General features: G+C 40.0%; 2 protein-coding genes across 4 annotated transcripts in view; both read right to left on the reverse strand.

Moving 5' to 3' along the window:
• Positions 1–24,225: 24,225 nt before the first annotated feature.
• On the reverse strand, positions 24,226–99,598 carry SIM1 (SIM bHLH transcription factor 1). The gene is made up of 12 exons (XM_063605418.1): positions 99,265–99,598; positions 97,945–98,586; positions 88,447–88,529; positions 84,953–85,046; positions 84,281–84,385; positions 84,053–84,138; positions 83,169–83,368; positions 82,836–82,942; positions 81,959–82,106; positions 55,461–55,629; positions 28,285–28,687; positions 24,226–25,889 (listed from the first exon to the last, which is right to left on the reverse strand). The coding sequence occupies exons 2-12, from the start codon at positions 98,117–98,119 to the stop codon at positions 25,159–25,161; spliced, it is 2,301 nt and encodes a 766-aa protein (XP_063461488.1). The 5' UTR covers positions 98,120–98,586; positions 99,265–99,598; the 3' UTR covers positions 24,226–25,158.
• A 43,791-nt stretch (positions 99,599–143,389) lies between these two features.
• ASCC3 (activating signal cointegrator 1 complex subunit 3) overlaps positions 143,390–144,179 on the reverse strand; it is a 375,365-nt gene continuing 374,575 nt past the window's right edge. For all 3 annotated transcript variants that reach the window (XM_003824353.6, XM_034962598.3, XM_063605419.1), the window contains one exon: positions 143,390–144,179. This exon is cut by the window's right edge and continues 11 nt beyond it. In XM_003824353.6, coding sequence (XP_003824401.4) covers positions 144,043–144,179 — 137 coding nt within the window. In that variant the 3' untranslated portion in view covers positions 143,390–144,042.

Below are 144,179 nucleotides of genomic sequence, written 5' to 3' on the forward strand. Positions count from 1 at the left end.
TTACCAATCAAGAACATGATCTTCCTCACAATTTCTCTATCTATCCCATAGCTTTCATTTTAAAAGTGATTCTGGGATTCCACATATTTTGCAGAAGATCCTGAGTATCAATTAAATTGAGAGTACTGCTGTAAAGGGTAATAATCTTTATACTAACTCACTACAGGTATTATAAAATGTAGTCCTGTTAGAATAGGAGGAAAATGTAATTACATGATTCAAATCTAGAGGCAACTTGTGTCTGTTAGGTCATGGAAATACGCTGGCAAACAATCTCTTCCATGGTACTATCCTGTAAGAGCTAATTCAGGAATTATGTTTCTTCTATAGAAACTATAGTTATCAATGTGGTGGTCGGGGGGTGGGGTGGTGGTGGAATTACCCTCTAACAAAGAAGAAACAATTGCTTTGTTTAGAAATTTTTACTTTACTTTTGTCTAAGACACTTTGTTTCAATCATTTTTCAGCAAGAAGATCAAGCTACCTTTAGAAGATTGACAAAAATAGAACCACAAAATAAGAACAAATTAAGCTTTCTATACTTTACGGTAAGAAAATATCAGCCAACATATTCTGAGTCCTTGCTATGTGCCAGATGTTGTTCTAGGTCCTTTGAGGCAGGTTCTATTATTGTCCCCATTTTACAGACAGGAAATGGAGACTCGGAGAAGTAACTTGCCTAAGGCCAGGGGCTGATTTGGGGCAACGCTGGAATTTGAATATAGGGAACCTGGCTCCAGGGTCCAAGTTCTTAACCATGACCAGCCCTTAATAACCAGAAGGTGACAAACTACCTGAAACTGATACCCAGTGTAATGCGTTAAATACTTCTCATGCCATTTATGTGTAGAAAAATAACCATTTGTTATTTCAAGCCAATAGCTGGCCCCATGCCTGAGCATAGGAATTCTTCCCAAGCAGAACCTTGGGCTTAGCACACTGATATGGTTAGGCTTTGTGTTCCCACCTGAATCTCATCTTGAATTGTAATTCCCATAATCCCCATGTGTCAAGGGGAAGACCAGGTGGAGGTAATTGAATCATGGGGGTGGTTACCTCCATGCTGTTCTCGTGATAGTGAATGGGTTCTCACGAGATCTGACGGTTTTATAAGGGGCTCTTCCCCACTTTACTGGTCACTTCTCCTTCCTGCCACCTTGTGAAGAAGGTGCCTTGCTTCCCCTTTCACCATGATTGTAACTTTCCTGATGCTTCCCCAGCCATGCTGAACTGTGAGTCAATTAAAGCTGTTTCCTTTATAAATTACCCAGTCTCGGGCAGTTCTTCATAGCCACATGGAAACAACTCATACGCACATACTGCCTAAGGTTCCTAGCTCCTATTAGGTGGCTCAAGACATTGTTACTCAAATATCAGTCAAATGATGTAACAGAAACATAGATGACCTTTACCCCCACAGTCCCCATGCAGTATCTATGAGCTTTGTCTTTCAACAAACCCATGAAAAGATACTAGCAAAGGGTGACTCCAGGAGCCTAAGAGCTTGGCCTCAAAAGCAGACAGGAGGCTTTGAGGCCTAACACTTTCTCTTACCACTTGTGTGACCAGTTACTTTAATATGATAATAAAAGTAATTTTCCTATTAGGTTTTCTTTTTTTTTTTTTTTTTTTTTTGAGACAGAGTCTCACTTTGTCACCCAGGCTGGAGGGTAGTGGCATGGTCTTAGCTCACTGCAAACTCTGCCTCCCAGCTTCAAGCGATTCTCCTGCCTCAGCTCCTGGGTAGCTGGGATTACAGGCTCACACCAACACACCTGTCTAATTTTTGTATTTTTAGTAGAGACAAGGTTTCACTAGGTTGACCAGGCTGGTCTCGAACTACTGACCTCAGGTGATCCACCCACCTCGGCCTCCCAAAGTGTTGGGATTACCGGCGTGAGCCACCGCACCTGGCCCTATTAAGTTTTCTAAGCCAACGACATTTCTCAATCTTTCTGTGTGGAAGTACAGAGGAGACTCAAGGCCTGATTTGGTAGATAACAAAAATAGTACTGTTTTAACGTCCCTATGACACACAGGCAGAATTCTAAAGATGCCCTTCCTAAACCCAAGATTTCTATTCCATGCCCATTCAAGCAAACACTAATCTACATACTGCTGTGAAGGGAATTTGTAGGTGTAATTAAAGTTTCAAGTTAGTTGACCTTAAGGTATGGAGATTTTGATAGGCTTGACACAATCAAGTGAGCCCTTTAAAAGGAGAGAGTTTTCTCTAGCTGGTGGCAGAAGAGGAAGTTAGAGATTCAAAGCATGAATGACATTTTATACGCCACTGCTGGTTTGAAGATGTGCCAAGGAGTGAGGGCAGACTTTAGGGCAGAGAGAGGTCCCTGCTGAAAACTGACACTAAGAAACAGAAACTCAGTCTTACAACCAGAAGGAGCTGAACTGAATTTGACCAATTACCCAAATTAGCTTAGCAGATTTTTCCCTCCAGCCTTCCAGAAAAAAGCCCAGCCTGGCCGATACCTTGATTAGAGTTTTGTGAGGCCTTGAGCAGAGAACCCTGTTGTTCCTGCTGAGATTTCTGAACTACAGACCTGTGAGCTAATAAATGAGTATTTCAGCCAGGCACAGTGGCTACACCTGCAATCCCATCACTTTGGGAAGCTGAGGTGGATGGATCACTTGAGCCCGGGATTTCAAGACTAGCCTGGGCAACATTGCAAAACCTGGTCTCTACAAAAAATACACAAAAATTAGCCAGTTGTGGTGGTGTACCCCTGTAGTCCTACCCACTGGCAGGGCTAAGGTGGGAGGATTGCCTGAGCTCAGGGAGGTTGAGGCTCCAGCTAGCCGTGATCAAGCCACCACACTCCAGCTTGGGCAAGAAAGAACTCGGTAATAACAAAAATAATAAATGAGTACTGCAATAAGCTGTTACATTTATGAAAATGTGTTACACAGCAATAGAAAACTAATACATTCCCCAACCCTTTACTACTACACCCTTCATTAAAACTCTTAATCTCAGCAATTCTTAATTTGTTCACAATTTCACCAACTTCTGAAAAAAATACATTTTTATTTGAGGTTTCCATGCTATTAAAAAGGCTACTATAGACTGAATGTTTGTGTCTCCCCGCCAAAATTCATATGTTTGAAACCTAATCCATCAATGTAAGGGTATTTGGAGATTAGGTCATAAAGGCGGAGCCCTCATGAATGGGACTAGTGCCATTATAAAAGAGGCCCGGAGAGTTCCTTGCCCATTCTGCCATGCTAGGACAGAGGAAGAAGATGGTCTTCTATGAACCAGGAAGAAGTCCCTTACCAGACACCCAATCCCAGCACCTTGATCTTGGACCTTCCAGACTCTGGAACTTTGAGAAATAAATCTCTGTGGTTCATAAGCCACCCAGTCCATGGCAATCTGCTATAGTGGCCCACATGGACTAAGACAGAGGCCTACACTGAGCAACTGTCAGCCCTAGGCAGCCATTTTTTTTTTAATTATTATACTTTAAGTTTTAGGGTACATGTGCACAATGTGCAGGTTAGTTACATATGTATACATGTGCCATGCTGGTGTGCTGCACCCATTAACTCGTCATTTAGCATTAGGTATATCTCCTAATGCTATCCCTCCCCCCTCCCCCTACCCCACAACAGTCCCCAGAGTGTGATGTTCCCCTTCCTGTGTCCATGTGTTCTCATTGTTCAATTCCCATCTATGAGTGAGAACATGTGGTGTTTGTTTTTTTGTCCTTGTGATAGTTTACTGAGAATGATGATTTCCAATTTCATCCATGTCCCTACAAAGGACATGAACTCATCATTTTTTATGGCTGCATAGTATTCCATGGTGTGTATGTGCCACATTTTTTTAATCCAGTCTATCATTGTTGGACATTTGGGTTGGTTCCAAGTCTTTGCTATTGTGAATAGTGCCGCAATAAACATATGTGTGCATGTGTCTTTATAGCAGCATGATTTATAGTCCTTTGGGTATATACCCAGTAATGGGATGGCTGGGTCAAATGGTATTTCTAGTTCTAGATCCCTGAGGAATCGCCACACTGACTTCCACAATGGTTGAACTAGTTTACAGTCCCACCAACAGTGTAAAAGTGTTCCTGTTTCTCCACATCCTCTCCAGCAACTGTTGTTTCCTGACTTTTTTCATGTGTTTTTTGGCTGCATAAATGTCTTCTTTTGAGAAGTGTCTGCTCATGTCTTTGCCCACTTTTTGATGGGGTTGTTTGTTTTTTTCTTGTAAATTTGTTTGAGTTCATTGTAGATTCTGGATATTAGCCCTTTGTCAGATGAGTAGGTAAGAGGTAAGCTAAGTTCGCTGTGCTTCAGCCTGTAGAGAAAAGAAACTTCTCAGAGCACACTACAGATTTGCAGCCTCTGTTGTGTGCCACAGAGTTGTGTGCCAAGTGTCACACATCTCAATCTTTGACCAGAAAAATAAAATCTCTTGCTCTTCACTTATTAATCATATGAGCAGGAACTGGCTTGATTCAGCAGTATCTTCATCCATTCTCCTCTTTTTTCCAGGTTACAGGTTACATATACATTTCACTTTCCCTTCAAAAGAGTTATTTATACCATCAATTGACTGTCATCTAGAGATCCTCTTTATCACAAATGAATATATAAAGAACAGGATACCAAACAGTATATACATACACAGTAGATAGATAGATAGCGATCCAGATAGATAGATAGATCCAGATAGATACATAGATCCATAGATCCAGATGGATGGATAAATAAATAGATATATAGATAGGTAGATAGATAGATCCATAAATTCCAGAAGAAAATATACAAAAATTATAAGAATTGTTATCTCCGGATGATGGGATTGTGAATATTTCATAATTTCCTCTTTATTTCTAAACTTCTACAATGAAAATGCATTTTTAAGTCTGAAAAAAATATTATTATAAAAGAAATAATTTCCTGCTAGTGCATAAGGCAACATTATTCATGCACTTGGAACTTTTTATTGGATCCTAGACAAAGGTTTGAACCAGACTCACTTGCCATGATAAAGTTTATATAGCATTTGCCCTGCACTAGGACATAGATGATCCATTAACTTGAACTAGAAGATCCAAGTTCAAGTCCTAAACTTGCCACATGGGGGCTCTTCAGAAAATCATCTTATTTTTGTCATGTTTTCTTCTTTATAAAATACAGATGGTGACATCTGCTCGGTCTTGAGAGGATCAACAAGATACATATGAAAGGAGCTTGTAAATTTAAAATCATTATGTACATGCTTAGGTGGTATCATTTTTAGTTTAATTAGTGTTAACAATCCTCTTTCCAGAATTTCCTTGTGAATGGTGATTTTCCTCATCCCAGTCATTAATACAATAACATGTTTTTCCATAATTTGAAAACAATACTTTTAAAAAACCACTTGTTTCTTTCCTTTATAGATTGTCCTTATAGAAAAATCTTTGTTTCAAAATATTTACTAAATCAATCAAATCAGTTAGATAAGATTGTGGGCAAGTATTTCTCCATTGTTGCAAAAAAAAAAACCCAAAGACTAACTCGATTCTGTGAAAGAGTCTAATTTCACAGACCCAGACCTTTCTCTTTTTAAAAAATTTGTATAAATTTGTGGGGTACAAGTGTAATTTTGTTACATGGATAGATTTCAAGGAAACACAAGTTTACAGTAAAGCCTGCTCTGGGCAAACTGAGATCTATCTACATGAATATTACCTTTCTGAATATTTTCCCTCACCCATTTTTTCACTTCCTATGTTTCTACTGTATTTGCCATTTGCCTACTTCCATAACGTATAATGTCCAATGAAAAAACCATGAACTAGTTCCCACTAAGGGACAAATAAATAATGAGGCTATGGTTTCCTATTGTAACAGACTGTCAGGAAGAAGTATTAGAGTTTCAGTCTTCACAAACAGGTTGAAAGTCAGAAGACCTGTCCAGACCATTGAAATCTTATTGTGTAGGCCCAATATTTACTTCTTACCTCTACCAACCTACACAGTGTGCTAACACCCTAAAATTATTCCTTATTGCTTTTCTCTTCCATCCCACCAGCCCACATCTTACATCCACACTACACCCGCACACACTGTCAGTGTTGATAATATTAGTTATAAATTTCCAAACAAATTCTAATGTTTGAGTGACTCATATATTAGGCACATTTAAAAAACAGGAACTTTTCAATTCAAATAATTTTTTTCTTTTGTGAAATATATGACTGACATTGTTTGATATCATCAGCAAACTCTCCCAGTTATCCCATACACCAGAAGTGTAAGTGGCAATTTAGTGCAATAATTAGAACGTGAGCTTAGGAGGCTCTGGGCCTTGCTTGGTTTCTATGGTGGTTCAGATCATCAGACCTGGAGTCAGAGCCTGTGTTTAAATCTCAGCCCCAGCACTAACTAGCAGTGAGAACTTAAGCAAATATGTTCCCGTGAATCAAGTACTATTATTATCTACATTGTGCAGACCAAACCCTCAGTTGGCTTGGTCTATACAATTGGATAATAATAGTACTTGATTCACAGGAGCACAGGTAAAGATCTGAGAAGATATTACATATAAAGTCCCCAGCACAGCACAGGGTTCGCCATGTAGTACACAGCTGATATTTGTTAATTATTATTATTATACAAGTAGAGGGTTAGGCTAAAAATCTCCTCCTGCACTAGGATTCTATGATATAATTAGGGTGACATGCCAATGTTATTTCTCCCTAAAAATAGTAATTTATTTCAAACACTTTTTATCCAGAATATGCAATGTGAATTCCTTTCTTCTACTCCCCAGAGGGCCTGAAGTTTCCTTCTGAATGGAGCATAGTTCGCTACGTTTATTGAGGCACTAAGCAAGACAAAAGAACTTGTCCCTGATTCCCTCATATCATGTAAAAGGATGTGTGAGACTAAGGAAACTTTTCACTATTTCTCCTTACCCATCTCCTCATCAAAAACCTCTCCCGCTGAAAGTGACTGCGTGCTCTTAGCACGGGCACTGAAGAGCATAGAAAGCTGGTGAAAGCAAAGAGAAATGAAGAGCCCAGTGGTGTAACCTTTCAAAAGGGGATTGGGCAGGACAGGATGACAGTGTCGCAAGCACTTCAGAAGTTCATGCTCATGTGCATCTTGAAAACAGCATCTCCACTCCTAAACGTCTGGTCCTAATTCCACTTGGAGGCATTGGCTTTGATATGAAGGAGCACAGCCAACAGCCAGGAGCTGGATCCTCATGTCGCCAGCCTCCTGGGGAGGGCTGGAGTCTGCTTCACTGAGGATCCTGTCCCTCCCCCAAAAACCCCAAGTGTAAGCAAAGCTCAAGCTTACAGGAAAGCCACACGGAGGATGGGCTTTTTTGCAATATGGGATAAACGGATAATGGATGGATTGCAAAAGAGGATATTCAAATGTCCTTGGTTCTTTTTACTTTTCTCAGTTGGTGTTTGCCATCCAAAGGGTGAGAAGCTTGTTCTCTTTTTTGTACGCTGAAGGGTATTAACGTTTTACAGAGAGGAGATGGATTGGTCTTTTTGAAGTGCTTGCTTTGCTATTATTGCTCAAAGAAAGAAATCAGTTCCGCATTAAGCTGTGGCTCTCATGGTAGCCTGGGAGGCCAGAGAGACGTTGTTGTGTTTCCACTTTCTGAACTCAACACACACAGCTAAGAGAAAGTCGTGGGATTCCTCAGGTCTGCTTAGAGCCACTTGCAAATTATGTAGCTAAATTGGATCCAAACTACCCAGCTGTTGTTTGTTGCTAAATGGGTGCAGCAAGGAGAAGCCCCTTCTGTCCCCAGTGGGACTATCAGAGAGAAGGGGAAATGCCTCAGCCAGATTGCAGATTAGACAACAGTGAGGCGATCTGCAATCTCTCAGGCTTAGGGAATCTGTATCTTATACTCAAATTTCCCCAATTGTGGTATAATGAGAAAACTTGGAAGCCCACTTCAAAAATGCCCCAACCACTCAGAGTGAAATGAGGAAAGTGTCATCTTCCATTGGTCTTCCTTATCAACACACCTGAAAATTCTCTGGCCATCCATCCTACACCCCCAATGCCAATATCCTCATCATGGCAGTTTGGCAGCTTCCATTTGCTTTTGGGCACACAGCTTCTGTGGCAGTCCAGGTTTTCCCAACACATTTAAGAAGCAGATGCCCACTACCCTGATATATAACCACAGCTTCATTCACCCATAACCAAATTACGATATTTTATCTTTATTATATATGAAAAGTCTGACTTGTGACCTAAGTGACCTAGAGTAAGTCGTTTAAAAATCTCCAAGCCTCAATTTCCTCATCTGTCTAATGAAGATTAAGCATGAAAATGTATGGTAAATTTCCAGGCTTGTTGCAAGCCCTCTTCCCATTGTCTACTGCCATGGTGATTAACTTTATGTTCTGAGCACAATAAAGTTCTTTGTACATGCTGGCAAAGTTATCCAAGAAGAAATCTTTATAGCCATTAAGAATACCCCACTAAACCTCAGATATTTACATAAATTTAAATACTCAATTGTTCAATTACATTCCCTGAAGCTTATGATTTCAGCAAGAGAATAATAAATAACATTAAGGTGGAAAATGGGTTGAAGATATGATTACCCCAAACTTCACCTCCTCTAAAGGATTTTATTCATCGTTACAATCTGGATCAAAGAAGAAAGTGTTTTTTACTAAAGGAGAAGAGGAAGAAATAATAATGTGATCCACAGCCATTTTCCCATTTTTCTTTCAAAATGACTCCCTGTCCATCATTGGTAGGAGGCTACCTCTGGGACCCCAAGCCAAATCATATCAGTAGAGTTAGAAAACAGTAAATTTCTTTTTCCTCTCTGGGCATCAGAACAGCATATTTTATAGTGAGCTACAGATGTTAAATTATTTGAATCCTTGTTCAGATGTTCCTAATTTACATTGTCTGTGGCAAATAAAAAGATAAGTACAATCCATATTGCAAATGCATCATACTATGATAAATTTGTAGCCTTCTTTCTCTGAGTCTTCTTCACCTCGTGGAATTTATATTGCAGTCATAATAATGTCAGACCTACACTATGAATATCTTCCTGCTAATTATGCCAAGTTTTTAAACAGTGCCCATTTATGAAGACAGTATTATGGTATTCTTGATTATACCCTAAATAATTCTGTAAACATAAAACATGCTTAATAGTATTGGAATTCCACTAAAGAACTGCAATAAAAATAAAACTATGACATACATTCCAACGTTTTCTTTTTCCTTTTATAAAGAACGCTTTTGATGAGATGAAATATCCTTTAAAATCTCATGAACTAAAAAATGCCCATATATATTCTGACTTCAGGTTATTCCTAGAAATAGAATTTAGGTCAAAGAACAATGTCAGAATAATAATTATAGTTATGATAGTACTGATCATAATATCTATTGAGTGATGAGCTAATTAAGTCCTGGGTTAAACTAGGCGACCATGCTTTGAAGATATTACTTTAAATCCCCATATCAATCCTTTAAAGTAGAAACTCTTCCCATTTTATGGTTGTGGATACTAAGACTTAGAGTTCAAGGACTTGTCACATTTAGGCTATATGATCTTATAAGTTTTCAGATTCCAAAATATCCAAAAGCAGAAATGGCAGAAAATTTCCAGTTGGACTTCCAGGCTATCCACATCATTTTTGGCAGGCATGTATATAAGCTATAGAGACCTAGTAGGCAAACTTTCATTGGTGGGTCTTGTGGGCAGAATCCTTATAGCTGTAGTAATTTTACGACGTAAATGTTCAAGAATCGGGCTCTAATTCCAGGTCAGATGTGTTGCCACACAGACACAGTGGACAACGTATGAGACCTCTTGCTGATTGCTTTCCTCCCAGTGCTCCTGACCGCCCAGTCCTGCCTTATCTCACACCTATCTCTATGTTCACAGCCTTTCTACCGGAAGAGTTTCTTAGAACAATGGCCGCAACAACAGAGTCTACCCTTTTAAAACATGGTCTTACATGACTAAGGCAGCTGATGGGACAGCTTCACTTTCCAAACTGTTCTTCTGACATTTTAAAACCTTGATTCCATGTCCAAAGTTTCATTCACATGCAATTTGACCAAGTTTAGAGTTCTGAAGAGCATGTCCAAATCTGCAGCATGTGACAGAGTCTGGGTGGCAATGGGGGGATGGGATTGTTACTCCTCTGTCTGCGATGCCATCTGTACTTGTAACATGCACATGAATCTGGGATAGTCCCATGGGTAGTGGGACAGTGGAGACCTGGGTTCAGAGCACTTGGAATAAAAAGAAATTCATTTTCATTCAAATGAACTATCCTAAACATAGAGAACAAAGTTAATAGTCAAGATATACCATACATGCTAAGGATGCTGAAATGTGATTGATTCACTTTCACATACAAAAATAGATAAATCAAATTTTTCTATAATTTAAAATTTACAATCTAGCACTGTAAAAAACTGACAGACTAATAGCTTCATTAAAATCCACATTTCCCCCCACCCAAAAAAATAGTCTCAAATCTTAGTATAATTAAGTGATCTGGCAACTTCTATATAAAGCATCTTGAAATTGCATGAATAGCTTTTGTGTTACCCCACACCCTAGGACATCACCGCAAACAAAATTTCACACTTAACAGAAAGAAAATGACTCCATGTGCCTTGGAGAAAATTGGAAACATTAGCAGGAATCTGTGCAAATGAATTTTTCCTGATCAATTATAATATATTAAATAGGACTTGGTTTGAGAAGAATATTATAAGGTTTGGGTACACTAATTTTTAAAATATTTAAAAGGTTTATATTCTTCACATCTTTCACAGATTTTTTTTTCTCCCAAGGATAAATAAAAAAGAAAATCCAGTTCAATTCATTTCCTTCAATATAGCACACTAGGACTTCCTCATTTAAACCACAGACAACGTCCCCTCTAGTCCCCTCCTCCCCTGAGCCTGAGTCGAGGGAGACTCTCTCAATGTATGCTCAGCCACCAGCTACCACAAGTCACTTAAGTAAACACAGAGGCACTTTGGTGAAAGCAATTGCATGGTCTGAATACCATCAACTGACACTTCTATTCAGTGACCCTCTCAGGTCTCAGAAATAGTCTTTTCAAATTCCGGGTCTTGAGGTATTGATTTCAATCAGCAGCTTTTCCTAAGAGCATCATTTCAAAAATAGCCCTGTCACAATTTCTACTATCTCATCTTAGTTTCATCTGGGCTTTGTATTCCTATTTGAAACCATTCAGCGAGATGACACCAGAGGGTTTTACTGACACATTGATTCAGCTTCATGCATAGGCAATAGAATGTATTCTCCTGTATATGAGAAAACATTAATATTTAAGTTTGGTGAAGAAAGGTTTCAGATTTAAACAATCCAGGTATTATTTTTCTCTTCTTGTAAAAATAAAAAGTCCAAATTAGACCACTCTCATCATAAAATTCTCAAGCTTATTGCTGAACTGGTGACTTAATAAGTCAGTAGCAATCCTAGTCTTTCAGGACATGTAAGAGATAGTCTAAAAGCAAAAGTGAAAACGATGTGTATGTATTTCTGTTCATGTCTGCATACATGTGGTTGAAGTAGGAAATATGAAGTAATGACCTATAATTTCAGTATAAATTTCTTACTAATTGACAGTGATATCTATACTATATTAAGGTTTTCTGAAGCTGTAATTATAATCTGACCAACAAATATTACTCATTGACAGTGATCAAAAGAAGGCTGACATCCATTAGTTCATTTTGCAGTGGGAGAGTGAAGGTTTAGAGTCACTCATAATCTTACCTGCAAAAAAATTCTTGGATTGCCCTGATAATTCTGCCATGACAGGTAAATCCAGGTTATTTTTCTATTTTAAATGGCACATGTATACATATGTAACTAACCTGCACAATGTGCACATGTACCCTAAAACTTAAAGTATAATATTAAAAAAAAAAAAGGAAAAAGAAGGGAGTTAACTTTAATTACCTTCACCACTCTAAACACTGCCATAGGTATTTCAAATATGTTCTTCCATTTAATCTTTACATGGGTCCTTTGGGGAGGTAATATCATATTTTACAAATGGAGAAACAGATACAGTGTCAAGTGACCTGCTCACATTTTTAGGAAGAGTTAGAATTGTGGGTTGAATCTAGGTCTGCAGAGCACAAAGACAAGGCATAGTTTTAGCATCTACTATGTGTACCTAGAGTTACATGTGGTGTGGGGCATTTACAGCTGAATGATGTATGCTTCCTGCCCTCAAAAGGCCCATATTCAAATAGGGACAAAAATAAGAAAATGAATTACAACTGAAAATACAGAAGAAAAGATTTGAAGTTAAACATTAGCACACTGAATACAGAAATATATTAAAAGAATAATTTTACCAAGCAGGTTTTGGCTAGGAATTCAAGAATATGTCAACATTAAGAAAGAATATCTCAAATTAGGAAATTAAGGGAAAAAAAGTACTGTCCTCTTGACTACCAAAAGGCAGTTGATAAAATCAAGCATGATATTGATTTTTTTAAATATAGTAATCTAAAACTCAAAAAAGAAATATTTAAATATTGAAAAATATTGTCTACATAGAAAATCCAGAGAAATAAACTAAAAACTATCAGAAATGATGAAGTCAATAAAAGATTATTTGTATAAGGTAAATATGCAAAAATCAAATGCTTTCCTATACATTATCAATTCCAAATGAGAAAAAAAGTTATAGAAAAAGATCCACTTGTTGATATTAATAGTTCAAAAAATTATTGAATACCCAAGAATCAAGTTAAGAAATACCTAAAACTTATATGAAACAAACTATGAAACTTTATTAAAGGACAAGGGTATGGTCTCATATCCTGTTGAAGGGAGTGTCTACTTTTAGAATGTCTTTGAAGGGCAATTTGATAATACTTATCAAAATTGAAGATACCCTTTGAAGCAGCAATTTTACTTCTAGGAATCCATTTTGCAAAGATGTTTATTGTATATACATGTACATGATGTAAAATAATACACAAAAATTGGAAAGAAGTAGATGTCTGTCAAAAAGACAGATTTCTATAAGTAAACTATAGCAAGTCCATACAATAAAATACTATAAAGATAATTGAGAGCTATATGAACTCATATAGAATGATACCTATGAAATATTATTGAATGAAAAAAAGAAGTTGCAAAATTATATGTATTCTCTTTATTACTGTACACATTTGTGTATTACATCAATTTTTAACTAGTCCTTTATTTTTATAATTTTTTAAATCTTATAACTCTTGTACACTCAATAAATATATAACAGAAATATGAACCATGCACTGTGGGAGCCAAGAAAGGAAGTATAAAACTTTCCCAACGAGAACTAAACATCACGTGAGAACTATGTGCCTTGAAGGGTGAAGAGGAATTTTCCCAATAAATAGTGGTTGTGGAACATTCCAGCCAGAGAACAGTGTGTGCCAAGTCCTGGGATACTGAAAGCCAGGGCATATTGCATGAAGAGTGAAAAACTCAATACAGCAAAAACCTAGGGTATCCAAGGTGACACATGGAGATAAGGCTGAGGAGGTAGTTTAGGGCTCAGTTGCAAAGCACCCAATGTGACAGGCTAAGGGATTTAAATTTCATTCAGCTGCTATAGGGACATAAAAGGGCTTTCTAAGCAGATGAATGACATAAACTATTTGGGAAGAAGACCCTGTCGGCAGTGTGGAAGATGTATAGAACAGAAGAAAGGAAATCTGGGGGGAATTTGAAGGAAGACAGGGAGGAAGTTGAATTTGTGGTGGTATCTCACTCCGTAACGAAGTAAGATTTGGGAAAAGTGTTTTTTAAAATGGATTTGTGTCATGGAATACAATTTAGAAATATGGAATATGCATCACAAATGCAGAAAGAGATTTGGGGGCAAATTAGGGGAAAACGTAGATTTGAGAGGGAAGAAGAGGGGGAACACAATGGTGTTCAGTCACCATAAGCCAGAGACTGTGCCAATGTGTCTCATATATAATCTCCTTTAGAATGCAAGTTGTAAGTAAAAATCATTAACATAGTTGAGACTCGGAATGATTACTGTTCAGGTTTTAAAATCAGAATGTTGAAAACAACTTGCAATCCTCCCTCTGCCCCCACAACAAAAAGAAAGAAAACATGAAGAAGCTGTAATTCTGTTTATACAATCCAGAGATTATTTGGGGTTGCACAAGCCACCGGAGGTTTTGTAATGCTGACTGAAGACCAGATGAAATAATCTGAAATACACGACCATTTGCAAGGCAGCACATAGTCACTCACCCAGCATATTTATCATGTTTCTCTCCTGTGTCAGGTGCTGTTATAGGGGCTAGGGCTGAAGGTAAGAGAAGGCACAGGAAACGGTCCCTGCATTGAAGGCCTTGCTGCTGATGAAAGAGCCCACACAAACATATTAGAGAGCACAAGAAAACAGCTGGCAAGCTGGCCAGGAACATCTGGAGCTCAGAAAAAAAGTGCAACCCGAGGCAGTGCATAGGGGTCAGTCAAGGAGGGGGCCACGACAGGCAGGCTTCACAGGAAGGGCGGCATCTACGCAGGTGGAAAGGACTGAAGGGCATTTGAGATTATCCCTCACCACCTTCCTCAATTGTGAGCCTTGTGTGTCAGGGGCTACACAGATTTTTTTCTGTAGTGGCCTGGGACTAGCCGAATGTCAATCAGTACGTGGAGGCACTTGATAAATGTCAGTTAAGCACTGACCGAATGATGAATGAAGGGGAAGTGCATTCTTGGAGACCCCTAACACTAATAGCTAACATCTGCTGAGCACTTGCTGTATACTGAGGGTGCCACAAGCATTGCTTCCTTGAATGCTCACAAGGGTTTTTTGAGATATGAATCTTCTGCATCCCCATTTTACCAAGGAAAGAACCAAGCCAGAGTGTTCAAAGTTGCATCACTAGTAAGTAGCAGGGCTGAGAGTCAAATCTAGGTTTGATTTAGCATGTAAGCACATGCACACAGGCTACACTGCCAGCCTCTGAGAGACAAATGATGTGATATGGGACAACGAGTACACCTGTGTGTTGGGTGTAGACTAATTATGTACGAGAGTAGTGGAAGATGATGTTGAAAATGGCAGTAGAGCCACGTGCAATGGCTCACACTTGTGATCCTAGCACTTTGGGAGGCCGAGGTGGGCAGATTGCTTGAGCTCAGGAGTTTGAGACCAGCCTGGGCAACATGGCAAAACCCTGTCTCTACAAAAAATAGAAAAATTGGCCATGTGTGGTGGCACAGGCCTTGACCCCAGAAGGTCAAGGCTGCAGTGGGCCATGATCACACCACTGCACTCTAGCCTGGGTGACAGAATGAGACCTTGTCTCAGAAAAAGAAAGAAAGAAAATGGCAGTGGAAACTAGATTGGAGGAAATCTTAAATAGCAAGAAAAGGGGTCAGGATGCTATATGAAAGACAATGAAGAGCTGATGATGACTTGTGCATAAGGGAACCACAAGATAAAAGGGGAAAATTGTACCTTAAAGTTTGGGAGTGTGTGTAAAATAGAAAGTAAGTAGTGTATCATGTCATCTAAATACATAAATAAATAAACTTTTTGTTGGTAATAGGAAGAGAGAGGATAGTATCCAAATGGCTATCCTTATTTTTGTTCTTCTTCTTGCTTTTTTTAAATTGAGAGACTGAAGCATATCTAGCAGAAACAAAGGAGTCAGTAAATAGAGAAAAGAAGGGAACAATTAGCAGTGTCACTAAATCAGTATTACAGGAAAAGGAGTTACTCTTGGAAAGGAAAATCACTTGTTTCATGAGATAAGCAGGCAGAAAAGAAGGGCGAAGATACAGACGCATTTTGAAGTGTTAGGAAGAGATACTGAAACATTTCAGGAAGGCAGGACTATAAAGCACTCCGTCTTCACCCAAGAGTCGGATTTAGGATGCCCTTGGAATGGAAAACAGCTGCTGTGAGGATTGAGCAAGAGTAAGCGAGCAGCTATGAGGCCTGTGGCCTGAAGACTGGGCCCATCTGGGAGTGTGTGCATGTGTGTGTATGCATGTATGTAGTATGCATTAAAAGAACACTGGCGTACCTAAATATCCTGGGAAGAAGCTGAGAGGGGTCAAAAATGAGAGAAGGGGGAGAAGTGTGAATAGACAAAGAGAGCTGTGGAAGCATCAAAGATAGAAAGTCCAAAGGGAGGCATGAGGACCTTGAAACAGAAGGAAACAAATTCATGCCTGATCATAGCCTCCTTTCAAAAAGTGCCACATACTGGATGACAATAAGTTATTGTTAAGTTTGGTAGGTATGAAGTGGCATAATGGTTATATATGCATTTTTAAGTCGTTATCATTTAGAGATGGTCCCTGAAGTAAAATGACATGATGTCTGCAGGGTAAGGGGAGCTTGGGAAAAAAGTAAAAATTTGGAGCAATGAAATATGACATATCTCTAATGAAGGAAACCTGGCCATAAGCCAACTAAAGTGGGCATGGAAGAGTGGCAGAATTGTTAAGCCATTTTATTTCCATTACATGAAGGAACAGCAGTGTCATGAAATAAAAACAAATTTCAAAAACAAGATATTCTGTGTCATTCATTACAAGGCATCTCTTACATATATTTTAATTTTATGTAGGGAAACTAGCAAGGTCAATTAGATAACAGACATGGGTATATTTAAACAAGGAACCTGTGAGCCTGGAAGGCATATTTAAGCAGTGTAAAAGCCAGCCCGATCATCTCTTTTACTCCCCACCCTGAAAAAACTTTTCTTAGCTATCGACAACCCTTAATTATGTAACAGAATTGCAAATGTGAATTAAAAACATGCCTGTGACCTTTTAAATTAAAAAATAGTTTTAGCATGCTACCATGGACAAGCCCTGTCTAGCCTAACTAATGGGGCATGTGACTCACACAAGGGCTGAAATTGGAAATTAGAAATGTAGAAATGCACTGAATAATGAGCCTCAATTATTGCCTGGATGATTTCTTCTTACATTAGAACCCAATTACCCATTTCCAAGTGAACCCTAGAGACTTCATCCACAAAGGGCTCCTCAGGTTCAGGTGTTTTTTGTTTGGTTGGTTTGGGTTTTTGATGTTGATATATATATATAAACAAAGTTCTCAGAAAAGCCTCATCAGAAACTGAGAATTATTTCCTTATGGCTTGGAAGATACTGCCAAGATTCCCTTTAAGATCTAGTTAGACGGCACTCAAGTAAGATTCCCATATGGAATTATTCCCCACACAGGAGCCTGACCTGCAGGAAGCTGAACAAAGCAGAGATTATTTACAAATTCCCAAAGCTGGGGTGTTTTACATTTCTCCCACCCTGGATCTAATTCCACCAGTAAATACAGCACATATTAAGTTATAAAGTATAATTATTAAAAGGCCAAGAAGTATTACAGAGAACTGACCCTCCTGACACTATAAGGCAGAGAGGCCAGTGGCGGTGGATGGCTGGGTGGGCCTGAGAGGCTGCCTCAGTTCCTGATACCCATGGGTTACATAATTACCAACGCAGTCAGAGACAGACTGATTCCAGCAGGTGTGCATCATTGCTTAAAGACATCCTACAGGAATCATCTGCATTTAGAAGGGCAGCCTTCCGGTCAGATAACTTACAACAAGTTCCCCCTCCAATAAGGAAAATACATAATGTGGTAGTTGAAATAGCAAAACCAGGCCTTTAAATAATGCAGTCATTGCTGACACATATTGACTCTTGCTTGAGTGAGTTTTGGTTGGTTTTTATCCAAAGAGGAAGGAAAATTTTCCATGAAACAAAACAAAGCATTTAATGACTGTGATGAAAAAGTAAAACGTTTGTTTTGGCTCATGTCCTGAAAATGTTAGGTAAAACATGTATACAGTTTATAATTACTAGTGAAGCCATTTGTATTTTGTTAATTGAGAAAGCCTCAAAAAAAGTCAAATATTATGGGGAAACTTTTAGGATAACTTTCCTGTGAGCTTATTGTGCCCTAAACTTTTCTTGGTATCATGGTCATATAAAAGAAACATCAGAACCCTCATTCAGCAGGAAAGAAAAATGTATGTAAGGAGACATATCTATATATATGAAAGAAACAGTCTATATAAAGAAAGCAGAATGAAGTTAGGTAAAAGAAAACTATATCTAACTTCATTCTGCTTTCTTTATATACATGCACACACACATATGCATATATACATACATATATGTATGTATGTATGCATATATATGTATGTATGCATATATACATACATGTATGAAACATGTATTTTGTATGTTAGTATATATGTATGTGTATACATATATACATACACATATGTAAATACATATGTGTATATACATACATATATATGTATGTATACATATGTATATATACACATACATATATACATGCATACATACATACATACATATATATATATGAAACATGCATTTTGTTAATTGAGAAAGGATGGCTGGGTGGGCCTGGAAGGCTGCCTCAGTTCCTAATACCCGTGGGTTGCATGATTACCATGGCAACCAGAGACAGACTGATCCCTGCAGGCTGATTTATTATATGAAATATTATATTATATTACATATATAAAGAAAGCAGAATGAAGTTAGGTAAAGTTTTAGAGTAAATCGTCCTGAGTTCAAATTTCATCTCACCACTTACTAGCTTTGTGACTAAGTTACTCAAGTGAGACTTTGAGTCTTAGTTCCCTCATTAATCAAATGGAGCATATTGGTATCTTCCTCTGTGATGGTCTTTATTCAGACTTCTATGATGATCTGAGCTTGATTCAGTGCCTAGCACATGATAGTTCAATAAATGCTTGTTATTTTTATGATTATCTAAAGAATTTACACTTTCAAAGCACATAGAGAAAATCAAAGACCCCTTGTATGTACTTTCTTATTACACCCTGCAATGACAAAGATTCTTGGCGCCTATCCCATTTGGGACACATAATAGGTATTCAATAAAAGTTGTGGATTAAATTGGAAGTGCAGTTATTTTGGAGAATAAAATAGGTGAAAACAATTTTATTTGCAGAAGCAAAAGCCCTAAAACAAGTATTTCAAAGAATCATATTGGAAAATATCTGATAAATGCTGTAATATTAGTAACAATGATATCTTGATATTTTGTTCAGCTTCATAAAAAATGCTTTATAAAATACAAACTATATTTCCATCGAATTAGACAGATATTGTGTAGTTCATTAAATTGGCCAATAGTTGACAATTTCTGAATACTTCAGGGCAAATCAGAAATTCCCAGAGGAGAAAAAGAAAAGCATGTTGGGCATTATGAAAATGCTTAAAAGAGAAAAAAATAGATTGCCAGGTAGAATAGATTGCTACCTGGCAATCTATTTTTGTTTGACCTTAATTCTTCATTCTGAATTTTTAAAATACTTTGGATTCCAAAACAAAAATTATTCAGAGAGTATTTTTAAATGACAACAAGTTAAATAATCTCAATATTATAGGTTTTCTTTTCACTGAGGCATTAAAAATGTAATCTTTACTTTCAAATTTTCTGCTTTATTTAACAAAGAAGTCCTGCGTAAGTTGTCCTAATGAAACATTGAAAAACCATTCTCCAGTGTCTAATAAAAAACAGACCCATTATTTAATAGTTGCTGTACATATGTATATGCTTCCATTCCCAGGTCTCTTACAGTATGTGTGTGTACATATTTGTGTGTGTGTGTGTGTGTGTGTGTTTAGTGCTACCCATTCCAATAGAATCTAGAGCTAAAATGGTTCCTGTTTCTTTATAGTACTCTTTTAGTTGACAGTCTTTTTTGTCCTATAGAGATTTCTCTTTCAATGAATAACCCAGACTCAAAGTGCATATTGGTAACTATATTTTAAACCAAAAAATTCCTCACATAATAAATACATTTTATGCACATTAACTTCGAATTTACTTCAGAAAGCTATTTACAATATAAATAATTATAAATGGGAACACTTTGCAAGATACCATTGACATAGCTAATATTTTCTACTTTACATTCCAAAGTAAAATTTCAAATTACAGCTTTATACTACAATGTCACTAAAAACTATACATTGCAAGACGGTATTTGAAATATTGGCAATCAGTATCTTTTCTCACAAATATAATCCTTTTTATAGCACATTAGTCAAAAAACAAATGTAAAATATTTTATCTTTTTTGAAGTGTCTACTCATAATGTTTCCTTTTTTGAAATATTACCCTTTGGAAAAAAAAGAAAAAAAACTTACAGTACTTCCAAAATGTTTTTCCAGGCCAATTTCATTTCTTTTGAAATGTAAACACATCAGGGTTACCGGGTGTAAGTTTAACAGTGATTACATGTGTCCCAGGTCAGCAAATTAGGGCAAATTAACCCCAACCCCATATAGATTTATGAAAGCAAAGTCCCATGCAGCAAAGTTGCAATAAACAAAACTACAAATGTTTGGTTTAAAATTAGCAATTAGGATTTCTTATGTGAACCATCATTTATTTATTTATGTGTGTGTGTGTGTGTTATAATTGGATATGGCACATTTTCATGAATATGATATAAAAATCATATTTTTCTGTGTGTGTATGTGTGTGTGTATGCTTTCTGCATACAGTCCTAGAGAAGGAACTCTGAGCAAACCCCTATTTGGCAATGACCACACTCTCACTTTTTGAGTTAAGCACTATCCGTACAACCCTTACAAGAAATTAGCACCACACAGAAATTTCCCCCAAGAATATTTTCTATGTCTGATACCTTTTGCATGTGTCCATAACTGTTGTCATTCATTTAAAATTTAGATGATAACGAATGTTTTATCCACAATTAGTTCCACAGTAAGAACTAGTTCAATAGATTTTTCTGTCTTAGACATAAATCCCTATTCACAAAAACTTGACATTTACATAAACGTTGAATCATTTATTTGGAGGACCACAGGATTTACATTCTTTTTAAAATCATTATGAAAACAGGATGTATGTCAACATCTATGATTTGAGTGAACTAGGGAACCAAATCTGGGCATTCAAACATTTTATCAGAAAGACTGCGTTTGGTTGTATTAAAGTGTAAGCTATTCCACTAGGCCAGGTGAGTGACCCCAAAATGGTCAAATGCTCAATTTTCCAAATATCAGCATTCACTCTGTCACTTCTAAATACTACTAGGACTGATAGATTGCACTGAATATCTTAGTAATATCCTACTCTTGAAAGAGAGAGCTATAAAAATCAAATGTGTATTCAGAAGATTTCTTTATCTGTGCTGCCATCCATCAAACTTACTTGGTTTAGATCTTGAGGGCGGAAATCTTGTATTTCATTTTAAAATATCTATGCATATTTTCCAAATGGTCTTGTACTATAATTGATCCTCATCCCCAATAAGAAGGAGAAATAAAAATTGGAGCACACTACCCTTTTCTAGAAGATCCCCTAAAGCTTATTTTAAGTGGGATTCTCTGCCCAGAGGCAGCATGTGACAACACGGTATAGAGTGAATTAAGAATAGTGCCCGATGGAAACACTCTAGCCCTATAAAATATAACCAAGAAAGAGCAAGTGGTTTTTCTGTGTAAATACTGAAGGCAATCATTTATTGCATCCTGTCTCATTTTGAATGTCACCTCAGCACTCTCATATTATCTTTTATCAGGCAATTACAGTTTAGGTAAGCGAGCACAATATGACAAAAGACTTGTGGACCGAAGCACACCTAAATATCTGACCTGTAGTGATTGTGACATTAATATTATGCATCCCAAAATAACACATCAAATCTATATATTCCCAATAACAATTTAAACAGAATTTTCCCAAGAAAGATTGGGGAAACTTCATTCACTTCTTTGGTCATCCAAATTTTTAAAGTAGGTATGGCAGGTGAAATGGGCAATAAAGATACTTATTATCACTAGAAACCAGAATTCTACAAAACCATGAGCTATGTATCATCTAATGAATTGATACATATTATACCAGTAATTGGATAGAGCACATTTTTATGTATCCCCAAGGTGATATGAAAATCATACTTCTGTATCTATTTCAATCAAGTTTCATGTTTCTCAACATTTGGTAAACTTATGGAAATCAAGAATTAAAACTAAAGCCACATTAAGTTTAACTGATTAAATTATCGGGAACGTAGTTATTTTATATACTATTTTTAAAAGACACAGATGACATCTTCATTATGAGGAAATATGTTGCTGCACAGAACAAAATAATGTAGATTATAAACACATTTTAACACATTCACATGTATATTAAGAAAGTACATTGTCATCAAATGTCTTAACTTACCTTGGGTCATTTTGTGATAATCATGCCATATTGCAAAAAATGTAAGCTATACAATACAGTGAGTCAATATGACATTTTATGTAATGTAATAAAACTGCTACTATAAAATTATTGACATTCAGTAAATTTTAAAATGGTTATGTACTTAAAACTGGGTCAATCTACCAAAATTTTGAATCAATATATAATTTAGTTAATTCTGTATTCTCTTAAAAATATTGGTCATGTCATTTTAAAGAGCATTATTCATTCTGATTACTCTCATCTGTGAAATTCATAATTTCTTCCTCTCACCAGTTAACTATCTTCCATTTAAAAATTCCACTGAAATTCCTTTAGTGACAGCCTTTTCTTTAATATCAGTTCATTTTCCCTGGTTCTTAAGTTTCCATTTCTTTTAGCTTCTGTCCCTGGCACATTTGGTAGAATATATAGCCATCAGAAATACCCATCTGTGAAAATTACCTTTCCAAAATACACCATATTCATCAAATATTTTTTCTTCCAAACTTCTATCAATCTACAGAATTCTACAAAACCTTTAGCATTCTTAAGACATTACTTCATGTTGCAAATTGATCAAAACTCCATTTTATGTATTCCAAGATTTCTCATAAATAATTTTCTCAAAATTACTAAATACTCTTGTTTGTATAATTCAAAATTTAGTTTTTATTGTATGGTCCCCCCTTGGTATAAACAGGGAGTTGGTTCCAGGATTACCCCCATATAATCAAATTCTCACATACTCAAGTCCTGCCCGTTGGCCCTGTGGTGCTCACTTATACAAAACATCAGCCCTCTGTATACTCAGGTTTCACATTTCTCCAAATACTGGGTTTTTTATCTGCATTTGATTGGAAAAAAAACCACACATAAGTGAATCTGCACAGTTCAAACCCATGTTATTCAAGGGTCAACTGCACTTTGAATTTTTTGAAAATATATATAACCACTAACTTTCTCACTTACTTGCACTTTTTTGCATTTACAGCACAAATGTTAACATTATTTAATTTTATGTAGCCTCTCCTTTCATATACAAACAACCCAGTACTCATCTTTCATATTATCGTTCAGATTGTCACCTACCTATGGACTGTGAAATAACTGTGTTAAATGATGAAAATATACTACTAATCCCTGAGTATTCAATTTCATGTTCTGTTTCCAAAATTGTAAGTCAAGTTCTGCCAGTACATTCCCTTCCTTAAATATGGCAAGAGTTTTGGGAACGGGACTCCTAGGAAATATTATCTATGAAATCTCTCTAATCACATATCATTTTGCTTTAATTACTAGAGAATAGAGCATTAAATAAATCTTGCTATTTTTCTTCTCTGTCATAAATTTCTACCAACTACATTTTGGCTAAATCTAGAAAGTTAACTGTAACCTGCCTAAAGGAGCCCACACACCTGCTTAAGTCACAAAGCATCTAAACTTCTGTGTACAGAAAAAACAGAATGATCAGTCTTGACAACTCATAGCAGAGAGTTAATTAGGTAATAAGCTCAGTTCTGCTCTATCACAGAACATGAACGCTGGGGCTGCCTTACAAACCAGGAAACTAGAGCCCAGGCACGGTGAATGGTACAACTGTGGTCACAAAATTAAGTTACAGGTAGGGCCAAAATTAGAATCCAGAGATCTAGTCAGCTGGCCTTTCTACTATACCACACAGATGTAAGACCAAGTTTGTTGTTTACAAACAATAAGGAAAATAAACATTTTGCCTATTCCTTCAGAGTACTGCTCTTAGCTCTTAACTACTTGTCTATCAGCCTAAGCTTTTATCTTAGACTCTCTCCTGAGGCTTTCCACATGTTGTCACATTGGCACATATGTGCTTTGAAACATTTTCAAACACTTAACACTGCTGTCATGTGGCACTTCACTGGTTTTCCTTTTATTTTTGCACCTATTGGTCTTTTTTCTGGGTGAATTGGTTTGAATTTTTTATTTAGTTGGTTTTACAAGCAAACCCCAAATATGTTGTTTACTTATGCTGAGCCCTTAAATTGTGTTAAACTTTGAGATATCATTTTATTTCACTCTGCCTCTGGCCTTTCCATATTCATAGAACTACTTCCAATTGAGCACTCCAGGTTTTTGATGTGTGTCCCAATATCTCAGTGTTCTTACTTAGAAAAACCCTCAGCGCCATGTCAGTGCAATCCTGGTCCTTGTCTAACTGAAAAGCAAGGTGAAAAATTACCTCTTCCTGATTGTTTATAATGGATACCAGGTGAAAACTCATTTTTCCACCATATCCAGAACCATTTCTCTAATTTATGCCTGAACCAAATGAGCTGGCTGATTTGAAACCACAAAGAAGTCAGTTTATAAGATGTATCTCTCTCTTTCTCAGTTATTTTGGGAATGGAAATTTCGTTAAGAAGTTTAGTGTGACAGAGTCAAAGAAAATTACCCATTTTTGATGTATTTACATTACATAGCCTATATTTCCATATGTAAAATGTATACCGCAGTTTGTAAGTAATAGTTTGTGTGTATGAGGATCACTGGATAGTCACAATGCAATGTTGTCATTCATCAGTCCTCTCATGTAGTATATATGCACACTTGATCTACATGAATATTTTTCAAGTCAAAATTTACCTATTCTGGTTCCCATATAATTAGAGGGGAAATTTGTGTATTCAATTTAGCTCCCTTTTCTGTGTATAACCCTGAATGCTAGTGCTATGTTTTCTTTGATTTTATAGGAACACATATCAAATACCCAGTAACTTAAGTTATACTCTCTAACAATCTGTGACATAGTAAATGCTGGTAATGGGGTATTAAACTATAAATATGTTTCAGAGATCCTTAAAGAACAAAATATTTCAGCAAAACATCAGCTTCCGTTGGTTATTATAACAGATGTTCCCTTGTGTCCTTGTGCTGGGTCTGGTTGCATCCTCAGATGGGAAGTTACATCAAAGTGTGAGCCATTACAGCCCAAGGAATAGTTTCTAATGGTTTCGCTGTCATATAAGTGCTCCAGGGCATATCCAGTTAATGTGTAAGCATGCTTGTCCAAATACTGCCGGTGAGAGCCAAAGCAGTTTGGAGAGACAGTAGGGTGGTCTCCTGCTGTCTGATGAGAAGATATATCCGAATGCAGATAGTCTTTAGCTAGGATCAAACTGGATTTTGAAATGCGATCCGAATTGGGACTACTTATCCGAGATAGTGTGGTGGGACTGTTGTCATAGTCATTTTCATGGGGGCTCAACATTTTTCCCTCTCTCTGCTGGATATGGTCACATGGTGAAGTGTTGGCAAGAGCAGAGCCATGGCAGATTTCACCTGTTGGTGGGGGCTGTTGGTAGTTTGCAAAACACAGGGAGTGTTTTTTCCCAGCCCCATTAATGGAAGCCAGTTGGTCTGAGGGGGCTTTCCTTAGCTGTAATCTGTTCTCTTCTTCTTTAATCATTTGCTGAGTGGCTCTTATAAGAGTTTCAATTTTGCTGGGTTCATGTGGGCTACTTTGATACTGCTCAGTACGATATCGGTCACCTGATTCACTGGCCGACCCAGGGTCTGGAGAACTGACCACACTATCTTCATCCCAATGACCTCGCCCTAAAAATTAGAAAAAGTCAAAAGTAAGTGATCTCAGAATTCACCCTCAAAATAAGTATATTTCCTTTACCTATTAAAATAAACTTTATATCTTTCATTTTTAATATATGCACCAATATTTGAAACAGGCTCACATGATGTGAGCACATGAGTGACACATGACACTCTATGTGTCAACTCTCTGTACTGGATTCATATAAAATCAGTGAATTTTAAATGCAGACCAAGTTTATAACAAGTTTCTTAGAAGATAAACCTTGTTCATTGTGAATGAAAATTAGCAAAATGGTAAAGTGTGTTTATACTTCTCCATGGATATATGTTATTAGACCTGTCTGACTGGAAATAAGAGAAGAATGCATAGAATTTGGTTTATGTTATTCTGTAGAGCAGTGCCATATTAAATTGATGCTTGAAAAATGTTTTTGATTGGATTTGAGGGAAATAATGATACAGGCTGAACTATTCTCTCACTTCCAAATAAATAACCTAAAATGTTAGTATTGCTAAATATATCTTAAGTAGAGTTAAAATAAAGCTCTAATATATCTTAAGTACGGTTACAATAAAGCTCTAATGTTCATTTTTAGAGTATTTGAAGGTTAAAAATATACATCTATTCACATAGATATATATGTAAGCATAGATGGATATAACTGAAGATTATAGATATAGATACAATCTTGTCCAAATAAAAACATAAATATTATCAAATTTAGGGGTAAACATCTCAGCTTTACAGGTAATCATATAGTAACTCAGTTACCTTAGATTGTTTTTGAAGTAAGGTAAAGAATAAGGCCGGGCATGGTGGCTCACACCTGTAATCCCAGCACTTTGGGAGGCCCAGGTGGATGGATTACCTGAGGTCAGGAGTTCAGTACCAGCCTGGCCAACATTGTGAAACCCCGTCTCTACTAAAAAATACAAAAATTAGCTGGGCGTGGTGGCAGGCACCTATAATCCCAGTTACTTGGGAGGCTGAGACAGGAGAATTGCTTGAACCCGGGAGGCAGAGGTTGCAGTGAGCCGAGATCGCGCCATTGCACTCCAGCCTAGGCGACAAGAGCGAAACTCTGTCTCAAAAAAAATTTTTTTTAGACAATATTTATAATTTTAATAACAACCTGTTTGGAGCCAAGGAAAGAGATAAAATATGGAGGAGTAGTGCATCCAAAGTATATTCCATAAATCAAATTATTCTCAAAACAGTCTGAAGTCAATATAAAAAGAGAGAAGAGAAACAAGTAGGAATATATGAAAGCTGTAAACTGCTTAATGCAGCAGAGAAAGCCTGGATCACACTATTCGTTGCTTTCCTTTTATCTTTTCTTCTTGTTTTATTTCTAATATTTTCTTCCAGATCCTGTAGGTTAAGCCAGGATTTTCACTTAACTCTATTCTTTGGCAAGTAATTGCCCTTTGCTCTGGGTTTCCATTACCAGTCTACCAAACTAGAGATACTCAAAGTAAAATCAGAAAAATAGAAAGCAAGAATAGAAACAGATTAAAATTACTCAGCTTCTGAGTGGTATCTGACAGGAAGGTTTATTAATGGAAACAATATTGTCTAGCACATGTCTCATTCTAAAGACAAGAGTAGTAGTATTGGGGCCTTCTGATCAATCCTAATGTCACTGACTTTTAATGAAATAGGGAGGATTCCAAAGACCGGTCTGGACCCAAGCTTGGGATGGACGGAATGAGCTCTCCTTAACCAGTTTACTTTGAAATGAACAAAGGGAAGCATTAGCAACAATCAAAGCTTTAGCTATGGTGTCCATTTCGACGTGTTTATAAAGCCATGTAATTATCCCAAGGTGAAAATCCCAGTGCATTCTACATATTGCTTCATCCTTCACTCACGGGGTCATCATTGTGGGTTGTCATAATGATGGGGAAAGGGGAAGTTACTGGCATTTAATGCCCAGAAAGGTTAAACATTTGAGATATGTGTGACTGTCCATAAAACAAAGACTGGCCCTCTCCAACATATCAATAGTGCCCTCATTGAGAAACACTGCTATGACCAAATGAGCCTACCGACTATTCAAGTCCACATTTGAAGCACGAAAATACAAAAGAAAATAATGTATGAGGAATGTAAATGCGTACACACTACAAATTCAATAGACATATTCAATAATAAACTATGTAATTTCTATACTTTCTGATGTTTAAAATAGGAATCATTTTTATTCACTTGTCAAAACTAAATGTATTTAGCAAATACAAGCAAAATTAATAACTGAGTGAACTTTTTTTTTAATCCCATTGGTTCTGATTTGTAAATCAAAGAAGATAACTATTTGGTCATTCACTCTAGTGTCACAATGTGATGAACCTGCCCAGGGCCTAATGCTTGGAGTTCGGGAACCCTTTCACCTGCTCTTACCATGGATCCTGTGGACTGAAGCGATGTGAGGCATGCTGTTTTCATAGGCTTCTCTGCTTTCTGGGGAGGCCTTTGTCAGGGGCAAGGCTGCGCGAGAGCCCCACCAGGGCTCCCTCCCGGCCTGCGGCGTTCCCAGGAAGTACCTGCCTGCCTCACACCGGCCTCCTTCACAGGCCTGGGTATGGAAATGCCTCTCTTCCACCAGCCTCGAGTGGTCAAGCGCAAAGCCATAGCAGAGAGAGCTGCGGTCCGAAAACTGTCTGTAGGCGCACGATGCGTCGTGCTGGGAGCCAGGCCTATCGGCGGGGTCCAGAAGCTGCGGAGAGGCCGTGTCCGTCAAGGGACTTCCGCCCCACTGGCTGTCATGATCAGATTCCGATCTTTCTGTGTGAAATCCCGAATACTGAAACCGAGTAGGGGAGAAAAGTCCATTTCAAAAATCAATCGATCAGTAAGAGAAAACAAACAAACAAAAAACAGCCTTTATTTACTCTACAAGCACCCTTAAGGTCTCATTGTCCTGAGGTCGTCAAAATAACCGTTGCTTTGGCATCATGGCTGTGCACACCTAACTTGGAATTACTTAATTCATTATGATGCTTCCAAAGAAAATCCTTTTGGTTGATGAAAGCAGGAGATAAAGATAATAATGGCAACCATCGACTGAAGTACTAGGCACTGAATGAAGTGCCTCATATGAACTATCCACTTAGCTCCTGCAGTAAACCCTTAATGGCGCTATTAGTATCCCCAGTTTATGGATAGAGAAGCTAACGCTCAGAGAGAGAAAGTGATTTGCCCAAAGCCACAGTGTTAGCAGGTGACACAACCAAGATTCAGACCCAGGTTCTTCGTCTACCCTAACAGTATTGCCAAAGAGAGATTCCAAGTAAGTTCCATATTTTATTTCTATTTGCTTTCCATGTATTTTTTGGTTTTGACAGGGTCTGGCCCTGTCCCCCAGGCTGGAGTGCAGTGGTGTGATCATGGCTCACTGCAGCCTCCACCTCCTGGGCTCAAGCAATCCTCCCATCTCAGCCTCCTGAGTAGGTGAGATCACAGGTGTGCAACAATACACAGCTAATTTTTAAATTCTTTGGTAGAGACAGGGTCTTACTTTGTTGTCCAAGCTGGTCTTGAACTCTGGAGTTCAAGCAATTCTCCCGCCTCAGCCTTTTAAAGTGCTGAGATTATGAGGTATGAGCCACAACACCTAGCCTACATTTTTTCTTAATTAAAACAAACAAAAACCTAAGGTTTAAGGCTCCAATCTCCTGAAACTTAATCTTCATTAAGTTAACTCTGTTAACTCTCTGAGGGCCATGCTGGATAGATGGCAGAATAGTTAATAAACGCTTACCTAATTCAATTGCAATGTAACTCTTAAGAAGTCTTATCCTATATAAGAGTTGGGCCTCTTCACTAGGATGTGCCTCTTGTTTAGAAGATAAAACTTGAAATATGCATAGGGTCACCAGAAAATAACAAGCCACAGGCATTGCTGTGCCTTGTTGGAATTAAATGGCTTATCTACTCCCAGACTATTTGGTCAGATTTTGAAAGAGAACATAAAATGCTTGATAGATCTCCCTAGGAAGTGTGCTCAGTTTGAAGGCCCTCACAAGCCACTAAAATCAGTAATATAACAATAATTTTTACCAGTTTTTGGTTGCCTAATGCCAAACAATTCTAGGTATTGTAAAGAGATTACCTACTATGATAATGATGGATGCCATTTATTGAGAGCTTACTATGTGTCTGGCAATATTCCATATACATTCCATATACATTTTGTCATTTAATCATTCCATATACATTTTGTCGTTTAATCCTCACAACCACCAGAACATAATATAGCTCCATTTAATACAGGAAGAAAGGACATTACTACAAGTTTTAATAAGATGACACAGCCACCTCACAGTCTATCTGGTCTCAAAGACTGCACTTGAAACCATGATTTTACATTTCAGATAAAACAGTGCTAACGAAAAAAGGAGAGAAAAAAAGATCCAATATTAGGGAGATTTGCAGTGAAGGGGCAGGAACTGTTTCACAGTCCCAGGAACCAAAATACAAGTCCATTTTAGACTTTTATTTCTTACCCCAGAATAAACAGGGGTGGGCACATGTGGTGTTGTGGAGGGAAGAAGAAAAATTCCTAGGCTCCACTGCTGTTCCCTTGTCGCCCATGATGAGAACTTCACAGGACAAAACAAACTTTCCCCTCACCACTAGGCCCACCCTGTGGGAATAAGAATCCTGGGTCTTCCCATTTCAGTAAAAAGAGGCAACTCAGCTGAGGGCTGTTGGGGACAGAGAGATGAACTACACAGGTTCCTCTGGGGAACCTCCAAAGTATGCCAATATAGCATGCTCAGAACAGAGTCCTGTGCAAATTCCAGGTCAAAATTTTTCCTTTGCCATTTTTAATTATTACTTTAATTATTTTCCACCTACACATACGGACTATCAGCATATTCCATCAAGAAAAAAAATTAGAAAATCCACCTTATCTCCCTGCAGGGTTGTAGAATAGGAGACATCAAGGCATCCTGGGGCTCGGTACCTACATCATGCCTTCCGCATGCCATCATCCTCTTCTTCCAGTGAACCCAGACTCTCTTTTCACAAGATATCACCTTCACTTTCACCAAAGCAGGGCTGGCGCTTCCTCACCTTACTGAGTGGGGATCCAAGTGCTATACATGTGTTCCTTGAGAGTACCATCCATGTGCTTGCCTCAGAGAAACTCAGACCATCAGTGTTATTCCAAGCTAGGAGTTGCCCAGATTCTGCTTGTTTTTATAAAAGTATAAACCAGGTCTATTTCTGAGGTACTCCAGTCAAGACTTTTGAGCCCTGTTAAGAGGGGGAAAAGCTTTCCCTGAGTGTGTATGGGAAAGTGCTATTGGCGCAACAGAGAAGAACATTCTGTCCTTCAATCACAATGAAAATTCAACAAGAGACAACCTGGGCATACAGGAGGTATACATTTCAAGAGCACCCAAAGAAGAATTTGAAGGATAAGCCTCTTGTCAATAGGCAGGAAACTACAAGAATACCAAGCGCATTGCCCTGAGATATTCAAGCAGGCAGAAGTTGGGTGGTTCAGTTAGTCCAAGACCTCACACTGCTTAGGAGATACAGAGGAAAAGTCTCACAGTAAACCTTTGTTTTCAAGACCTATAAATTTGCACCAGTGGGCACCATCAAAACTCTGAGCCACGTTCATCCCTTTAAAATGAACTGCACTTGATGTAAACTCTATTGAGGACACTACAGCCGCATTACTTGATCCAAAATATTTCAGGTATTCATTAAATATTTGAGGAAAGAGAGAAGGCAGAAAGAGAGGAAGGCAGCCAGCCAATATATGTAGTGTGTGCGGTGCAATGAATGAATGCTGCATAAAAATGCAGTAGTGGGTTTGATTAGACTTTATCTAACTTGTCTTTCAGCTCTAATACTCTGTACAATATAATAACTATTTGGTATCCTTTTTAGTTTTGAAATGTTTGATTCCTGTGCCTGTCCCTACATCTCAGTTATTGGAAGAAAATAATTATTGAGAACAATAATCCAAGCCTACAAATTTTTATTGTCATAACTATAAAAAGAAAGTTATTGTGTAAATTATAATTTTACTATAAGGCCAATTTTCCCTCCAAGTATCCCGTTATGACACAATTTCATTAGGAATTACATGCTGCCTTTTGGTCAATGAATTATATTCTAGAGTCTTCTGAGTTTGAAGGATAATGGCAACCACTGTAATCTGGATCTGTCCACATATTCTGCCCTTAAGACCTATAAGGTCATTAAGAAGCACAAATTAAGTCACACATGACCCATACTATCAGCATTACTTGGAGGCAGAAAATGTGACAAACTTCAAATATGCTCAACTGATTTTTGACAATTCAGTGAAGGAAACATAAACTTCTCAACAAATGGCGCTAGAGTAATTGGACACTCATAGGCAAAAATCAAATAAATCTCAACCTGAGTGTCACAGCTTATATAAAAAAAACTCAAAAGGTTCACAGACTTAAATGCAAAACATAAGATTATAAAGCTTTTAGAAAATAACATAAAAGAAAATCCTCAAGATCTAGGACTAGGTAAGGAGTTTTTAGACTTGACAACAAAAACACAATCCATAAAAGAAAAAAAAGATATATTGAACTGGATCAAAATTAAAAACTTTTGCTCCAAAAAAGACCCCGTGAAGAGGATGAAAAGACAAGCTACAGGAAGGGATAAAGCATTTACAAACTACATATCTAACAAAAGACTAGCCTCTAGAATGTATACAGAACTCCCAAAACTCAACAACAAGAACAACAAAAAAGAGTGAAAGATATGAAGTGGCACTTCACTGGGTAGGATATACAGATGGCAAATAATCATATGAAAAGATGTTCAACATCATTAGTGACTAGGAAGATGCAAATTAAAACCACAATGAAATATCACGATACACCTATCAGGCTGGCTAAAATAAAAAATAATGACAACACCAATTGCTGGCAAAGATGTAGGAAAACTGGATCACTCATACAATGCTGATGGGAATATAAAATGGTGTACCTAGTCTAGAAAACAGTTTGGCAGCTTCTTAAAAACTAAATGTGCAATTACTATATGTAATCCTGGAAATTTATCCCAGAGGAATAAAAACTATATTCATATAAAACTTGCACACGAATATTTATAGCAGCTACCTCCCTCCACTTCCAAGTCCTCTTTAATTGTTTCCTTTCTTTTTCAATGTGGAAAAATACAAGTAACATAAAATTTACTATTATCCATTTTTAAGTATACAGTTCAGTGGCATTAAGTACATTCATGGTGCCATGCAACCATCACTACCATTCATTTCCAGAACTCTTCATTTTACAAAACTGAACTCTGTACCCATTAAACAATAACTCCCCATTCCCTCTTCCCTTCAGTTCCTTAACAACCACCATTCTAATTTCTGTCTCTATTACTTTGACTATTTTAGGTACCTCACGTAAGTAAATTCATAGAGTATTTGTCTCTTCGTGACTGGTTTGTTTCACTTAGCATTATGTTCTGAAGGTTCTTCCATGTTTAAACAGATGTCAAAATTTCCATCCTTTTTAAAACTGGAGAGTATTCTATTGTATATACCATGATTTGTTTATCCATTCACTCATTGATGACACTTGGGTTGCTTCTACCTTTTGACTATGAAGCTACAATGAACATGGGTGTACAAATATGTCTTTGAGACTCTGTTTTTAATCCTTTAGGGTATATTACCAGAAATGGGATTGCTGCATCATATGATAATTCTATTTTGAATTCTTTGAGGACCTGCCATGCTGTTTTTCATAGAAGCTGCACCATTTTACATTCCCATTAATAGTACAACGGGTTCAAATGTATCTACATCCTCACCAACACTTGTTATTGTGTGTGTGTGTGTGTGTGTAGTAGTAGTAGTAGCCATCCTAATGGGTGTGAGAGGTGTCTCACTGCAGTTTTGATTTGCATTTCTCTAATGATTAGTGATGTTGAGCATCCTTCTGTAGGCATATTGGTCATTTGTAAATCTTTGGAGAAATGTCTATTCTCAAGTCCTTTTCCCATTTTTGAATTGAGTTGCTTTTGTTGTTATGGAGTTGCTATAGCTTTATTTTTAATAACCAAAAACTGGAAACAACTCAGATTTCCTTCAAAAGATGAATGGTTAAACAAAATATGATATATTCATACCAGGCAATATTACTCAACAATAAAAAAGAATGAACCATTGATGCATGCACCAATGTGGATGAATCTCCAGTGAATTATGCTGAGTGAAAAAAGTCAATCCAAAAGGCTATATGATTCCATTTCTACAACATTCTTGTAATGACAAAATTACAGATATGAAGAACAGATTAGTGCTTGCTAGGGTTAATGACAAAAGCAGGAGTAGGAGAGAAGTAGATGTGGTCATAAAAAGGCAACATAAGAGATCCTTGTGGTAGTGAAATTGTTCTATATGATGATAGTAATAATGCAACATCCTGGTTGTGACATTGTACTACAGCTCTGCAAGATGTTACCACTGGGGAAACCAGATAATGAGTAAATGGGCACTTTCTGTGATACCTACATTTTAACTTAGAAGTACATCAAAATTACAATTTGATTAAAAACAGAAAAATAGACAAATCAAGAAAACACATTAAATATAGCATAATGCATTCAGTAAGTATTAAATAATATGACAGCATTGAGTCAAACATATCAACCCCATCCATAAATGTGAATTGGCTTAAATCACCAATTTCAGAAAAGAATTTTCTGATAATTTATAGAGCAAACCCAATTCTATATTGATCATGTGACATGCCTAAAACACAGTTTCAAAAGGCTAAAAATAAAGGGAAAGGCAAACATAAACAAGGCAAATGTAGACAATAAGAAACCAAGAGTTTGGATTGTAAAACCAAGCAAAGTAGAACTCAGGCTTTAAAAAAAGCATTAAATAAAACAAACAAAACAAAAGACATTTTATGTTGCTAAAAGCCAGAATTCACAAAGAAGATAGAAATGTTATGAATATTTATGCACCAAATAACATTGCAATGCCATCTACATGAAGCAAAAACTATAGGAGATATGAAGGAGATATAGAAACATCCTGACAAATAAAAGACTAACATACCACTCTTAGTAACAGAGTAAAGTAAATTTTAAAATAATAAAGACAACAGAAGACTTAAAAAAAAAGAAAACCAATCAGTTAAATTGTATGGCTACATATCACTTCACATACTGATAATAAAGAAGAAAGCTTCTTGATGTAGATGCCCAATCATCAAAATCAAGCAAATATTAGGTAACAAAGAAAACCTCAGTAAATTTCATGGAGTAGAAATATAAACAACACCCTTTGATCACAATGCATAAAAATGGAAATTAAAAACAAAATTTAAAAAAACGCTTCAACCTGAAAAAAAAACTTCTAAATAATCCTTGGGGAAAATAGGCAAACACAAATTACATAAATTAAATACAGAATTCTGGAGGTAAAAACTGCATATCCAGACCTATGAGATACACAGCTTTGAATAGCTTTACATAGGAATGATAGGGACATGTCAAAACGACACAGGAGCCAGCTTGAAGGAATTGCCTCTGGCCAAATACAGAAAAACTTAAGCAAAAGTAAATGACAGTAATGAATAAATTGTAACCCACTAAATAAATCCATGGGTCCAAACTGGTAAACACAGTAGCTAATAAATGGGGAAACATACAGGAATCTTCCTTACAGTAGAGTGCCAACTGATGAATATGGAGGGAGTAGTTGAGGTAGAAAATATACATTTTGCAATCACCTCAATAAAGATTTATTTGGGCACAGATGATCATGGATGATAAATCTCGGGGAAAAACTGTTGAGAAATAGGCTATTTTTATGGTCTTAAAGGGTTTCCCCACAGATTGCTTTTTAATTAGAAGGGGAAAAAACAGCTATACAGTAAAGAAACCAAATGACACTTTCACCAGGTGATCAAAATTAACATCACCACCCAACTCAGAACAGATGGACATCATGTGCCTCTGGATGTGACAGACACTCCGAAGACACAACCTCACTAATGAAGTATTCCAGTGGATCGTGGATAATGTATAACCAGAATCTAACCATGAAGAATAAGCACACAAACTCAAATTGAAGAACATTCTGTAAAATAACTGGGCTGTGTTCTTCAAAAATGCCAATAATATGAAAGAAAAGGCCAGGCTAAAGAACTATTCAGATTAAAGGAGATGAAAGAGGCATGAAAATTAAATGCAATATAGACTCTTGGACTAAGTCTTGTACTAGAGAGAAAATAACAAATGCTATTAGGGACGTTACTGGAGAAATCTTACATCTTACACCTGTAAGATTAGATAAAAAGCATCTTATGAATGTTAAATATTCTGATATTGATAATTGTGCTGTGGTTATATAAGAGAATATTCTTGTCCTTAGGAAATACACATCGATGTATTAAGGTTTAGGTAGAGGCATGACATATGTAACCTACTCTAAAATGGTTCAAAAAAATAAATAATAATGAGGGCAGAGGGAAGGGAAAGAGAAAAAAATGGTAAAGCAAATGTGGCAAATGCTAAGCACTGGTGAACCTAGTGTACAATTATACTATTCTTGCAACTATTCTTAAAGTATGTAATCATTTTAAAATAAATATTTGAACATCAGAAAAATCCCATATAGTAAACTTATGTCTTATTTTTATAGAATCATTTCAGACAAAGCCCTTTTTTAAACAACATTTTTCTGAAGAAATGGAAACTTGTTTTAATAAAGCTATAATTTAATTGTTTAAATCTTTGTTTTTATTTCTGACTGTTAATATTTTGCATATGAAAATATAAAGTTATCAACTAGCAATTTCAGTACAAACAAATCTTGGATTCAGACATGGGCGTATCCTGATCTACTGCCATTTCATATGACTTGTGCAAAGGATCACGTTTCTTGGTCCTTGGTTTTCCCATTTGTAGAATAGGAACAGACTACCTTATAGGATTGCAGTAAGAATCAAATAAATAATATGTATAACAGCACTAAAAAATACAAATGGTACAGATATGTATGTGTCATGTAAAGGTCCTTGATTAATCACTTTCACTTAGGTAAACAGAAATGGTTACCATCTTGTAAAAATTATTTTCTGCTGTAGACTATATTGTCTAGAAAAACCATGTTTTCAGTACCATCTTATAGGCAGGAAAAGATAAGATATATATGTTAAAGGATTAAAAAAAATCAATATTCCCAACTGCAGAAAGAAATCAGGCCACTAGCCAGTCATCTAAATAGTAGGGCCTTTTCTTCCAAATACTCCAGTTTTCAAAGCTGAAGGTAGTTTGGTACCAACAGTTTTTATCATTTACACTTTGATTAAGAGCCTACAGATGTGTTTTAAGAGTGGCGAGGAGGGAGAATCATGGTCAATTAGGTTTCAGGCAAGCCTGTGGATGGTTCTCCTAGCCTTTCTTGGTATTGACACTATTTTCTTTTCTTTTTTCTTTCTTTTTTTTTTTTTCTTTTTTTTTTTTTTGAGACGGAGTCTCGCCCTGTCGCCCAGGCTGGAGTGCAGTGGCATGATCTCGGCTCACGGCAAGCTCCGCCTCCTGGATTCATGCCATTCTCCTGCCTCAGCCTCCCGAGTAGCTGGGACTACAGGCGCCCGCCACCACGCCCGGCTAATTTTTTGTATTTTTAGTAGAGACGGGGTTTCCCGTGTTAGCCAGGATGGTCTCGATCTCCTGACCTCGTGATCCGCCCGCCTCGGCCTCCCAAAGTGCTGGGATTACAGGCGTGAGCCACCGCGCCCGGCCGGTATTGACTGTTTTCAAGTAAAACAGTCATGCTTTATGAGCTAGAGAGTATTTGCTTTTCTTCCTTTGAAAAGATAACAATGTTTTCTCTTATACTTAAAGCTGAGAAACTGAGTTATTCCTTTATTTTCATTAGATTATATCAATTAAGAAAGTTCAGTAAAAATCTAGCTTTAATTTTCCTGAAACCTCTTTCTTCTTAGAAAATTTTTTGTCATTCTGAATACTGTGCACCTTAATTTACCTCAATTTCATATTTAAGTTTTAATTTTCAAAACAAGCATTCATTTTGCAAATTAAAATATGAGTCAGATGATGGATGCCCTTGTTCTCATGAAACATGCAACCAAATGCCAGCCACCAAAGGTGGGCTGAGGCTGGCAAGCAAAAAGCTCACATGACTGCCAAATCTGGATTTCAGATGACATCCACAGTCCCCCAGCTCTCCTCTGGAATTCAGCTTATAACAGAATCATTCCTTCTAGAACAGACTGATAATTCATCAGGTTAAAGGCCTGAGCCATCCCTTGGGGCTTAATATGCACCCAATGGGATCTATTTACAAAAATTCATTCTAACATTCATTCTAATATTTATTAAGTGCCTGCTTTGCAAGGCGGCATGCCAGGTGATAGGAGAAATACAGCCCCCCCTTCAAGGTGTTCACATTAAGAGGGATATAAATAATGCACAGAATATAACTTTAATACACTTTAGAAAAGGCAAAGACCTGAATAGAGAGAAAAACAAAGTAGGAGTTCAAAGAAGGAAAACATTACTGTTTCCCTTAGTAAATAAGTTATTTAGGAAAAAGGAAAAGAACTGTGATGTATTAAGAAGCAACTTACTATATGATTTGCTTATGCTAACTAATACCCATTACAACAATAGTTACCATTATAAAACACTTGCTATGCATTCGTCACTATGCAGATTCCGTACACATTGTTTCATTAAATGCTAACAACATCTTAAAAGTATTATTAATCCCTTTACAGACATAACAAATAAGGTTCAAAAAATTTTTTTGCCCAAAGTTGCATGATTGTGAAGTTTAAGAGGGGACATGTAATTCCAGAACTCTTACTCTTTTCACTGTCCCATACTTCAATACACTATACTTAGATAAGAAAGACAACAGTGTCCTACCCCCTATGCAGTAATAGATTTCAAGTCCCCAAGAATCTTTTTACAAAGGGGACTTTCTCCAGCCTCTACACCCCGTAAACCACCTCCACACACCCTTAGGTATGTCCTCTAATCACTCAAACAGTCTCATACCACAAGTACACCCACAGATATTCTTCTTTTGATTACGGTCGTTAAGATTCATTCCTGCTTCAACAGCATGTTCCAGACAGGTGCTCTGCATTCATCTGGATGTGGCAGCAACCACCCAGCCCAGGAAAAATGCCAGATGTTCCAACAATAGATGTTACAGTTATCTATTTTTATTCTGGCAGCTCATTGAGGTTTTTATCATTTATAGCTGTAAAATATATAAAGAGACCCTCTTCTGGTAAAGTCCTGTTTTTCATGAAAAACTTTCACTCTATCAGGCATGAGCAGCTTTCCTCTTGATTTGTGTCTGAACCATGAGAAAAGAAAAATCACAGATGCAGACTGCATTGTACTAAGAACATATGCATGCTTTTAAATCACTTTTATCTTTTTTTTTTTTACTAATGTAACCCTGAAACATAAAATATGTTCTTTTTTTTCATTCACTGTTATGGGAAGAACAGATGGTGAAAGGGTTAGATTAAAGTAATACAGCATGTCCATTAAAATAACCCCCACTTCTCGGGATGCTTCCCTCAAACAGGAGTACTGTTTACTATAAAGAATGGCTTTGGCTTACACACATTGGAAGTTGCCAGGAGTTTTCTCAAGGATAAACACAGGAGTAAGAGAAAAACTAATGTCAGAATCAAATGTATTTTTAAATGACAATAATGCAACTTATTTTGCTAATCTGAGAGGCTGATGGAAACCATTTGCCTGTGATAACGTAGCTGAACAGCAGTCAAATAATAAAGTTCATTTCTAACTTGAAAAATTTTAGTACCTAGAAAATACAACTAAATAAAGCTGCAAAGAGAATATCAAGTAGAAATTATTTTCTACATTCCTGCACTCCTACAAATAATAGAAATTTTTGCTGCCATTTCATTTCTAATTTATCTTATTAGTAAACAGCAAAAATAAATCTATATAATATATATTAATAAAAACTAAGTATAATATGATTTCTAGACAAGTCTCACAAATTTTTAGCATTGGAAAAGAACCCTCCTGAGATATGTTTATGAAATTTAATTCAATTACATATAGTTCCTAAAGAATTAAGCTTTAAAAAAAACTTCAGGAAAAGTTGGAGAATATATTCTAAAAGAAAAATTACATCAACCTTGAGTCACATTCCAGAGTTGAGGATAATTTTGCTAGAGGAACTGAGCAGTAAATATACTCATTTATACTATAAATAATTAGATGGTAAATACTGAATCAAAATTCAGTTAATAAAAGTTTTAAATATTTTGTCCATTTCTTCCTTCATTTTAAAGAATAATATGAATTATCAGCTTCCCAAAACCAATTTTAAAGTATTTATTCACAAGATTTCTCCCCATTATTTTATAATTTGATTCATTTATAGTTTAGTCTATTATTTATTGTGATTTTTTTACCTTTTATCCATGTTTTAGTCATATTTAGCTCAAAAACATATTCTGGCAAGAAATCTTTTATACATGTAAATTCTCTGATATATTTCATGAAGTAGAAACATGGGAAGTTTTAAAAATATGCCTCAAATGTGGTTTGAAATGTCATAGGCCTTCTCTTAATCCACCCCACCCCCCAAAAAAAGTTACAAAAATGTTCCTGGGATTTGGTTCACTCATTTTTCTCACAGAAAAGTAACCATAGTCCACATCTCATTAGCTGTCAGGGTGATGTGCAGCTGGAAGGGAATCAGCACGCAGGACCCAGGGCTGAGTTTCCTTCAGTGTAACTCTATAAGGAATCTCCTATAGGATTCCATATGGAGAGAGTTGTTCCCAAACCATGAAATCTACAATCCATCCCTTTTGTAAATCCAAAGGTGATGTCTTAAAGACTTGCAAGCATTTTCATTGCACTGAATATTTTAATCAGGTAACAATAAATTAGAATAAGTATTTAATTAAGTCCTTTATGTCATGGCATCCACGGCTGTAAATGATTAAGTATATCCCAACTTGCATAGATAATGTAGAAATAGTTCTAGCCCACTGGGTAAAATCCTGGATTTCCAGAACCAGTAGCAGTAATTTTAATTTAAAGTAGCCCATCTTTCATGATGGGCTTCAGGCATGTGCCAGAATCACTTTGATCCTTTCACTGATGCTCTGACTCACTCTCTGATTTTTCATATGTAAGTGGCAGATTAAATGGGTTTGAATTAGATGGGTACAGGTGGTGCCACCTGCTCCAACCCCTTGTGGCAGCTTTGTTTGGTCTTCTACTGCTTTATTCTGTGTTTGGACAAAGCATGGACTGCCCAAGCTGTTCTTGGGAGTGTCCTAGAACTAGGCCAGCAGATTGTCAGGCATATTACCAACCTTCTGCAGGCTGAAAGAGGAGGTCTATCAGATTTGTAATTTTGTAAAAAGAAATTGAAGCTTAAAGGCCTTCCACCAAGTTGAGCAACTGTGAATGGAAGGATAAGTCTACCTTTTCTTCTTCTAAGTCAAGTACAGTAAAAATGAGGAAAACTAAAATAATATAAACTATATTAAACAATATATATCAGATGTATATTATATTATATTATATAATAATATAAACTATATTAAACAATATACATCAGAACCTTTGCCTCAAGCTTTACTGCAGTATAATTGACTACTAAATTGTATACATTTATGGTATACAGCACCATAAATTTAATGTATGTATACATTGTGCAATGAATACCACAAACAAGTTTGTTAACACATTCATCACCTCACATCGTTACCTTTTGTGTGCATGTGGTGTGAAAACTTAAGATTATTCTTAGCAACTTTCAAGTGTAAAATACAATATTATTAACTATAGTCACCATGCTCTACATTAGATCCCCAGAACACATCCATCTTATAACTGGAAGTTTGTACCCTTTTGATCAACGTCTCCTCATTTCCCCCACCCCCCAAGCCCTGACAACTATCATTCTCTATGAGTTTGACTTTTTTAGATTCTACATATAAGTGAAATCATGCAGCATTCATCTTTCTTTATGTGGCTTATTTCACTTAGCATGATTATCCATTTTTTTGCAAATGGCAGAATTTCCTTCTTTTGTGGCTGAATAATATTTCATTGTATATATATACTTTTTAATCCATTCATACAGTATTCCATATATAAGTGAAATCATACAGTATTCGTCTTTCTCTATCTGGCTTATTTCACTTAGCAGGTTCGTTTACTTTGTTGCAAATGGCAGAATTTCCTTCTTTTGTGGCTGAATAATATTTCACTGTACATAGATACATTTTTTAATCCACTCATTCATCAGTGAACATTTAGGTTGTTTCCATGTCTTCATTTTGAATAACACTGCAATGAACATGGGAGTGCAGACATCTCAACATACTGATTTTTTTTTCCTTCAGGTATATAAGAAGTGAAGTTGCTGAATCATATCATAGTTCTATTTTTAATTTTTTGAAGAACTTTCCTACCATTTTCCATAATGGCTGTACCAATTTACATTCCACTAACTGCCTGGGTTTCCCTTTTCTGCACATCTTTGTCAACACTTACCTTTTGTCTTTTTAAATAATAGCCATTCTAACAGGTACAAGGTGATATCTCATTGAGGCTTTGATTTGCATTTCTCTGATGATTAGTGATGTTGAGCACATTTTCATGTACATGTTGGCCATTTGTATGCCTTCTTCAGGAAAAGGTCTATTCAGGTCCTTTGCTCATTTTTAATCAAATATTTCCTTCTTCTTTTCTTTCTTTTTTCTGCTTTTCTCTTTTGTTTATTTTGCTATTGAGTTGTACAAGTTCCTTATATGTTTGTGATATTAACTCTTCATCAGATACATGATTTGCAAATATTTTCTCTCACTCCAAAGGCTGCATTTTCATTATATTGTTTCTTTTGCTATGCAGCTTTTTAGTTTGATGTACTCCCACTGATTTATTTTTGCTTTTGTTGTCAGTGCTTTTGGTGTCATGTCTGAAACATCATTATCAAGACCTATGTCAAGGAGCGTTTTCCCTATGTTTTTTTCTAGAAACTTTATAGTTTCAGGCCTTACATTTAGGTTTTTAATCCATTCAAGTTAATTTCATTCTTTGTATGTAGATATCTGGTTTTCCCAGCACAATTTATTGAAAAAACTCTTTTCCCCATTTTGCATTCTTGGCATCTTTGTCAAATAATAGTTGATCATATATTTGTGGGTTTATTTCTGGGGTCTCTATTCTCTTCCACTGGGGTATATGTCTGTTTTAAAGCTGGTACTGTTATTGTATGGATTATTATAGCTCTGTATAATAATATTGTTTGAAGCCTGGAAGTGTGATGCATTCATCTTTGTTCTTCTTTCTCAAGAGGTGCTTTGGATATTCGGGATCTTTTTTGGTCCTATATGAATTTGAGAATTTTTTTTCTATTTCTCTCTTTTCTTATTCCTGGTCTTAGAGGGAAAGTTTTCAGCTTTTCACCATTGAGTATAACGGTAGCCTGCCCTATATTAACTTTATTATGTTGTGTTACATTTATTCTATACTAATTTGTTGAGAGTTTTTATCATGAAAGGATGCTGAATTTTATCAAATGCTTTTTCAGCATGTATTGAGATGATCACATGATTTTTATCCTTCATTCAGTTAATGTGGTATATAACATTTATTGATTTGTGGATGGAACCAACCTTGCATCCCAGGGATAAATCCCACTTGATCATGGTGTATGATCCTTTCAATATGTTGTTCAATTTTGTTTGCTAGTAATTTGTTGAGAATTTGGGTGTCTGTGTTCACCAGGGTTACTGACATGTCATTTTCTTTTCTTGTGGTGTCCTTTTTGGCTTCAGTATCAGGGTAATGTTGGCCTTGTAAAATGAGTTTGGAAATGTTTCTTCTTCAATTTTTTGGAAGAGTTTGAGAAAGATTAGCATTAATTATTTAAGTGTTTGGTAGAATTCACCAGCGAAGTCATCTGATATTAGACTTTGTTTTGTTTGGGAGGGTTTTGATGATTGATTTAATCTCCTTACACATTATTGATGTGTTCAGATTTTCTTTTTTTTTACATACTTTAAGTTTTAGGGAAGTTTTAGGGTACATGTGCACAACGTGCAGGTTAGTTACATATGTATACATGTAGCCATGTTGGTGTGCTGCACCCATTAACTTGTCATTTAACATTAGGTATGATGTGTTCAGATTTTCTGTGCCTTAATGATTCAGTCTTGGTAGGCTGTATGTTCTGGAAATTTATCCAGAAGAGTAAGTTATCCAATTTGTTAGCATATAATTGTTCATAGGGGTCTCTTGTAATCATTGATATTTCTGTAGTATCAGCTATAATATTTCCTCTTCCATTTATAATTTTTTATTTCTGTCCCCTATCATTTTTTTGGTTAGAAAGCTAAAGATTTGTCAATTATGTTGATCTTCTCAAAAAACCAACTCTTACTTCTGTTTATCTTTTCTATTGTTTTCTATTCTCTATTTCATTTACTCCTGCTCCAATCTTTATTAATTCCTTCCTTCTGCTAAACTTCAGTCTAATTTGTTCTTTACCTTATAGTTCCTTTAGGTGTAAAGTTAAGTTATATGAAATCTTTATTTTTTTCTTAATGTGAGTGTTTATACACTTTCCTATTAAAACTGCTTTTGCTGCAACCCAGACATTTTTATATGATGTGTTCCCATTTTCATTCATCTCAAGATATTTTTTATTTCTTTTTTTATTTATTCTCTGATTCATTGGTTGTTCAGGAGTTTGTTAATTTCCATGAAATTGCAAATTTTTCAATTTTCCTCCTGTTATTGTTAGCTTCATAAAACTGTAGTCAGAAAAGATACTTGATATAAGTCCAACCTTCTTGAATTTATTAAGACTTGATTTGTGGACTAACATATGACCTATCTGGAAAATGTTCTGCATGAGCTTGAGAAAAATGTATATTCTGCATCAGAACCTTGACCTTATGGAAAAACAAAGCAATTCCATGCACTATAATACTACAAGAGAGTTTCCTAAAAAATCTGAAAGAAGGAAGAATTAAAGAAATCTATATTTCTCACCTAAAGATATCCAAATTCAACTTCATTAACTCTAGAAGGGTCAAATCCCACCATATACTGCCAAATGAGGCATTGCTCTCTTTAAATTTACTCTTTAGTTTTAATAATATTTTATTCTATAGATTTTGTTAAAATAAATTTCCCTAGATACATTTTGATAGTAGATTCAGCCATTCTCCTCCTCTCTTCTTATAAGCTGGGGAGCGGAATCACAAATTGCAGCATCACTTCCATTAAGCCAGAAGCAGAGGCTTCCCATTTGATTTAGTACAGTTGCTCCACCCGCTGCCTGATTTCTTTTTTGACACTAACTCTTCCCCAGATCCAAACCACACTACACTATGGAATTGTGACATGCTGAACATAAATTATGACATATATCCAGGAATCTGTAAGGATGAGAGACAGAGCTGCAGCTGGGCTTTGATGGGTGGATAGGATTTGAGGAGCAAGTTATCCTCAGGCAGAGTAAACAGACTCTAGCTAAAGTGGAGTGCTGACATGGGGGCAGGGTTGGCAGGTGGACTGGAGTGGGTAGAGTGAGGCAGGCAATGGGCCAGACTGTCAAGATTGGATGTCATACTCTAACCAATGAGGTGGCTCTGTAGGTATTTAAGCAGATAAAGTAAGGCATAATGAATATCATATTTCAGGAATCTTATCCTGGCAGGAATGATCAGAGACCAAAAGAACAATAAAGAGGCAGATGAAGTTCTCTAAATGTGATGTCCTCTTCCAGAGAGCCTGGAACCAGACAAAGACAGTGAGGAGGGAACAAGAGTCAAGAAACATTATGAAGGAACATGACCCTCACAAGGCCTTTTATGTCCAGAATATCAAAAACTGAGCCAAACAAACAGAAAATAGTTTAAGATACTTTCCCTTTATTGTGGAGAAAATCTATCTTTCATAAGCATAACACTATTAAAGATGTAGAACAAAAAATGTATATAAACTATTAGAAGAAGAATAAGAATGTAATCTGGAAAGAGACTAGTTATCATGAGAACTGAGCCCTGGAACTAGGGCTGAGCCCATAAACAAACATGGGTAACTGAGATGGAAGATAGGGTCAAATGGCATTTCCTACACAGCCACTCAACTGCCAATGCAATTATTTTATTATCAAAACACACATACAAAGTAAATAACAGCTGTCACATATTTCCATTTTGTACTGGAGATGACAGTGAGGACATGAAGACTAGAAAGCCCAGCTCAGGACTGGAAACCCTGGAGTATGAGACAGAGAGTGCTCATTCAAAGTTTTACTCTCAAAAGAACCCTTAGATTCTACCACATCTAATTCCTCCTCAGCACTCAGGTGTTTGATTTTTATTACACAATGTGGCATTTGTCAGACCATCCCTAGGTTGTTTTGTCTCTTTACAGACGTTATACATTTCTTAGCAGCAGTATGTTCCCCTCTTCTTGGGGTTTTTATATCTCCACAGACAATTAACAAAGTGTCCACACAATTTTTAAATTTATTTATTTATTCATTCATTCCATTATCATTTAGTGAGTAAATACATGGATGCTGGGGAATGGAGGGGGAGGGAGGTGGATATGAAAAAGACATGTCATTACTTTCAAAGAGATTATAGTCCAAGAGAGGAGATATGACATGTCTAGAAGGCAGATTATTCTAAATAGGGGTCCAAAGGAGAAATATAACTCAGCAATATTTTATGAAAGAGGTGGCACTCAATCTGGACCTTAAGCAGAATTTTGAAAAATAGGGGCAATGCATGCAGAAATAAATGCATAAGCACAATCATGGGGGCAGAAAAAGACAAGGCATTCACCGAAGAGTGAGTAGGCCAGTCTACCTAGATCACAAAGTTCAGGTAGGGGACCAACAAGAGAGAATGCGGGGAAGGTTATTTAGGGCCCAATTATAAATGACCTTGAGGAACAGCTAGGGCAGTGGTGGGTCTCCAAGCACTAACATGATCAGTGGTCTCTGATCATGGTCTGGGAGACATGGCAGACTGGGGAGGAAAATTTTCCAAAATAGGGAGAAAATTAAGATGCTGTTACAATCATCCAGGCTGAGGGACCTCCCAAGACACGGGCAATGGGGGAAAGAAGATCAAATGGGTGAAAGCATAGAAAATCTCATCTTGGGCTGGGCATGGTAGCTTGCGCCTGTTATCCCAGCACTTTGGGAGGCCGAAGCGGGTGGATCACCTGAGGTCATGAGTTCGAGACCAGCCTGGCTAACATGGCGAAACGCCGTCTCTACTAAAAATACAAAAATTAGCCAGCCGTGGTGGTGGGCGCCTGTAATCCCAGATACTAGGGAGACTGAGGCAGGAGAATTGCTTGAACCCGGGAGGCAGAGTTTACAGTGAGCCGAGACAGTGCCACTGTACTCGAGGCTGGGTGACAGAGCAAGACTCTGTCTCAGAAAAAAAGAAAGAAAAAAAGAAAGAAAGAAAGAAAGAAAGAAAGAAAAGAAAAGAAAAGAAAAAGAAAGGGAGAAAGAGAGAGAGAACGAAGGAAGGACGGACGGACGGAAGGAAGGAAAGTCACAGCTGGGTGTTGAGAGTGATCATGAGTCTGGTCCTTGAAGGGGCCCCCAAGCTACACCAGAAGTTTATTAACTGTCATCTTGCAGCCCCTCTGCAAATCTTGTAAACAGGGATAAACCCAATCCTGCTGATAACTCCCCTTAACATGTGAGCTCTCTAAGCCTAGGGGCTATTGGTTCTCTCACTATCTGCTCCCAACTCCTGTCTCCAGATCATTGCTGGAAGGGCAGGTCAACTCCCAACACATACCACCACCACCACAGATACCACACTGACACCACCACGTTCCTTTATCTCATTACATCCTACATGTGTTTTAAAGATGTTTACATTTTAATCTTCCCCATTGAATCCATAAGCTCTCTGGGGTGAGGACGGTATCCTCAGGACTTAACACGTCTCATCACTCTCCTGCTTCTTTCCCCATCTACCCCATCACCTTGGTGGGAATCATCCATCCATTCACTCATGCACTCACTCAATATCTGCTAAGGACCTCTAGGTGGCCAAGGCAATCTGGTTACCACGGGCAACATCTCCTATCCTCATGAATCTTATCTTTACTGCCCCAAAATTTCTTCCTTTTAGCATGTCGTTGTTGCTAGGTCTAATTTCACCTTCCTCATTTATGCCACTTTTTCTCATTTTTTCTTCTTATTGTTCTTTTCTTATTCAATAATTCCTGCTGCCTTACTTAGAAAACTAATGCGACTAAATCTAGCCATCCATTTACTTAATTTTTGTGAGATTTGTCATCTTTAAATTCTCACTATTAGGAATGCATTCTAAATGCCATGTATCAGTGTGTATTATGATGTTATGATAGTAAACATCAATAAAATATTATACCTAAGATACATACCCACTTAAGTAAACAAACAAAAAGGTATACAATCCTATATCTGATTCCATGTACCTACTTTATCTACCATAAATATCTGTTTTATACTGTTGTGCTCCAAAGCAAGGTAAAGGCCAAATAAGTTCTCTATAATGGCTTAGATAAACTGCACTGGAAACAACCACTTTTGCCTATCCCTACTGTTAGTTCCCTTCCACCTCTTTACCCTTCTGCACACTGTCTCCTAAAATGTTCCCTTTCTCTATGCTCCTTTACCATGCATATTCACTCAGCAAGATTGTGTGTCCTTCATAGCAGACTTCACTATAACCTATTTGAAATAAGGCACTCTGGTTCCTCCTGAGACCCAGGATAGAAAAACAGGATAGTGACAAATACATTTGGGGTTATAAGGAAGTTAATTAATGGAGAATAGTATGAACAGAATGTGATTTCATAAAGCAATCATGGAGAAACCCTGTTTGTAAAAAGGGATGGATGGGCAGAAGCCAACAGTCCCTGGACACCACTGTCTGCCCCTTGCCTCAGTCATATGCCAAGAGAATAAAAGGGCAGAAATTGTGGCCTTGAGGCCCTATGACCAACGACATCTTATAATTCCTCTCTAACAGGTTAGCTTTGCCTCCCCAACTAGACCCTAGTCGCTTAAGAATTCACCTATATTACTTTATTGCACATCATAGTATTTAACTAAATGCAAGAGTTAGTAAAAACCAAACTACAGAGGCCTCACCCCACTGAGTAAAATGTTTTCTAAAATAATAATCTGAGATTCATTTATGAAAACCATCTAAAAAGATTATAAAGGTCTACTCTAATAATCTCCTAAAATTTCAGCAGGAGAGGAAGACTAATCTCAAATTTATCCATGGACGGGAAATACAAATAAACCTATCTAATATAAGACTTTCTAGGAAGATAACCTAAATTTTTCTGGCAAAATGCATTAAAAATTTTTGTTGTTAATGGTCAAGGATTACACATTTGGGTGTTACATATAAAACATGAAATGAAGGAATAGCTATACCAATAGAAGTGCTATGTATAAAGGGATAACTATGCTTAAGAAATTATTGACCCTTCTGATATCTGTGACTTAAAAAGTCAGTCTCTCAGCATAGTAGTCACTGGTATATTTTTGAGACCAGAGAAAACCTTTGCAAAGGAAGAGTTTCTACCTTCACCAAAAGGAAGCCAGATTGCTGGCAGTGAAAATTAAGAGGGTTCTGTGGGATTATTTAAGGTAACAGATGTGGAATAAAATCTGCAAGTGTTACAGTGTGTCTGTAGCAAGTGATTAAATACTTTCAGATTTCAGAAGCATACAGTCTTCTGTAGGCACTGTTACTACTGAATTATATAGTGTATTGGTTATTACTGACTAGGGAAAAGGCAAGAGGAGGGCAGGATGACACGATAAAACAGGATGGCACACACTTTCTGTAACAAATGTAACTACAAACATGCCAGTGAGAAGTTTAAAAGGAAACTCTGGAATGAGGAGGCAATTTATTCATGATGGACATGACGAAACCATGGCAAGATAACATCCAACTGGTGTTAATGTAGCTATATCTAGTTTTATTAAAATAGACAGAAAATATTGCAGCAATTTCTAGCAGATAAAGTCTTTGAAATAAATTCTATAAACTCAGTTTTTCTAATTCAGCAGAACTATGAAAAATACATTGCTATTTTCATAAGCATAACAAATGTCATAATAATAAAATACAACTGTCATAATGGTAAGATTGCCACCATACAGCAGCACAGTAGCTATGGGCAGAATCTTTGGAAATTAACTGTAATATTTCTTACAATTTTTCCAAAACCATTCAAAACAATTTTATTTTGACCTCTCCTGTCCCAAGTAATACCTTTGTAACTGAGTCATTCATTAAGTGGCCATAATATAATCAAGTCTAAAATCATTCCTAAGGGTATCTCATACCAGAAAGGGACCTAAAGTTTCATCTATTAATGCAGACAAACTGAGTGGTGGTTGACAGAGCAGGAGCACCATCATCTCGTACAAACACCGCCACTTTAAGTTCCAGCTCCTTTTCTAGCCTTATGCATTTCAAGGAAATCACTTTCCTTCTAACTACAAGCAGCCAGAAAGAGCAGACAGTAAAATACAGATAAGACAGCTTGGGCACAGAAGGAGGTGGTGGGAAAGTCTCTTGGGTAACTGCCAAACTTTACCCTCATACAATGGGCCCCAGTAAAACAGGGGGCCTTAATAAGCACATTCCTTTTCCTTCAGGTTCACTAAGATAGGGAAGCTAAAAGCAGACTCAGGGGGATGCCTGCAGCTGCATGAAGATGTATGGGAACAGACATACAACTCTCCCTCCCAGATAAGCACAACAAAGAGATACAGAAGCAGTCCAATCCCCTAATAAACTCTCTCACCCTGAATCCTTAAAAACTCTTAGTCTGTAAGACAGTGTGGCTCTGACCTAACTCAGCCAGAAGTCCCTCTCAGGTTCATTTTCTAAAATAAACCTGTCCTTGTTGACTGGAGAGCCACCCTTCATGTTTCTCTCCTCTTTCTTTAATTCTTACAGTGGTAGCAAATTACAATTTGTGCATGTCTTGCATATTAGTATAAGGGTGCCTAAATAATTCCAAAAAGCAGTGTTACTGTCAGCCATTTGTTAGGTATCTGTTAGAAATCTAGATATGCCTAATACATATTAGAGCAAAAAGCCTAATGAATAATAGTGATAGAATCATTAAACCACCATTTATGTAAGTAGCTAAAGAGGCACAAGACATTAACCTATGAGTCCAATTTTGCTTTTGCTCTGGAAACTGCCTCTTGAAAATTTTGATGAGAATTTGCATGCCAAAAATATGTAAATATGTAGATAACAAAAAAGACTGTCACCTTATTTTTGAAAAAATGGACAGAAATATTTAAAATTAAGTACAATTAAAAGCTTTATCATTTAGTCACTAAAAAGGAATTTATTTTGCAGCTATTAACACAGAAAGGAAAATCTGATATGTGTGTCAATAACTACTAAAAGTAAGCTTTAAAAGTATAATTTCCAACTAAATCCATAATGATCAGAATATATTTATGACAAGAAAAGATACAAGCAACAAAGGATAAAACATTCTATCCATTCTTCCTCTACAGTCCCTTTTATTTCAGGAGAGAACTTTAGCTTAGATCTTCATAGACTCATGCCAGACTATTAAAATTTGTCCCCTAAATAGTTTTCCTTGCTTCAATCACATTAATCCTCTCATTTCTTGTTCAAAACCTTTACTAGTTCTCAAAAAAAACAAACTCTAAACTCTTTGGCCTAGCATATAGTTGGTATCAATCTATGTTTCCAAACATACCACTTCTTCTTTGCTCTCATTAAAAGACACCAACCCTCCTCCACTCCACCTCCAGACCCAATCACATTAACAATTTATTCCTGCATTTCCTCATAATCTTAGGCTTCCTGAAGTCCCCTCTCCTCTCCCTTATGCCCATATACCTGATTTCTACCCTCGACGCCAGGTCTTTCACAACACTTTCCTCAGCTAGGCCAGAGTCCATATTGCTTACACCACCAGCAATGTCCTTTGTATACACCATCTCCTAGACAATAGTTATTCTAGTATATAATTTATGACTTCATCTGTACTGCAAAACTTAAGGATATTTCTTTTACCACTTCCTTATAGTCTAGCACTTTTTAATCCAACCCCTAACTCCCAACTATTTTGATGGCCAGAGAAGTATCTTTTTAATGCAGGTGTTCAGCTAGCATCTGTTAAGTCAAAAACACATAATAGCAATGATGCGTGAAAATTAGAAGTGAATTATTCCTTAACAATATACAAACAATTTGGACCAGATAAGATTTTTGAGAAGCTAATTTAAAAAAAAATTTGAGAATTTAGAATCCAAGATGGAGGACTTCTAAGTTGCTTCTTCCAACAGAAACGGTGATGAGTTTGCCCTGGACAACATGCTTTTCCAGTGTGCCCCAGAGGAAACTCTCAGCCTATGATAATTCACTGTAAATGCCTGCTCACTTCTCTGTCTATACCACCAAGGATAGCGTGTTCCATTTCTGATCTCTAGGTTATCAACAACCCATGCAGTAGGAACTCACCAATGATTGATTTAGCACCATGATTATCTAAACACAATTAAAGAATAACTTTAACTAGGCACATAAATGTTAAGTAAACTTAATTTACGACTGTGCAATTTCAAACGAGACGTATGGTTGAAATTCTAAGGACTAGTTTATATAAGAATTAACCACAATAACAAATACACAAACTTCAAGATAAATCTTATGTGGACATATGTGTGTGCATGTGCATTTCATAGGACATTTCTAGAAGAAAGAACAATTTTGGAGAGAAAAAATGAAAAATGGGCACTTGGGAGGCTGACGCAGGAGGATGGCTTGAAGCCAGGAGTTCAAGACCAGCCTGGGCAACAAAGTGAGACTCCCATGTCTACAAAAAATAAAAAAAAAAAATTTTAAATTAATGGGGCACATTGTTGTGTGCCTGTAGTACCAGCTACTTAGAAAGCTGATACTACAGGGAAGTATTGCTTGAGCCTAGGAGTTTGAGGCTGCAGTGAGCTAGGATCTTGCCACTGCACTCCAGCCTGGGCAGCAGACTGAGACCCTGTCTCCAAAAATAAATAAATAAATAAATAAAATAAAAAATTAAAAAAGAAAATTTTCTACTTTCTACTCATCTGTGTTCCTTTTCTTTAAATCATAGAATGTGTATAACTTTCCAGTTAACTCCTTTCTGCCCACCCTCACCACATGGAAGGGGTAGTCTAATGGTAGTTATAACATTTAGCATCCTGTTAGAGTGAACTAATAGAAATGTTAGATGTTAAGAGCTGAGTATGAAAGAAAACAAAGACTAGACAGTGAGGATTTGGGGGTCCAATAGGGAGATTTTATTTTTGTGGTTTAATTTCTATATAACAATAGACAAACTCCTACTTAGTACCTCCTAATTTAAATTCTTCTTTCATCTATGTGTCCAACACATCTATATATTAAAGGAGAGAACTACCCAAAGCCATAATCCATCTTTCCAAGCAGTAAAAATAAACCATAAAACTCTCTTGCCAAGGTACAAGATGGCAATAAGAAAAGCTTCTCATTAGATGTTCCATAAAAAGAAGCAGCTCCTGGCCAGGCATGGTGGCTGATGTCTGTAATCCCAGACTTTGGGAGGCTGAGGCGAGCAGATTGCCTAAGGTCGGGAGTTCAAGGCCAGCCTGGCCAGCATGGTGAAACTCCATCTCTACTAAAAATACAAAAATTAGATGGGCGTGGTGGCAGCGCCTGTAATCCCAGCTACTCAGGAAGCTAAGGCAGGAGAATTGTTTGAACCCAGGAGGCAGAGGTTGTGGTGAGCCGAGATTGCACCACTGCACTCCAGCCTGGGCAACAGTGCGAGACTCCATCTCAAAAAAGAAAAAAAAAGAAGAAGAAGAAGAAGCAGCTTCTTCTCTGCAGTGACTTTGACTAAAATATATATTTTATAAGTTAAGTGCTCAGTACTTATAATGGAAGTTGTACACTGAAAAACATCTGGGCATCACACATCTACTCTCCTTTCTTTTGCCAAAGTAAAGAAACCTGATCTTCTGTGGAAGACCATGTGACATAAGTCTCTTAGAGGCAGAGACCATGTTGTGCTCATCTTCATACACCAAGCCACTAAAATAATCTAGCAAATAGTAGCCTCTTAGTGACCACTGGTTCAGTGAACAACATTTTCTCAAATAGCATACACTTACAGATATCAACAGAATAACATAACTCTGACAAATAAGAAAACAATAGTTTCTATACCTACTGGATTGTCATTTTTACTTACAAAATATATTTAAAAATAAATGACAAAGGCCACCTTGATGAATAAGTGACTCAGAAACCAGTTTGTTTTTGTTTTTGTTTTTGTTTTTTTGAGATAGAGTCTCACTGTCGCCCAGCCTGGAGTGCAATGGTGCGATCTTGGCTCACTGCAACCTCTGTCGCCCAGGTTCAAGCCATTCTCCAGTCTCAGCCTCCTGAGTAGCTGGGACTACAGGCACATGCCACCACACCTGGCTAATTTTTGTATTTTTAGCAGAGACAGGGTTTCACCATGTTGGCCAGGCTGGTCTTGAACTCCTGACCTCAAGTGATCCCCCACCTCGACCTCCCAAAGTGCTGGGATTACAGGCACGAGTCACCATGCCCAGCCTCCAGTTTGGTTTTATACTAGCCCAGGAAGCATTTGCTGAGCTACTCTAGTGAACTGCAGGAGGTATGACATGATGCTATTAAAAGAGAAGGTTGGAGGTGAGGTGGCCACAGGATATTGGGAGTGGGTAATTCTCAGTCCTGTCCTACTTCCTTCAGGCCAGGAGAGCTGTGTACACACCTTGACACAGTCTAGTTTATATGTCTGTGACTGAACAGAAAAATAATTTTTTTTTCTTCCAAGAACCAGGAATCCTATTTGTACCTTGCAGTGTTTCTGGAATGCTTCTTGCAGTCTCATCTTCTCTCTACCTGGCAAAGATGAGCAGAATTTGCTTTTCCTACCATTCCTGCCATCTGGAAGACCCTCTTTATTTCATTCCTTCTAGTAAATAGCCAGTCTGTGTTCAAATTGCATGGGAACATGCATCCTTGATCCTTTGCCTCCCCCTCTTAATTTTCTTCTTCTTTAGTTCCTGTCCCAAGATGCATTTTTCTACATCGAGCTCTTGTTTCCTGTATTTTGTTATGCTGGCTACATCATTCTGGTCACTCACTGGGTGGGAGGGAAATTCAGGATCAATCTCCTCAAAATCACAAAGAAGTTATAGTTCTGACAACAACCAGACTCTCATGACCTTTACATTAATGCAGTAAACCACAAAATTATTTCAAATTTTTACTAGCAGTTATTTTAAAAGGAGGCAGATAGTTTAGAGAACCTTCCAGATTTATAGAAGTTTTAGTTATTAAAACTAGATAATTAATTCCAAACAGTTTTAATACTTTCTCAACTTCAAGTTCAAACCATGTCGCCAAAAAAAGAAAGTTGCAAAACAGCAATGCACTTACCTGAGGGTATGGGGAAGTCCTGGATTTTGACTTTGAGCTGGAGAGCCGGGATTTGGCCCCCTTTCTGTTGTCAGTCATGGTGGGGGTGGAGCTGCTGGTATAGGAGAAGGCTGGTTTGGAGGCTGAGATCTGATCCAGGGAGAGCTGCAGCCCTTTGTATTCTGTGTCTCTGCAGGGTGGAAGGACAAAGCCCTTAATCAGCCACCATAGGAAATGGATTCATGCATACTCTTATCAGGAATGATAGTAATCCGAATTTGAAAAGAAGGCAAGCAAAAGTTAGCCCTATAACTAGCTTCCACAAGCACCTGGATTATTCTAGCAAGGCCTAACATTTAACTAGTGTGCTGATAATAATGTATTTTTCATTTTTTTTCGTTAAGTGGAAAATAAACACATAATTCAAATTCTCTGAACTTCTGTGAGCTCTTTGATGAGATATGAATTAAACAACCTACTCTACAGGTTTCTTATGTGGGGTGGTTATCTGATGCTACCAGATTATTGGTAGCATGTCTACCACCAATATAAGGAGAATGTCTACTTTCAGCTGTTCTAGGATCAATCATTCTGGTAAACATTCAAAGCATTTTTAAAGTTAGCTAACTAGTTTAAGCAGGATTATAAATAGTTAAAAATTCCTCTCAACAGGTTAGTTCAGTTACTTTAGGTACATTTTACCACCGTTCTTTCCATTCCTTCCTTTATTCAATAAATATTTATTGAGTTCCTAATATACACCAGACTTTGTGCTACAGGGGGATGTAAGAATAAATAAGATACCTATAAACCCTGCCCTTGTGTGGATTATAATATACGGGGAGAAGAAACAGTAAACAAATAAACATATATAATAACTGCAGACTGTGGTATGAAGCTTATCTTAGGAAGCTCATTGCAAAGGTATACTTGAGATATCTAGAGGCTGAAGATGACAGCCTTGGCCTGCCCATAGATACAACCTCTGCTGGCTTCTAGACAGCAGCGAGTCTCATCGGACTCCTCAGTTTTCATAAGAGGATATTAACCCTTTCCACTGGCAGCCAAAATAAAATGTTTTAGAGTCTTCTTTATGAAGACTCATGGGAGAATTTTCTCTCAGGTACCAGAACTCGCTGGGCTGCCCCTGGGTAATTGATTTATTTTGATCTCTTGAACACTGTGAATCATATAGCTCCTCACGTTTCCCTCTTTGCACTAAAATCAAAAGTCCCCAAGCCCTGAGTCTGATTTATAATCACTTCTAGCAAGTGTACAAAGTCCTCACGGCATGCACTTTGTGCAACAAACTCCACTGGCTTCTTTATTTTTCTTATTTTTCACTTTCTCTGATTCTCTAATGGGTTTGCCTTTTAAAATTTTTTACATGCATTTTTAATAGTCTTTGGATTGAGAAGCATATAAAACCTGATAATTTTTTTTTTAAGAGAAGTGTCTCACTCTGTCACCCAGGCTGGAGTGCAGTGGCATGATCTCAGTTCACTGCAGCCTCCACCTCTTGGGTTCAAGCGATTTTCTTGCCTCAGCCTCCCGAGTAGCTAGGATTACTGGCAGCCACCACAACACCTGGCTAATTTTTGTATTTTTAGTAGAGACAGGGGTTTGCCATGTTGGCCAGGCGGTCTCGAGCTTCTGACCTCAGGTGATCCACCCACCTTGACCTCCCAAAGTGCTGGGATTACAGGTGTAGGCCACTGCACCCGGCCTAAAACCTGATAAATTAATAAAATCATATATGTAAAAGTAACCGGCACATTCCATGGATCAGCAAATATTCATTTATCTTCTTTTCTTTGTCCCTATTGGTTCTTCTATAGCAAGATCAGGCAAAAGCAAAAATATAATTCAGTACTTGAAAATCGCTAATAGAGTAGATTTAAAGTATTTTCACCACACACACACACGCACACGCACACATAATGATGAATATATGAGGTAATGCACATGTTAATTTGATTTAGATTTTCCACAATGTATACATACATTGAAACATCATGTTGTACATCACAGATATTCATTTTTTACTTGTCAATTTAAAATGGACAAAATATAATTCAGACAAGGAGTCTCTTAAGTGAGTAAGAATAGAAACCAGCTAAAACAGCTGCAACAATATCACTGCCACCAAACACAGGGCAGTGATGTATATCAGCAAATTATGATGGCTTACTATCAAATAATCCATCCACTCAATGCAAGCTTTCTTTAAAAAAAATGTTCTTCTACATAAGCAGTAAAAATTTAGAAAGTGAACCTGCAGTTTATCTTTCAGGCTTGGGAAGTCCGATCCCATCACTGGTCTACTTTTTAGCTCTAATCAGCTCCAAGGACCATATAGACTCTGAGCACTCTGTCAGAAATGCAATATCCTCCAAAATGTGGCTCCCACTTATTTTTCTGACAATATTTCAAAATTTCCCTTCATCTACCCCTTGCTTCATCCAAACAGTTGTCCCTGAATTGACTTTAAACTCTCTTGGTTCTTCTTAACCTGTAAAACTCTTCTTAACTCCCACTTGCCTCTATGAAGCCCTTCCTGACTGCTAAAGCTATTTATTCGATACATATTTACTGAGTGTCTCTTCTGTATGGGGCCCTGTTCTGGGGGCAGGGAGACATCAATGAGCACAAGGACTAAGTTCCTACCCCTCATGAAGAAGGTACCAGGGCCAGTTCCTGAGTATTGTGGGGAAGGAACAAGAACTATCCTTTTCCACCTCTAGCCTTACTTTTCAAGTGATTATGTCTTATCTTTCTCAGTGGATTGTAAGTCCCTCGAGGACAAGAGTTAAGAGATATTTTATTATATTCCAATGGCCATTTGCACAGTATTTCACATAGAAGGAAGAGGCAGAAGACAAGGATGAAACTAAGAAAGATTGTTTTCCCCAGTGACCACTAATAACTTGCAACCCAATATCCTTTCTGCATGAGAAAAAACTCAGATGGGCTGTGAGTCCTCTGACCTACCTGCCATTAGACATCAGTGAGCCAAGTTAACTGGACTCTAACAGGAGGTAGAGCCTCCACTCTTGGGCATTTCCTGTGTCAAATGCACTTCCGTTCATTGGACAATAGTCCAGTAGACATTTAGTTCCTGCTTGACAGGATCTAGACAGACAGTAAGAATTGTGCACCCATGAAAGTTTGGCCAAATAACTTGGTAAACCCATTCCTAATGCTGCATCTCAGCCCAGGGATTTTATGGCTATAAGCAGTGAATAAACAAGGATTTATTTTTCTCTTGCACACTTTCAGACCCCACCCCCCTCCCACCCCCCGCCCAGGGTACGCATCTCACTGTTGAAAAAGTCTTACCAAAATTTTTACATGGCTTCTAATAACAGAAATACTTCAAATTAAATAGGTTTAAATAACATTTAAAACCAAGATATGGTTTTAAATTTCACATATTCACATGAAAACTGAAAAATATAAGAAGAGTTATACAAATACTCTTGATAAATTAATACAAATATCAATGCTTTGGTACACATCAAAAATACAAAAATAATCCACCAAAATTTAACGGAAGACCATGATGGCAGGTTGATTGATCAGTGGTTTAAGCTAACCTCTGCTTCTATGTATAGGCCTCAATTTCTTTTTTGTAACTCATATGGATTTGGTGAATTTTTTTATTTTGTTCTGTTGTGTTTTGTTTTGAGACAGGGTCTCACTGTCTCATCCAAGTTGGAGTGCAGTGGTGCAATCTCGGCTCACTGCAGCCTCAACCTCCCCAGCTCAAGTGATCCTCCCACCTCAGCCTCCCAAGTAGCTGGGACTACAGGCATGCACCACCATGCTCAACTGATTTTTTTTTTTTCTTTGGTAGACACGAGATCTCTCTGTGTTGCCCAGGTTGGTCTCATACTCCCAGGCTCAAGCGATCCTCCTGCCTTGACCTCCCAAAGTACTGGGATTACAGGGGTGAGCCACCATGATGAGCCTTGGATTTGGTGAAGTTTAGATGAAATATTCTGCGAAAAACTCAAAGCACAGTGCCTAGAACATAGTAAATGCTCAATAAATGTATCATATCCTACCTTCCAAACTGTGTGACAATTTTTGGCACCTGCTTTCCCCAGAACAATAGTTGCACTTTGGTAGTGATTACAATACATTTCATTATAAAAACCTTTTGCTGTATTTCTTTCCTTTCTATCCCTGATATGGTTTGGCTGTTTCCCCACCCAAATCTCAACTTGAATTGCATATCCCAGAATTCCCACATGTTGCGGGAGGGACCCAGGGGGAGGTAATTGAATCATGGGGGCCAGTCTTTCCCATACTATTCTTGTGATAGTGAATAAGTCTCATGAGATCTGATGGGTTGATCAGGGATTTCTGCTTTTGCTTCTTCCTCATTTTCTCTTGCCACTGCCATGCAAGAAGTTCCTTTTACCTCCCACCATGATTCTGAGGCCTCCCCAGACATGTGGGACTGTAAGTCCAATTAAACCTCTTTTTTTTCCCAGTCTTGGGCATGTCTTTATCAGCAGTGTGAAAACGGACTAATACAAACCTAGACCATTTAAATTTACTCTGTTACTTTTTAGCTTCTAAAATCTATTGCAGTATGGCCAGAATGCTTTTTAAGGTAAATTCTTTATTGCTAAGTTAGCAAATGGGGACCTTATGCTCACAGTCACTCTGAGAGGAATTTGGCCTTCCTGCTTCTCTGTTCAAAACTCCAACAGCTCAAAAGATGTGCTAGGATGGAAAGCGCAATAAAAAATACCCACTTAAAGCCATTTCAAATACGGTTGATGTGCTGCCAAGAGTGAATCTGAATGGCAGATTCACTAAGAACAAAGCATTTGTTTTACTTTTAGAATTCTATTAAATTGAGCGTTTCATTTGTATAGCTTTAAGGGCTAGATGCTGATGGAAATCACATTATGAGCTCCATTTTCTTCCTCCTAACCCAGACACAAATTGTCTGGCCCTACCCTCTTCCTTTCATTTGGTGAGGCACTTTCTGGTATCACATATGTCCTCAAAGTTACATGCATGCTCAGTAGAATCATGTATTTAATGCTTCCTCATGGAGTGGAACAAAATAAAATACTCAGCTGCACAGAACTTAGACTCTTAAATCAGTGTGGTAAAAAATTTGACTTCTCTGATTTTTCTAAATGAAGGACAGCACTGCTCTCCTTCTAAAGTTTTCTTGAAAAGTGCCACACAAACCCTGTTTGGGGCTCTGTAAGGTAACTTTCTCAAGGGCAGTTCATGCTGTTCTCTCAGACATGATTGGCATATGGAAAGGAACTGTGGCACATGCCATTTGACATATCCTTCAAAAGGCTACTGAGGAAAAGTTACATTTTTTTCTCCCTTCAATGATTTGTAGAGAGCTCCACACATCTTCAGGTGCCTCAGCTCTGAAAGCAGTCTGAAATGGGAAATTTGCAATCACTAGGAATTGCAGCTTGTCAATCTCACCCATATTCTCACAGACCAAAGTAATCCTCTTATTCCATTATGGGCAGTCAGAAATCATTCAATTTGCAGAATTAACCATCTGAGTCTACTTTAAACTTTATAATAGTCATGTACATATTTGAAATAACTCAAATTCCAATAGAGAAAATGGGGCCATTTTTGTATCATTGGGCTTCCTCAGCCTTCCCTTAAGCAATGCACTGTGACCACTCATGAGGCAAATGCCAACATGCCGTATGGGAAGCTCAGCGTGACACCCTTGGAAAGCCAATAGAAGGTGTCTTCACCACAAAAAGGCATTGTCAGTTCTAGAGAAATGCATTAACATTATTTCTATCATTTCAACTGGGAGAATGGCCTCCATAATACCAATAGCCAAACTAATTTACAAAGAAATGTGGAACTATTTACAATTTCAAGTGAGTTTGAATGAGTGTACAGAGAAAGCAATCAACAGTATTTTATCAGTTCTTGTTGATTCAAGATTATTTGCAAGAACTTTTCTCTTCCACCCCACCATATTCCACTTTCATTTTAGATTACTTTATTTTTGCTTCTGTCATGTCAATTTGGAGTCTGCTGGCCAATCTGGAGTTCTTTGTTGGCTTTATGTCATGTGGCAATTCTTAAAAGAGGTTGCCAGATTTCCCGATTGAGCTATTTTTTTAAACAGCTGAAGGTGATCAAATTACCAAGGAAACGTGGAAACAAAGATATACAATTGATTTGGCTCCAAAGGCGCTGATTGAAATAAGCAGAGGATTGCATTAAACCGTGATCGGATTAGGTGGGAATGACTGCGCCTTACACTAAACTTTTTAATTGGATTCTAGAGTCACTGTTACACGAAGTGTATGACCTTCTTTATATTCTGGCAGAGTTACCGCCTGGCCACTGGGTAAACCTCCGCAGCAGAGAGACCTACTTTATGTTTCATTTTCAAGTTCCTATGGAGCCCAGCAGAGAGAGCTGACAAGGAGGAATACTGCGAGGGGCTCACAGACTAAGACAATCTGCTGGGAAATTAGGCTAAGGCACCCTTGGAAATGTAATAGTCTCATACTAATAAGTGGATTTATGTTTGCTCCTTGTAGTTTTCTCCATTTGATCTGGTGATTTTAATAGTTTTCCCAAAGTCTTTGGTTTTACATAAACATACATTGCCTCTGCCTAGAAACCATCTTTCTTCTCCACTTTGAAGGTTTCATCCAACATGCTATGGAGTGGATGGCACCATAAGGGTAAGGAATGGTTCAGACACAAAGTTTGCTATCACATTGTAATTTCAAGAAGGAAAGACATGAGTGTAATCAACAGGCAAACAATAACAGCCAAAAAGTAAGGCAAAAAAATTGTGAAATGTTGATAAGATGTGGCAAAGTCAGTCAGCCTCATAACAGAGATTGTGTAATACCTTCACACCAACCCATGAAACAAGTGGAAATATAGCTAAATCCAGACCTGCCATCACACTACATCTAAATTTGTTTCCTCACCCCTCCAGGCCACAGTGATTTCTCCCAGCTCCTTCCTCTGAGTTCCTATACCATTCACTGCCTCAACCACTCATCTAGCATTTCTAATGTTCTGTCTTACAGTGTGGTGGCTTCATATCTTGATAGCCTCTTTCTAAATTCCTTCTCTTATAACAGCCTTTATTTACTGTCTAGACAGTATCTCACATAGAACAGATGCTCACTTGCAAGAGATTAACAAAATAATTATCTTTTAATAAATTTTGCTTATCTCAAATCCAAATGAATAAAAGTTCAAATACTGGTAAATATATTTATATAAATGAGAAAGAGATACCTACTAAGTAAGTGAGTTTATGTGAGAGATTCTTAAATTCTCAGATTATAATTAATAATGCGATCATTCTGAAGTTCTGTGAGGTCTTAAATTTAAAAAAAGCAAATCATGTTTTACTGTTATGCACATTAATAAAAGGTACTTATTTTTATGAATTATAATTCAGGCTCAGCATATGTGATACTTAGCCAAACTGGAATTTTAAATTAATTTCATCCTCAACCATTTATTTGGACTATTACAGTTGTATTGAACGAGTTAGAAAGATAGTGTTTTAGATGCCCAGAGAAATAACTTCTGCAAATCAATAATAAATACAATATATCTACAATAGAAAAATAAGAAAAAGATATGAACAATGCACAAATTGCTGAGAAACATTTTTTAAAGGTTTAACCTCATGAGTAAAATGAATTAAAGCAGCTATATGAATTAAAGCAGCTAACGGGTGCCTTTTTTGCTTTCAAATTAGCAAAAAATTTTAAATGACAACAAATCCAAATGAAGATAAGGTGAAATGAATGGACATTCTTATATACTACTAGTAAGACAGTAAACTGGTAGTGTTTATCAAGAGTTTTAAGAATGTTCATACCTTAAATTCAGCACACTAGTCCCCCCCTTATCCAAGGGAGTACATTCTAAGACCCCTAGTGGGTGCCTGAAATCATGGATAGTGCCAAACCCTATACCTACATTATAGGAAATGCATGTATAGGAAAATACACACACTTTATTATATACCTATAATAAAGTTTAATTTTAAAATAGGGTATTATAAGAGATTAACAATAAAAATTGGTAATAAAATAGAACAATTATAACTACATGCTGTAATTGCATGTGAACATGCTCTTTTTCCCTCTTTCTTAAAATATCTGATTGTATTGCACTCACTTATTGTTGGACTACAGTTGACCTCATATTACTGAAACCACAGAAAGCAAAACTGTGGATAAGGGGGGACTATGGTAATTCCACCTCTGGGAATATATCTTATAAAAATAATTAGAAATAAGTATCAAGGATCTGTATACAGTGCTGGGCACGGTAGCTCACGCCTGTAATCCCAGCACTTTGGGAGGCCAAGGTGGGTGGATCACTTGAGGTCAGGAGTTTGAGACCAATTTGGCCAACATGGTGAAACCCCATCTCTACAAAAAATACAAAAAATTAGCCTGGCGTGGTGGCACATGCCTGTAGTCCCAGCTACTTGAGGGGCTGAGGCAGGAGAATCGCTTGAACCCAGAGGCAGAGATTGCAGTGAGCCAATATTGCACCACTGCACTCCAGCCTGGAGGACAGAGTGAGACTCTGTCTCAAAAAAAAAAAAAAAAAAACACACTATATACAAGGGTGTTTATCACAGCATAATCTCTTCAGTTTAATTATAAATAATCAAATAAGAAGAACCAACAATAATAGAATTACTAAATTATGATATATCCATGTGATAAAATATTATGCAGTTATTATTTTGACCCTAATGACATAAAATATAACACAATAAAGTAAAAAATTATCTCTCTTTGACATGTACTGTATATGCATATTGAGAGATAATAAACTAAAACATTTAGTTAGTATTTGAAAATGCATTAAAGATGTCTTTCATCTTCTCTTTAAACATCTCTGCATTACCTTAATTTTTTCTCTAGTATGTGTGACTTTTATAATCAGCAAAATATTTCTTTTTAAAAAAACACTAATTGAGGGAAATTTCATGTACTTTCATTTCATATTAAAACTTTCTTTACATTTCCAGAATTTCTTCTTTCTGTATATTAAATTACAAAAGAGAAAGCACTAGTAAATTTCTTTTCTCAAGGTTCAGCTCCTCAGGTATACCAGCTGTAATTTTAAAATATCCACATGCTGTCTCAGTGCCTGCATGTTTCACTCACTTTCTGATCTGTTTACCACCCTTCCTACCTTATAGAATGATCTGTCTCTGAAGCCTTTCATGTGAGCTATATGACTTTCTGTTTCCTTCTTAGGAGAATATAATTTAAATTATTACCATAATTGAAAAAAAAAGAAAGTCTTGTCATGTAGTTTCTTAAAACAATTTAGTGTCATGTGGCTTATAAATGGTACATTTGTCATTGTTCAAATGAAGTAAACCCTAATGTGGGGGCCACATTTCTTGTTCTGAGGGACTTTATTATGCTCAGAAATTCATTCCATATTTAGCTACTAAAGTTTAAATATATTTGTGACTCCTTCAGGTTGAAGTTGTACATTCGACAGATCTTATATTCTTTCTGCTTCTTATTTTCTTGGAGGCTGGAGGAGGGTGTTGGTCTTTAATAGTTAGATCTGAATAAACACAAAATATGCCGCCCTTTCAAATGAGGCATATATTTAAAATTGTCAGTCTCTTCTTCCACAATCTAAACCCCTAATTGTAGCCCACTTCTAGAAAAGAATCAAATATAAAGAAAAAGTAATATTAATATCATATTAATATCAATCACATTTATATTAATACTTTTATTTTCAAAAATAGGAAATAAAATACACATATGTTATTCTGGCTGCCTCTTTTCCATTATTTCCCACCTCCCCACCCTCTGTGTCCATCCCTCTCACCAGACCCTTCACTGTCATTTATTAAGCTAATGTTTTTCAAGTGTATGTTCCCTTTAAAAGGCTTCCAATACCTAAGAAAGATAAGTAATGGAGGATCCCATTACTGAACACCTTATATTTGGTTGAGGTTCTGTTATCACAGAAACAGCTTTCCTATCTAGTTCTTAGCAAAACTGATTCCTAAACCCTAAAAGTATCCTCTGGTGGAGGGGTGAAGGGAGCATACCTCCTGTTTTCAGCTCCACACAAACTCCAGGAACAAAAAAAAATACCTGTAATAATAAAATAATTTTCCACAACACTGGGAAATTTAGACCCCATACCCAAGGCCACAGAGTCCCCAAATTCCCCACAGGATCTCACATGGGGAGACCCCATAAGGCCAAACCTCACAGCACAGTTGGAAGCTCTGCCCTTTTCTGTACAACACAAAGACACTGGCATTTCTGTAGATTATAGGAAAATAGAGCCTCAGATTCTGAACTCCCCAGGAAATGACACCGCAAAAAATGATGGCATGATGCAATGTTTTCAAATGCACAAATCTTCATTTGTTTAACTTAAATATTTTAAAATATGTCCTATAACATTTATTCTTGATTAAACCTCTTCTAGATAGTTAATCATTAATGGTTTCTTTACAGTTGCTGTGCAAACAGTTCATTCATACCTATGACATATCAAATCTCATAGACATGTTCTTTAATTGGATTCATTTATTTCTAATCTCCTTAAAGCCCTTACTACTGTAATGCTTGGCTAAATATACATTAAACTCTATTATTTAAATGACTAAAATAAATTTGAGATTTATTTTATGAATAAAAATTCACAATTCAACAAATGTCCTACCATTATTAGTAGTAGTATTCTGTGCTTCAGTATTCAGACATTATTTTAAATTGCCTGGTAGATAAGTTGTGTTTAAACAAAATAAGTTCTGAGTATTTGCTAGAGATTTTGGATTGCCCACTAAAACACCAAAATTTTCATTGTCTCTATCCTTGAAGTCAGAGAACTTGTATAATACTACACAGAATACATAGTAAACAACAGAGCCCATTACCAAACACAGAATAGGCAGCAGCAGCCGGTTTTTATGATTTATAGGGCTTGAGAAAGTTCCCTGGCCATGATGAAGATGTCTCAATAGTGGTCCAATAGCTGATGCTTAAAATTCGTTTATTCATATTTTAATCTATTTGTCTTAAGCCGATGGCCCAGAAAGAGATAATAGTAGGGCTGGATGAGTGATGGCTCATTCATTGGCCAAAGTGGGAGGATTGCTTGAGGCCAGGAGTTCAAGAACAGCCTTGACAACATAGCAAGACCCCATCTCTACAAAAAATAAAAAACAATTAGCCAGATATAGTGGTGCACATCTGTAATCCTAGCTACATGAGAGGCTGAGGCAGGAAGATTGATTGAGCCCAGCATTTTGAGGCTGCAGTGAACTATGATCATGCCATTGCACTCCAGCCTGGGTGACAGAGTAACACACTATCTCTTAAAAAGAGAGAGAGAGATAATAGTGTATGCCTCGTTTGTTATCATTTATTGATTCAGTTTATCAGCTACTTTCCTGAAAGCAGTAGTTCTAAAACTTCAGCACGCCTCGGAAGCACCTGAAGAGTGTTAACACACAGCTTGCTGGGCTGTTTCCCTTAGAGTTTCTCATTTGTAGGTCTGGGGTTCAGCCCAGCGATTTGCATTCTTAACAAGCTACTGGGTGGTGCTGATGCTACAATCAGGGGCCATACTTTGAGAGCTAAACCAGTTGTTATCTGAGTGGTTGTTGTTGTTGTTTGTTGTTGTTGTTGTTGTTGTTGTTTAAATGAAAGGAATCAGATGAAAGGGGACCACAGAGAAGATAAGAAACCACTGAAAAGGGAGGGTTCCAAGGACAAAATTCAAGCTTCACACTTTCCCCAAGGCATACCTCACTGCATATCTTCCACTGAAGTACTCCCACCCCTACTCTCAACTGCTTACTTCCTCCTAACCTCCTTTTGAGTGCCTCTTACTTCTGCAGACCCCAAAACATTGCATAGCTGCAGGGTTTAGTCTTCAGGATGCTTATTTTCTATTAACACATACTCTCTGGGGATCTCATCCACTCTGCTGACTTTAAATTCCATACACTGTTTACCCCCAATATCTAGGCCAGACCTCCCAACTCCACAGCACCCCAGATTCAACTGCTTACATGACATTTCCACTCTGACGAATGACGGGCATCTTGAAGCTAAACATGTTGTCCACACACAACCCTCATTGCCGCCTCTGCCTGCTAAACTGTTCCTTCCCACCATTTACCCAAGTTGCTCAGGCTAAAAAATCTAGGTGTTGTTCTTGACTCCTTTCATCTTCTCACATCCCATATCCAATCTATCTGCAAATCCCATTGGGCCTACCTTCAAAACATATGCCAAATCTGACCCCTCACCACTACCCCATCTTTCAAGTCATCACCTTCCCTCACCGAGGCAATTACAATCATTTCTCAATGGTATTCTCCGTCTCCACCATCCATACTCTCCAAACCAGTCAGAATGATCTTTTCTTATACAATCAGATCATGTCATGCCCGTGTGCAGAATTCTCCAATGGCTTCCCAAAACCTTCAAGATCCAAGGCGATCTGGCCCTGCCTATTCTTCTAGCATCATCTCCTTCCATTCTTCCCCCTCCCTTACTCAGTAGCCACCACAGTGACCTTCTCTGTTCCTCAACATGCCAAGCAGGTTTCCACCTCAGGGCCTTTGCATTCACTTCCCTCCATCGGGAACTCTCCCTGTAGGACTCCACATGGCTGGCTCCCTTCCTTCATTTATGAATCTTTAGAGAAACCTTTCTGACCATCCCTACCTCTTTGTCCTGCTTAATTTTTCTCCTATCACTTTCTGATATTATATGACTTTTTTATTTCTTTATAAGTACTTTATAAGTATATTAAAATTTATACTCAAATTAGCCAGGTGTGGTGGCACATGCATGCCATCCCAGCTACTCCGGAGGCTGAGGCTGTGGGAGGATCTTTTGAGCCTGGGAGGTCAAGGTGCGGTGAACCATGATCTTGCCACTGCACTGCAGCCTGGGCAACAGATTAAGACCCTCCCCCCCCCCCACACACACACATATAATGTATATTTTTATATATATATACATATATATTTAAAAACTTACATTTCATGAGGGTAGGGACTTTGTCTCTTTCAGCCACACTGTAGCCCTACCAGGGCCTGGCACACAGTAGGCACTAGGGGAATATTTGCTGAGTGAATGCATGAACCATCCGCAGCTTGTCATAGAGACGACTACACTCTAAAACATTTCTTACCATTACCTTAATTACAACAACAGAGATTAAGCTGATTCTAATGATAGAAATTTGTTTGTAATGAAGGTCCTATTGAGTCAACCAAAAACAGACACAAATAGAAAAGAGATTATTCTGTAAAGTGCCATGTAACGTCTGTAAATATTTTCTTCCTGGTTTTCAATTAGCCTCCACAATAAAATGCTATCCTGCACATTGCTATTTCTTTAACTGCTCTAATTGGAGGAATGAAATTGACACCCACTCTGCCCTCCCCTTTGTGGGCTTCATTCTTCTAGCATTCCTGAGCTGTAACCCTGCAAGGGTCCATTACCCAAATCCAACACAACAAATACTTCACTATGCCAGGACTGTGGTAAGATTTCAACAGTGAATATAAATGCTGTGCCTTCCAACACTATTAGTCTCTTAACGGCCTATCAAAATTAAAATGAAAAACTCTGTGTTGCATTTGGCTTGATCTGATAACAAGCAGCTCTTTGCCTGTCGCTTGTTTGGACACCAATATCAATTAATGGGAGGTACTGAAACAAGTGAAGCTCCTGGTTCAGTCACAAGAACACGTTATAGTCATTACAAGCACGAGAGTAAAATGAATGGCTGAAGAGCAGCCGCAAACCTGTAAGAATGCTCAGAACCAGGGATTCTACCTTTGTTAATGGTTTTCAGTAGGAAGAGGTGAGAGACAGCACATTCTAAGATTGCATTTTACCAGAGAATGTTGCTATTCTTGGAGAGATGTAAAAAGTGGCAAGGGACTTGGGTTTAAAAGCACAAACACAGAGAGAATCCCACCTTAATGGGTACCATTATGATATCCAGTTCAATATAATGAGGCTATTTCTACAATCTACCCGTCAGCCCATATTAGCACGGCTTTACTGATGCGGATACAACAAATTCTGTTTGAACAAGAAATCCCTGGAGCGGGGGTGGGGGAAGGATCCATTCACAGGCCCTATCCATTTAGCAATCAATCAAAGAAAAAATATTCTTCTAGTAAAGACAGCAGCTCCCATTTGAATCCTCGTAAAATATTAAATGTTCTAAATAAAATAATTTTCTGTGGGTGACACGTTGATTGTTGTTTTGTGAAAACATCATGACTGTTGATGCTAAAATTAGTGAAGAAGAGATGGGCTCAGGATACAGACTGGCAATTGAGCAGGTCCCAAGTATACCCAAACTCTGAAGAAACTGAGTCACTTTTTGGAGACCCCATATTTAAAAAGAGAGTAAACTGTCCATAGACCATGCAAAATATTGGCAAAATGTCATAAATGACTATGTAAGTATTAGGTGGAATCATATGAAATTGCCAATATTGAACTGTTTTAATGTATAGAAGTGACAATTTCATATGGTCCACCCTAAAACAGCATTATCTACTTAAAGAAAGCATGCCAAAGAGGAAAGCAGGTGGATGCTGGAGTCCAGACCCCGGGTTGGTATGCTCGCTGGACCACTCACTAGCTATGTTGTATTGGCTGAGTCACTTAGCTTCTCTGAGCTCTCACACAAAGCAGCCGCCCTTCAGATGTGAGTCTGTCTTACTCCTCAGCCTTCCTAAGCATGCAATGAACAAAACAACGTGCCACGCCTCTTTCAGCTTAGAGCTAACAACCACCTCCCAGTCTCTCCCAGACAGAGGAACAATACCTGAGAATTACCTCTTACAAAAGAAAAAAGAAACAAAAAAAATTATAAACATCCAAAATAATTGACAACATATTTCAAGATGTAATACATCTGCAAAGACTATTTTGAATCTAGAATGATTCTTTAATTTAAAAATTCACTGAGATTCATAATCCTATCAGAACTCAACCCCCAAAATTTTGAAAAATCCCATCTGCAGCAGGACAAAACATCATTCCAACAGGACAAAAATCAACACAACTGCTCCCTCTCCCTGAGGCAATGAGATAAACAGGGCCCACCCTGGGCAACGTCCTTGAGAGAGTTGAAGTTGAACTCCTTAATCTGTAGCCAGTTACCTTGTTGCCAGTCATGAACTCCCTTACCATACACATCACACACACACACACACACACACACACACACACACACACCACTCCCAAGGTGCCCAACTCCTCCCACTGTCTCTCCTCCCCTCCTACTATCTAGACAGAAAGCAGTCTAACCACACCTGTGAGCTCATTTTTCAGGAGTGACCCAAACAGTGCCAAGGTGCTTTAGGCCCTCTTCCTTCTAATTGTGAGTGGACGTACTTTCCTCCATAAAGGCATCTCAGTTACCAGCAAGCCCACAGGGAAATCAGGCTAGGATACAGCTTGGACATATGCTTATTTCTTTTTCCTGCAGACACTGTCTTACTCATTTTGATGTCCTCTGAACTGTGCACAGTGCTTGGCACACAATAGGTGTTCAATAAGCCTTTTATGAATGCTTAAAGGCCACTAGTCCTAACCAATTGAAGGAGGATCTTTCCAGATGCATCAAAATAATTGCTGATTTCTTGTTCTTGGGCCACCATCTGCTTCCTAAGACTCATGCTTTCCCTCCATTGGTCCAAAGACTCACACACATTTATTTTGTGTTCATTGGCAAGACAAAAATTATTTTATTCAATTTCACTAAAATAACAACTGTAATAAATCACATGTACTCAGTGTTACTTTGTGTTGGGCACAGGGCCACCAACCTTACACATGATCTCATTAAATGTTCCAATTGACTCTATGAGGTAGAACCCATTATTACCCGCATCTTACAGGTTTTTGTTGTTGTCGTTGTTTTTTGTATTTTGTTTTTGTTTTTGGTATTTTTTTTTTTTTTTGAGATGGCCTCTTGCTCTGTCACCAGGCTGGAGTGCAGTGGCGTGATCTTGGCTCACTGCAGCCTCTGCCTCCCAGGTTCAAGCAATTCCCTGCCTCAGCATCCCAAGTAGCTAGGACTACAGCCCGCACCACCACACCCGGTTAATTTTTTGTATTTTAGTAACGACGGGGTTTCACCATGTTGGCCAGGATGGTCTCGATCTCCTGACTTCGTGATCCACCTACCTCAGCCTCCCAAAGTGCTGGGATTACAGGCATGAGCCACTACACTCGGCCCATTTTACAGATTTTTTAAAAATAGAGAGATAGTGTAGTTAAGCAATTTGTCCATAGTCACTGGGCTAATGAGTGGCAGTGCTAGGGAACGGACAATAGACTCTACATTCTAGAGCCCAACTTCTTAACTAATATGCCATGTCACAGGATAAAATATTATGATACCTCATTTGATAACATATTTTTCAAATACCTTGTAATGCATTCCTATGTTTTTCAGAGTTTGAAACATCCAACTAAGAAGCCTAAGGTTTAGACTGCATCATATTCTAATAACAACAGGATTATAATATCAAATGAGACTCTCTGACCCTGCAAATCTGGAACCAGCTGTATACGGACTTTGAACCTCCCTTTTCTCCAATCTGCTGGTGTTTGTCATCCTAATATATACCTCATATTTTCTTTCTGAAAATAATTTTTGAAATATACCCATCATACATACGGCAGCACAGTGTATTCATTTCAATAAGATTTACATTCAGAATATTGATATCCAAAAAAAAATTTTTTTAATGGTGTTGTATGTCTAGATGCTAAAAAGAAAAAAAACATATTTATTACTAAAGCTGGGTGAACTTGTTAATTATATATCAGTACCAATTTGGGAAAGGCAAGAGACTGTGCCTCCCTGGCACGAAGAAGGTGCTCCATAAATGCTGACGTTTCTCCCTCTGCATGGAAATCTCTGCTCCCTTTAGAGTATCAATGACAACAGTGAAAAATAGAGTGAGCCTGACCAAACTGCAGAAGTCACCACATACAAAGAGCACAAAGCTTGGAGGTTTGTGTGTTGTGGGACTGGGGAAGGGAGAGAAAATAAACACCTAAACTTGTGGGTTTGAGGATATAGAGAAAATAGTTTCCAGTCCTGATGAAACATGCTCAGTTCTGGATCCCCGTCTCTCACCTTGTACAAAAATCAACTCAAGAAGGATCAAAGACTTAAATCTAAGACATGAAATTATAAATTCTAGAAGATAACATTGGAAAAACTCCTCTGAACATGGATTTAGGCAAAGAATTCATGGCTATGACCCCAAAAGCAAATGCAACAAAAATGAAAATAAATAAATGGGACCTGATTAAAAAAAAGCTTCTGCATTGCAAAAGAAACAATCAGCAGAATAAACACACAACACACAGATTGGAAGAAAATATTTGCAAACTGTGCATCTGACAAAGAATGAGTATTCAAAATCTACAAGGATCTCCAACAAATCAACAAGAAAATACAAATAATACCATCAAAAAGTAGGCAAAGGACATAAATAGACATTTCTCAAAAGAAGATATACAAACAGCCAACAAACATATGAAGAAATGCTCAACATTACTAATCATCAGGGGAATGCAAACTAAAACCCCAGTGAGGTACCACCTTACACCTGCAAGGATGGCCATAATTTAAAAATCAAAAAGCAATAGATATTGGTGTAAATGTGGTAAAAAGGGAACACTTTCACACTACTGATAGAAGTGTAAATTAGTACAATCGCTATAGAAAACAGTATGGGCATTCCTTAAGGAACTAACAGTAGAACTACCATTTGATCCAGCAATCCCACTACTGGGTATCTACCCAAAGGAAAATAAGTCATTATATGAAAAAGACACATGCACACGCATGTTTATAGCAGCCCAATTTGCAATTGCAACGATATGGACCAATCTAATTGCCCATCAACCAATGAGTGGATAAAGAAAATGTGGTGTATATATATACTGTGGAATATCACTCAGTCATAAAGAGGAACAAAATAATGTCTTTTGCAGCAACTTGGTTGGAACTGGAGGCCACTGTTCTAAGTGCAGTAACTCAGGAATGGAAAACTAAATATCATATGTTCTCAGTTATAGATAAGAGCTAAGCTATGAAGACCCAAAGGCATAAGAATGGTATAATGGACTTTGGGGCTTCCAGGGGAAAGGTTGTGTGGGGTGAGGAATAAGACTGCATATTGGCTACAGTGTACCCTGCTTGGGTGATAGGTGCACTAAAATTTCATAAATTACCACTAAGGAATTTATCCATGTAACCAAAAACTGCCTGTACCTCAAAAACTATTGAAATTTAAAAAAAAGAAACATGCTCAGTTTCAACAATGAACTTCAAGGTGAAGAATGTAAAGAAAGAGAGAAAACCTAGCTTAAACAAGAGCAGTGAGACCATCACTGTTTGAACCTAATTTGAAGAGTGATACTAACGGTGTTACAAGGAGTGCTTACTGGGAAAAGAACATGACAAATGTATATAGGTCATTGACCCATCTCAAAACACTCTACTTCTGCTTCCAACCCTTAAAATTCCATCCTTTCCCTGATAGCTCTACTGTCACTTTGAGCTCCTTTGTATTCTGTGTCCTTAGCAAATGGTGCAAGTATACTATAACATTGCAAACTGAGCTAATCTGAACTTCTCAAAGATTTCGATGGAACTCTTCTATTTCACCAACTAAATTGTCAACTGCTTGATAAATGCTAAGATTCCTACTTCATGTAATCATGCAATTAATCATTGCAATCTGCTATACTCTGTGAAACACTGGTATACAGCCACACTCAGTCCATGTAGAACAATGAGGAATATACAAAAGGCTCCACTGAACACCATCAGAAATGTCAGTGTTTGGTGTTTTATGCACATTAAATTATAACTATTGGTAAAGTTGACAAAACACTGATTCCAACTAAATTACCCTAGATATTTGGTTAGTTTCTTATGATCTCTTTTTCCCCAAGAAACGAACCTATGTAAAACACCTTCCACACTCTCTAGCACAAAGAAAGTGCTCAATAAATGCTGTGTTTTCTCCCTCTACATAGAAATCTCTACTCCCCTTAGAGCATCAAGACTACAGTGAAAAACAGAGTGAGCCTAACCAAACTGCAGAAATCACCACACACAAAGAGCAAAAAACTTGGAGGTTTGTGTGTTAAGGGATCGGGGAGGGAAGAGAAAATAAACACCTAAATTTATGGATTTGAGGATACAGAAAGTCAAGTTAAGGAGAAAACAATGAATTCTCTTTCAAAGTATTTTAGTTGACATTACATAATTGGCAAGAGCTAATAAAAACAGCTAAGAAATTCTAGGCACCTGCTTTCTGTCAGATACTGTGCTATATTCTCTCTATATATTATCTCATTTAATCCTCCATAAATCCCCAAAAGGTGGGTACGAATGTCCCCATTTCACATATGGGGCAACAGAGGGTCAAAGGGGTAGAGTGATCTGCTCAAGGCCTCACAGCTATTATGTAGCATAGTCTTCATTCTAACCCAGGCCCATCTGGCACTAAAGCCCATGCCTTTGTTTCACAGATTGCTTGGAAAATGATACTGTGGGTCTTTATAAAAACAAAATCACAATCCTACTGCAATACCACTTTCTGGAGATGGCCCAGGCTCAGCCAGACCCCAAACATTGTCAATGCCCTACAAAGTAACTTCTCCTTTCAGTTCCATGATCACCAAGGAGGAGCCCTCTTCCCTGCCAGCTCCCTGTCCTTGCAATGCCAAGGGGAGGAGAAAGGGAGATGGAGTCGGGGAGTTTACTCCCTCAGGCAAGCCAGAATGCTAAATTCCTCTGTTGACAGGTACTCAGGAATTCCAAATTTCGTCTAAACTCCAACCAATCCTTTTTTGCATGAAGGCTTAATTATAGACACTAGCATTTCAGCTCCAGTGAATTTTCTATGATCACCTGCTCATCTGGAAAGACATCATAAGCCAAGAACAGAGAAGGAAGTATTGGTTAAGGTGAGAGCAGTGGCAGCCTTTTACTAAATTATGAAGATATGTATAATCCATCCCACCCCCCACCACACACACATCTTGTATCAAACATAACAGTGTTTCCCATGTGAGTAGACTAAGTCAGGAGAAAAAAACATGTTTTTCTGGAGTTCAAGTAAAGCCTCCCTTGAATTTCTCCATCCATTCACAATAACATGTATGGGTGCCTGCCTTCATATGAGGCAGTGATCCGTATTTTTCTACAATGTGAGTCAAAGATCAAAAACCTTTTTTCCCAACAGCCAGACTAAGAGAAAGCCAGAGGAAAGTAGACAGGCTGGTCATTCAGTACACACCAAGTGGCCTCTACCCAGGAACTAAAGGGAAACTCCTATGAATCAGTGTCCTTCAGGTCAGAGCAACAACAGAGGAAGGAGTGGAGGCCAGAGAGGCCTGGGGAAGGAGAAGTAGTTGGATAGTGGCAGTGCCAAGGGGCCAGAGGATGGCACAGCAGACCCAAGAATACTAGGAAGTTCTCTATCCCAGGCCTCTGAATAGAACCCCCAGGGGGCCTCCCCTGCTGCCATATATCCCCTCCATTCTCTCTCAAAGGCAGAAAAGGGTCAATTCCTTCCTCTCATCCCATCCCCATGGGGATGTACACACACACACACCACGTAAGAAATACACCCCTGCCACAGCAGGCAATTTGCATCACATCTGACTTGGTTTGCAAATCTACTGACATTTGGGTTAACTCTTTTGTTTAGCAAAAACATAAAATGTTAAATCTGGTTGCAGAAATAGAATAATTAGTAATAGCAATAATGTACTTGTATAATCTAGGACCAAGCAATTCAGTAAACAACTAAAATGTTTGCAGGCTACATTTTCTTCTTACAAAATGAAAATGTCCTTAGTGAAACTTATGGGGAAAAAATGAGACATTCTTAATTGAATGTCATTGAGAAGATAGAAGAGCTAAATTTTAGCTAGGAAAATGTCAATATCTGCGCACCCTTGTGAAGCAACCACAAAGAGGCAGCTTCTTAATCTTCCATCATTAATTCAGATCAAAGCCTATCTTGAAGTTTTGTGGGCTGAACACTACAGGCCTCACTCATTCAAATCCATCCCTGTCTCTCAGACATCTTTCCCACAACCACCTTCCACTTCCACCCCTATACACAGAGAACAGCAGGATGCAGTAGGAGTGACACACCAGCTTTTAATTCTGGCTTCACTACTTACTCAGCATATCTGAGCCTCAGTTTCCACACCTAAAAATACAAAAAAGCAATCTCCGACCCAACCACTGTGCAGAGCCATCAAAGAAGCAAGTCAGGTAACCAATGTGACAGCACTTTGAAACAGATATGAATTCAGCATTTGTTTAAAAAAATACAAAGTCTGTAAGTTCATGAAAGATGAATTCAAAACCAAATACAGATCCTTTTGATAAAATACAATAATAAGGAAAAAGTGTATGAAGAATAAGATTATTTAAGTGAGTATTTAACTGGTATTATGTATTTCAAAAGAGACTAAATCTCCCAGCTCTTCCTTTTAACTAAGTGTTTTGGTAGTTATAAAATTAGTATTAATACAAATATATCTTCAATTTGTTTTTATAATCATTAAGTTACATGAAAGATCATCTGAAAAGAACAACTGTGACTCTGATGTTCAATATTATCTTAGTAAAGATTAAACACAATTAAGGATCAAATCTAATTTACGGGTATACATTAGTGCATGATTATTATTTTGGAAGATCAAAAGATTAAGTCTATACAAATGCTCCAGAGAGTAAATTATCTTATATTTTCTGAAGCTTGCTAAGTGAAAAGGGTTTCATTTTATATTGTTTGTATTTATATTTTTGTAATACAAAAGTGATTTTGCTAACCAGGAAAATAAATTGTACTCCATAACTATATATGTTATTGGTCAAGTTTTTTTAAAGCATTCTCTAAAAACTCCTAGTAATAATAATAATATATCACTGGTCTTTAAATAAGTAATTTTTAAAAATTTGAAAACCCAAATTAACCCAGCACAAATAATGTACCTAAAAGAGGAAAGCAATATGAACATATTTTAATGTTTGCTGCTTTATGGCAAGGATATGTCGGGTTTTATATTGACAGAATATGTTAACATTTAAAATCCTTTTTAATTCTAAGAACTACAGTGGTTCTCATAATGGTAAGTTGTTGTGGTTAACATACCATATGCAAACAACGACAAAAAGTATAGGATCTGCAGTAATTACAATATAGAGCCCCCTTTTTTTTTCATTGACATGAAGGAAGTACTGTATGTCACCTTTGGTATTTGGCCTAACTTTTCTATGAATTCAAAAGGGGTATTTAGTAGACAGCAAATGTTACATACACTACCAATATAAATTGTCTCTATTTGTTCTGCTTTTAGTAACACAGAAATAGAAGTTTTAACACAGAAAACTACTTCCTCATATATGTTCAGTGAATCACTCTAAAATACCATGTGAGATTTTCTAGGAAAGCAATGTTCCATCCTAAACTTAGAAAATAAATAAGCAGAGAAGCTGTCTTTGCTAAGAAAAAGAAGTTCAGGTGTTAAATCTGTCTGATTCCAAAATTTCCAAATTACTCACTAAATCTATTCTCTCTCTTTTACTTTCCAGACATAATATCAGAATTGTATTAGCTTGCAAGTCTTATTAGAAAGCTAGTTTAAAATACAGTATCATTTAGAACTTTCTATCCTACGAAAGTCTCCTCACAAAATATCATCTATCCATCAGCCTAATTGAGATCATACACCAATGAGAACTCGACGAACATTAGTGGCAGATTGTTTTTAACGGCACCAGTAAACTAGCTCTCAACTATATTTTTGCAAGCTCTACACACAATAATTTGTAACATTTTAAATGTGTCATCATAAATGATACGGTGGCTACGCAGGAAAATGCTATTCAAGGATGAAGCACCATGATATCTGTGGCTTACTTTGAAGTGATTTAGCAGGAAAAAAAATACACATTAAAAATAGGCACACATATAGGTAGAGAGAGATATAAAGCAAATATAGGAAAATATTAACAGTTGTTGGATGTAGATCATGTGAATATGGATATTCATTTACTTCTCTTTTAACTTTTATATTTGCAAAGTTTATGTTTTAAAATATTTTTAAATAGGAATTTTATACTCTAGTGGGTTATCTTTAAAAGTGGCAGAATATTTCTTATTTTAAAAATACATGTAGTCTGAAAACATAAATAGAACCAAGACTCTTAATTTTCTTGTAAATTGTTTTTCATAGTTTATTAGGTGTTCTACATTTTCAATTTTCTTTACATTAAAAACTAAAGCTTTCCATCTGAACTGGCTATGAATAATTAATAATACTAATTAAACTCAAGAAAATATGAATTCAAGAAAACTCACGTAGGTCTTTACACAGTATACTCCATATATTCTGGACTTTCCCCAACATCCTTGTTACTAGACACTAGTTCCATTCACCTACCCTCTTGAAAATAACCAGAGAGCAAGGCCTGTCATACTTAACACTTATTTCAAAGCCTGAGGATACTCATAACTTATAAGAAAAATCTTTTTTAAATGTGTAAAGCTAACAGGGTATGTGTGTCTTGCAGAAAATTATGAACTGATCAGTGTTTTGTTTTGTTTTCTTTTGTTTTGGACCAAGGGTTTAATGAAGAGCTATAGAAGCTTCACTGAACCTCGGAGACCCAGAAAAACTAAGGGAATTTTCAGAATTTACTCATAGTATCTTCTCACTCTCCTCTCCAGATTTTCAGAACATATGGTGGGCATACAGAAGTCAGTAAAAAGCATCAAGGCGTATACCACCTGCCTCTAAAATCATCCAGTTTTCCTATATGCCCTGTTGCAACTGCTTATTAAAACAAGGTTGCTAAATAATTCATTGTTGCTTTTGTTAGATAATAATAACTTATTTTCTAGGCATATTTTAACTTCAGCAATAAATCAGGAAATTAGAAAATCAACGAGCTTATGAATGTTGCCTCCACCAAAACATCACAACCTCATTTGACCAAGGCTTATTTTAAAACCTCTACTTTCATGACATGAAAATCCTTTTAAAATGTATGCTATTGAAACGTTTAAATTTGAAAAACATCTGGCATGTCAAACTATTTGGGAGCTTGTGGTTTTAAGTACTTTGTTTGAGGTGGTGTATTTAGAAAGAATTCACTTGTCATTCTCAGGCTTCATAGGGAAGTAGCCCTAAAAAACAAATGTATGTGGTAGTTCACTACAACCATGGAGAATCAATAGCCATCTATTTAATTTGCTAAGACAATGTAAATTAGTAACTTCCAGCCAGATGTGTGATATGCACATCAAACAAACTGCAACCTGTTCATTATGAAAATCCTGTCAACACACACTGAGCCACTTGATGACATTTCGTCTAGAGCAATTTCCACATTTGCAGCTATAAAAATTGTCCTAAGAATTTTTCTACAAGAAATTGAAGCTGAGACTCATAAAAGGGTAATCAATTTCAGCTTTTCATCTTGTGTGCTGTGTCTATATGCTTCTGTGTGTTTATTTCCATTTTCATTCAGAGGTATAAAATGTTTTAACAATGTGCACCATGCTCTTTTTCCTTCTATTAATCATGTATTTATCCTCATTACATCTTTTTAAATTTGATGTAAAGTTGATCATCTAATTATACAGTTCTGAAGGAGTATGTAAAGTCAGGAATGACAGAATCAACAGAAGAAAAAATGTACACTTATCTACTGGAAAACAAAACAGAATATTTCAAAATGACTCCAAACATAAATTAAGTTTACCCATTGGGAGGTCTAACTTGCATTTGGATCATTTATATGGGTCTGTGTGACTATATACCCTGCTGTTTGATAAAAATGATTACTAACCACAGGCACCCACCAGAGAACAGAGTGTATGTGTAATGCTTGTGATGTCTCAGACATACAAAGCACCTTCTTAAAGAATGTCCGTTTCCTTTCCATGGTAAGCAGACATAATTTTTCACCCTTTAATACTACTGTTTCACAGAGGGGCCTATTTTATGTATTATGCTTTGCCATTCTCTCTTGCATTTATTTTAATAATATGAAGAACTGTATTCATGAAATTGATAGTTTTGTTTCATGAAACCCAAAATGTTGGTGAATTTTGTTTTGTATTAAAATACACAGCCTTCTTGATATTACAAGAATTATATAATATTAACACCGTTTACTAAGATAAAAAATTAAAAGATTATTCTTAATTGCCAGCTACTATTCTTGAATGTTGAATCTTCATCTAAGCCAAATTCATTTTCTAAGTCTATTGAATTAAATTTTTTTATTAAACAAGACACAGAATAAATAGTCTTACTGCCAAGCATAATATTTCCAACTACTATATTTTTAATTTGGCAATTTAAAACAACGTGAAACGAATCTAGTCCTTATCACCTATAGTATAGTCTGATTCCAAATAGCACCCCTTCACCAACTTCCTAATGTCTAAATAGCATTCTACTAAGTGCCTGGTGTGTCAACACTTCCAGCTTCCAAAGTAAACAACCCATGAGATCCCCTAAAATCACAAGAATTTCAACCTCTACCAAAAAAAGGGTGGGGAGAGCGCAACAGCACACACAAAAGAGTTCTTCATAAAGGCTTCAACCCTAAGCAATTCAACTTTCACAAACATTGTACAGAACACGCTTTCTTCACCAGCCGCACACCAGGCCACGTGATGAGCCTGCAGGGCCACACTGGCAACCAGAAACGATTATTGTTTCTAGAAAGAATAAGGCTCAAATGCAGGCCTCTGCAGCCTCCCTGTCATTCGCGCCCGCAGGTGGCACCCAGAGCTCCGCTCCTCACTCAGTGAAGCAATTACGCCCCGCGCGGGGCCTGGGCGCCGGCCAAGACTTGCAGCGTTCTCTTGGGTCCCTTAGCTTTCTACGAGTTAAAGTCAGATCCTCCTGGTCACTTAAGCCCCCTTTGTGGTTCAGGGGGGAAGCCACTCTCTCAGAACTCTTAACTTTGATTGGAGACTCTGGTTAAAATTAAGAACTTCAAACCCCAGATTTGAAAAAATGAAACAGATGTCCTGTTTGTTAACCATAAATGCCTCCGTACGTTAGATCCTTTCCTCCCTCTCTCTTTCTGCCGCATTAAGTTTTATTTAATGCAGAGTTCGCTTAAAAGGTTAAGAGAGAAAAAGAAAGAGAAGAAAGCAAATATGGACTGTGATGGAAAAACTCCTAAATCTTTCTCTAGAATATAACGAAGAAAACCTCTTCAAAAAGATGAAAGTGTTCGATCTGCCTCCTCTTGGCGCAGCCAGCACTCGAGGGTCAAAATGGCATTCCCCGTGGCCCGAGCCTTGTCTAACCCGGCCGTGCCGCCACCCGCACTCTCGCAGAGAGCAGGGTCGCCTGGGGTGGGTGAAGGGGTCTCAGTCTTGCACTCACGTGAGGACATAGTTGACGCTGACGATACAGTGTGGCCTGGAGGAGCGACTGTTGTGCACGATGGTCGCGTAGCTCTGCACCCATACCCAGCCGCCGTGTTTCGCCAGGAACCTGTAGTACTTGGTGGTCACCTGTCCCTTCACCAGCACTGACGGAGAGACAGGAGGCAGATGGTGGTGAACCAGCCTGCCCGGGACTGGTCCCAAATGCAATCCCTGGTGGTAAGAATTGAGGGCTCTCTGTGGGCCCTAATAACTGCACCAGGCAGGAGAGAGAGAGACGACAGGCAAATTCCCAAAGGAACTGATTGTCCCGTTGTATTGCATCGAGCCCTCCGGTCACCCTTCTAGGGATGATACAGGGGTGGCCAGATGTCTTCACCATTAGCAAAGGGAGGAACACTTAAGAGTTTGGAGGTTTCCTCCAGATTCGCTTTTCTAACTACGGAAGTAAGGCTCTGGGCAGCTGAGCTCCGGCGCTCACGATCCCTGCCCGGGAGATTACGCTCAAAGCAAAGCTGTATCAAAAGCCAGGCGAGTCAACGCAAGTGAGCGCCAGCCTTGGTTTTTGTTCATCTTTAGTGTGGTTCACAGATGTGAAAAAATACCAATAGGAGAGTAATATACCTTCGCCGGAGGCGGGGGACGTATTTCGCCCAGAAATGCTTCTTCCGCCTATATTAGCGGCCCGCGGATGTTAGAGAATTTAGGTGGGCCCAGTGTCGGAGAAGTCCCTCAGGAGGCCTCACACACCACCACCACCCGGCTCCCTGGGCTCCCACCTGTCCTCTTCCGAGGGATTTAAATCTTGGCTCCCCCACCCCCTAACCAGCGGATGCGCCAAGGTTGCCAGGGTACGGGGCAGGGTGGTGCCTTACGCAAATGGTGCGCGCAGCGCAGGTGGAAGGTGTCGCAGCCGTGCACATGGTGGTACAGAGTCTTCTCAATCAGGTCCTGAGGTTCGTACCCCGTCAGCTCCGCCACCCTGAGGAGAGCAATCCCTGCAGGATGAATGCAGGCGGGGGTGCAGGGATGCCCTCCCCACACACCCTCGACAGCCGTCTGACACCTAGCTGTCCGCCCTCACTTTCCAGGGCCGGTTCAGTCGCCTCATCTGCAAAATGGGCTCATAGGATAGACGGAAAGCTCTCAGTCACTAAGCAGGGCCGCCCTCAGGCTAGGAGAGGCCCTTTCCGGCCCTGCCCACCCACCTGGAGTCCAGAAAGATGAGCTTCATGTCCAGGCTGGCGCGGAACATAAACATATTGCTGTGTAGCTTGATCTCCGTGACGGCGCTGGGAGGCAGCGAGTGGCCCACGGCCACCAGGCCCACGTTTTGGTAGCAGCCGTCGAAGGGGGACATGTCCAGGCTGTACTGGCGGATCTTCAAGTAGCCGCTGCAGTGGATGACCTGAGGCAGAGGGAGAGGGAGGGAGACTCAGCCACAGGTAGGAAGAGCCCCCAAAAGGTGGAGAAGGGGTTGAAACATGTTGAAACTCTGCTTAGCCCCAAAGCTGTGCTGACCACGCCCATGCACTAAGGAATCCAAAGTTACTGGTGCTCTAAGGTGTCTTAAGAAAGTGACTGCACAGCCACACTGAACTCACCTGGGAGCGCGTACAAAATGCAGAGGCCTGGCCCCACCAACCCTAACGCATCGGAATAGCGAAGTAGGTCCCTGAAACCTGCTAATGACGTTCAAGGACATTCAACGTGAGACCCATAGCTTCGAATTAAAGCTCTGGTTTCTAACCTCTTATGTAACGCTATGCATAAACTCTTAGGGATTCACCAAAGTTACTCGCCCATTCAGAGGCCTTACGGACCCTTAAGGTCCATCTCTACGGGTCACAAGTTCATAGCCCCCGCGGCCACCCAGTATTGGGACCCAGTCAGACTTTGTCTTTAAGCATAGTCCCCAGCTGTTCACAAAGTTCCGTGGCCCTCGTGGAGAGTCCTGGCCTGCGGCTCCTCGACGCAAGCTGGGGGTGCCCTTGCGGGTAGTCCCAGAGGTAGGGACATTCCTCCCACGCCGCACGCGCCTTGCTTCCCGCCTCCTCTGACTCCAGCCGGAGCGGATCTTCCAGCTACGCACCTTGTAGCCGCCACAGGTGAGGCCGGCGTTACGCTTGGCCAAGACGCACTTCATCCTCAGGAAGAAGGAGCGCTCGATCTCATACTCTGGGAGAGAGGAACGAAGGGAAGCTCAGGTCGTGTGATACCGGCGGCGTGGGACAGCACGCGTCTCTGCCACGACTAATTGGGGAAAAACCACAAGCGGACTGCGATGGGCCTGAGCGTCGCAGGCATGTGTCTACCTTACCCTGCACGAAGTGAGAGTGGTAGGGTTGATGGGCGGTGAGCACCGCCGTCATCTCGTCGTGGTCTGCCGGGTGAATGTATTCATAAATGCTGTTTCCGGTCAGCTCTACCTGTAAAGAGGAGGATGTCGCCGCCGCCGTGGCGGTGGAATGCCCGGTGAAGGGACTGAAAGATTAGGCCAGGGGATCTGCAGGACCATGAGGACAGCAGCCAGAATTCTGGAATTGGCCCTGAGTTCCAATGCCAGCTCTGCTTCTTGCTACCTATTGCAGCCTATCTAAGATTCCGCTTCCTTGTCTATATAATAATAAAAATAGCAGTAATAATGATGATAATAATAATAGTAGTAATAGTAGTAGTAGCAACAGCAGCAGCAGCTCCCTGGCAAAGTTCTGATAAAGACATCATGAAATAAGTATGTAACGTCCTCTCATGTTGTCTGGCTTGCCGTAGGGACTCAAAAAAGTAGCCATTGTTTGGGCCAAGGGTGGAAGGTAAAGGAGAAGGGAAGTGGAGAAATGGAGAGACCCAGAACTATTTAAGAGTCTTCCTGCTAGCTGTGAGATGTCCAGCTCCAGGTTTAGAGAAGCACACCCAGCCCCCAACCCAGCCCCCTACCCCTGCTTCCAGCTCTGGCTGTAAACACTGCAGGTGGGATATGTGAACCACTCACCTACCTGAGAAAGACCCAAGTGGACTGAGGCTGTCTCTGAGATGTACATGATCTTCCCATCTGGGGCTACCACGAAGATGAAGCCATCCAGGGTCTGGGGAGGCACAAATAGAGAGAATAGAGAGCCCTCTGGGCCATCTGGAGAAATGGGAGCAGGAGGACAGAAGTTAGTGACTTTCAGCCAAAAGTGTAGAGAGATGGAGTGGAGCAGGTTTGGCAGGAAACAGGGCATAGAAAACTAGCCACATGAGCCCTTTTGTTCATTCTAAATTTGTAAACATCTGGGGCATGCAGCCCAATGGGAAAGATCCAGAGTAATTGGTGGACAAGGCTAGTGCCCTGTAAGACTCAGGATCCACTGAAACAAACAAGGAAAATACATCCATAAAACACACACACACTGTCTCTCTCTCTCTCTCTCTCTCTCACACACACACACACACACACACACACACACACAGTTCTAGGGGGAAAAATCACAGCCTATATGTTCTGTAATGGAAGGAGTAATAGCAGGGTTTGGGAATAGCAGTGCAGTAGGCATTGGTCGGTCAATATTGGAAGGGCTGGCAGTCAAAAGTTTGTAGACAGAAGAAAGCTGGCCAGTGACTCTGGAAAGAGTCCAGGACAGGGGGTGTTTAGGAGATGAGAGGCTTTACAAGGAGTAAGTCCATAGAGTATTGCCATAGGGTGTATGTGTGTGTAAGTTTACATTGATACATCAAACTGACAGGCTCTCCATGAAGGAAAGTCTTAAGACTTTCACTGTCTCTATCTCTGTGAATAAGGCCTCAGTCCAGGCAGAGACAAGACGAGTCAGACCCTGCTTTCAAGGAGCAGGAAGTCCAGCAGGAGCAACTGGCCTGAAGACAGATATAGTGACCACATAGCTGAACAGGTAGTGCTGAATAGGCAGGGGGCCCAGAGCCTGAGTGACCGGAGGCCTGGGGGACAATCAGGCCTTAGGGGAGCTGATGTTTGAGCAGAACCTTGAACAGGAAGCTTGGACTGGAGAAGAGAGAAAGAGCATTCTAGGCAGAAGGAATGAAGTGGCCAAGTCTGCTGGGTCTGGGGATAGGACCAATCTAGTGTATTCTGAGGTGATGAATTTGGTGTACCACAGACTGCAGAGGAGCTAAACCTGCAATAGATTTTGGAGCTTGAAATGTCAATTTGAGAAACCTGGAGTTGCTCTGTAAGCACTAGAGTTCTAACAGAGGTTTCTAAGCAGGAGAATAGCATGCTTAGATGTGGCAGTTGTTTAACTTTATTTTGTTTTGCAGAATGCAGACAGTGATCTGAGGAGGAAGGGGAGGGGAAGAGGAGATCAGAGAAGGCAGCTGCAGCAGAGATGGTCAAGCCTGAAATGGGGTAGTCACAAGGGGAATATAGAAAGGGGAGAATCTAATTCAAAGATGGTTCTGGATATGGACTTCATTGGTAGCAGAGAGAGGTTTACTTCAGTGTTTCAGTGAAGGCACTAAGCAGAAGGTGACATCATTAACCAAGATTTAGTGTGATTTTGTATGAGTAGAATTCTGGGGGAGGGAGATAATGCCTCCTTGTTTTGGAGATGCTAAACTTCAAGTGTATGCAGATTTCCATTTAGATGTGTCCAGTTTGCAGTAGGAAACAAAAATCTGGAGCTCAGACGGAGAGTCTAGACTCTCAGAGAAACCAGTTGGTTTCATGTAGAGAAAGGAGTTGAGAGGCTGGTGTTGGGTGAGATTACCTGGGTGGCTTTGAAGCTGTGACAGGAGAAACAGAGCTGAAACCTAGGGGACATTACAGCATTTGCAGGCCAACCAGTGGTGGGGAAATCAAAAGGGAGCAGGCAGAGAGAGAGAAGAATCTGGGAAATAGTGCTATTTTAGAAACTGAGGGAAGGAGAGAATGTTAAATCATCAGTGTCACCTCCTTCAAGTCTTAGTCCAAATGTCACCTTCTCAGTGCGGCCCTCTCCAACCATCTCTTATTTTAAAAGGCACTACTCTTTCTTCCTCTCCTCCTTATTTTTCTCCATGGCACCTATACCACCTGGTAAACTATACACTGTACCAGTGTGGGCTTGTAAAGCTGCTCTCCTTAGAATGCAAACTCCATGAGAGCAGGGCTTTCCATCTGGCATGCAATTGCCCCTCCTAAATTTGCGGAATGAGTGAGCTTCATTAGGATAAGAGATGAGCATCTAATTCTTGCTATCAAAATGTGGTGAAGCCAGTGAAGAGCATGATGGGTGGGAGAGATGCCAGACTGCAGGGATGAGGGAGTAAATGGGGAGAGGGTGGGCCATTGAAATTGGGAATGTAAGTCAGTCCTGCCAGAAATGTGGCGTGAAGAAGAGGAAATAAATTGGCAAGAGCTAGAAAGTGTCAGGGACAGTTTGGATTTTGTTTTCTTGTTTACGTTTCTGAGGAAAATTAGCTGGGAATATGAAAATATTGGGGGAAGGACACAGGGAAATCTGATAGAAGATGTCTTAGAGTTAAGTGCCTTTCTAGATAAATTCAAAGGTGTGAAGGCCAGGTCAGTGAGAGAATGCTTGCCCAACCCCTTCCTTTGTCCCACAAAACTAAAATCTTCTTGGTGTCTTGGAAGGAGAAAGGTATAGGGTAGTGGTAGGAAAAGGAGCTCCTGTCAAGAGATGCCACTCATGCCAGCCCACAGGGAGAACTTGCTTAGATTCCCCAAATGCTGCTTAGGTTCAAGGCTTCCAGGAGAGTAGCTCCCAGTGGGCTTGAATAATAATAATAATGATGATGTTGCAGGGTTGGGACAAGGGCAAAATCTAAAAATGCCACCGGGGTTTTGCAATTTAAAATATTTGTTCTGTGACTTAAGTAGGCAAAGAGCAAGTTAAAACTGTGAGCACTACAAACCACAAGGTAATGGGAGCCTAGCATTGGTTAAACTCATTATCTGGGGGTGTGTATGTGCTTAAGCAAGGTCCTGCACACAGCCTGGGCTGGCTTGCAGTGAAAGGCAATAGGAAGAGAAGAGGGAGCCTGGGCACTACAGGGACACAAAACCAGTTGCAGATGTAGCTGAATTGGAAAGACGTGGGCTTAAAGCACTGACAGGTCTTTTTACCAGATTCCTGTTATTTCCTTTGGAAATCCTTCATTTGGGATGGTTCTGTGGCCTTGCCTGTTCTGCCTGATCTGGGGTGTTCCAGTTCCCTCAGCCCAATGGAGACAAATGGTGCCCCCTCCCTTGGTTAGGGGCCTCATTGGGCTACATTCCAAACCCAACTTCTCACTTGTCACCTTGCCTCCCTCTCAGCCTCTTGAGGCATCATCTGCAAAAGCTAAAATTTTACTTTGCAGCAGCTATTGGGCTCTGAGAGGGCCACGTGCAGTCCGGATCCCTGTTTTTTGGGGGGGGGGTTGTTTGTTTGTTTTTGTTTTTGTTTTCTGAGAAACTAAAAGCTCAACTCAGGGCCAGGCACTCAGACCCTCAAAGCTTATGTGTTGCCGGAAGACCTGCACCTGTACCTGGAGCAGATGGGAGCCCAGTTCTCGGCCAACGTTGTCCAGGGGGCTGGTCCGACTTGAGTGGCCCCACGCCTCGCCGAGCCCTGTGGAGACACAGAAGCATCCTATAGCCACTGAAACTGCCTGACAGGCAGTTTGGGACCAAGTCCCGCGACTGTATTACCCGAGTGCCGGCCCCTTTGACTGGATACCATAGGGGATCCCTCTCAAAGTGGACAGCGGGGAATGGGAGCGTGTACATTTCAGTCCGTCCTGTCAGCTTCTCAGCAGAGGTTAGATTTCCTCTTCTAAACTAAAACTGGTTTCTCAGGCCAAGGGCCCCCTGGTAGGACTCCAAGTGGCCCAGGCTCGGAAAAAGCCTCCAACATTGCACCCCACCGATAACTTTCATGTAGGTTCACCAGTGTGTTTACGGGGCGTAAGGGCACTCTGCTTCTCGCCCAAAGTTTTCATCGTCATCCGTTTCCCGAGGCCGAGCTTGTCCCAACACCCAGCGAAAGCCACTGCCAGCCCGCAGCGACCTGAGACGACCGGCCAGGTCCAACCGGTCCTTGGCGGGCTTTCTGATTGGCTGCGGGGCTTCTAGCCACTCTCCTCCCCTTGGCTTCTGGCTTTAATCGCCTTCGGAAAAATTAGTTCCCTGGCGGATGATTTCCAACCTGACGTTTACCAGCATCCCTGTTCAACCCATCTTCCTATTCCTTTCCCCTCTTAGCCCTCTGCCTTACACACAACTCATGCCCCCTACCCACCCCCCACCACCAAAACCCGCATAGGCTTTTTCTGAAGTCAGTTACTTTGGGTGCTAACAATCTTTTTGTAATATTTTCGTTCTCATCTCTAATTGAGACTCATTCAACTTTTCTACTTTCCAGGTACTGTATTCTATTAACAAAGACCCTCTCTTTCTCTCCTTGGTGTTTCCCCGTTAAGATCTTTGGAGGCTTTGCCGCAAACTTTCTCTGGTGATGCCCAAAAAAATAAAACGCTCAGGACTCTTGTGGCCGAGTTTTAAAAATTTAATATGGAGTCTGCTAGAGTACCCTTTTGCGGAAAGAAAAAACAAAGAAGGCAAAAAAACTTTCGAAGACCTGTATTAAGCTATTTATGAGTATTATCTTTTTAATAGTGCTGCTGCTAAAATTATTTTAACTAGGTAGTTAAATCCTTTTATCCTTACACCATTAAACAAAGTTTAACATGACCTCCCCCACCCCACCCCTCAGAAAGGTGATTTACTGCGTTAAGGAGCAAATCACCAAGAAGTACACAATGATGAACACTCGCCTTGTAATATGAGGTTGGGGGCAGATCTTTCAAAATAAAACATGGAGTTGGATTTTTTAAAAGGCGTTGGCTAGGAGCTGCTTCCTAAGCAAGCAATCAAAGCCTTGGTAAGGAGGAACCGTGAGCGCCCCTTAAGCTCAAATCCGGTCTTTCTGGTTGTTTGCACATCTAAATAAATCTAACGATTTCCCCACCACTCTGCAAACACTGATGCTCCCCGCCCGCACTCGGGACTCCTCTACCTCTCTGGCTCCCGGTCAACTCCTCCCGACTCTTTAGCCCGCCCCAGGTTTCCTCCCCGGAGTGACTCCACCGCCCTGGTCCCTGGGGTCCTCCTGGACCGTTCTGGGAGGGCCCCCACCACAGCCACCTGTACACACCCCTTGGCCTTATCACATTTATCGCTCTTCCCCTTTCAGCCAACCTATTCTCCTTCGTTTCTGTCACGACCTGCTCTTTTCTTTTTAAATCCCGGCTCCGACATACCCACTCAGAAGGAGTGACAGGAAGGATTGGCTGCGGAGGCCACACGGGGGAAAGGAGAAAGGACCCTATTGAGAAAGCCGAGGACGCCGGCGACGCTGGCCCTTGGGCGCTCTGGGGCCTACGGAGGCCTTAAACCCCAAAGATTGGCGGGGACGAAGGGCCGGGGCACTCGAGCGAGCCTGAAGCGGGCAAAGACTGCGTTGCGACTGGGGACAGGTCTCGCGCGGTTCCCGAAGGGTGCGAAGACTGCGCTGAGCATTTTGAAGGCTTCCCAAAGCGGCTGGAAGACACCCCGAAGCGGCCTCCCAACCAGAATGATCTGAAAATCCCCCAGGCTGGGCTCGGGATAAATACTAGTTCTGAACTCCCGGCGCCAGCCTAGGCCGTTTGTTGTTTCGGGTTTCGGCCTCATTAGTATGCGCCTACGAGGGAAAATGAGACTTCCCCACAGGTTAATAAACAACCTGTCCGGCACAGGTTAACAGGAGCCTCCCTCGCCCTCTCCTGCCCCACCCCCGCCACCTTTTAAGGAAGCTTTTGCCTTCCCGGAGGTTTGCCTTCTCTTTCTGTTCCCCGTAGAAATCTTACGATTGTGTCTGGGTTAATGTTTTATAAGGGACTGGCTACTCTCGTCTATCTGCCGGGCTTTCCCGATCTAATATCGAAGGAACCTCCCCAAGTCCTAGTAAGGGGTCCCCCCTCCCTAAAGTCTCGAAGTGGGGTAGAGACCTTCTCCCTGGAGCCCCTCGCCTCCTGCCTTCGGTGACGCGCTCTGGCACACCCAATTTCAGTTGGCGAGGGGGTAAGCTGAGATTTCGTTTCTGCACTTGACCTACCGCAGAAAATTCGCAAATCCTTTGATTGTCTGTTTAAAATGAGGAGGAAACCAGCTCCCTTTGCGGCGGGATTACAGTGGGAACAAGATCTAAAGATTCTCTTGTAATTCGGCGAGGCCGAGGGAACGGGGTTTTGCAAAGGAGAAAAGGAGCTCTGTGAGGGAGGCGATAACTAAATCGGGTTTTAGACAAAAGGATTTTCCTCAGCTAAAGTGGCCGAAGACAAAGGAAAACAGAATCTATTTTGGAAGATTTCCAAGAAATGCCACATTAACCTTAGCTGATAAATTTTGCTTCTCCCAGGCCCCCCTCTTCCCTTAAAGTCTGCTTTATCATATTTACATAAGTAGCATTAGAAGGGATGTATCTATTATGGATCTAAAGGGCTAGCTCACATTTCCTGTGAAACTCAGGCAAGTTTCACTGTGGCTTTACCCTCCGTGCTCGGTTGAGCCATTTCCATTTAAATACCCCCTGACCCAAGGATTACCTCAATGGACTGACTGCACGGGTTTTGTAATTTCCTGAAAATGAGATTTCGATTTATAAAACAAGAAACCAATTAGTAACCAAATGAGGCGAAGTAGATCCACTAAAATTGACCTAATCCCACAGGCACCATTTAGGCCCGTTCTTGGCGAATGAATGATGAGCCCCAGTCTAGTGTGAGCTCAAAGCATCATCCAGCTGTGTTATTGCAGGCAGCAAAAATAAATTGATAGAGCTTTTCCTTCGGAATGAATTTCATACCCTTGACAAAATATAGATTACAGACCCGACATCATCACCGCCCTCACTCTGACAGGAAGAGGAGGAAGATAAGCGTGTGTTCTGTTCTTTTAAAATTTTTCTTTATTTTAATAAATAAACGCTACATCTCAATAGAAATGTATCCTCCTTGCAGTCCTTCCCGGGAACCTTCACCTCCCCAACTAATTGAGGTGCCTTGTAGGCAATGGGGGAGGGTGGCGGAGGCGCTGTTCCATGACCTGACTACGACTTGGTGACTGAGGAGGGGAAAGCCCTCCTAGGCCGAGGCCACTGCGGTTCCTGAACAGCTTGTCTCAACCAACTGTGTATCCCTTGAGAGAGTGTAGGAGAGTCTGGCCCAGGGGGTAATCCTGAAAACCCCAAATCCCATGTATCCTGCCGGGCCTGCACATCCTCGCTAAATGTGTACTGTCCAAGTCTTCCCCGGGCTGAGGCGTCGAGTGGCCTTCGTGTTCAGCCTCCGGGCGCCTCCGCAGCCGAGCTCTTTAGAGAAAAAAAGAGAGGGAAATTGGTGCAACCAGCCCGAATCAAGCTCCTAGAGCAGTCACTGGCAGGAGGTCCCTTCACGCACCAAGGCGCACCCGACCCCACCTCTGGCACTGCTGCCTGCCCTGCCTGCGGCCCTCTCCGGCTAAGGAGCCTGTGTGGTTGACCTGAGGGCATCGGCGAGCGCGCCGGGCCAGGTCTTGTTCCACGCAGCAGCCTGGACCCCACAGTGTGTGCCTGCACTCGGCAGTGCCCTGATCTCTCCTGCCTGCTGATCCCGGGCCAGAGACACCGCGGCCGCACCCAGGGAATCCACTAATGTTACTGTAAATGTGGGGTGGAGGCCGAAGGTCACACCGCTGTCTGTCTGTCTGTCTCTGTCTCTGTCTCTGTCTCTGTCTCTGTCTCTCTCTCTCTCTCTCTGTCTGCCTTCGCGGAGCTCCAGCCCTCGAGTTTGGGCTTCCCGTAGGGATAGAGCCTGCGGGCCAACCTGGCTGCCCGAGTTGGAGCCAGCCGCGAAAAGACGGCAGAAACCCAAGGAGGGCGGGGTTCGGCCAGACTAAAACTAGGGGCGAAATTCATGCAGCGTTCATGAGACAGTCCTGCGTGACGGCCGAAAAACGTCAATCGATGTCGCCCTGGGACTCCGGGTCTTCGAATGCGGCCCAGCTTTGGCTATGCCACCTCCCTAGAGGCCCGCGCTGGCGAGGCCGAGCCCGAACGCGCGGGCGAATCCCACTTAGGTTCTACTTGGCGCAGGGACTCGGACGATGGCACCTAACCCGCCTTCCCGGGAACTGCCCAAACAGACTGGATCTGGACCTAAGGTTTAGACGACTGCTTGCCCTTCAGGGACAGTGGCCGGGAGGGCAGGAGGGGCTGCTGGTACACACCTGCACCTGCGGGACCTCTGATGAGGGCAGGGGGCGGCTCCTGGGCCGGCCTGGGGAGTGAGGAGACTCTGTGCTGAGGCCACGAGCTAGGCCCTTGGCTGGGGCCACCGCGGACAGAGGATGGGACACACCTCGCAGACCTGGCTGACTGCGTGCTTCGGGCGGTGCGGGAGGCGCGACGGGGACCTCGACATGATTGTCCCCTGTCGGCCCTGCGCCGCCGAGGCCGAGTGACAAGGCGCAGGAACGGCCTATTCGGTGGGGCTACCAGCGGAAGGAAGTTTACTCTGCAGTGGACACTGTTTTAGCACTTTCAGAGTAGCAGGACCATTCCTAAATAACTGAGGTTCCCCCTCCTCCACACAAAATTTTAAAATTTCACGGATCAGACACTGGCAATGGGTGGCCCATTAAAATCATTAGGTGTTAGCAAGGTACAAGCCTCATTTTCCTGAGAAATACCTGGTGGGACGGAGAAATGCGGTGAGAATCTATGGGCTCTCATTCTGTGTCCACATTTGGGTCTGTAAAAGCTGGAAGCTCCCAAGATTTCTTAGAACTGGACAACAACTCCCGTAGAAATTAGATTTGTTCTTTAGAAATTCAGCCCCGTTTTATCATTAGACGGGTGATTGCACCCTGCTTGAAAGCATCCCACCATAGCTTATAATACCTGTTTTTGTTGTTGTTTGTTGTTTTTATTAGTGATCCCTCCCATTAAAGAAAAAAGTATTTTTTTTTTATTGATCTGATCTACAATTTCTAGCATATAAATCCGCCTTGCAAATGCTCTGCACGGAGTTTAGTTCTGCACTCCACATTTTAAGTCAACATCAAAACTGGAATTAAACACAGAAAACCAGCATGGAGGGTAAACTGTGCTTAAAGGCCTTTAAATGAGAAAAACTTCTGTAAGAAAATAAACATGGAAACCTAATGCTCAATCATTTCCCCAAGAAGCAAGAAAAACAGCCTTAAATCACCGACCCACGTGGGACATGGGGCCTCTTTTTCTCTTTCAGTTCTCTGCCTCAAAAAAATATAACACCATTAAGAATTTCAATCTTGAGGTGAATATTATAGAAACCATCTGCGGAAGTTTGCTTAATCACCCTTGTAGAGATGATCTTTCCTGAGTAGTTACTAATTTCAACTCTGTGATTATTTTTATTTTTCCAAGACATCTTGTCAATGAAATGGCAATGTGATGTTACCAAGATTCTGAATAGCTATAGATCAGAAAATATATCTGATCCTTTCAAAGTTTATTATGAAAGCCTCCACACCCCCAGCCAAAATTGCTTTAGAGCTGGATAACAAATATGTATGTCTTTCTAGTTGAATTTGTCCTATTTTGCACACAAATAAAGTCATGCTATTTTTTAGATCCTGCCCCTCTGGCTTTGATAATACCAAAGATTTATACATTTCCATGTGCCTCAATTTTTTCTTTGCAAGGCTACTTTGGAATAGAATATGTCACTAATTGGCAGATATGAAGTGTTAGTGATTTCTCAGTTATCTTTCCTAATTTTCTTTTTTCTCTGAAATCTCCAATCTAATGCTTTATTCTTAATTATTCCAGGTACCCATATTCCATTTCTCTGTTCTCCCACTCCCCCATTTTCACCTAAACAGTTTAATTTCATCTAGTCAGGCAAATAAAAGCTGAAACTTGCCCCCAGACAAGGAAGCTACTAGACTTGGGAGAAAAAAAAAAGTGTATTTGGCAAATGAGAAGGGAAGGAAATTGCCTGTATTTAAGGATATTTCTTCTTTCAAATATAATTATGAAATGATTTTGTTTGTTCATTTAACTTATAGCCTTTTGGCATTACAGTGTGTTAGAGATGAAATAGTGTATGAACAAAACTGAAGTTTTACAGCATTTTTATACCTATAGCTATGTCACCAGATTAATAATTATTTAGATTATACACCTTATAAAATCCATATATTACCTGTGATAAGACACTTATACCTATCTTTATTTCATCCTTAAAGCTGTATTGAGGACCTACTATGTACTAGGGTGGCTTCATGATAAATGTAAAGATGAATTTCATCTTCCAACAAATTCCATTTAACGCCACTAGAAAAGATTACATCCATATAAAGTGATCAGTTTCCCCAACCGCCTTGGACCCCAATCTTGTTTGCTCTCTGCCTTCAGTCAACACTGAACTTAAATTTGGCACCCCCTATAGGTTGTGCCTGGTCTTGCGATTGTGACTATTTTATTCCTTTGAAAGCTGTTGTTGTTGTTGTTCTTTAATATTTTAAAGAGCTGTATTTGATTTTGGGTTTTTGAAGCTTGTCCACCGTCAAAAATTAAAAACTCATCCCTAGGAGCCAGCTGTTCTGATGACCCTGTCTAGCTCACTGGGTGGAAGCTGAGGCTGAGTTATGAGCTCAACAGTAGCTAGAGAAACAAATGATGTGCCCAGAGTTCACACATCGTCCATCCCCTCCTCCCCATAAACTCACACTCACCCACAGAAGGGAGAGAAAGGAGGGGTCCGGGGCTCGGGGGAAGGTGAGGGGGCTGCAGAAAGCACAGTCACTGTTAAAGTAGCCAGAGGGGACCGTTCTGGCCACCAAGAGGACTCCAGCGGGAGCCTTCATTGGCGCTCTCTTTAAAAATAACGAGAGGTTGGCTGTAAGAGTTTATTTTGTTCCTATTTATTTATAACGAGACTTATAATGTGTAGAGTTAGCACTTAATTATGCAAAAAGGCTTGCTCTTTTAAAAACGAAAACAAAACAACAGCAGAAAACAGCCCGATTTCCTCCCAGCTGCGCCTGCCCCCGGGTCTACACCAAGCCGACTAGCGTCCCTGGCCGGCCGACTCCCCGGGCTCTCCCGGCCGGCTCGGTGCCCGCCCCAGAACGCCGCCCTGCTATTCTTCTCCTCCCGCGATTACTCGCAGCCCCACAAGCAACACCATATGCTGCTTCTGATCAAACAGCGAGCGACATCGGCACCAATAATTGACGAGACCGGCTGGAAATCACGCAGAAAGGGAGCCCACTGAGACCGCAGGGGCTGACAAATCACTGCTAATAATCCTGTTAGGAACAGTGCGGCCAGCGGAGTTCGCAATAGCTTTATTTTTATAAAGTAGGCGCTGACAGTATAAAAGACAACGAGATCTCTTTTTTAAATAGAAGGCAGTGTGGTATAATGGTAATTATCCCATCGACAATTCATAGCACAGTTTGAAAGGGAAATGTGGTTTTTAGTATATAAGTTCCCCTTCTTTTTCTTCTTTTTCTCTTTCTTTCTTTCTTTCTTTTTTTTTTTTTTTTAATTTTCAGGTACTTTAGGCTTTGATTTCTTTTTTCCCCACAGTTTCCAGGGTCAGAGAAGAACTGTTCAAGGAACTGCTTTAGGAGGGAACGACTAAAGCATCACTTGTAGTTTGAAGGTAGAACTGAACTATAATTTGAAAGTTTTCCTTTAGCTTGGAGCATGTTTTTCATGCTCCACTAATTTGGAGCATGTTTTGCAGGCTTTTTGACTTAGATAATAACTTTTATGTCATGATCAAGCAAAGTGAAACTGCAAACCCAATAATGACTGTTTCCTGCCCATCCATTCATTTAATGGAAAACCACAAACCCCAAACATCTAAAATCAACAACAACAAAAACCTCCAGGGGTCAAGTCAGAAGTTTTCATTTGTAAATAAACACAATTCTTTCCCTTGGATTTTTGTTTGTTTGCTTGTTCAGTAATCCCTCTTTTACATTTCTGAATCCCTTCCCCCAGCAAAGACATATCTAAAATATTTTTTAAAATCTGTTTGCATTATTTGAATCCAAGTAAAGGAAAAGATGGACAAATAGAAAAGTGTCCTTTTCTAGTAAGTATAAATGGTTGTATATAGGACAGTGTTCTATGAAAGCTGCTCCGTCCTCACACAGTGAATCTTGATAATCTAAATATGAGTTTTAAATCATGTCAACAGCTCAGCTATTCTAACTTCTAGGCCTTATAAGGCAATTTTCTCAGGATCTATTTGCCAACCTGCCACCCAGAAGATATTTTCTAAGCGGGCTAGCCATCTTAATTCAATCTTATGTATTTTAGGACTAGCCTATTATCTTACAGATAACATCAAGCCCACAGTTGCAAATCATCAAGCTCCAGAGTTAGTTTCAGAATCTGCGAATGTCTTGAAAACTCGGAATAAATTTGCTTAGAATTTATTTAAGAACTTGAGTAAATTCAGGCATACTTGTTCACAAATATGCATGTTACTCATTTGCAAAGCTTTAGATATATAGAGAAATTATTATCTGGCCTATCTAGCTCCAGGTACATGGGTCTATCCACACCTGGCAAAAAAAATACAGAATTAGGCAGTGCTCCTGGTTTTTACTGGACAAAATTCTAACAAGAGGAGTAAAAAAGAAAGTCATGTTTGGATTAGTAGTACTTTCAATTGAGCCTAGTATCTGAAGTGTTGACAAAAGGACTGTTGGGCTGCTTCCCAACCAAACATATCTGATGGACTGAAGAGAAAGTATTGATGGGGAGGTAGAGGGAGCCTCAAAAAAGCGACAGAAATTCTGAGTTCAGTGAGGACCTTACTGAAGCAGCCGAGCTAAACTTCCCTTTGCAGAATATATATGTAAATATGTATGCATTTCTCTGGTCACTGATGTCGGCTCATTGCCTGGCAAATCCCCAGCCCCTTCTGCCTTTGAAATTCCATCTGGGCAAAGTCACTTACCTTCTGGGAACACCACTCTCATTTTGAGATAGCTGGTCGTGAGTCTGATTATGGATGCTTTGTCCAGCTGCGAGGTGATAGCCGAGGGCAAAGGCAGTAATTTAGCCAGTTCATAAAATTCACTGTTTTCCTTCTCCCTCCTAGTCCGCGCAGCATTTTTGGACTTTTCTTTCATTGTGTCTTGTTCCCCCTTTCTTCTCACAACTTAAGCTCCGCAGATTCATCCAAAACCAAAAATAAACTTTCAATTAGAGATCATATTTGGCAAAAACATAAAACATACTTTGAATAAAGAGGCTGAAGTATTTGCACCAAGAACAGTGTATTGATGGCAGTAAAAGACCAGCCGGGGTGAACGGAAAATATGTTCTTTGAAAATGCGGGATGCAGTATAGGAAAGTTGCTGATCCACCGAATTTGGGCGATCCACCGAATTTGGGCAATCCTGGGGGTCGTTCGGGGTATCAAATGCCAGTGGGACCCCTGAGGAGCCAGCCTTTTCTTCTACTGCCAGCTGCGAACCCTGGTCCTCGGAAAATCGACATAATAATCCCTGACGTTTGCTCTTCAGTCTCGCGGCATTTAAGGTATCTCCGAGCCCCTTTGGGAAGAGCAGGAACCCCAGACAACTCTTTCAAGGCCCTGTGAAGACAACAGCATCAGAGCATAAGAGATCAGCGGCTCCACAAGTACTCACACACTCGTCCCAATTCCAAAAACACGGCCGGAAAGGGCCTCAGTGCGCCTAGCCAGGCGTTTTGGGTTTGTTTTTAAAGAAACGGGTAAATCGGCAGCGAGACAGCCCCCTGCAAATAATGCTGGCATTCCCTCACCCATGCCAGCCACATCCTCCAGACCCCTGGGAAGTTGCCCAAACAACAAAATACATATTTTTGAAGACCCGCAAGGGATCTTCCGCCGCGGATCCCCGAGTCCGCGCCCAGGCCGGGCGCACGTCCCAGGAAAGCAGGTTTCCGCAAATCAGAATTCCTCCACGGCGAGGCAGGGGCCTTTCAGCTCCCTACCTTGGCAGATCTGGACCTGGGCTACCTCTTTAACTTGGGTCTCAAGTCTGAGGGATTCCTCAAAAAGTGACACTTACACACCAAGTCTCTCGGGACTCCCAAGGCGACCCAGCGCTCTGGCTGCCCAGCAGGGGCTGCAACAAGCGGGGCCCAGCAGCGCCAGGTTAACAGGTGGCGCGCTCGCGACAGCCCCTCGCAGGCTCCCCCGGGGGTGGGAGGCGCCGCGGCCTCTCCCACACCACCGCGGAGCTGCGGGGCTGCTGGGCGGGCGCGGTGCGTCTTCTGCTTCACCTACCTTCAGTCCCCACAAGCGGCAGAGGTTTCGGGGGCGCCCATCTCTTAACTGTTCTCATGCCTACCGTCCAACCCAGCGACACCGCCGGCCTCTCCGCTTCCCACCGGCAGAGAGGAGCAGAGCATTCCCGGCTCCCTTTTCTGGATCATGAATTGGAGGAGGGGTGCGTGGCAGAAAGAGGAGGATGCAAGCTTTGGGACGAGTGAGGTGATTTTAGAATCCTGGTCCTCCGTACTTGCTACGAAGCCAGTTCACTATTATTCCTAATTGGAAGCCGAAAACTGCCCCCCGTAACTTCTTTATAGCTTAAGGGTTTAGCTTCAACTTCACTCCCGGGCCGCCTCTCTCCCGCCCTCCCTCAATGCCACTCACAAGCCTCCTAGCCTCCCATTGGCCTGGCGCGGCCAGGGGCGAGGCGCTCATTGGCCAATAGGGCTGAGTGACACGAGTCGGCCCCGAGCCGCCCTCCGCGCGCCCAGGCTCCGGGCTCTGAATCTTACTACTCGCGGGACCGCTGGACTCCTAATGAGCTCAGGGTGCCGGGTCGGCGCTGTCCGGTTGCCGCCGCTGCTCGCGGCCTCCTGGGCCTTCCCGACGTCGTGCGCGACCCGCGCTCCTCTGGCTCCCTGGGGTCGGGTGGTTGAGCGCTCAGTCCAGCGCGGCGGCCCAGCAGAACCGGGAACGTCCGGAGGCAGCGGAGGTCGGGCGTGCGGGTTAGGTCTACCGGCGGAGGAGGCAGGGTTCGCCCAAAGGCCCATCCCGCTGGCAGTCGCTGGCCGACGGCGTGCGCGAGGCCGGTTTGGGGCGTTATTTTCTCTTTCTCGTTTCTCTGAAACCATGGCGACACGGAATTCATTGCCAGAGGAAACAAATACAATAACTGTCTTTAAATTAATCCCAAAGAAGTGCGTCTTTTTCGAAATGGCTTGGGTTTGGGGCTGATTTTTTTCACCGTGGAAAGCTCGGCCGGGGAGTTTTCCTATGGGGAGCAGCTAGGGGGACACTAGGGGAAAAGCTTACATTTCAGGGCAAAATAGAATGATTGATATATAGAGATACATAGCTCACAACAGTCCTTTATCTTAAACATTAGCCAACTCTTTGTCGGGTTTTGTTTCAGGAAACAAAAGTCCAACATGATTATTCCTTACAGAAAGGATACAGTCTACATGAATGAACTTAACGATGCTCGCGGTTCCCTAATAGGAGCTGTTTAAACAAACACTCACCAGGACTCTTGCTGACTAATTACCTTTTAGAGACCCTCTAATTTGAACCGCCTTCTCTTTCTCTCATCTGAGAAAACACAACAGGTAGCATCAAGAAAAAGTCAAATTGTCCCAAAAACAATTGTTGTCCTCACGAATCACCCCCTACAGACTCGACTCCCGGCTTGGTTTTGGTACGCCGGTGACCAGATTCGGCTCCTAGAGGTGCGTTTGGAGGGAGTTGTTTCATCTACCATAAAAATCAGTGAGAACACCAGTGACGGGACACTCATCCTCTCGTTTGTGGTGCTAATTGCCACTGAGAAAATAAATACTTTGAAGAGGGGTGTGTGCCATTCTGCTGATATTCAGAACAACTTTAAGAGTGTTTGTTCAAAAATACAGACATCTGCCACCTCCTTGCCGCCCGATGGCAGTAAGATAGTCGTAGAAGGACAACAGGAGCTTTCTGGTGTTATTTACATATCTGGGCAACACCTGGCTGGAGGAGGTGAAAGTTTTGGACAGAAAGAAAAAGAAAGAAGCACGGAGATTTTGTAGGTCTTTCAAAACTGGAATCCAGCTAATGGACTCTAATCTAGGAGGAGTCATTTCCCCAGTGGCTGTAGCCACTTAGAGATCTGGTTCTGGGCGCCTTCCAACCACCCAATGATGAGCTTTTAACAAGACATAGCTAGAAGATAGCGAGAGATGCACTGTGGCTCACTTATACACAAGATTCCAGAAAGATCAGATAAGGTCAAGTTGGCTACTACATGTAAAGTCGGGGGTGGAGGGTGCGTGTGGAGAGGGGAAATAACCTTTCTTGACCCTCCTCTCCCCTCCAACCAGATCACATATAGCTGCCAGGCGAAGCAATGACACTTAGGGTTAAGAGGAGGTTTTCTATTCGACTGTGTTCTAGAGAGGATTTCAGTCAAGACCGCGGTTACTCTAACCCTATCTCTACTTAAAACAACATGCCGGTGTGGAAGTGCCTCTCTGGGGTCTGAAACCTGTGTCCACAGCAGGGACTTCCGGGGGGTGGAGGTAGGGAGTCAGGTAATGCTGGGTTTCCAGAAGAAAAAATGCAGTAATTTTGCCTTCAGAAGCAAGATGGGCAAAATGAGTAAGGAAGTCTTCACGCTTAAGGCTGACGTCCTGGGGGGCTGGGCGGGCTGTTCCAATGTCCCAGTGAAGCTCAGTTGTCAATGAGCCAAGTAGATGTCGTTTAATAAACAAAGTGAATGCACGACCACGAGGTGACGGCCTCTCGCTAAGTCCTCAGCACACAACTGTCTGAGCCGCGTTTACCGAGAGAGTGAATTAGCATGACGACGTAACACCTGTTTTTCTAATCTTTGAACCCAGGTTGGAGCCGGAACGCTGCTCCTTCACTCCCCCTCCCGGGCCCAGGGACCTGGCTTTGCACCCTCCCCACGACCCCGCCTGCCAGCCCCCCACGCGCCCTGTAGCCGGAGGCGTGAACCGTGAACCGGAACCTCAGGTGCCTCCCACGTGTTCTGCGAATTTGCGTTCGCTTCTAGCACGGGAAATTTTAAATGAATTTCTTGAAGCTCAGAGACTAATCGTACCATCCCCTTTGCCAATATAAGGAGAAAAGCCCCAGAAGGGAAGAGACGGTCACGGGCGACCCACTAACCCCAAATAGGGATCCTCATAGAATCTAGGCCGCCACCTCCTTGAGCCGGTGGCCTTAAAACCTAGCCTCTGGCCCTCAGGCAACCAGAATGCGATCCTGATGTGGGAGAAAACCCATGAGGGGCTGCAAAAAAGTATCTCCCTCCTTCCCCCACCAAGCAGGGCGAACAGCCTAGTGTGATGGCGACACTGTTCCCCCAAGAGTCCCTGCCACTTCTGGGGCAACCCAGGATGCTGCCCTCATGGAGCCTGCCCCGGACCCCGGAGGCCAGGACATGCAGGCGTCCGTGACTCTACCCCAGGGGAGCCAGCCCGGGTAGATTCTGGAACCAACGCGCCTGTGTGAGCAATGTCTAGCATGCCGCGCGCACCCAGAAAGAAGGGGGAGTGGGCGCCTCAAGGGCCTTCTGACCCCTCCCCGCAAAAGGCAAAATCAAGACTACAGAAGGTGAACTTTCGGTTGTAAAAGAACGAGTGAACACATACTGGAATTCCGGTGCAAACCGCCGAACCGGGGTTCAATGCCTCGGCCCCCGACCCTTGCTCTGGCACAGACCTCCACCCTGCCTTCCGAAAACTCCTCTAATGACTCTTCTTTGCTCCAGGCTGTTTGAGCATCTTATCAAAACTAGAATGATTTCTGTCCACCACCATTCTCTTTATTTTTTTGCAGACTGCTAGGGACGCACACATACACTTTTGCATGCTCGCACATCCCACATGCACAGTTGCACAAAGCACACAGACATGGATTTTGCTCAATGTCCAAGGTCAGGATGAAGGATATATTTATAACCAAGATACAAAATCTGAAGATGGTCACTCGAACATCTCAGTATGTTACATCCAGATGTTCACTCTGTCACTGAAAAGGACAAGTTATCTAGGGACATATTATTGTCTTAGGAAATATTAACATTTTCTAGTTCCAAGTATATTAGTTAACGTTATCCTGTCCTAGACTCATTTATTTTTACCACATTTAGACATTTACATCTCTGAGAGTCGTTATGATGTTGAGGCAGAAACAAGGGCCACTTGTAGCCTTGACCCTAAACAAAGTGTAGAAGGAGCCCCCCAAAATATGGTCATATTTGCTATTTAGAAGTTATGGTAAATATTACTTGTCTGATCAGGACGTTTTGAAAAGTATATTTTATGTATATAAATATAAAAAAACCCTTTTCCTAGGTACTGCTTTTCAGTTGTCTCCCTAAATTGACCCGTGAAATACACCCAAATTCACTTCAGTGGTTACACACTGGAAAAAAAGAAAGAAAGAAAGAAAGAAAATGCACCAAGTTGGAAAATGAGATTGGCGAATACAAGTAAGGGTTTCATATAGTTTCTCTAAATATTCTGGTTAATTTTCCAGATATTGGAAACCGTGGTCTAATATATAACCTTGAACGGCCGCTGGGAAATAAGTGCTTCTTGAATTGTGCACCACTGTATTTGCAGACATAAATTTTAAGCTTTAAAGAATATAATTATTTTAAAATATAATTGCTAGCTGGAAAGAGGTCTGATTCTGTGCATTCTGAGGATGGGAGCAGGTGGGTGCCTGCCGCTCCAGGTGCCTGCGCTTTCACACTTTTCTTTTCCAGAAATCGAGCGGAGGACGCTGTGTGTGCATAAATTTCAGCAACGCTGAATACAGGCACTCAACTGAGGCGTTCTAACTCTGGAGATGAACACTGGATTGGAAACTCGGGTTGAAAAACACTTTGATTCTTAAATCGGTTCCCGAATTTCAGACCAAACTCGAGGTCACTTGGCATGGAGGTGGGGGAGGAGGGCGGCTTTTAAATATAAACCCTAAGGCCCCACCTTGATTTAGGAATAGGAAATCCCTGTCCGAATCGGGAATTGGCATTCCGTAAGGGAGCGGAGGGCCTCAGGCCACTAGGCAGCTCCGAACGCGGGGAAGCGGGAGCAAGGATGAGCTCAGAGCGAGGGTTGCCGGCGCCACCCTGGGCTGCGCAGTGAGGGGCCGTGGACCCGCCCCGAGACTCAGTGACAGTCGCAGCTTAACCCCGTTGGGGACGCCGCCCCGCTGAGGTGGTTGCGTCTCCAAGTCGTGAGCCTCCAATAGCTGCTCCCGCTTTCGCGTCGCAACCCCAGGACCCCGGGAAATTACCACTGTGCTCGTCTGGGCCGGAGACCCGGTGCTTCGGAAGCCTGGGGCACATGCCTGGGTCCCACCCTAGACTCACCGCCTCTGGGCCCGAGACATGGGAATCTGCCCTTGAATATCTGGGCGCCTTTGCTGTTAGCGCGGTTTTGGAACTTGAGCGTGCATGGGAATTGATTGGAAGGCTGCTTAAAACACAGATTGCTGGGCCTCACTTCCAGAGTTTATGATTCAGTAGATCTGGGGTGGAACCCAATAGTTTATTTGCATTTCTAACAGGTTCCCAGGTGATGTTGCTGGTGAGGGAACCGCACTTTAAGAACCATTGCCTTAGTCTGCTTTTTCTCAGCCTGCTTTTGAAGTAGAAGACTGTAAGGAGGGAAAATATTCGAAGCGATGTCCCTGGTATTGTGGGATCTTGAACATACAGCATAAAATGATAGGGCGGTCTAGTTGAGGCCCAGGAGTGAGGCTGTCCTCTGTGATAAGGATGGGGTCTCTGGAGATGGCTTATTCCTGCCTCCTTAGGAAAGTGGTTAGTGTCAAAAAAGGGAGAGGAAGCCGGGGCAAACTTCCGTGGGGAGTTTGGCTTCAGAAGAGCAGGGAAATACACAGGGTGCTCTCACAATGTTTCAGTGTTCCAGGGTTCTCAGCTATGTTGCTGGAAATAAGTCCAGAGACTTTGGTTCAGTCAACCAGGGGTGGGACACACTGGAAATATAGCAGACAAGCATTGGTTCTCCTTTTGGCCTCAAACCTGTTCCCTCATTTTTCAAGACCACTTAGGCATAAAGGGTTCAAGGTGTGTGTGTGTGTGATGTTGGTGCAGGGGGAGTGGTCGCTAGAGGAGGGGGCCCTGCCTGGATGCATTGGGCCAGGGTGGTCTAGGCCTCCCCTCAAGTGGCAAGGGCTTCCTCTTGTGCAGGGTCAACGTTATGACACAGCTTTGTTGATCCTTAAGCACTTTTGTAATGTTTTTATGGCTCCATCCTGCATAAGAAAATATTTTAAAATTATATTTTGCAACTGCATTGGTAAACAGATGAGTGTAATTCAGATTGGTTTCATTATCATATATTCATTATTCTTACATATTTTTTTTTCTTCTGATGGTAAAAGAAATAAACAGTGAAACATTTTTCTCAGGCCGTAAAACTACATGGGCCCTAGGCACTGTGACTATTGTGTGAAATGGATAAGTCAGTGCTGCTCCTAGGTACACCTGGGATGATATGGATGCTGGGCATGTCTTTTCCCAGCAGTGGTTCCTAAGCCCCTTTCAGATGAGAGAGGTTTGGGATGACGATCTCTATCCATGAGTCACAGCTCCATTTCTGGAATGAAGCTGTTCATCTCCTCAGGGCTCCCACTGCAGAGTCCCTCCACCCTAAAACCGAGTGGAAAATCCAGACCGATTAGACTACCAGCACCATTTCTTATCTTAACACCTGGCCTGCTTCACTTATTTTCCTTACCTAGAAATCCAGATTATTAAGTGAAATCCAATTTTAAAAACACTATGCAAACCAAGCAAGTGGATCTTGGGCTACCAATTTATGTCTCCAGCTATACAACTACATAGCTTCTTATTACTCTTCTGGAGTTTCAAGCAAACATTAAGATTTATATTACACACACCGTTCTGCACCTTGATTTTTTTTCACTTTTCATGACAGTATACAGAAAGCTTCTTCATCCTTTCTTTCCTAAACATCTGTATAGCATTCCAGGAAATACCAGTATAAATTATTTAACCTTTCACCCACTGAGGACATTTAGGTTTGTTTCCCATTATTGCTTCACAAACAATGCTGCAGTGGATAACTGTACACATGTCATTTACCTGTGTACAAGTACACCCACGGGACAAATTCCCAAAAATGGAGTTGCTATATTGAAGGATACATGGATTTGCACTCCTGATAAACATTGCTAAATTGCCCTCCATGACAGTTTTGCCAATTGACACTCTCATCAGCAATGTGTGAGGGTGACTGTTTCCCTACAATCTTCGAGTGAAGCACATTATTAACTTTTTTCCCAGTCTACTAGATGAAAATTGATTTTTAATTTTTTTCTGTTATTAGGGAGGTTTGGCATCTTTTCATATGCCTAAGTGCTGCTTGCATTTTTCTACTGGAAACTGTCAACCCAAATGATTTGAGGGTGGGGGCCCTCTTGGCTCTGAGGTGGGTAAATCCTTGGGTAGGAGGTTGAGGTGGGGTCTGGTTTTAAATACAGTTGAACCATTCTTGAATCCCTGGGGTGAGCTCACTGGTCAACACTGGGAAGTCGAGACAATGACAAACACAGGTTCAAGGTTCTGGAGTCATCTACCAACACTTTTACTCACATGAAACATTTAATATTCTTTCATAGAAAACACAGAATAAGATAAATATGCAAATATAATTCTAATGTATCTTCATTCAACAGATCTCCTGTCTAATTATAATCAATTACATTGTACATATGTTAAAACAGTGGTTAATTTCTGGATTCTGTGTTTTGAAATTCAGTTGTCCCAAGTTGATATTTGATCAATCTGTTTCTGTATTTTACCTATAAACACATGGGAGACTTTACCACAGAAACAACTCAAGCATTAACATATGCCAGCCAATCACTTCTCGTGATTTGAACAAATAACTTGGAGGAAACAAGGGGATAGACTCATCAGCAGTTTCACAGGAGGAAAAGCCATAATGGTCTGGCTAAGAGGAGGAAAAGCCATAATCGTCTGGTTAAGAATCTAAATAAAAATGATACGTAGGAGAAAGCAGGGGAACACAAGTGCACTGCAAATGTGCAGCCCATCTCAGTTTAGATCTGCTTTGATATTTATTTTCACTCCTGGAGATCTGATAACTAGCTTGTGAAGGTAAATCTTGTACCACAAGCCATTGTGTATTCTCCTTGAATAATCAAAAGTCACAGAAAGGAAATCTTGATGGCAATGTGATTGTTTTACTCCAAGCCAAACAATATAAATGGGTATTACAATTTTACATTAACTTTCCTTAAAACTTTTAATTTTCTGTTCATTGTAGGGCCTCAGTGCTTCAGAATTATAACATAGTTTTATATGAGATGGCACTCTCACTTTCTTTCTCCCCCAACCCCATAAGAAAGACATGATAATGAGAAACTATTCCAGCAGGAGGAGCCGGTTTAGAAACAAATGGATTCCATGGCAACTCCTGACTCCACATGACTTCTAATAACTGGCATTTCAGTTGAAAATTGTCTGTCTGTTATTCTGCTCAATGCTGGTGCTTTATATGGGATTTTCCCTAGTTTACATCTCAGAAATGGAACGTTAATCTCCAGTTTCATGAATAAGCAGCGGCAGCAGCAGCAGCAGCAATGTGTCACCACCTGTAACCACAATGCGGCCAGTGATTTGTCAAGTGTTTCTGGCTCCAATTTTCAGACTAGCTGACAGAGGTGAACACTGAATAGGAAATATTCAGAGCTGGTATCACATAATGTAGAAAATCTGGAAGGTGTGTTCCACTGCAAATTGACAGAAAGAGTCAAATGTTTTTATTCAACTCAAGACAATGCATGCATCAGGCCCCTGACAGCAGGTTGTGAATGTTGGGCTTTGTTGAGTCAGAGACCACTGCACTGGAAGAGGAAAACTAAACAAGGATAAAAATATCTGGTGTACCCCCGTCTTACTTAAAACTCTCTGTTTTGTCCCAAAGCTGAGTGATCTGCTGATCTCCCAATGATGCCATGATGATAAATAAGATGATAAATGTCATGATGATAAACAAGAAATGTGTATAGGACAGGTTTGTAAAACCTCATGTCTAAGTATTTTATAGATTTTTAGTCTAACACAGAAAAAAATTGGGTCACAAATGAGTCAAGTGATCACTCTTGGAATCACTGTAAGTCAAGGATGGATTTGGGTACAAAAGTGATGATGAGCTGAGTTTACTTTTGAGAGCTCCTTCCATAGCTTCTGGATCTTGTGTCTCATCCATGCAGGTAAGGACTGAAATTCAGCCCTGGCTCAGTCCTGTGTCCCATCCAGAGGGGGATCTTTTTCTAATTTGCACAAAGGCACTGTATAGTCTAGCAACAGCCCTCGCAATACTATTCTCCTTGCTGATTCAGGGCTCATGTGACACACTTCAAAGAATGTTTGTCATGATGTATTGGAAATAATCTTGCAGTAGTTTCAGTGCTTAATGGGTGACCAACAAATAACATTTCATTCCCAGGGAGTATAAGAATACAGGTGACAGAGCAAATTTGTTTAGTGAGGGCATATCCCAGAGAAAGAAGAGAAGGAAAAGAAATGCTTCTGTGAGGGAGAAAAAGAGATGGACACATGGAGGTGGGAAGCACCAAGGAGAAAGTTTTACAAAAAGATTGACGTCAACGTGTTTAAAATGGTTCCAAAATCTATTGACCAAATTCAGGGGGAAATGCTTTAAAAAGAGCCAAGTATGCTTATTTTGAAAATTGCATTAGAGAATTAGCTTGTGCATTTTTGAAAAGCAACTTAAATATTACTATAGCTTTGACTAATTGGAAATTTGAAAAGTATAAACCCAGTAAGAACTCTTGCTGTTTAGCAATGTTATCAGCTATCAGTTCTTCAGTGGTCAGCAATGCTGTAGTTTATGTAGGACCTTCACATCTTTTTCGAATGAGCTGAAACCTGGCCAGTGAGACAGTGTATTTGAAGTGCCTGTGCAGTGACCAGAATGTGGTGGGTGCTCATTGGAGGAGAGTGCTCACCTCACTTCCCACTTGCTCTATGATTTCAGCATGGAAGGAGTTAATTGGAACTTCTGTGAGTTTGTAACTCTCTACATTCCCATGAGGATGGGGACAGATGATATTCCCCCAAGTTTCCAAAGGGAAGGCTGAAGAACAGAGAGCTGAGTAGCTTACCCAGAACCACGTAAGAATAATGTTCACTCAAGTAAGTATTTGCGGGCTTTCCCTCGAAAAGTGAAAAAGACCAAATAAAAAGAAGTTAAAGTTAGATGTATTGGAAATAAGGACAGTAACCCCAGGGGAAAACATCCCAATTGAAAGCTGGCCTGGCTTTCTTCTTGAAACTTTTTTCTTCACATTTATTTATTTATTTTTTTTTTGAGAGGGAGTCTCGCTCTGTCACCCAGGCTGGAGTGCAGTGGTGCAATCTCGGCTTACTGCAAGCTCCGACTCCCGGGTTCACGCCATTCTCCTGCCTCAGCCTCCCGAGTAGCTGGGACTACAGGCGCCCACCACCACGCCTGGCTAATTTTTTGTATTTTTAGTAGAGACAGGGTTTTACCGTGTTAGCCAGGATGGTCTCGATCTCCTGACCTCATGATCCACCTGCCTCGGCCTCCCAAAGTGCTGGGATTACAGGTGTGAGCCATCGCGCCCTGCCCTTTATTTTTCCAATTTGGAAATAATTATGGATTTACAGGAAATTGCAAAGAAATGTACAGGGAATTCTGGTGCACGCTTTACCTTGCCTGCCCCAGTAACATCTTGCGTAACTACAGTATGTATACATACCAAGAAAGTGACATTGGTACAATTAACAGAGCTCATTCAGGTTTCTCCAGTTACATTTGTACTCGTGAGTGTGCATGTGTGTGTGCCTGCGTGTGTGTATCCGTGTGTGTGTGCTTATAGACCTATGCAGTCTGATCACATGTGTAGCTTAGCTTAGTGTACCATCACTACAATTAAGATACAGAATTGCACCATCACCACAAGACTCCCTTATATTACCCCTTTATAGCTACAGCTTTCTCTTTCCCTCCAACCCCATCTCTAAACCCTGGACACCACTACTCTCTTTTCCATTGATAATTTTGTTTCAGGAATGTTATGTAAGTGGAATCATATATAATGTAACTTTTCGAGATTGGTGTTTTCACTCAGCACAACCTCTTGAGATCAGTTCATATTGTTTCACGTATCAGTAGTTCATTCCTTTTTATTTCTGAGTAGTATTCAACGGTATGTATGTTCTACAGTTTTTTTAACCATTCACCCTGTTGAAGAGCATTTGGGTGGTTTCCAGTTTTTGTATATTATACATAAAGCTGCTATGAGCATTGCTGTACAAGTTTCTGTATGAACATAAGTCTGCATTTCTCTGGCACAGATGCCTGAAAGTACAACTGCTGGGTGGTATGGGAAGTCCATTTTTGGTTTTAAAAGAAAAAGTAAAACTATATTTGTGACTGTACCACTTTACATCCTTACCACCATGTATGAGTGATCCGTTTTCTCCACATCCTCACTAGCATTTTATTTATTTATTTATTTTGAAATCGTGTCTCTCTCTGTCACCCAGGCATGCTGCAGCCTCGACTTTCCAATCTCAAGTGATCCTCCCACCTCAGCTTCCCAAGTAGCTGGGACTACAGGCATGCACCACCATGCTTGACAAATTTTTGTATTTTTTGTAGAGAAGGGGTGTCACAGGGTTACCCAGGCTGGACTCAAACTCCTGGGCTCAAGCAATCCAGCCGCCTTGGCCTCCCTAAGGGCTAGGATTACAGGTGTGAGTCACTGTGCCTGGCCAGCATTTGATGTGATTTTTTTTTATGTTAGCCATTCAGATAGGTTTGATATCATTGTGGTGTTTGTTAGTTTACATCTTCCTAATGGCAAATAGTGTTAGATATCTTCTCATGTACTTATCTGCCATCTCTGTATCCCCTTTGGTAAAATGTCTGTTCTTGTTTTTGTTCATTTTCTAATTGAATTGCCTGTGTGTGGTTTTTTACAGTTGAGTTCTGAGATTATATATATTCTTTGTTTGATTTGTGATTTGCAAATATTTTCTCCCAGTCTGTAGTTTGTCTTTTCATCCCCTCTACAGAGTCTTTCACAAGCAAAAGTTTAAAATTTTGATGATGTCCAATTTTTGTATTTTTTTTTCCTTTTCGAAACTTATCTTTAAAAAGCAATAGGACAACATCATCCACAAGGGAATGACTCAGTGTTAAAACTACAGCTTTTTGAAGCTATTTCACCATTGCAATGGAGAGAGGAATGGCGACTCCAATTCAACAGATATTTATGAAAGATTTTTTCCAGTGAACAAAACAGCAAAGATCCCCACTCATGTGGCATGGAAATTCAAACGGGAGAGGTATGCAACGAACATAATAAAGTTAATTACATAGCAGGTAAAAGGGTTGTAAATGCTCTGGGAAAAGAAAAAGAAGAGCAAGGAGTATAGGATGCTGATGGGGGATGTTTGCAGTATTGAATAAGGGTATTGGAAGGGCTTTACTGAGAAAGAGAAATTTGAGCCAACTTGAAGGAGGTGAAGGAGTTAGTCAAGTGGATATCAGGAAGGAGAGGACTGCTAAGACCATAATGTGGGGTGTGCCTGGAGGATTCATGGAGTAGCAAGAAGGTCAGTGTCCATGGCAGAGTACAGATGAGGAGGAGGAGAATGTAGGAGAAGAGAATGTAGGTGCAGATCACATAGGCCCTTGGAGGTCATCATAAGGATTTCACGAAGTGAAGTGAGGATACGCTGCAGGATTTTGAGCTGAGGGATGAAATGATCTGACTTGTTTTAACAGGGTCACTCTGGCTGCTGTGTTGACAGTAGTTTGAAGGAGGGCAGAACAGAAGCAAGGAGATGCGTAGGAGACTACTACAGGGATCCAGTGCAGGGGTAATGGTGGCTTCAACCAAGTGATAGCAGAGTAGGTGGTGAGAAGTGGCTAGATTCTGGATGTATTTGAAAGTAAATCTAACAGAGTTTTCGGTGAAATTAGTGTGTGGTGAGAGAAAGCAGGAGAAGGAAGACTTCAAGATTAAAGTTAAAACATAGGCCCAGGCGCAGTGGTTTACACCTGTAATCCCAGGACTTTGAGAAGCTGAGGTAGGAGGATCACTTGAGCCCAGGAGTCTGAGACCAACCTAGGCAACATAGCAAGACGTTATCTCTACAAAAAATAATTTTGTAAAAATTAGCCGGGCATAGTGGTGTGTGCCTATAGTCGCACCTACTCAGGAGGCTGAGGCAAGAGGATACCCTTGAGCCCAAGAGGTCAAGGCTGCAGTGAGCCATGATTGCACTACTGCACTATAGGCTGAGTGACAGAGGGATACCATGTCTCAAAACAAAACAAAACAAAAGTTAAAACAGAATAAAAGTGGCCCACAGTATAGGTTGTGAATAGAAAGTTAATGAGAGAGAGGGTCAACAAAAAGGCAGTTCAGCCTTTGTGGGAGTTAATTTAACAGTATTTTTTTTAAATTCAAAATGCATATCTATGCTTTGGTACAACAATTTTTTCTTTTAAGGAATTTATCCTTCAGAGATATTGTACATGTACACAGGTATATGTAAAAGGACTTAACTACAGACCTATTTGTAATAGTGAGAAACAGAAACAACCTAGACATCCACCAGTAGGGAAGGGAATGGTTTATATATTATGGTACATTCAAACTATAAACCCCATGCCACATTAAACTGCATAACATATGTCTAGTTAAAGCTCTCCAAGTTATATTGTTAAATGAAAAAAGCAAGCAGCAGAATACTACATGAAATGGGCAAAGAAAATTCTCTCTATATCCACACTTACATATCTACATATATGTAAATACTTAGGGATAAGCCTGGGATGATACATAGGAAAATCTTCAAAGGAGCAAGGAATGCATGAAAAAACACATTGTACCCTCTTTATACGTTTAAACAGGCACTCAATATTGTTTTAATTAAACACATTTAAATGAGTATACTATATCAAAAGTTTTTAAAAGTAGGGTAGAATAATTATTTATTGCCAGGTGTGGTGGCTCACACCTGTAATCCCAGCACTTTGGGAGGCTGAAGTGGGCGGATCACCTGAGGTCGGGAGTTCCTGACCAGCATGGAGAAACTCCATCTTTACTAAAAATATAAAACTAGCCAGGTATGGTGGTGTATGCCTGTAATCCCAGCTACTCGGGAGGCTGAGGCAGGAGAATCTCTTGAACCCGGGAGGCGGAGGTTGCAGTAAGCCAAGATCGCGTCGCTGCACTCCAGCCTGGGCAACAAGAGCAAAACTCTGTCTCAAAAAAAAAAAAAAAGAATTATTTCTCGTTAATAAAGTCTTTTTTTTTTCACTCTGTCACCCAGGTTGAACAGTGGTATGTAATCATAGTTCACTGCAGCGTCAAACTCCTGGGCTCAAGTGAACCTTCTACCTTAGCCTCACTAAGCAGCTGGAACTGCAGATGTGAGCCACCAAGCCTGGCCACTGTAAATTAAAGTCTTCACTACTTTCCTTAGAGTCCCCAGGGGATCCTGACCCTCACTCTGGGAAACAACCCCCCTTTCACGATTAGGGAGTAAGTGTTGGTTATCCAGTGTGAAGGGCAGAAATGAGAGAGTCCAAGGCCATTCTATTTACAAAGGCTCTGGAAGAACCACTGGGGCTTTCCTGTGAGTGATACACCCCAAAGAATTGGTTATTCCTACCCCCTAATCCTGGATCACTTTGTCACTTTCTGCCTTATGTTGAAGTAGCATAAAGTGGCAGACAGAGACAGTACCTGGACTCTAAGGAGCTGGGCTCCAGTCTGCCGCTCCCCTGGTGTCTCTGAGCTTCTGTTTTCTTATCTATGACATTGGGGACAACAGCAAAAGTCAGATGAGAGATGTTGCTGGAAGTGCTTTGCAGGTGGAAGGCTCCCAGCTGTCAGCACTCTCAAGGCAGGGATGTGTCTTTCCCACTCTAAACCAGGGTGCGCTATGTTGTAGGAACTCTGAAATGGATCCTGAATAAATGCATCTGGTGCAATTTCATGAGGTATTCTTGCAGATGAATCAGACTAAGTATCTTGTGAGATTATTATATGTTTTTTTTTCATTTAAAATTTTTGTGAGAGTGTTGTTTCTGGATCCATTTAGATTTCTGGTTTTCTTTCTTCAAATTTCACTTTCATCTCCATTCCAAGTGACATTTACTTGCAAGGGCACCCAAGGACACAATGACAGCAGTACAAGTTTGCCACCTATAGGTGGACATTTTCATTACAAGTGTTTTTCTCTGACCCAGACAGTGGTCTAAAAACACAAACAAAACCCAAAAACTAACAAAAAGCCAGTCATGCCCAAACCCCCCTGTGACTTTCACTTCAACTTTACTCTTCACATGTTTGCTTTCATAATTCCCGTAAGTGTTGGTATGAATTATGGTCACCAGCAATGATTTTTGTAACTACAAACTGGTATAACTTTTGCTCTATAAAGATTTGTCTTAAATGTCTTATTATATTTTCCTGTCTGATCAAGGTAGATTAGATTTGACATAAATGTTCTATCTCTTCAGAAAATGAACAAAAAACAGATCTAGATCACTCTGCCTCACTGCATGTAATACAAGTAAAAGCATGGGCCTGTGCAGGTATAAAATGTGACACAGACTCTTGAGTAGTGCTGGCCAGTGGACGAAGGAACACAGGACTTGTTTTATATCTGAGCTCCATCCGATCATGTCCTGACACCTGAGCATCCATTTGCTCATCTATAAATTAAGTGCTGGGACTGAATTTTCTATGCAGTTCCTTCTAGCTCTAATAAGCTAAACTCGATGGGCTGAAGTAATTATAATAACAATGATTTCTAGCATTTATTAAGGTCTTACTAGCTGTCAGGCCTGGGCTAAGAATTATCTCATTTGATCTGCGTGGTAAACCTATTAAATAAGTGACACTATTACAAGTAAGAAAACTGAGACTGAGGGAAATTTAGTAACTTGCCCCAAATTATAAGAAAATATGTGCTATGGTCAGAAGTTGACCAGTGACTACCTACTGCGCCCATCATGACTTTAGGCGCTATAATATATATCCAATAAGTGCCGTTCCCTTTCATATAGTCCCTTTGGAAGCCCACCCAGATATTCTAATAATATTGCCATTACTATGTTTGGATCACTGTTTTGGACACAAAGTAGCCCACACTGGTGGGCTATTTTTTTTTTCTAAGGGACAATGTCTTGCTCTGTTGCCCAGGCATGGCATAATCTTGGCTCACCCCAGCCTCAGCCTACTGGGCCCAAGTGATCCTCCTGCCTCAGTCTCTTGAAAAGCTGGGACTACAGGCACATACCACCATGCCCAGCTAATTTTTAAAATTTTTTGTGGAGACAGGATCTTGCTATGCTGCCCAGGCTGGTCTCTAACTCTTGGTCTCAAGCAATCCTCCCACTTTGCCCTCTCAAAATGCTGGGATTACAGGTGTGAACCACCATGCCTGGCCAAGGCGAGCTAATTTGAATAAAACAAAAAAGCTGGCCTTACTGATGTTTGGCCATCTCCAAAATAAGCAAATGATTAAGCCAACTGGTATTTTTCAATTTATCTACGTCCAATGTATGCTGAGCACGTAATTCTTCATACAGATGGAGACAAAGGCACAGGGTCTGTAAGACAGGGTATGCTGTGGGGTGAAGATGTGGGGACTACCAAAGGTCATAAAAGGGAGCCACCACCCAGGGCATAGTGTGCCTCAAAGGAGGAGTGGAGCGTGGGCAGGTCAAGGCTTGGGGTATGGGAAAGTGGAAGAGCTGGGAGAGTGCAAGTAGGTTTAACCAGAGAAGAGAGTTGGTTGCTGGAATCAGTGAGAAAGAATGCTGAAGTCTGGGGCCCAGTGGAGGAGGGCCTTTTGTGCCAGGCTACGCATTATGAAATGCCTTGAAATCCCTTGGTAATGAGGAAATGATCAGTGCAGGGGTCTTGGATGGCCCTGCCTGAGTCTTCATCTCATCTCTGCCCAGCAAGTCCCCTGGGTGATGTTCTTTACCCTGAAGGTATTAGCCATCACCCTACTCCATGGTTGCAAATATTTCTTTTTGGCTTTGAGCCCTCTGCATACTCCAGACCTGTGTTCACATCGCATGCTAGACACATCCACTAAATGATTGTTTTCCTTAGGGCCCTCAGATTCAGCATGGGTGGGCACATACAACTAATATGTCCCTCCTGGTTTTCCTATTTCAGTTCATGGTCTCAACTTGATCAAAGTCAACAGAATCAACCCCTGAATGACATCTTCAGATCTCCCATCTTGCTCCTTTCCTAGACCCCACCAATCCCCGAGTCCAGTCATCGGTGCAGCTTCCCTGGCTAGAGCACACAGATTTTGGAGTCATACAACGAATTTGAATTTGAATTCTGACTCTATGTGGCCATATTATTAGTTGTGAGGCCTTTGCTAAGACATGTAATCTGACTGAGCCTCATTTCATCATCTGTAAAATGGGTAAGATGCCGATCTACAATTTAACCGTAGGAATTATATGAGATACCGATATAAAAGAACTCCTTCCCCTTCAGATTCATTCTCTACCCTTTCTATCCTGCTCTGTGCCACAGACACTGAACCCATGCAGGGACTCCAGAGGGAAGCGGGGTTCCCTTCAGCTTCTGGTTGGGTTTAACCAGTGGGTAACCATTGAGAGATCAGGGAGAGAAAAGCTGGAATGTTCATTGCATCATCCTCTTCCTGCCATGGCTTTTACAATGATCATATTTTTCTAGGCCTTGACTTTGGTGGGCAGTCCCTCTTCTATAGCTATGGCTCTCACCAGTTGAGGGAGTCCATCTTTCTCCTCTTAGCCTTTCAGACCTGGGGCAAGATGTTACTTTTGCTAGTCCCTCAGTATTTGGCATCCTTTGGTAATATCTGAATCCTGATCCACTTCTGTATACAGTTCTTTTATTAAACTATTTTCAGTTAAATTTTGTGCATATGCCCATCTGTTCCTGCTGGAATCTGGCTATGACAAGGTGCAAAGGGCCTCTTGGAGAAAATGATTTGGCAGCAACCTGCAGGATGCAGGATGGATGGCAAGGATGATTTCCACCTAGAGAAAGAGTACCGATGAAGGACTGGGCTATGAGGGGCAGCAAAGTGAGGGTGGAAATGAAGGGCAGGTGTAGATGTACTTTCTTTGCTGTACAGAGTGCCTGCTCTTGCACAGGCTACCTTGTCTAGGTGACACGTCTGTTTATTATCTGCTTTCAAAGCCCAATGCTACTTTTAAGTAACCAAGAAACCAAAAAATAAATTTGAGGAATTGAGCACCTGATGGGCTCTCATAGCTCCAACAAAGCTCTAATCTTGTTTAGCCAGCTCCAGCCCTGTCCCAAGCCTGGTTGTAGCTGATCTTGTGTTTAATCAGGACTATAGAAGTCTCTGTTTCTCTCCCACCAAAATCAAATATTTACCTTTCATATTCCCATAACACTTCATAGAAACCCTGATTTAGAACTGACCATGTTGACTTTGAGGGAAAGGACAAACCGTCTGAGTTTGGCTTTGGTCCCCTAGTCCCCAGCATGCAGAGCCAGTTTATTTTACCCCAGCTCTGTGGAAGCTCAGTTGATTGTCTAGGTTGAAGAGTGGCAGGAGTAGGCATGGATGAGAATAAAGGGCAATGAATTGCAAGCTGTGGCAAAACCCATGTCCATGGTACAGGAGGAACCTGGTGGACCTGCGTGCTTGCCCTTGTCAGAATGTTACAGCTCACAGGACAGGAGGGGAGACACCTTTCTCACCCCAGCTGCCTGTGTGCTTCTTAGCCCTTAGCATAATTTTGACTCTGCAGAGGTGCACAATAAATGTTACATTGGTAAGTAAAAGACATCATCCAGTTTATGCTCTTCAATTGGCCAAAAGATTGTTTCCAGAGGAGAGACATTGGAATGTTTTATTCTGGAAAAACAGCTATACAATTTTTGTTGTGTTATGTTTCGTTTTATTTTGTTTGAGACAAGGTCTCACTCTGTTGCTCAGGCTGGAGTACGGTGGTGTGATCACAGCTCACTGCAGGCTTAAATTCTAGGCTCAAGCGATCCTCCCACCTCAGCCCCCCAAATTACTAGGACTACAGGTGTGTGCCACTATGCCTGGCTAACTTTTTCACTTTTTGTAGAGACGGAAGTGTCCCTATATTTCCTGGGCTGGTCTTGAACTCTTGGCCTTGGGTGATCCTCCCACCTCAGCCTCCCAAAGTGCTGGGATTACAGGCATGAGCCATTGTGCCAGGCCAGCTATACAGTTTTGAGTTTTATCTTCTTATCTCGTTTAGGGATTGTTAAGAATAATTAATAATATACACCTTTATTTGGGCAGGATCCATGATGGGTTCATTAATGTGTTTCCTTAGGGCTTATAGTATATATTCGTAAATTCTTGAATTTATTGTTGTTAATTCATTTCTTAGACTTGTCTACTCTTCCCCACCACCTGCAATGGAACATTTGCAGTTTTTCATCTGCCCTTTGAAGTACCTACCACAGATCCATTCCCCTGAGACATAAGGAGCTCATTATAAACCCCGAGATGTAGGTGGAATGGCTTAATCTAGGTCAACTGGAGAATTAGGTAACTCAGTCAGTACTGAGTGTCCGCATCTCACCAAAGATGTCAACCTATGGCAGGCACTTTTCCTATCACAAACTTGCAATTTGGCTTAAATGAGACTTTCCTAACTGAAGCATACTTTGCACTTCGTTCTCTTACTTCTGGTTTCACATGCTTCCAACCCACCTTCTTCCTCTGTAGCAGAGAAAAGCCTGCCCTGGAAAGTGTGTGGCCACAGCAGGAGTCATCGGGCAGGACCCACCATTGCACCCTCCACATCCAGCATGGATTTTCTCCTTTGTCTTTTCCCCTGGCTCTCACTGACTGCCTTTCAGGACTAGGAAATACATTGTAAAGACTGCTCTAATTGATTCCTGGATTAAAAGGGATGGTCTGAGAATGCTGCGATAATCTCAAGAGGAGAGTGAGACCCTGTCCCAAGTAAACGCTTTCCTTTTTGTTTTTCATGTTTTGATCTTATGAGCCTTGACTAGGCTCAGTTAAAAACAGTGGCAGCCTCTTCAAAGGGGAATACCAAGCCCTTTGAATGGGCTAATTCTGCTCCAGGTTCCCGCCATCTACCCGCCCTTGACAAGCGCCAGTAGAAGTCAACAGGTGGTTGTCCAAATATAAATGAAAAGGCTTAACTCTAAAACATCGCTGTCTGAGGGGATTTTTAGAAGACTTTACTCTGTGGTTTTGGCAGTGACCGTGTGTTTCTTTGCCAGCACAAAGAGAAATTTGACCTGTGTCTCTCAGGAGTTAGAGATTTTCATCACTGCTGTCCCCACACTAGACCTATCAACCCCTTCTCCACCCCAACAAATCAGGAGACTCAAAGAAGAATAGTGAGGAGAGAGAGAAAGAGAGAAAGGCTGAAGAAACAAGGGATGGAAACGGTACAGGAATGCTTAGTGAGTCTATATTTTATTCCCTTATTAAAGTCACATTTGTATGTGTCAAAAACAGAGGATATTTTGATGTGTGAGCAGAGTGGGAGGAGAGGTATTTTGCAAGCAGATTTCTCTCAATAAATTTTTCTTTGTGCTGACAATACAGTGACAAATTAGTAGAGTTATCTATATAAACAATGTGTATTTAAGTTACCACCAGCTTCTGAAGCAAAGATTGAGAAACAAGCAACAGAGGAACAGAGGAGGGAAGGCCCACAGGGTGTGATATTTCCAGTTATCCTGAGCCTTCTTTGGTACTTTCCCTTTCTTAGGCAGCCAACCACCAGAAAATACTGACTCCAGGCAAAACTCATTTTCCAGGGCAGATTCTGTTCTGTTTCAAAGTTGCAGCAAACTTGTCAGTAGAATGTGCTATATACAAATATTATTGAGAACTTAGGGATTCAATTCAGAATCTAATTTTATATTCTCCAACTTCCTGAGCAAGTGATTCACTTGATACTAGTTTAGAAAAATAACTGTCTTCACTTCCATTTTGATAAGCCATTCTGAGTGGTTAGTGATGTCAAATAACCACCGAAAGGGATAAATATGACACCTTTTTCTAATCTAGATGCACAAAACTTTAATTATGTAAATAAAAGAATATAAATGTCAAACTCAATTTACATATATTAAAAAATTATATGAATTAAATAAAAATACTCAGGTAAGCATCAGTGACAAAGGTAAACACTCACATTAACAGTAGGTCAGCACGGTATCCATCATCCTCCTTGTTCATGGGGTGGAAAACCTCTACCCCAATCCCAAAATATCGGGTTGGGTCAGTAGGTGGAACACTCACCCTTAGGAGCTGCCATCCAAAAGACTCTGTGCAGGCCGTTCCCTGTGCCTCTTAACTTGGAGTTTTCTAAGATGCCTGAGGCTCCTCCTCTGAGTGTGCTCCTCCGTTATGGCCCAAGGGAACACACACCGTGTTTTAGCCTGATGCCAATTTCAGATGGGCTCATGACAGCTGACCTCTGTGGAACAGGCACCCCTGGTAGCCTGGGTAACTCCACTGTGTTCCCAAACACTCGGCTAGGATCCCATCTCAGCCTGCTGTGGCCTCAGCATGGAGCAGGGAAGATGCCCATGTAAGTTCTACTCAACTGAATTTAAAAGGTAGGCTTGAACCACAGGGAGATGCACAGATGCTCCAAAGGAGTCCAGAGAGAACATCATTTCTAAATAACTGCATCCCTTTTCTTCCCATAGATACCAACATAGATCTTTCCCCAGAATATAGAAAAATTGCCACAGGAACCGAGCCAAAAGCATGCATAAACACTGTGGGTGTAGAAAAATTTTGTTCCTTGTCTCTTGTGATGGCATGGCAGAGATTAGCACTTGATAACCTTAATGGTCATGCACTTTTGGAGTAAGTAGAAGTCTCTTAATGAGCTCCTAAATTAGAGAAGAGAGGAGGCCCAGCTAACTTCCACATGTTATTGGAGTCAGAAACATGGTAAAGCTACAACTTAGCACTAATCTTAACAGCTTACAAATGCCAGAAAATATTGTAAACTAAAGAATAAGGCTGTCCAGCAAATCCACAGTGGCCTTTCTACTAGCTAATTAGTTCTGTGAGTTCTAAGAGAACTAATTTTCCACACTAGAAAAGAAAAAAATTACTGATCCCAAGTGAAGGGAGTAGTATCATCAAGCCATGAGTGTCTAATTAAAAGTTTTTGAAAAGCAGCTAGCAAAAATGGAATACTGAGATTTAGGCTCAAAAAGAGAAGGGAAGCTTTTTATAAAGCTAAGTGAACACAATCATCTTGGGAAAGAAAACACCTATTTTAACAAGGCAACCATTGTGCAAAATACACTTTCAAACTTCTCTTTGGGAACTGATTTTGAAATCAATGACTACAGAATCTCAGTCTCATCTTGTTATTAGACCAAAGCTGTTTTTACCTAAACTGATCACATCGGTTTTGGGCCATTTCCAAAAATTAAATTTTCTCTCGAAGAACAACTGTTTACCATTACTGAGGAGAAATATCCCTCAGGTTCTGAAAATAATTCTGAAAGGGAGTTTTTAAAAAACTTGTGGCAATAATTGCTTTGGAGATGACTACATTGAAGGAAATAACAGTAATTTAAATGCAATTTTGGGGGTTTGCTAAAAGTCGGATTGTATTATAATTATCCCTTGTAAATTTGAGTATCTATATAACCAAATTCAGGTAAGTCTTTTTAACTGAAGGAAGGTTGTTGAAATTTGTACAGTTCCTCTTGAGATACAAGAGAAAAAGAAATCTTTTTCCTTCCCCCTTTAAAACATACTGGCATGTTAAGAATTTTGCTTTCACGTTCTTCATCTTCATGAAAATAACTTATATCACCTGCTATAAGTCTATAAGTTTTGGCCAAGAAAAATTATCTCCCTATACTTATTTTTCATTCTTTTTACTCTCTTCCACAGCCTGCTACAATCATTGATTTCTAAATTTTAGAGATTTTAACTGATTTTTTTCCTTGAAATAACTTTCTTGATCATAGTCCTTAAGCTGAGAAAGTAGGGCCCACTTGGGACAAACAGAGATAACAAGCCCTAAAAGGAATTGAGGGAAGTCTGAAATTCTGTAAGAATTTCCCAGATACCTATCAATTGCAGAAATGTGGGAGCAGAATTGGCCTCAGCTCTAAATCATCGTTCCTTCATTCCTCCCAAACTTCCACACCATTGTCCTGTCTCTGAAAGTCACATTGACATCTCTGGAACCACTGGAAAATTTTCAGAGCCCCAAAGTTTTCCAAAGTGCTGACTTAGGAAGCTGGCTTGCTTGGTGTGCATTTATAGAACTTTTCCATGGGTTTTCTATTCATGTGGTGAGGCAATCGATATGGATGAAGTGATTGTATAAAGCTCTGACCCTTGCCTCATTATGAAATAACCACACAGATCAATCATACCTGGGACCTCACGGGGCATTTGGGAGAACCAACTGGGATGGGATAGGAAGATAAGTGGTAATGATTTCCTGGAAATAAATAAATAATACCTTCAAAGGATTTACACAATCTACTTAGAATCCAGCGGGGCAGAGGTAGCAGGGTAAGCAGGGAGATTCTTTGTGTCAGCACCGCCAGGGCGTTGGGGTTCCAAGCAGGGACAGGGTCCTTGTGCAGGGCTACCTTGTTGCCTCATCCTCCCCTCCAAACTCACTTGCTTGAGCCCCAAAGGATGGCAGACATGGATAAGACAGTGTGCTTAGTGCAGTCAATTTTCAAGGTGAGAGTATGGGGTGGACAGTGGAGCCAAATTGAACACTTTGGGGGTCAATGTTTTCAATCTTGCCCTTACCGTATGTTAGTTGCACATTCTTAGGAGATTTACATAGCTGCTCTGGGTGTCTAGGGCAGAATGGAGAGGAATGCCAGAGCTGATGACAGGACTCAAAACAGAAAGGAAGTAACATGTGTGAGCAGTTGCTTCATACCATTATAAACCACCTTCATGTTTAACCCCCGTGAAAGTAGGTGTTATGATTTCATTATACCACTGGGAACTGAGAGTCAGAGGGCCACGCCACACAGGCATTGCAGAATCACCAGGCCTGTCTGACTCCAAGTCTTGTGCCTTTTCTGCTACCCCATGGGTCTCAGTGCAAGTTAATTCCTCTTCAAGAAGATTCCTAAAAACTAGAGGCAATGTGGGGCGATGGGGAGTCGGGTACTAAGGGAGGAGACAGACTCAATAATGGTCTGTGGAAGGTGCTGGTGCTTTATGGGGACGTGCTGGCAAAGGAAAGATGTGTTTTCAAACCCCTGTCCTTAATACCAGCCAAGGTCAACCCGAGAACAATTCGAAGTGGAAAATTACACCCGGCAAATTCTGTAGCCTGATCCTAATTAGGAGCTAACCTCTTTTATTAGGTGAACTTTTTCTTTATTCGTTCGCTGTGGAGAATTGGCAGTAATTTGTTAATGAAATAGAATGCTAATATATGTAGTCCTGTAATTTGTGGATGATCAAGCAATAAATTTTTATTAGAAAAATAGGGCTTTTATTTCTACTTTTCTTTTTTGTGCCTTCAAAATCATTAATTCTTTAAACATGTTCTTTTGGTGTTAGAGAAGTGAGGAATGAAACCACTTACTTATCTCAGGGAATGCTTTCACATCTGCCCATTTGTTTAGTCTTCGTTGTTTTGGAGTTTCAATTCAGCAATCATTTATTCAGTTCCCAGAGGACACTGAATGGCACTGTCTGAGGTGGAGGTTACAGCCCCAAAGGAACTTATGACCGAATGAAATCAGTGCAGATGTACATGTAGACAAGTGAGAGACAATGGGAGTAAAAATACCCCAGACAGATTTATAACCTATGTCTGATGCCATTCCTGGGGTCTTATTGACTGTTCTGGGCTCTTTTATCTCATGTGGCCTCTGAGTGGGGAGGAACAATTGCTGCAGAAGTGCTAGAAACACACTAGATGCCCTAGTTTCTCCTTGTTGTGCAGTTCTTTTCTAGTCCACCACAAGACTGCTGAGATTCTGTGCCTTGTCTCTTAATTGGAGGTGATTGGAAATAGTGTGTCTCTCCTTGATGGTGTGCTACTGACGGTACTAAGAGGGCTGTTCTTCTCAGGAACAATTCACGGAGCATCTATGTGCTGGGCATTAAGAGTAAAAGATGAACGAGACCTGGCACCTGCTCTGAGGGCTTGAGGGGGTGGTTGCCCTCCACTGAGCCATGCAGATCTATACATGCTTTCAGCATCATGGCAGGTGCAGCCACGAGGTACAGGCAGGACAAGGGAAGAGCAGGGAATGAACATTCAGCCAGCCTGAGGAGATGCCTGTGGGCTGACACTTGAGGATAAGCAAGAGGTCCACTGCCACAAAGGCGTGGAAGGTCTGCCAAGCACAGAGACTAACTGAGCCGGGCCTATAGGTGCAGGAAGCATGAGAGGACTAAGAGCAGGGAGGCAAAATACAAGGCACTGAATGAGGCAAGAGGCTGCAGGCACTGAGTCTTTGCAGGATTCACCAAGAGCCTCTGAAACACAGAAGTTACAGGGAAGGATTGATTGCATTAGTTTCCCACGGTTTCCATTAAAAACTATCAAAAATTGAATGGCTTAGAACAACAGAAATGCATTGTGCTACAGTTCCAAGGGTTAGAAGTCTAAAATCAAGTTGTCAGTAGGGGGACCATACTCCCTTGAAACCTGAAAGACAGGGGTTCCAAAGCCCCAGGACACAAACCAGTAGTGGTCCCTGGCCTATTAGGAACGAGGCTGCACAGCAGGAGGTGAGCTGCAGGTGAGCAAGTGAAGCTTCATCTGTGTTTACAGCTGCTCCCCATTGCTCGTGTTACCATCTGAGCTCCGCCTCCTGTCAGATTAACGGTGGCATTAGATTCTCATAGGAGCATGAACCCTATTGTGAACTGTGCTTGCCAGGGATCTAGGCTGCACACTTTTTATGAGAATCTAATGCCTGATGATCTGTCACTGTCTCCCATCACCCCAAGACAGGGCTGTCTAGTTGCAGGAAAACAAGCACAGGGCTCCCACTGAATCTACATTATGGTGAGTTGTATAATTTATTTTATTATATATTACAGTGTAATAATAATAGAAATAAAGTGCACAATAAATGTAATGCACTTGAATCATCCTGAAACCATTCCCCTCCCAGTCCGTGGAACAATTGCCTTCCAAGAAACTGGTCCCTGGTGCCAAATGGTTGGGGACTGCTGTTGTAGGGGAAGGATCTTCCTTTGCCTTTTCTGGCTTCTTGTAGCCCCACATGCTCCTTGTCTCATGGCAGCATAACTCCAATCTCGGCCTTCTTGTTCCAGTGGCATCCTCTCTGTGTCTCTTCACATCATCTGCCTTCTATGTGTGTCTGTCCACACCTCCCCTTTTGATAAGGACAGCAGTCGTGTTGGATTAAGGCCCATCCTAATGACCCCTTTTTAACTGTGGAAGGCACTGTAAAGACCCTATTTCCAAATAAGTTCACATTCTGAGGTCCTGGGAATTAGAACTTCAACATATATTTGGGGGGAACACAATTCAACCCAGAACAGGGGTGAAAGGAGAGAAATCACCTTGAGATTTTTTTTTTTTTTGAGATGGAGACTTGCACTGTTGCCTGGGCTGGAGTACAGTGGTGCAATCTCGGCTCACCCCAACCTGCACCTACTGGGTTCAAGCGATTCTCTTGCCTCAGCCTCCGGAGTAGCTGGGATTACAGGCGCCCACCACCATGCCTAGCTAATTTTTTGTATTTTTAGTAGAGATGGGGTTTCACTATGTTAGCCAGGCTGATCTCAAACTCCCGAGCTCATGATCCACCCGCCTCGGCCTCCCAAAGTGCTGGGATTACAGGTGTGAGCCACCATGCCTGGCTCAGATTTTTTAAGTAGAAAATGCACAAAAATAAAACCCCTTTCCCGGAAATATTCAGTTTTTCTCCCTAAAGCACAATACTGAATCTGACTTTGTTTTAATCATCCTTTAATACGGAGTCAGCCCTGGTGACCATCCACTCAGGTTAAAGTCGTAGAAGACTTGAGGGCTTTGGGCACAACTGTGACATCTCCATACCCTGCAAACCCTTCAGAGAACCTGTGTCTCCTCTGAGGAGGGTGTTTTCACATGTGTGAACAAGAAATAACACCCTTTCCCCCAAAGCTGTCCTCAGCAGGAAATTAAAGCTTTCTCCTTAACTCTCCACGGACCTCTCAGATGTACAGCTAGTGAAGCAGCTTGTAAAGGAAACAGTAAGTGCTATGTTTTGGTTTTGTTATGTTTGTTTGAGGCATATTATGATTTTGAGTGTTTTTTTTTAAATCAAACATTTTCAAACAACTATTTTTAATGGAAAAAACTGTGTAAGCATAAGGTTAAAAAAAAATCAAATGGTGCAAAACATTAAACATTGTCTCTCCCTGCATCCCTTCCTCAGAAGCCACCGCTCATAAATTCCTCTGATAGCCTTCCAGAATTATTCTATAGAGAGCATTGAGTTCTTTAGACAATGCACATTTAGTAACGAATGTGTTGTTAAATGAATAGCAGTCTGGGGTGGAGGCTGTAAAATATTCTCCAGCAGGGTCTGTTAGACGTCAGGGACTGGGTTTTACCGCTGAACTCATTGCCTGAAAAATACCTTTAATTTCCTAGATTCTGTGCTTACTTTGCTCTCTTTCATATCAGCTTTCCCGCCACAGGAAGGCATTTGTCTGCCTAATGACCTGCAAGCAGGAAGGATATTCGGTAACCTCATTTTGTTCTGTTGACCTTCGCCGGAGACACCTCAACTGATCCTTTTAAAAGAAGATGGGACAATGAGCATAATGGGTGCTCAAGAAAACTTTCAGTTCATTTTTCTCTGTCAGTTGATTGTCTATTTTAATCCTTAAGCCTGTAAGTTTAAATTTGTATTTGTTCCACAGTCATCTTTCAAACACTTCTGATACACAAGGCTGTGTGCTATGCAGGTGAGGAGACAAAGTAAACTCGTGTCCTGAGAGAGGCTCTGCTGTGGGGGCAGGCTCGGGGGGAGGCCGCAGTGTGCAAGACCGAGGTGGAAGCTGCACAGGACCAAAGGGCCAGGGAGACTGCCTATGGCCGATCTTTGTTGCCTCTTCTGCTCAGAAGCATCTGGATAATACAATTTTGGTTGCAGATTTTGCTTAGTATGTATTTCTTCTATTGATGCACATGAGTTGTGGTATATATTGTGAGAGAGATATGGATTGCTTCTAAAAAGGATTCAAATAATGAAGGAATGTTATACGTGATCTTTTTGATTTTTCTTGAATAAATCTTAGGTTGTGGTGAAATGGTTACTGCGGTGCTTTGACAAGCCTGACATCCCTTTAAATAGATCACCCATTCGGGTGTGCATCAAAATGACAGTCACTCAAAGTCATTCATTGTGGGGGTGTTACTGTATTTGCATCTCTCATCAAAGCTGTCTTTTCTTTATTTAGCACTTTTATGTTTCAACGGGGGTGGTAGTGGTGGTGGGGGTGCTTCGCTTCTATGGCTATAGCTAAAACTGGGAGGTCATCATTTGCTAGTTTATCTTTTCCTATCAATATGTGATAGGAAATATAAAAACATCAAGAAATATGTTTAATACAAATAACTGAGCCTGCTAAAGTGATACCATTTTACCAAATACACTTTATGGGAGGAATAATATTTAATATCAGCTTCAAAAGTCTGTAAATCAAAAATAGAAGAGAATCTTTTAAGACCTTTGTCACATCATGAAGCATGCAGGGACGCTTGTTAATTCATGATGACATTTTAACCAGTCCTGTTTTGCCAGGAGAGATCATGACAGGGCATGTTCCCATTTCTAAGGAGGTTTACAACTTCAACTTCACCCCTGTCGTCCAAAGAGAGTAACAGGCATCTCAGGAGCCCCACCGTATAGCCGCGGGGCAGAGCCGGCCATTTCCTGGCTCAGGAGGGCAGTGTGAGGAGGGGCTCTGCATCTTGGCTTTTCTTCATGTGACTACTAGAGAATGCACCTGTGAGAAGTCTCCTACTGAGTCACAAAAGAAACATCTATTGGGAAATTCTGCAGTACTTCTCATCTTAGAACAGCAGAGAAGGAAAAGCATGCTAACTAGGTCAACTTTTTTCAAATCAGGGCTAATTATGAGAAACTGCTACCTGTGTGCCTCAGCTTTGGATTGGAATATGCTTCAATGGTCACCTTTATTCTACAGTTCCAATATCACCTACATAGATCAGTTTTTGTGGAGAAATCCAGGGCTTCACCTTGGTAGATTAAATATTGACTTAAAAATGTAAACATGTCATACTAGTGTAGACAAATCATAAATTCCTCGTGTCTAATTTATTTTGATTACTGAAGAATCTGAACTTGCATATTGGTTGGCTTTGTGATTTTTATGAAATTAGAAATGATTAGCTGAGAAGTGAGAAAAATATTTGTTGCAGGAATTTTACTTGTAGTAGCATATATTGGAAACAAATATAAAAGCTCATGAACTTAAAAATGAGTGAATAAACTATGATATATTCATACATGTAGTTAAACTACAGCTTCATGTATCAACATTGATAAATCTCAACAACCATATTCAGTGAAAAAGTTTACAAAATTCTAGACTCTGCCGTACTAGTTGTCTATTGCAGTGTAACAAAATACTTCCAAATGTATCAGCTTAAAAGAATACATATTTATTTCATCATAGTTTCTGTGGGTCAAGGCTCCAGGAGTGGTTGAGCTGGTTCCTTCTGGCTCAGGATCTCTCATGAGGCTGCTTACAGCTATCTTCCATGGCTATTTGCAGGCCTCAGTGGGTCTACTTCCATGTATACTTATGTGGGTCTTTCCCCAGGGCTGCCCCATGACAAAGTGGGACACAGCAGCTGGCTTCTCTTGTAAGTGATCAACCAAGAGAGAGCAAGACAGAGAATACCCAAGTGGAAATTAGTCTTCTTATCACCTACATTTGGAAGTGACATCCCATTATGTACTCTAGTCATTAGAGGTGAATCTCTTAAGTCCAGCAGACACTCAAGGGGAAGGGATTGCCCACAGGTGTGAGCACAAGGAGGCATGGATCAATGGGCACCATCTTAGAGGCTGCCCACCACAACTGCTGTGTATTACTTTTGGATATACGGTATGTGAGAATAGTATAAAAACACAGAACAAAATTATGTGGTAATATCAGTAATAGTTTAAAACATGTACACAAAAGATAATAATTCAGAATAAGGACTAGCTCTGGAATGGAAGAAGAGAACAGCATTGGAAAAGGGTACATCAGGACACCAACTATACATCTAATGTTTTATTTCTCTTTATTAATTAAGTGTGGAAAATGTTATAATTCAATAAATTTGGGAGACAATAGAGGGATGTCCGTTTTGTTAATTTCTCATTTTAGATAGGTTTGAAATATTTCATCATAAAAAATAATGAGCAAATTACAGATAATTAAAACCTTTTTATGCTATTTCCTTTGGGCTCGAAAGGTTGGGTTCAAGTGTTTGGCAAACAGATGTCGGAAATGAGGGAGAAAGAAGACTTGGCTCTTTGGTTTCCAGTTTTGCTTGGGTTTCACTTTACTGGGGGCTTGGGTGTCACAAAGTGACTGCTACTCAACCAATCAATAACTTTTTAGCATTGTCTTAGGCTGAGTGTCAGGGATGCTAATTCACCCTCATACTATGAGAAGACCTGACTCTCACCTAATTTGCGGGTGTGGGTTCTGGCAGAAAAAGGAGTAGCAAAGGATGCACGAATGAAAATTAGTTGCTCCACCCCATTTAATAAAATATCTAGAAACAATGATTTCCAGATTGAGCATTTAATAGGTTATTGAAGTATGTTTTCAATGGGATAAACTGGTGAAATGATCTGGTAAGCTTTCTGTTTAGAAAGTTTGCTTTTGCTTATATAGAACTCTGACTCCATAGTGTATTATCCTGAACTTTTAAATAAACCTGTGGGTGCTGTATTAGTCTGTTCTCACACTGATATAAAGACATACCCGAGACTGGTTAATTTATAAAGGAAAGAAGCTTAATTGACTCACAGTTCCACATGGCTGGGGAGGCTTCAAAAAATAATCATGGCGGAAGGTGAAGGGGAAGCAAGGACCTTCTTCACATGGTGACCAGAAAGAGAAGTGCAAGCAAAGGAAATGCCAGATGCTTATAAAACCATTAGATCTCATGAGAACTCACTCACTATCATGAGAACAGCATGGGGGAAACTGCCTTCAGGATCCAATCACCTCCCTCCCTTGACACATGGGGATTATAGGTCCCTCCTTCCACACTTCCACATGTGGGGATCACAATCTGAGATGAGATTTGGGTGGGGACACACAGCCAAACCATATCAGGTGCCATTTGTTTTTCTTGTAATTTATCATCTTTGATTCAAAGCAGTTGATTTTTTTTTTAGTGCACATTTTGTGTTAGGGTAAAAAATGTATATAACATAAAATTTACTATTTTAACCATTTTAAACTATATAGTTTAGTGGTATTAAGTGCCTTCATATTCCTGTGCAGCTACCACTACCCTTTCCTGAACTCTTTTCATCTTGAAAAACTGAAACTCTTTACCCTTTAAACAATAACTCCCTATTTTCCTTCCTCCCTGGCCCTAGCACCACCATTTTACTTTCTGTCTCTGTAAATCTGACTACTCATATATATGAGGTAATTTATATCAGTGGAATCAAAGCATATTTATCTTCTTGTGACTGGCTTCTTTCATTTAGCATAATATCCTCAAGTTGCATCCACATCATATCATATGGCAGAATAATATTTCATTGTATGTATGTACCACATTTGATTATTCATTCATCCTTTGACAGACACTTGGGTTGCTTCTAAGGTTTGGGTATTGTGAACAATGCTGCTATGAACATGAGTATACAAATATCTCCTCAAGACCCTGCTTTCAGTTTTTCTGGAATTTCTGGATCTTATGGTAATCCTGTTTTTATTTTCTTGAAGAACTGTCATACTGTTTTCCACAGTGGTTGTACCACTTTACGTTCCTACCAACAGTGGATAAGGGTTCCAATTTCTCCGCATTCTCACCAACACTGGTTTGTTTATTTTATTATTTTTTGGTTAGCCATCCTAGTGAGTGTGAAGTGGTATCTCATTGTGGTTTTGATTCTCAATTCTCTAATGATTAGTGGTGTTAAGCATCTTGTCATATGCTTATTGGCCATTTGTATATCTTCTTTGGAAAAATGTCTATTTAAGACCTTTGTCACTTTGAGAATCAGGTTATTTTATTGTTGAGTTTTAGGAGTATTCTGGATATTATCTCTTATCAGATATATAATTTGTAAATATTTTCTCCCATCCTATGGGGTATCTTTTTACTCTGTTAATAGTGTCTTTTGATGCACAAAAATTTTCAATTTTCTTGAAGTTCAAGTGTCTATTTTTTCATTTATTGTCTGTGCCTTTGGTGTCATAGACAAGAAATAATTTCAAATCCAATCCAAGATATTTGACTTTTAATTATAGTTGCCACTTTTCTTCCTCTGTTCACCAGGGTAGATTATTTTTCTGTCTACTTACTGAATCTTTAAGACGTGCATAATTACAGTTTTGGTGTACTTTATATATCCCTTTTTTCATTTTAACATCTCAGTTTTTTTAATACTTTAAGTTCTGGGATACACGTGCAGGTTTGTTACATAGGTATACACTTGCCATGGTGGTTTGCTGCACCCATCAATCCATCATCTATATTAAGTATTTCTCCTAATGCTATCCCTCCCCTAGCCCCCCACCCCCTAACAGGCCCTGGTGTGTGATGTTCCCCTCCTTGTGTCCATGTGTTCTCATTGTTCAACTCCTACTTATGAGTGAGAACATGCAGTGTTTGGTTTTCTGTTCCTGTGTTAGTTTGCTGAGAATGATGGTTTCCAGCTTCATCCATGTCCCTGCAAAGGACAAGAACTCATCTTTTTATGGCTGCATAGTATTCTATGGTGTATATGTGCCACATTTTTTTATCCAATCTATCATTGATGGGCATTTGGGTGGGTTCCAAGTCTTTGCTATTGTGAACAGTGCTGCAATAAACATACGTGTGCATGTGTCTTTACATTAGAATGATTTATAATCCTTTGGGTATATACCCAGTAATGGGATTGCTGGGTCAAATGGTATTTCTGGTTCCAGATCCTTGAGGAATCGCCACACTGTCTTCCACAATGGTTGAACTAATTTACACTCCCACCAACAGTGTAAAAGCATGCCTGGCCGGGCACAGTGGCTCACACCTGTAATCTCAGCACTTTGGGAGGCCAAGATGGGCAGATCACAAGGTCAGGAGATCAAGACCAACCTGGCTAACACAGTGAAACCCTGTCTCTACTAAAAATACAAAAAAATTAGCCAGGCGCAGTGGCAGGCACCTGTAGTCCCAGCTACTCGGGAAGCTGAGGCAGGAGAATGGCATGAACCTGGGAGGTGGAGCTTGCAGTGAGTCGAGACCATGCCACTGCACTCTAGCCTGGGCAACAGAGTGAGACTCCATCTCAAAAAAAAAAAAAAAAAAAAGCATTCCTGTTTCTCCATAGCCTCTCCAGCATCTGTTGTTTCTTGACTTTTCAATGATCACCATTCTAACTGGCGTGAGAAGGTATCTCATTGTGGTTTTGATTTCCATTTCTCTAATGACCAGTGATGATGAGCTTTTTTTCATATGTTTGCTGGCCACATAAACGTCTTCTTTTGAGAAGTGTCTGTTCATATCCTTTGCTCACTTTTGGATGGGGTTGTATGTTTTTTTCTTGTAAATTTGTTTAAGTTCTTCGTAAATTCTGGATATCAGCCCTTTGTCAGATGGATAGATTGCAAAAACTTTCTCCCATTCTGTAGGTTGCCTGTTCACTCTGATGACAGTTTCTTTTGCTATGCGGAAGCTCTTTAGTTTAATTAGATCCCATTTGTCAATTTTAGCTTTTGTTGCCATCGCTTTTGGTGTTTTAGTCATGAAGTTTTGCCCATGCCTATGTCCTGAATGGTATTGCCTAGGTTTTCTTCTAGAGTTTTTATGGTTTTAGGTCTTATGTTTATGTCTTTAATCCATCTTGAGTTAATTTTTTTATAAGGTGTAAGGAAGAGGTCCAGTTTCAGTTTTCTGCATATGGCTAGCCAGTTTTCCCAGCACCATTTATTAAATAGGGAATCCTTTCCCCATTGCTTGTTTTTGTCAGGTTTGTCAAAGATCAAGTGGTTGTAGACGTATGGTGTTATTTCTGAGGCCTATGTTCTGTTCCATTGGTCTATATATCTGTTTCGATTCCAGTAACATGCTGTTTTGGTTACTGTGACCTTGTAGTATAGTTTGAAGCCAGGTATCATGATGCCTCCAGCTTTGTTCTTTTTGCTTAGGATTGTCTTTGCTATACAGGCTCTTTTTTGGTTTCATATGAAATTTAAAGTAGTTTTTTCTAATTCTGTGAAGAAAGTCAGTGGTAGCTTGATGGTGATAGCACTGAATCTATAAATTACTTTGGGCAATATGGCCATTTTCATGATATTGATTCTTCCTATCCATGAGCATGGAATGTTTTTCCATTTGTTTGTGTCCTCTTTTATTTCCTTGAGCAGTGGTTTGGGACTGTGTGAAAAGACCAAACCTGCATTTGATTGGTGTACCTGAAAGTGACAGGGAGAATAGAACCAAGTTGGAAAACACTCTTCAGGCTATTATCCGGGAGAATTTCCCCAACTTAGCAAGACAGGCCAACATTCAATTCAGGAAATACAGAGAACACAACCAAGATACTCCTCGAGAAGAGCAACCCCAAGACACATATTGTCTGATTCACCAAGGTTGAAATGAAGGAAAAAATGTTAAGGGCAGACAGAGAAAAAGGTCAGGTTACCCACGAAGGGAAGCCCATCAGACTAACAGCGGATCTCTCTGCAGAAACCCTATAAACCAGAAGAGAGTGGGGGCCAATATTCAACATTCTTAAAGAAAAGAATTTTCAACCCAGAATTTTATATCCAGTCAAACTAAGCTTCATAAGCAAAGAAGAAATAAAAACCTTTACAGACAAGCAAATGCTGACAGATTTTGTCACCATCAGGCATGCCTTACAAGAGCTCCTGAAGGAAGCACTAAATAGGGAAAGGAAAAACTGGTACCAGCCACTGCAAACACATACCAAATTGTAAAGATCATTGACAATGTGAAGAAACTGCATCAACTAATGGGCAAAACAACCAACTAGCATCATAATGACAGGATCACATTCATACATAACAATATTAACCTTAAATGTAAACGGGCTAAATACCCCAGTTAAAAGACACAGACTGGCAAATTGGATAAAGAGTTAACACACATCGGTGTGCTGTATTCAGGAGACCTATCTCACATACAAAGACACACGTAGGCTCAACATAAAGGGATGGAGGAAGATTTACCAAGCAAATGGAAAGCAAAAAAAATTAAAAAGCAGGGGTTGCAATCCTAGTCTCTGATAAAACAGACTTTAAGCCAACAAAGATAAAAAAAAGACAAAGAAGGGCATTATGTAATGGTAAAGGGATCAATGCAACAAGAAGAGCTAACTATTCTAAATATATATGCACCCAATACAGGAGCACCCAGATGCACAAAGCAAGTTCTTAGAACCCTACAAAGAGACTTAGACTCCCACACAGTAATAGTGGGAGACTTCAACACCCCACTGTCAATATTAGACAGATCCATGAGACAGAAAAATTAACAAGGATATTCAGGACTTGAACTCAGCTCTGGACCAAGCAGACCCAATAGACATCTACAGAACTCTCCACCCCAAATCAACAGAATATACGTTCTTCTCAGCCTCGCATTGCAATTATTTTAAAATCAACCACATAATTGGAAGTAAAATACTCCCCAGCAAATGCAAAAGAACGGAAATCATAACAGTCTCTCAGATCACAGTGCAATCAAATTGGAACTCGGGATTAAGCAGCTCATCGTTACATTATCTTTATCTGATTTTTTTAAAAAAACATTTTTGTTCCGAAGAACTTTTTCCAGGTGTTTTTATTGTTGTAATTGGTAATGTCTTTCTGCTTCCCTTTTTAGCTGTTTTCTGACAACTTAAAATCAAGCATTTCTGTTCTGATTGCTGATTCATGGATTCATTGAAATGCACCTGCAGATTGCATCTCTGTGAACAGTTAGTTATTTTAAATATGTCAGGATTGTCCCTAGAAGATTTCCTAAATAAAAGCTGATTCCAATCAATTTACTTAAATTCATTCTGAATTACCTCAGACTCTGTCTTTAACACATTCAATATTTATGCAATGCATCCTCATGAGTGTTTCAAATATATTGTTTGGGGATGGGATGAAGCATCAAAAAATAATTAACACAGTGGGCAAAGATAACGAAATGACAAAACTGAAATAGAAGATGCAGATGTACAATCATTTTCAGCATGAAAAGTAACAATCAATTGAGAGTAAATCTTTCTGGGTCGGATTGCTGCAAACAGCAGTGGGTCTGATGTTATGAGTTGTAGCGTTTTATAAGATGGACAGAAGCCAGGATCATCACTGCGGTATATTACATGATCTGGGTACAGTTATGTTTCTATAATTGATTAGAATTGTCCACGGAGAATGTTCTTTGCTGCAATCCAAGGATTTCTTCAATGTTTCAGTTTCTCCAAAGGCCACTTGTAGGGTAATGTGTTTTTAGAGGAATGCATTTTTCTAAAGGCTCAGGAAATAAGATTGAGGTTTTACTAAGATGTCTGTATTATTCTGTTTCTGGTAACAACAGCCCTATATTAGAAGCCAGTAGCATATTTTTTCTCCTTATTTTTTGGATAGAATTAGGCTTCAGAAGTTGAATAAATACCGTAAAAATGGTTGCTTCTGAAAGAAAAATCAGATATTTGCTTTTAAAAGGGAAGGGTTTAGGTTTTTACTGAATATATTTAAATTGATTTTCATGCTTATACAAGCATGAGAGTAACACGACTGCCAGGAAGATTGGACGGAATGGGTATTGCTTGCAATATTAAGGAAAGTACATTAATGCTTTTAAAGAACATTACAGAATTTGCTTAAAATTTTCATTTCACTCTGGGTGCAACATACCTTATGATCAAAACACTCAGTGAGAGTGTGAGTTGCCTCCACTCTTGCTCTCAAAAGTTGTTCTGCTTCCAGAGTGATCCATTTCTGATTATTTGGATATAAAAAATGGCCCTTAGCAAGATTCTAAAGTTTGTCCTCAGAACCCAGCTGGGAAGTAATAAAGCAGTCAGACTTCACCTGCACTGTCTGGATATCCTAGGTGCCCTTTACTGTCCCATCAAAACATGTTCCCAAAAAGTGCTCTCAAAAGTAATTCACATTCCCATGTGAGTGCCGAGCTATACCTGAAAGTGTACACGTATTTTGCATTTTGACAGGTGGGAACCCTGTAGCAAAAAAGGAATGGAGCACAAATCTCTCTCTGGGCACAACGATTTTTCTGTTTGGGGTGGGAGTAGAGATGGTGAGGTGGGGCTCTTCGCTTACCACCCAGTTGACACATAAAATTAATCCTAAGGATAAGTTTGTTTGCTATTGATCATCTTAGACTTCCCTTTACATTATAGTTACTCTTTATAGTTCTTTATCATTTTCTAAGCATTTTCACATAAATGATTCATTCAACAAAATTGATTGAACACCTGCTATGTTCTAGGTACTGTGTGTACAGCAATGACGATCACTGCCCTTCTTATCATGACGGAGCCAATGACTCTGAGAGAAGCTTGGGCAGGTGTTACCTCTGTTTTTGGAGGTGAGGAAATGGGAACAGAAGAAAGTTGATCAGATACATTGTCCTAAATCTTACAAAATGTGGCCAGATCACCAAATATAGCACATAGTGAGGTAGCATTTCAGAACCTCATTAAAAAGCAAAAAACTAGCCAGGCATGGTGGCATGTGCCTGTTGTCCCAGCTACTCAGGAGTCTGAGGTGGGAGGATTGGTTGAGTGGGAGGTTGAGGCTGCAGTTAACTGTGACTGCACCACTGCGCTATTCCAGCCTGGGCAACAGAGCAAGACTCTGTCTGGAAAAAAAAAAAAGAAAAAGAAAAAGAAAAAGAAAAAGAAAAAAAAAAAAGGAAAGAAAAGAAAAAAGCCAAAACCCTAAACTGCTTTTCTACAGCAAACCTAGCTTAAAAACAAAACTTATTCCTTACAGATCCCTGGTGAAATTGTGTTCTAATAGGCAAATATCATGTTTTCTGATAATAATTACCAGCTAAATTAACACAGGTAGAGATGCACATTCCTGGTAGACAGCCTGTAATTAGGCCACTTTTGTATGTACTTGAGCTTATTTGAAAGCTCATTTGAAGTTACTGGCATTCTTTGTTAAAATTACTATTAGACACTTCCATGCAATATCAGTTTCAGACATTTAAAGAAGTATGTAAGGATGGGCTTCGAGTGTGTCCAGGAGCCCAGTGGAAAGAGACAGCTATGTTGAGGCAGATTATGTTTGACAAATGAAGATCTCCATCGGTAGCTTGCTTGTTCATTATTTTAAAATTGTGTTGTGAAGATTTTGTATTTTTTTTTTCTCTCACTTCAATCCAAACTTTCTCTTCGGTAATTTAAATGTACTTTTTTTTTTTTGGTGGTCCACTCTGGTGACATTTTAAAAATAAGTAATAACCCATGCATGCAATTTGACTAAAAAGCAATTGCAAACCTAGAACTTACACATTCAAATAAATTGAGTCATTGTAGGTGAATAAACTTTTAGGTGAACTTTGGAGCATATGCACCAATCCTGGTGTGTTGACATAAAGAACATTTTTAGAACCTTCTGACTACAGTTAGTGTCATCATAAGAAAAGCAGTTTTGTTTTTTATGGTAGTCAGTATTATTCAGTGTCATTAGCTGTCTAATTCTCAGAAATTATTTATTTCAGGATCTCCATTCATCCCTCAAAGGAATAACATTTGGCATCTTCTAGGCCTTTTGGAAAAATGAATTATCGGCTGCAGGTAGTTCCAAAACCAGCTAGAACAATCCTCTACATCCTGGAAAGTACAGTTCTCTGAGGCCAAGAGCCAGCCACACTTGGGATGGAAGCTCACACATGAAATTCATCTCAGATCAGCTCTGCAATCCTCAAATCATTACAAACTCCTTCCAATATAACTTGGAGCCAAAAAGTATGATCATTCAAGGTGACTGTACTTGTTTTCAATGGTCAGGAGTGGCACCTACATGGCTTAGCAAGTTCCAGTAACATCAAGGACACCCAAGTAATAAAAGTAACAAGTAAAGAAATGTGGATTTGGGGGATTCAAAGAACTTTTAATTAGAAGTTGTGATTCTGCTCAACCAACATGGTTTGATCTACAGTCCATCATGTTCTTCAGGAAGTCTCTATGGAATGGTTAACAACTTACAGCCACAGTATTAGGAAACTTTAATCAGGTGCATTTTAAACAAATTCTCCAAATCACAGGGCAATCGAAGAATAACGATACAAATTTAAGTATCCATTCAAATATGTCTGTCTTTTTAGCCAAAAGCTTGACCTTGGGTCAGCCTGTATCTATTATCTGAACAGCACCCCTGCAAGATCTTTCTCAAATTGGAATGCAAAGTCTTGGGAAGAATATTCAAGCAAAATAGAATCCCTGAAACTTCATTTAAAGGCCTCAAATTTGAACAACTTTATTTTTCAGAGATAGTACTGAATGCTCCATGATGAAAAGTGGAAGGACTGAAGCTGAAATTGTGGGACTAAATCTTTCCAGAACTCATGATAGCTGTTCCTCCACTGCTTAAAAAACAGGCTTCCAGGGCAACATGGAATCAGCATTCATTCTTGGCATTTTTGAGTACCTGAAAATAATATAACTAAAACTTATGAAACTCAAAATGTTTTTATCTCCTGTGTTGCTTAGACTTAGAATTTCTATTTCTGAAGCCAGAAAAAGAAAGCTAATCCAAGGGCTTAATCCACATCTCTGAAGCCAAGTTCTATATTCAGTAATACTTAATTGAAAGATGTGCAACTTAATTTAGGTTTTTCTTTTAAGAAGCTAGCTCATGAAATAATTTCTGCCTACTCTTGGATTATTTCTAAAAACAGAAGGCCCAAAATTATTATCAATCTATATTCTTAACTATATGGAGATCCTATTTGGGGGTCTTTTCACTGTAAATAGCAGCAGTGATGGAGGGAAGGAAAGGGTCTGGTGAGAGAAGACAGACAGCTAAAACTTCAGGTGAGAAAGATTCTACAATCATTGGAAGTTTTAAAATATCTGTAATGCCTAAGATCCATTACTACACAAAAACTCATTCTCCTTTTCCATAACAATCATCATCATAAAACTACCAATTAAGTATACCTTTCCTCTGTTGACAAAAGATACAAGATGGTCAGTTAGTACCTTGCTTTTGGTGAGTGTGAGAGTACTTGTAATCCCTAGAAGAAAAGGTGGTTAACTGTGTGTGTGGAGGCAGTGGTGGTGGTGGGGGCGGAGGTAGTTTAGAATTCCCGTGTGCCTCTGTGTTCATTTAGTCATTCAGAAAGTATTTATCGAGTGACCGTATGCCAGGAAATGTAAGTCCTTCTTTGTAGCAGTGAACAAAAGTGACAAAAATCCCTGCTTTCCTGAAGCATAGTCAGAAGAGACTAACAATAAATCAACACATATTTTAATAGTGTTGATAAAACAATGGAAAAAAAAACAAACAAGAGAGGGGGATAGGGAGATTTGGTGGGTTTGCCATTTAAAATAAGATGATGAGACATATGGAGATTAGGGGCAACAGTCATCCAAATGAGGGAGTAGAAATGGCGAGTTCAACAAGCAGGGAGGTGACTCCTGTGGTTGGTGTGTAGCGAGTAGGAGGGTCAGAGGGTAGTGAGGGGAGAAGGCAACACTGTGCAGGACTTTTGGTACTGTAAGGATTTTGGCTTTTATTCTGAGACGGAAAGGCACTGGAAGCTTTTGAGCAGAGTGAACTCATGATCAGACCTATGTTTCAAAAAACAAATTGTTGAGTAAAGACTGAAAAGGGGAAAGAGTAGCAGCAGAGAGGCCAGCCAGTAGGTGGAGTGGATAGGGTGGCAGTGGGGATGGTGGCTGGATTTCAGATAGGTTTCAAAGGTAGAGTTGAAAAGGTCTGCTGACAGGTTAGATGTAGGTTGAGGTTTTCTAATTACATTTCTATTAGATTAGGAAAGCAGAGTCAGTAATGACTGCAAAGTTCTGGTCCTGAGCAACTGGAGGTATGTGTGGAGCATATGCTTGGGAAGTGACGTGTAATTTTCTAAGGCTATTGGATTAAATGGCAAGAAGGGGCAGTCAAAATTAGGGGGAGGGGATCAATCTTGTATATTTGGACTTTGTTGTGCTGTTTGTGTGTGTAAAGGGAAGAGAAGACAGATGATTTTTGGTGACTGAATATCCCACCACCATATCCTCTTCCCATCAAAGCTAGCAGTGGAATTTTTAAGTATGAGAAGGGCTTCTAATTCATGTCAAGGAAATAGGTAGGTTCCCTCTTTAAATTTTCTTATTATTGGGGCTGAAGGATCCCCACACTTAAAAATCTCCTGTGTTATGGTGTCAGGGGTTGTGGGGATGTGACGGTTGTTTATGAAAGTTGAATTCCAGTTGTTTCTAAATGTAACAAGAAAGAGGAAGGCCTGTCAGCAAGGGAATTGGAATCCACCTTGACTTGAGTAAGATTAAGGACAACCCAAGTATTTTGGGAAATGTGTGAGGAGTTTTAGTTTTCAGCTTGATAGTGGTAATGGTGGGGATGAGGGCAAATACATATATTTGTATGTGTTCAGGAATGGTGGTTGCAGGGGAGAACGTTGAAAAGAAACAAGCTGATTCTTACCAATTCCTGTCTGCTCTATCATCACTCTTCTTCAATGCAGGTGATAACACTGGATCTTTGCTGAACGAAGCCTGTAGAATTACTTTCTTCATTCACTGCCTCTCCTTTCTTACTGCCCACTCTGGTCCTTACCTCCTGAAATCTCAGCTTTCTCTCTTCCTATTTAGCTAAACTTACTCTCTTAACAATCATTCATGATCCACCGCTCCCAAAGTCAGGACCCTTGACTTGGTTCTCACTTCCCTGACCTCTTGTCAGTATTTAGTACCCATCACCTACCACAGGTATGGACGCATGTCCTGCCAGGCTCCTGGCTGTCTCCTCTCTGCACTGGCTGTCTGTTCCACTCTCAGAAATGTTCTTCTTCATAACCTTCTCTGGTCCTTCCTGATTCCTTACTGCAGTTAGGTTTTGAATGTTGCTTCCTTGGCTTTTCTTGCTACACTTCCTTGCTTGGTCATATCATCTCTACATCTAGGCCAGATTTTCATAAAGAAAACTCCCACATAGCCAAACCCTAACCTTTGGTGACTTGCCAAGAAATTCCATTGTATTCACATAAGAGTTATGGTCTTTACTCTCTAATTCACAGTCACTTCACAGACTTTCCCCTTCTTCTTGCCTATTGATCCCTTTCATGTCTCTGAGAATGCAGACGTAGCCACTCCAGGCTGGGCTAGCTCCAAACTTTGCTAATGCCATTCTACCTGGAATGTCCTCTTTCGTCTGTGCCTTCCCGATACTAAGCATCTTAAAAACAGCCTAAATGTCGCTTCACGATTTTTCTAAGTAATATTTTACCTCTGAACTCCCATAGCATTTCCCATCACTAGTATTAGTGCAATTTTTAAATTATAATTATGACATCTTGTCAACCCCAGGCTACCCTTTGCGAAGGCAGGATATGTTTCTGATTCATGTGGGTATCAGAATACTCAACACAGTGCCTACAACAAATCCTTGACTGGAACTTCAATTATTTTGAGTTGATAAACTCCAGAGAAATATGAAATGACCTGCCATGAAAACAGAGTTGTATAGTGTGATAGCCAGCCCAGAGGTGCATGTTCTGAGATAAGTGGGCTGTGGTGTGGGTACATCAGTTAAGAAAGCACTTTATAATACAGCCCTGAAACCTTTTTATCACAATATTTCTCTTCACGAAAACAAAACCATCCAAGACACTTTAGAACAAATGCATTCTCTCAATAATCAGCATTTGGAATTATTTTAAACACTGGCAAAATTCTTGGCCACTAAAAAAGTTATAAGAAGTGAATGGCTTGCAGATATGTAAATAGTAGTACTAATCTGAATATGTTGGCATATATTCTAAGACACACTTAACACTACAATTTTTGTTGAGTAATGAGTGTGGATAAAGTTGTAGATAGTGTCGGTCACTCATTGGAATAAGATTAACTTAAATTTGTCACATTATTTCTCTTCTCTCTAAAGGGGACAACAGAAATACTTTCTTATTGTTCCTATGTCCTGTGTCATATGTCCAGTGAAGGAGACTCCCCAAGTCGGCTTGCTCGCTAACAAAAAGGAATGATGTTGGTAAACATGGAATCAGTGAGATTGTTACTCCTCAGGTTCCTGTATGGACTGGTGATTGTTATCTATATATAATCTCCATTTTCTTTTAATTCTACTAAAACAGTGGTTAAGATATAAATTCCAATTAGGTAATAAACTTTGCCAAAGAAAAAACAGAGAGAACTCTTTATATGAAGTAAATTTCTCAGACTAGAGTACTTGGGACACCTCATTCTCACTATACTTGGTTTGCTCACAATAGTTATTTCGATTTAATTTTTGGGAAGTGAATAACTGGTTCCCCTGCAACCTACATTTATTTCTTCTCCTTTTTTATTTAAGCATGGAAAAGGATATATACAAGCAATACATTCCAATTTCAGAAACACTTAAATTCTAGTATTTGTAACAATGACATTGGAAAATGTTTTAAAATAATTCATTTTAGGGCTAAGAAAACTGAAATTATTTCACAAAGGTAGAATTTCATTCCACTAGAATGCATATTATATGAACATTGAATTTTAACAAGTTTTTAGTTTGAAAAAGTATTTTTCAAGAAGGAATTTGTTTGGACATAGAGAAATTTTCTTTATTACAGGTGAAAACCTATCCATAGGGGTGAAAAATTTTCTGTCTCAGATTTTTCCTGGAGAGCATAAAGACAAATAATTGTACTATATGATCTGTAAGTGCTACAACATGAATTAGATTATACTTCTCTACTTGTGTAAATAAATATGTCAGAAAGATAATAGAAATAAAGCCTTGAAGTAGAAGGGAAAGAAAAGAAGAACAGATGAGTAAGGGGATATTATTTAAAGGAAGCAGAAGAAAACATTGAGTCAGCTTGTCTTGAAGTGCCACTCTATATTTTATTTCCCAGTTAACCATGTCTACATTTTCTAAGATCAGTATATTGTTTTCTTTGTTATCATCATTAGGCTCCATAATATAATTTTACATCATATATTATTAAACATTTATGACTACAAGAAATTCTTGAAGCTACTTCTACATGTGATCATATCAAAGTATAAATTTTGCTAACAAGACACGCTGTGTACCACCTTACAGATTTATATTTTATGCGGCAGAGTTAGAAATCTGTGACAAGTCCTAACACTTGTCACATCTCAATGTGGTTTTCCTTTAAAAAAGCAGCCAATATCCATGTAAACAGTACATTGTGAGATGTAAAATTTGATTGATAGCTCCTAAATATCATCCCAAATATACACAAATTAAAAGATTATTCTAAATGCTTTTTCATCTTACATATCAAGAAACTCATAAAGATAACATTATAAAAGGCAACATTTGTTAAAAGGCCACTGTGGTTAACGTTATGTCACTGGAGTCAATACTGCAGCCACTGTCAATTTCCTGGATGGTTGAGGTTAGAAGTTGATTCTTTCAAGGCAAACATCAAGTAATTCGATGTTGTCTAGATGACTGAACAGAGAGAATTCTTAGCCACTCCTTTCAAATGGATTGTTCAGGTCAAGTTACTTTAATGCCAGGTCAGTCAGGGAATCAGAGACCTTGGTGTTGACCTGTGCAGAAAGACTCGCTTGTGTAACGTTGAGATAGATGTCATACTGCTGGTCCAGGCCAAGGTAGCAGTCACTCATGAAATATAATG

The sequence above is a fragment of the Pan paniscus genome, chromosome 5 (assembly GCF_029289425.2).
Source record: "Pan paniscus chromosome 5, NHGRI_mPanPan1-v2.0_pri, whole genome shotgun sequence".
Lineage (NCBI taxonomy): Eukaryota > Metazoa > Chordata > Mammalia > Primates > Hominidae > Pan > Pan paniscus.

Excerpts from the sequence above, each read along its gene's own strand:
- SIM1 (XM_063605418.1), bottom strand. The coding sequence starts at position 98,119 with ATGAAAGAAAAGTCCAAAAATGCTGCGCGGACTAGGAGGGAGAAGGAA. Across the intron at positions 88,530-97,944 it reads GAGAGTGGTGTTCCCAGAAG|GGCTCGGCGAGGCGTGGGGC; the intron begins GTAAGTGACTTT and ends GTGTCTCCACAG. Across the intron at positions 84,386-84,952 it reads CTTGGGTCTTTCTCAGGTAG|AGCTGACCGGAAACAGCATT; the intron begins GTGAGTGGTTCA and ends CTTTACAGGTAG.